At 35.2% G+C, this 121896-nt stretch overlaps 2 protein-coding genes across 2 annotated transcripts; one reads left to right on the forward strand and one right to left on the reverse strand.

The window, feature by feature from the left end:
- Positions 1-24410: 24410 nt before the first annotated feature.
- On the forward strand, positions 24411-29847 carry LOC111154869 (interleukin 2). Its single transcript, XM_022514806.1, has 4 exons — positions 24411-24590; positions 24683-24742; positions 27501-27647; positions 29464-29847. The coding sequence occupies exons 1-4, from the start codon at positions 24441-24443 to the stop codon at positions 29572-29574; spliced, it is 468 nt and encodes a 155-aa protein (XP_022370514.1). The 5' UTR covers positions 24411-24440; the 3' UTR covers positions 29575-29847.
- A 28004-nt stretch (positions 29848-57851) lies between these two features.
- Positions 57852-121604, reverse strand: LOC111154858 (adenosine deaminase domain containing 1). Its single transcript, XM_022514796.1, has 12 exons — positions 121422-121604; positions 120897-121076; positions 119887-120075; positions 117091-117258; positions 110499-110567; positions 99274-99399; positions 95493-95616; positions 93448-93618; positions 91558-91787; positions 77859-78096; positions 70780-70912; positions 57852-57965 (listed from the first exon to the last, which is right to left on the reverse strand). Exons 2-12 carry the CDS (start codon positions 121066-121068, stop codon positions 57852-57854), a joined length of 1734 nt encoding a protein of 577 aa, XP_022370504.1. The 5' UTR covers positions 121069-121076; positions 121422-121604.
- Positions 121605-121896: the final 292 nt, after the last annotated feature.

The following is a 121896-nucleotide window of genomic DNA, read 5'->3' on the forward strand; positions in this document are numbered from 1 at the left end:
CTAGGAGTCATTCTGAACTCATTCCTGACACTCACTCTATATATTAATTCAATTATCAGTTTTTCTTCCAAACATTCCTCAAATCTGTATACTGTTTTCCATCAGTACTACTACTGCCCTCACTGTCTCTTGTGTGACTATTTTAGTAGCTTCCTAACCAGTTAATATACTGCTAGTTCTGCTCCCTTAAAACTTATATTTTGTACTCGAGCTAGAAAAAGCTATTAATTTCTCTACTTAAAACATTTTAGTGGGGCACCTGGGTGGCTCAGTGGGTTAAAGCCTCTGCCTTCAACTCCGGTCATGATCCCAAGGTCCTGGGGATCGAGCCCCACATCGGGCTCTCTGCTCAGCAGGGAACCAGCTTCCCCCCCTCTCTCTGCCTGCTTCTCTGCCTACTTGTGATCTCTCTCTCTCTGTCAAATAAATAAATAAAATCTTAAAAAAAAAACACAACATTTTAGTGACTTCCTTTTACCTGAAGCCCAGGATTTCCTTCCCTTTCCCCTTTATAGCCCTTTTAAGAATCATTCCTGAGCAGCCAATAACCTATTCAGGGAATCAGGGATGTGTTTTAGAGCCAAGGATACTCTGTATCACCCCAACAACAGAGAGCACTGAGAGACTATCAGAAAACCAACACAGGGCTCCTTCTGAGTACAGCAAACAATAATATGCGCAGCACTGGGATGAATAAAAAACAAAACCCAAAACCTTACAAAAAATTTGTCCTTCCAAACAATCAGTGCCTAAAATAAAGTTAAGTCCCTTTGCCAAAATCTGAAGTGTTTGGAAAAGAAGAGCATAGGGAGTCCTGGGTACATGTAAAATGCTGTCACCACTTAGTTTCTTTAGATCTGAACAAGTCCTACTACCTAATCTTCATTGCCTTGTAAGCCACATCTGTTCATGAGTTGTGCTTGGATCTTTGGTGTTGATGTTCTACATGTATATCACTTCTATGTTTAAATGACCAGTTTCCATTAAAAAATGAAAATACATACCATATTCCTTCAAACACCAATTGTGAAAAACCATTAGCCAGATCCCTAGACTCAGAAATCTAAAATAACTTTTTTTTTAATTTTTATTTGCCTTAGAACAGAACCACTAGTGTGGGAGGGATGAATTCCTTGATAGGATTTAAGTAGCAGGCTCAGAAGGGAAGTCCATATAGAGGAGAGCAGTGCTGCTCTAACAGAGAAGAGAATTGGAACTGGAGGCAACAGAAGACAATTACCTCCTACTTGCTGCCTTCATTCCAAGAGGTCTGGGATTCTATGGGGTCATCAGAAGGGCTTCAGTCTTCTCTCTGTTCAGATTAGGATGAACCAGAGAATGGTGGAGGTGTGGGAATTAGGTCCTCCAGTCTTGTCCTCTTCTGCATCCAGCTCCTAGACGCTGTGGGAACAAAGCAGGACTTAATGAAGGACAAAATGAAGTCACTTTTGCTATAATACTTTCTCCCTCTACTGTGGATGCTTCACACCCATTGTCTAATGAGTTATGAGAGATAAAGAGGGGAGATAAGAGTTGAAACAAGGAAGAGGACAACTATAGAGGCTTAGGTAAGGAGGGAACGATTTCTCCATATTCTGTCAGAGCTTGCCAATCCAAAATAACAAAGGCCTCTTTTGGGGACAGAGCTAAGAAAGATAGACTTCAGGAATCCCTTATTCCTCACATGGACACTGTGAAAGAGTTTTGAGAATATATCATCAGGCTATTTGTGGGATAGTAAAAAGCAGGTCAACCACAGCTTCCTCCAGCCTCAATTGTGATTCAATTCACCAAACCAGTTGGGCTCTTTTGGACAGGAACCCAGAAGTTTGGGCTGCAAACCAAAAGGTAACAGGGGGTCATGGACAGCATGTCTCCCATGTCCAGGAGAGCTGCCATAAGTAGACAGTCTGAAGCAGTCATATAGAATAGGGTAGCTAGATTGGACATATCTAGATCCTTATGCCTATCATCACCTATAACTCATTTCCATTTTCTGGAAGAATTGGTAAGCACTGGATGTTATATGCAACTAATGAATCATTGAACATTACATCAAAAATGAATGATGTATTATATGTTGGCTAATTGAATTTAAATAAAAAAAGAAAGCAAATTATTCTACACTGAATTACATATGCTTACATACATTATCCAGTTAGTAGTGTGCAGAAGACATTATTTTTGTTCTATGTAGACCTCTTTTTCTTAGTCACCTTTTTCCTAGTCACTACCATCCAGGGGAGGCCATGGGTCATTCATTAATTCTGCTAATTATAGGTAAGTAGGGCCACCTTTCCCCCTTCTTCCTGCTTTAAATGAAACTTGATATCTGAAATTACAGCAGCAATTTTGTAACCACGAGGTGACAGACATATATAAAAAAGGCTGAAAATCATGGACAATAACCTTGACATTGTCAAGCTACTGAGCAAGTACAAGCAAATACATATGTTCAGCTTTCTTATGTGACACAAAGTGATTTGTTTAAGCCATTCTTTTGGGGTTACTTTCAACCTTAAAGATTCCCTGAATGATATAAGGAGTCCATCTGCTTTACTGAACTATTAAAGTGTTGGTTACTGACAAGAGAAAGGATAAACACCATGTGATCATTTCCATAGTTGCATAAAAAGCATCTGACAAAACATAACATCCATTCATGATAAAAGCCCTCAACAGAACAGATTTGGAGGTAGCATAACTCAGCAGAATAAAGTCATATATTGAAAAACCAACAGTTAACATCACCCTAAGTGGGGAACAACTGAGAGCTTTCCCTCTATAGTCAGGAAAAAGACAGGGATATCCACCTTCACCACTGTTATGCAACACAATACTAGAAGTCCTAGCCACAGCAATCAGATAACAAAAAGAAATAAAAGGCAACCCAATCGGGAGGGAAGAAGTAAAACTTTCACTATTTGTAAATGACATGATACTATATTTAGGAAACCCTAAAGACTCCACCAGAAAACTGAACTAGAACTAGATAAATGAATTCAGTAAGATCGCAGAATACAAAATCGATATACAGAAATCCATGGCATTTCTACACACTAATAATGAGGTAGCAGAAAGAGAAATTAGGCAAACAAACCCAGGGCCTGGGTGGCTCAGTAGTTAAGTGCCTGCCTTCAGCTCAGGTCATGATTCTGGGGTCCTAGGATGGAGCCCTGCATTGGGCTCCCTCCTCAGTAGGGAGCCTGCTTCTCCCCCTCCTGCTCCCCCTACTCGTGCTCTCTTTCTCTCTGTCAGATAAAGAAACAAAATCTTTTTAAAAATCTCAGGTATAATCACATCAAAAATAAGCAAACACCTCAGAATACACTTAATGAAGGAAGTGAAAGAACTGTACTCTGAAAACTATAAAATACTGATGAAAGAAATTAAAACAACATAAGTAAATGGAAAGATATTCTATGTTCATAGATTAGAAGAATAAATGTTGTTAAAATGTCCATACTACCTGAAGTAATCTATAGATTTAATTCAATTCCTATCAAAGTACCAACATTTTTCACAGAACTAGAATAAACACTCCTAAAATTTGTATGGAACCCCAAAAGACCCTGAATAGCCAAAGCAATCTTTTTAAAAAGATTTATTTATTTGAGAGAGAGAGAGAGAGAAAGTGCAAGCAGGGAGAGGGGCAGAGGGAGAGAGGAGAGAGAGAATCTTCAAGCAGACTTCTCACTGAGCACAGAGTCTGATGCAGGGCTCCATCCCAGGACCCTGAGATCATGATCTATGTCAAAATGAAGAGTCAGATACTTAACTGGCTAAGCCACCCAGGTGCCCCTAGACAAAGCAATCTTGAAAAAGAAAACAAACAAACAAACAAACCTGGAGGTACCACAATTACAGATTTCAAGAAATACTACAAATCTATAGCAATCAAAACAATATGGTACTGGCACAAAAACAGATGCATAAATCAATGCAATAGATAGAGAACCCAGAAATAAACCCACGATTATATGCTCAATTAACCTTCAACAAGAGAGGCAAGAATATACAATGGGGAAAACATCTTCAAAAATGATGTTGGCAAAACTGGATAGCTACAAGCAAAAGAATGAAACTGGGCCACTTTCTTGCACCATGAACAAAAACATACTCAAAATGGATTAAGGACCTAAATATGAGGCCTGAAACCATAAAGATCCTAGAAGAGAGCACAGGCTGTAATTTCTCTGACATCAGCTATAAAAACATCTTTCTAGATATGTCTCCTGAGGCAAGGGAAATAAAAACAAAATAAGTTATTGGGACTGCATTAAAATAAAGGGCTTCTGCACAGCAATGGAAACAACTAACAAAACTAAAACACAACCTACTGAATAGGAGAAGATATTTGTAAATGATATATCTAATAAGGGGTTAGCATCCAAAAATATATAAAGAACTTATATATTACTTAACACCAAAAAACCTCCAAATGATCCAAATCAAAATGGGCAGAAGACATGAACAAAGAAGATATATGGATGGCCAATAGACATGAAAAGATGCTTAACATCATTCGTCATTAGGGAAATGCAAATCAAAACTACAATGAGTTATCACCTCATACATGTTTGAATGGCTAAAATCAACAATATAAGAAACACCAGGTTTTAGTGAGTATGTGGAGAAAAAGGAATTCTCATGCACTGTTGGTGGGCATGCAAACTGGGGCAGCCATTGTGGAAAACAGCACGGAGGTTCCTCAAAAACTAAAAATAGAATTACCAGGAGTGCCTGGGTGGCTTAGTCAGCTAAGTGTCTCCCTTCGGCTCAGGTCATGTCCTGGGGTCCTGGAATTAAGCCCCACGTCAGGCTCCCTGCTCAGTGCGGAGTTTGTTCTCCCACTCTCTTTACCTTTCTCCTTGCTTGTGCTCCCTCTTTCTATCTCTGAAATAAACAAAATCTTTTAAAAATTTTAAAAAATAGAATTACCATATGATCCAGTAATCCCACTACTGGGTATTTGGCCAAACAATATGAAAACACTAATTTGTAAAGATACATACCCTATGTTTATTGCAGCATTATTTATAATAGCCAAATCATGGAAGTAACCCATGTCCACTGATAAATGATTGGTGAAAAAGGTGTGATGTGTATATACCCAATGGAATATTACTCAGCCATAAAAAGAATGAAATCTTGTCATTTGCAACAACATGGGTAGACTGAGAGTATAATGCTAAGTGAAATAAGTTAGTCAGAGAAAGAGAAATACCACATGATTTCACTTAAATGTGGAATTTAAGAAACAAATGAATAAATAAAAAAAGACAAACCAAAAAACAAACTCTTAACTATAAAGAACAAATTGAGTGTTACTAGAGGGAAGGTGGGTAGGGTGGATGGGTGAAGTAGGTGAAGGGATTTAAGAGTACATTTATCATGATTGAGTCAAGTATAGAATTATATATAAACTATACTGGAATCAAAATAGATAATAAAAATATGGGGCACATGGGTGGCTCAGTAGGTTAAGCCTCTGCCTTCAACTCAAGTCCTGATCTCAGGGTCCTGGAATCAAGCCCCGCATCGGGCTCTTTGCTCAGCAGGGAGCCCACTTCCCCCCTCCCCCCCGCCTGCCTCTCTGCCTACTTGTGATCTCTCTCTCTCACTCTGTCAAATAGATAAATAAAATCTTTAAAAAGAAATAATAAATAAATAAATAATAAAAATAAATAAAGTATTGGTTGCAATGACTTAAGCCAAAACTAAAATGACAGACGCATAGCTTTTTCAAATAACTTTTCTGCCAGTATCTACTCATGCATGTAACAGAGTCTTTAAGACTTTCAGTATAAGAGAGCACAGGGAGAAAATTGGCTAGAGAAACGATATTAGAAAGTTAGGACTTTCATTTGCATACGAATACACTGGCAAAGGCCTGGCTGTAGAGGATACTGGAACTAATGTTCCAGCATCCATTTTATTTCAGGGTATTTGTATAAGCCAATCATGATAAGACTATGTCCCTTGGAACTGTTAATTGGGGGATGAGTAGAACTAAGCCAATATGGATCAAGGACCTACTGGAGTTCCTGGGAAAAGGTCTAGTTTCAGTCTCCTGCTAGAAATAATCAAGGAAGTATATTATTCTAGCTATTGTTGGCAACCATATTATGATCATGAGAGTAACCAGTTTTGACAGAAATCCAACTCCGTGGCAGCAGAGAATTGGGGTGCTTAATGACATCTCTAAGCTGCTAAATCAATTAGCTCTGAAATCAAGCCTACTTTTAGACTTCCTAACAGGTGAAATAAATATCTTTGGTGTTCAGGCCAATCTGAAGCAGGGCTTCTGTAACTTATGGCTGACGGTATTCTATCTAACATGGAATTTGGTACCTGAAACTGAAGTGCTCTAAGTTTCAGACCCTAAAATGTGATGTGCAATTTGTTGAGTGGAGAAAAGTGGGACCAATAACAATGGGCACTCCATTATTATTCCTGGTCAAAAAGGTTCTAGAAACTTGTTTGAGAAAGAGTAAAACTGTTTTATCTTGGGGGACAGATCTATGCCTATTAAGGCTATAGTATTTGAGGAAATGATAGGAAAATAAAAATATTGGAATACATCAGCTCCTTCTTGCTGCCTTAGTAAAACCCTATAAGAGAGAAAATGAAACTAAAGGTGGCTCATCTGATAGCAGAGAAGGAACAAAATATAGTTCTTTTCCAAGAGAGGACTTTTCTGTCTATAACCTATATTCTAAGTTTTTTGAGAGTCCAATAATTTTGATCCTTGAATGCTGAAAACAGACAAACCAAAAAAACAAACAAAAACCAAGAAACAACAATAACAAAAAAACCAAATACCAAAACAAATGAAATGAAACAAAACACCAAAGACTTTTCTTCCAACAAGTAGCAAAATGGGTGGAGTGTAAACATCCACAGACAAGGTTTAGAAAACTCCCAGAAACTAGCTAGAATGATTAATGCCAATCTTTCCTTACTGAAGCCAATCCATAAAGACTGGGAGATGTGGCTGTTTCTTCAAATGTAAAGACACCGGTGCAAAAATACAAGGAATGTAAAGATTCAGGGAAATATGACACAACCAAAAGAACAAAATAAATCATTATTAACCAACCCTAAAGAAATGGAGATCTATGTATTTCCTGATAAAGAATTCAAAATAATCATCTTAAATAAGGTCAGTGAGTCACAAAAGAATACAGATAACTAAACAAAAACAGGAAAACAATATATGAACAATATGAAAATATCAACAGTCATAGAAACTACATAAAAGAACTAAACAGAAATTCTGAACATCAAGAATTTAATAATTGAATAGAAAAATTCAGTAGAGAGCTTCAACATCCAACTTGACCAAGCAGAAGAAAGAATCCATGAACCTGAAGCCAAGTCACTTAAAAAAAATGAGAAAGAACAAAGAAAGCCTGAAGGAATCATGGGACATCATCAAGTGTACCAATATGCCCATAAAGGAGAGAGAGGAAAAGGGACAGAAAGCTTAAAGATATGCAGGAATTTCAACATAATAAAGATTATATGACAAGCTATAATAACATCATATGCAATAATGAGAAATTGTAAGTATTTCCTTTAAGATCACTAACAAGACAAGGATATCCATTGTTCCCACACCTATTCAACACAGTACTAAAAGTCCTAACCATAGCAATTAGGCAAGAAAAAGAAATAAAAGCCATCTGACTGAGAAAAGAAGATACACTGTCTGTCTTATAGATGACATGATCTTATATGTAGAAAACCCTACAGACTACACACACACACACACACACACCACACACACCTATTAAAACTAATAAACAAATTCAGTAAAGTTAAAGGATACAAAATTAATATACAAAAATCAGATGTATTTTATATAACTATCAGTGAACTATCTGAAAAAGAAATTAAGAAAATAATCACATTTACAATTATATCAAAAAGAATAAAATACTTAAGAATAAACTTAACCAAAGAAGTGAAAGACTTATACACTGAAAACTACAAAACAATGGTAAAAGAAGACACAAAACATTGGTAAGATAACCCATGTTCACAAGTTGGAAGACAATATTGTTTAATAGCCATACTACTCAAAGAAATCTATAGAGTCAAGATCAAAATCCCAATTCTTTAAAGAAATAGAAAAAAAAATCCTAAAACATATTTAGAACCATGGAGGTCCCCAAATAGCCAAGACAATCTTGAGAAAGAAAAACAAAGCTGAAGCAATTATACTTCCAGATTTCAGTACAGCATTTTGTATGTGCAAGATGAACAGGTTCTAGAGATCTGCTATAAAATATAGTGCCTATTGTTAATAATATTATATTGTATACTAAAAAAATAGTTAACAGGGTTTATCTTATGTTAAGTGTTACTACTACAAAAAGCAGGGAGAGTACAAGATAGATACGCTTATTACTTTAATAGTGGTGATGGCTTCATGGGTATGCCTATGTCAAAACTCATAAAATTATATATAGTAAATATGTATGTGCATTTCTTTGGTATATCAGTTATACTTCAATAAAGTTGTGGGACGGGGCACCTGGGTGACTCAGTTGGTTAAGAGTCCAACTCATGATTTCAGCTAGGTCATGATCTCTTGGGTTGTGGAACTGAGCCCCCTGTTAGGTTCCACACTGAGTGGGGAATCTGCTTGGGATTCTCTCCCTCACTCTCTTTCCCTCTGTTCCTCCTCCCACATGTGCTCTTAAATAAATAAATACTCTTAAAAAAATAAACTTGTGAGGAAAAAAGTTAAAAGCTGAAAGCATTTGTATTCTTAGAAATTGGGTTCATATTGGTTGAGCTATATCTTTATTGTGGTCAACCATAAAATGTGAAAAGTTTTTCCAATTTTTTTAAATAAAGTTTGCCCATTGAAATAATATCCCTAGTTACACAAGATTTTTGAGTCACATACATATTGGTGACAGAATTAAAATATAATGGTTGTTTCTATGACTGCTCATTCATGAAATATCTAAATATCTATTGTATGCCATGGGTTTGTGGGTTTTATCTCTGTTTTTCCATCTTAGATCTCATACTGACTTAAAATTGGAGAGAGAGTTGCTTTTTCTCAGAAAGTGGATCTCTCTGAGGCTGAACACCTGAATAGAAACAATTGGGAACAAGTGAGTAGAGGGAAACCAAGCTCACTGATGCCAATTCCCCAACCTCCCCCCCACACCACCATGCTTTCTTACTGTATCTGGAGATGTAGACCAAATTATTTGAATTGCATAGTAAATTTGGAAACAGAGGGAGGTTAACCATTCCTATTAACTTAATTTAATAACTTTCATGTTTTACCTATTGTTTCTAGTTATTGATTTATTTATGACTTGGATAGGAATTTTAAGCCCAGTATACTGAAATCCAGTGGAATAGTTAAAGGTGGATATTTGAAAGAATGTAAAAAAATTTTAGTATGGTGATTTTATTTGTAAAATTCTGCAAAAACTGCAGATATTCATGGGTAAAACTAGATAACAAAAGATTGGTTTGCCTCTATTTGATTAAATGGTAGTAATACTTCAACCAAAACACTTTATTGAGCAGAAATGGGTAAGTAGAAAATGACCTTTCTCTCTGCATTTATCACTCTTATGTGTGACTAAAAGCATAAACTTCAGTCCATGTAACTTGGGAAATTTGAAAACAGACATCTCTTGGTCATGTTAAAACAACCTTCTCTTAATAAACATTTTCTTTTATCCATGAATCTACTCTTACCATCCTGCCATTTTTACAAAATTAGAAATATTTGCAATAATTATTTCAGTTGTAAACTACATGAATCCAAGAACTAACAGGTATGAAAAAATAAACCCAAGAAGAAATACCACAAATGGGGAAAGTAAGTTTTCCTTTGATTGCTATCTGCTTAGTGGACCAGGAGAAATAGTCTCTCACTCAGCTATCCGATTTAAGACAACTGCTCTTTCAGTTCTTTTTGGCCAAAAAATTACCAATATGTAAAATTAACAGAAAGCACACTCTTAGGAAATAAACTACATGTCACACTAAATGGTTATGGTAATTGTGAAATACAAAGTTTATCTATCATAGTATAAATACATATCACAATTTTTCTCAAAATATATGGCCTAATCACAAAGAGAAAAACCTTTATAAAAGCATGTCATTTAACTATGAAGAGTAGTGTTAAGCTGGAAAAGTTCCATGGAAGGACCAACTTTTCATTTCAGATTATAAATAAACATTGAAGGAAATCAGAACATACACTTGATCATACATAGTAGAAATCAGTAAAGATATTTTTCTTTATAAGGGCACATTCTTCTGCTCTCCTAGAATTCAGGCACTTAACTATTTGAGAAGCAGTTCACTTTTTCTATCCAGAAACTACAGAACATTACAAAATGGCCATCTACTAAGGGCTATTTTTTGGCCAAAATAAGAAAAAAATGAACAATTTCCTTGCTTACTCATGATGAAATAGTTTCGTGTCAAAACTTCAGGTGGATTACTGCACACATCTTTCTCCCCCACACCAACTTTTTCTACCAAAACTTTGAACACTCTAGCTGATTCCACATATGATAGCATTGCTTCATTTTAAATCTCTCAATACATGATAAATTTACATACAAACCTGATGCTATACCTCATGTTCACAAATTAGCAAATAAAATGCAACTTTATCTTTTATTTAATTAATCAAGGCTTTTCTTAAGGAAATGATAAGTTATGTTCCTAAACTAGGTTCAGTTCCAAATGGAGTGTTTCTGTAAAATTTGGGCATGAGAAAAGGAAGTCATTCCTGTGTTTGGCTCTTTCAATTTCTCTTCAATAATATTACTAGAGGAATCTTTGTAAAATGTAAATACAAAATCTATCAATAGCTAAAAAAAAAAAAATAAAATCTATCAATAGCTTTCCATCATACTCAGGAAACATCCTAATTCTTTAGAATGACATACTGTAAATATTTATTGAATGACAATTATGTGTCAGATACTGTTATAACACCTAGGGATAGCAATAGACATCCCTGCCTTCACAGAGTTTATATTAAAGTGGAAGGACACAGACATTTAAAGAATGAATAAGAAAATTATGCAATGTAATTAAAGGAGATAATAAGAGGGGGAAAAATCAGGGAAGGGAGATATCTAGTTCCTGGGAGGTCAATATTAACAAGGTGATCAGAAAAGAAAGACATTTGAGCAAAGAACTAAAGGCAGCAAGGGAATAAGTCAAGCGGATATTGAGGTAGATAACCTTTTAGGCAGAAGAGCAAATGCAATGGCCATGAGGATGTCACATGCTGTTTTGTTCAAGGAGCAGTAAGAAGGCCAGTGTGACTGGAGGTAAGTAAGAGAGAAGAGTAGTGAGAGAGGATATTATTGATAAGGGGGACCTTGTAAAACAACTATTGACTTTGGCTTTTACTTTTGGTGAGATGGGATGTCACTTGAAGATTCTGATAAGCATGATATAATTTGATTTATATTTTAGAAGGATCATTCTGTCTCCTGTGTGAAGAGAGGTTTTTAGTGGAACAAGAACTGAAGGAAGGAGTACCATTTAGGACAATGATCGAAATTTTAAAACAAATGCTGATAATTGCTTAGGCTAGAGTGGTAGAGATAGCTGTGGTTAGAAGTGCTGGATTGACAATAAATTCTGAAGATAGAACCAATAAGATTTCTTGACAGATTGAATATGGAGCACAAAAGAAAGAAAGTAAACAAAGATGATTGCATAGATTTTTGTTTTGAGCAGTTAGTAGAATATGGAATTCCCAATAATGAGTGACAGAGAAGACTTATAGAACCATCATTTCTGGAACCATTGCCACATTTCTATAGTATTTGTTAGTACAGTTATTTATCTTAAATATGTTTTTTAAACATTCAAATATACTGATGTTAAAGGATACCATTTTCATTTGCTATTCAAAGAAAAAAAGTATTATCACTACTTCAATGTGTGGGCCTTAATTAGGTGATGATAATTAGCAATAGGAGTAGTGATTGAATGCCCTTCAGTATCTTTCACTGTTTAATAATAATGATAATCAGAGAAAGACAAATATTATATGATCTCTCTGATATGAGGAGTTTGAGAGGCAGGGTGGGAATTCGTAGGGGGAAGGGAGGGAAAAATTAAACAAGATGGGACCGGGAGGGAGAAAAACCATAGGAGACTCTTAATCTCAGGAAACAAACTGAGGGTTCTTGGAGAGGAGGAGAGGCGGGTTGGATGCTGTGGCTGGGTTATGGACATTGGGAAGGGTATGTGCTATGCTGTGTGCTGTGAATTGTGTAGGACTGATGATTTACAGACCTGTAGCCCTGAAACAAATAATACATTGTATGTTAATTAAAAAAGGAAATAAAATCTTTCAAAAAAGAAAAAAATAATGACAGTCTTAAGTTTTAATCTATTGATTTCATTCTTCTTAATTTTAAGAATACAGTTGTTTTACATATACTGGTTATATACACAATTCTTAGAGATAAATGCAGTTTCATTTGGGGACATTGTTTATTTCAGTATAGCCACAAACCAAAAGAATACTGCATATGTTTCAACCACAATTATGAAACTAGCAAAACAAAACAACAACTTTGAGATATAATCTATACACCATGAGTATACAATTCAGTGGTTTTCTAGTGTATTCATGAAATTGGGCAACTATCACCACTATCTAATTTTAGAACATTTTCATCACCCCAAAAAGAAACCTCATGCCTATTAGAACTTACTGTTCATTCTCTCTTATCACAGCCCCTGGAAATTTCTTTCTGCCATGATGGATTTGCTTTTCCTGGATATTTTATATAAATGGAATCATACAGTATTTGGCTTTTTGTGATCACTTTCTAGAAATTAGCATAACGTTTTCAAGGCTCATCTGTATTGTAGAATGTATCAGTTCTTCAGTATTTCCACTGCCAAATAATATGTCATTGGATGGATATGCAACACTTTATTTATCCATTCATAAGTTGATAGGCATTTGGCTTACTTCCACTTTTTGACTATTTTAATTAATGCTGCTGTGACCATTTGTTTACAAGCTTTTGGATATGCTTTCATTTCTTTGGCATATACCTAGGAGTGGAACTGCTGGATCATACAGTACTCTAATATATTGAGAAACTACCAAATTATTTTCCAAAGCAGCTGAGCCGTTTTTTTACATTCCCACCAGCAATACATTATGGTTCTATTTCTTCACATCTTTGTCAACACTTGGTATTGTCTTTTTTCATGTTAGTTATCCTAATGGGTATGAAATGGCACCTCATTGTGCTTTTGGTTTGCTTTTCCCTATTGATTAATGATATTCAGCATCTTCTCATGTGTTTTTTGGTCATGTGTACATCTTTTTTGAAGAAATGTCCAATCAAATCATGTGGCCATTTTTAAATTAGGTTATTAGCCTTTTCATTGTTGAGTTGCAAGTGTTATTTATACATTCTGGATACAAATCACTTATAAGATTCATGATTTGCAAATATTTTCTTCTATTCTGTGAGTTATCTTTTGACTTTCTTTATGGTGTCCTTTGAAGGACAAAAGTTTCCTATTTTAATAATGTCCAATTTATTTTTTCTCTTGTTGATTTTGCTTTTAGTGACATATCTAAGGAACCACTGACTAATTCAAAGTCAAGAATATTTACTCCTATGTTTTATTCTATGAACTTTGTTATTTTAGGTCTAAAATTCAGGTCTACAATTCAGTTTTGGTTAATGTTCGTATATGATATGAAGTAGGGGTCCATCTTCATTCTTTTGCATATAAATATGCAGTTTTTTGTGATTTATTTTTTTAAAAATTTTTTAACAAGTCCCAGTACCAGCTGTTGAAAAGATTATTCTTCCCCCCTTTGGCATTCTTGCCAAAACTAATTGACCATAAATTTAAGGGCTTCTTTCTGGACTCTCAATTCTATTCCATTGATCTATCTGTCTGTTCTTATGCCAATAAAAACTAGCAAATTGTACACTTAGCAATTAACTGCCCATCCATCCCTTTACATTCATAGTTATACTAGAGCATCCCTACATGTCTGTTTTTCCTACTAAAATGTAAAATTTTGTAGGCTAGGGATAGCTACTTATTTTTGTCCTCCTATAGCCCATGATGTTGTTCAGTAATGTACCTTAAATATTTTGCAGACAAAAAACCCTAAATACGACTGTCTAAAAAGAACATGACCTAATGTACTCAGTGTTAACTGCATACACAGTTGACCCTTAAACAACATTGGTTTAAATTGCACAGATCAGATTTTTAAAATAAACACAGGATAATGTTGTAAATGTATTTTCTCTTCCTTATGATTTCCTTAACATTTTTCTCTAGTTTATTAGAAGAATATGGTATATAACACATACTACATATAGTATATGTTTTAATCAACTGTTTCGGTTATCAGTAAAGTTTCCAGTCAAAAAGTCTATTAGTTAAAACTGGGGGGAGTCAAATGTTACATATGGATTTTCAACAGTGCAGAGGCCAGTGCCCCTAACCCCCACATTGTTCAAGATAGTCAACCGTAATGAGAAAGCCAAAATAACAGTGGCTTAAGCAGATATGTTTCTCCTTCACATAAAAGAATTTAGGAACTAAGCAATCAGAGTTTATTTGGCAGCTACATAAAAATATCAGTATCATACCTCTCAGTTTTAACATGCCTAGATTATGGTCCCCTGTCCTTAAGGTCTAGAAGAGTTACTAGAGCTTCAGCCATTATATCTGCATGGCCACACTTCATTGCAAAGGGAAAGTAGGGAAAATGATCTTTATTGAGAAGCAGCAATATATCCCGCTAAGAAGCAGGATTCTTTTTCTAAGCTGGAGGGAAGAATGGATATTAGGATGAAATTATCATTCTCTACAACAAAAATAACAGAGTAACTTTTTAAAAATCCTTTGGGCCTAAAGAAAGCAAGGTATTTAGGAAGCTCCAAGGTGATTTAGTGTCTTATAGCTGCCCCAATAAGACTGGTCTGAGATGAGTTTGGGGTGGATGTAGAGCTTGTTCTTCTTTTAACTTAGACTCTGATGCCCTAGCTAACTGTGACCCTTATGTAGTTCTATCCTCACCAGTGGAGTGTGGCACTTGAATTTATATTCCCTAGGAAATGGTATCATACAGTCCAATTCTAAACCTTCCCTAAATGCTTGATCCATCAAATTTAATCACTTTGGGCTCCATTTTCACAAGAACCTACTATAGTGTACAGAACAACAAATTAATCTCTTAAAATCAAAGAAATACTAGGGTTTTATTACATTAATTCTAAGTAGTGGTGAGCAAGTCAACAGAACTTTCAGTGATTTTTTAACCACACAAAAATATTCTTTTTAAAGTATTTCTAATAGTTGGAATTTTGCCACTATATAGCCAACCACAAAGACTGAATGCAGGAGTAAGAGTGTGTTATCTCCAATTACATGAGTGTGAGACAACAAAAACTTTTTTGTCTTCTGTATATTCTACACTGAAAACATGTTATCTTTTGCCTGACCTGTATATATACTTTCAATAGTCAACAATAATTTTTTGTACTTTTATGTTGCCTCTTACCCTGTTCATAGGTAGTTCTAAATCAAACAACCATGATTTCTCATTTGAAGGAGTAAAATTCTTAAGCATTATTTTTCTTCCTGTTTTCAAAACATTATGTCATCATTCTGGTCTATGAAGCAACAAACCTGCAGCCACTCCTTTAGGAACTATACCTGTATCTTAACGGAACAAGTATTTTCCTTGGAGAACTCTTATTATTGCTGCCCCAAGCCATACCCCAAACTCAGAATAACAAAACTGTAAGGATGCCCATTATACCCATAACATCTAAGGTACCTTCTAAATGGTCCCTGGAGTGCTCCAAGGGTTTACTTCCTCACCTTAGAAAAGAAGAAATGCTAAAAAATTAGTTGTTCTTGCTATGCTTCATATTTCAAAATTAACTAAATGGTTTTCTAAGAACTGCCCTATTTTGCAGAATAACAATGTTGGGAATTTATGAAAAGTGAGAGTGAGAGAGAAAGAGTGAAGGGTGGGGGATTGAGAAAAAGCTTAGTTTCACCAGGTTGATTTTGCATAGGAAGAGTGTTATTAATATGGATATTTTCAATGACTATGTGCCTTTAAGATGGGTAGAAGCTTTGTCATATTTGTATATAAGAGCTGATACAATAATTGTCAACAAGCTTACTAAAAGATTTTATTCCTAGGTTAAAATAACCTTATCCTATGGCTCACAATTTATGAATCAGATGAAAACATCCCAGAGACTTGTCAATGCTGTAAAGCCCATAATACATTCTTACTGCACAGAAAAATCTGCCTGAATCCTTAAGAAATAATTACAGATGCATACACACATACACATAAAAAGGCATATATAGGTTGGTCTATAACAGGCTAGGCATAAGAAGTGAAATGAACTCTACAAGAATCTTAATATCACCAGGTGAATAGTTCAGAATTATTTGCCCAATACTGTGAGACTAGCTTGATGCTTATCAAAGACAGAAGAGAGAATTAAGGAAAAGGTACATATTTATAAATTTTAAAAAATTACAAAAGAGGCAAGTTTGACTCTAAAATTAGCCACCTGTATAACTACTTCTGGAAGCTCTACCAGTGTAAAAAAGTCCAGTTTCCATGAGGTGGTGTGAAAGCTTTCTCTCTGGTTCCTAGTAATAGAAGCTATAGGTGCATCTTAATTGCAGAGGCTGGCTCCTCCTCCCATCTCCATGGATTGCATGGGTGGGCCCTGACAGAGTGTTGATTTACTTTATTTCCTCTTTTTCTCTAGCATTACTGTCTTCTATAATATTTTTTTTGCCTTGATTTACAGATGTATTAAGTGTTCTCATCTGCTTTTGTTCTATTATCTAACCCATTTGAAATGAAAATCTCTCCTCAAAATGTTAGGCATATTGTGGTTTCCTAAATAAAGCAGATAAAAACAAAGCAAAACATAATTTAAACATTTTTTTGAGGAGGTGGAATCATTACTGTGAATGTTAGTCACTATACTCTGCTACTACACAGGACTCTCAGGACCTGTTGGGGTACATGAGATGACTGGGTCATATACTAAGTTTCTAGAAGGCTGTGCTTTTCTTTGGTTCCTATATTTATTTCAGTTTTTAAGTACTTTATGCGTTTTCTATTTTTCTGTCTACCCCTTATGCCCTATTCTTTTAAACTGTTGGTGATCATTTGTTCTGCACACAGCCCCATTCCCACAGTTCTTTCGCAGCTACCAACATCTTGAAAACAAGTAACATCAGTTGGCTAGAATTGGGCTAAAGAAAGCATAGGCATAACAGAAATAAAGAGCTAGCATCCAGGCTATTACCCCACATTCCAGAGCCTATTGCAGATTGAATATCCATAACATGTTTCTTCACTGAGGACAGAATTATTCTCAGTACAGCATTCCAGGCATACAATGCTAATAATTCAGCGCATGAGAAGAAACCCATTTACCATCTTCTCCATGAGATTTGTTGCACAAAGGAATTTTAAAAAATTAATTTTCTGGTTTTTGGTTGTGTTAAAGAATGAGTTTGTCTTTCAACTCAGGTCAGGAAAGGCCAATTTTGATGGTAAACAATAGCAGAATGTACCATCTCAAAATATGTTTCATTGGCATCAGGATTATTTTGAGTTGATTATTTTGAAAAACTTGCAGACCCAGGAGAGGCTCTGAAAATAGAGCAGAACTTAGTATTTTATAAGGGAAAACTATGTTTATAAGGAAATTTACATTAGGAAGAGGCCTGTGCTAGGAAGAAAGCTATTACCAGAGATAAGTTCTTCACCTGAGAGACTTAAGTGCATGACAAGGCAAGGTAATTTTGCTTCCCAAACATTCCCTCTTTTCACCTTTTCATGAATTGCCTTCTCCCCTTTGAAGCCACAGACCCCCATCCCTTTCCTTAGCTCAGGATGGGATATAAGCTTCAGCTGTTTAGGTGCCCTTGAGTCTCATATTTTTGTGGGGATCCTACAGGTATGCATGTATGCAGTTAAAATTATTACATTTTTCTATTAATCTTTTTTATAGGAGGGGGGGTCTCTGCCAAGCACCTAGGTGGGCAGAGGGCAAATGATTGTTCCTTCTCTACAATGGACAGAGTCCCCTTAGGTGGGACTGATATATTAATGGAATAATAACCTTATCTCTAGTGACCTCACAGAATGATTAAAAATTATTTGATTAATTAAATTAGATTCTGAGTTTAATTTGGGTAATGTTGGGATGGTAAAGTTTTCACCTGTTTCTTTCTTAACCCTCAGATTAGGCAGATTAGCAAACCTGGATGATATCAAGATATTATGCAAAGGAAATCCCATCATTTTAAAGATCTTAGTAGAAAAGGACAAGGTGGTAGCATATCAGAAACAGATCATGGAATCACTTATTCATTCCAAGTTAATAGATTAGTGTTGTGGGCTTTCATTTATGCTATCTTGTTTGTTACACATAAGAGTCCAGGGAGGTCCATATTGCCATTTTAAAAATGAAGACATGCTTAGGTAAGATAAATAATTTGTTCAAACTCATACAGCCAATAAATGATAAATAGGATTTCTACCCCAGGTCTGACTGACTCCCAGTTCTAATGATGGACCTCAGCATATTAGTATAACCACCAATCAGCACACATTTCACTAGATCCTCTCCTTTCTCCCTCTTGCCCCCTCCCCTATTTGATAATATGGAACCAACATAGGCAGCACAGAAAAATAAGCTCATACCAATGATAAGGAATATTAGATTTTTATGAACTTTCTGAGTAAGTATCAGAAGTCTTAAAATGTTCATAGTCTTTGACCCCGTAATTCCACTTCTAGGATTTTATCCTAAGAGGATAACTAGAAATTTACACAAATATTTATGTGCAAAGTTTTCAATGAATTACAGCACTGTTCATATGGTGAATGACTGGAATTAATGTAAACTCTGATAAAAGAATACAGTCACACAACAGAATTTTATGTAATTTTTAAACATAATGTTTTAAATGAATATATAATACGTGAGATATTTATAACACATTAAAAGAAAAATAAGCACGAAAAACTATAACACAGAAAAAAAGACTAAGTGGACTTATACCAGTATATAATATCAACAATTGCCTCTATAAGGTAAGATTACAGTTGATTTTCACTTTTTTTTTAGCTTTCTTGTAGTTCCCAAATTTTCTATAATGAATATATATTATTATGCATTATTTTTAAATTAGATAATAATGTTATATTTTTAAACAAAAAATCAGGCTATAGCATTAAAAATTATTAGTGTTAAAAACAAGACAACATGCCCAAAATGAAGTAACTTATGCTAAGCCCCACATCACTAAACCACGACTTAATTACAGTTTCTGTTCTCCTAGGAATAAAATCTTATACCAGTCAATCAGGAATCGCCTGCTCATCACTAGATAATCCACCTGACAGACCCATGCCATCCCCTAAAAGAAAGTAGCCTTGTAATAACCAACTTTTTTTTTTTTCTTTTTTTGCTTGGTATAAGTTGCTTATTCTTGTTCCCTCTGGCTATAAAAGTCTTTCATTTTGTACAACTCCTCAGAGTTCCCTTCTATATGCTAGATGGGATGCTACCCAATTCAAATGGATTTTTGTTCAAACTCTTAAATTTTTGAATACACCTCATTTTGTCTTTTAACATGAATGATGGAACAATGGATTGTCGATGATACATCCAAAGAAGCTACTGTAGAAGAGGGAAGAACAAATGGTTAACAGAGAACTTAGAAACAAAGTTAGACAGGGGAAGTATTTAAAGGAAGATAATTTTATCTTCAGAAGATTTTAATGAAAGCACTTATCTTAGCAGAGGAGAAAGCTAATATTTACCTGTAAGTTGCAAGCTTAATTCTTAATGTACAAGAAAATAAAGTTGTTAGTGAAATACATATAACCAGAAAATGTTTCTTTACCTATTTTGCCATAAGAGGAGACAAATGGATGTGAAAGTGCTTTATAGACTTGAAATGTCTTGCAAATCTATTGCTGTTACTGTCAGCTTATCCCATTCTACTTCTGCTAACTGCTGTGTATCTTGACTTGGATCTTATATTTACACAAAAAGTTCCTAGGGTTTGGAAGATCCTCCCATTCTCATTACTCACTTTAGGCAGTGAAGCGTCTCTAGGTTGCCAAATGCAGACAACTGCCTAGTGTGTGATACCCCATGTCAGCTTTAGAATACTGTACTCCTAAAAGTACAATGCAACTTAAATCCACAGTAGATGCCATTATTTTCTTACTTCACATACAGGAGAAGTGTTAGGAAACATCAAGTTTTCCACTGCTTTTAAAAGACCCCAGAAAGAGATGAAGAAAAAAGAGAGAGAGAGAACACCTAGCTTCTGTAGCTGTGTGAATTAAGCTGCTCTAACTTCTTAGAAATCCTAAAACTGCTCAGGCAAGGTATTGGTTAGGCGAAGGTGGATGATGCCTTGCCTGACTCATCAGCTATCACTGATAGAGTGAAATGAGATGGAATAGCAGGCACAAACTAATTCAGCTTTCTCTGTATAGCCTAATGCACCTAGAATTTAGCATCACTATTTTACCTCGGAAATACACATGATCATTAGGGGTCAGGAAGTCTTGGGGTTTTGCTCTAACTTCACCACTAACTTAAGAATGTGTTATTGGGCAAGTTATTTAACCTGTACAAATGTTAGATTTCTTATCAGTAAAATGTGACTCAATGAGATAATGAATTTGAAAACACTTTGTAAAACTAAAAGTACCAAGGAAATAATTCTTCCATCCCAAAAGACTATGAACATTAAAATTGCCCACATGGAAGAAAAGCACACATGAATGAGATGTAACTGTGATCCACAGATAGATTTACAGTATTATCACATCATAGAGGGCCAGAGTTCTGATAAAGACTAAGACTGGGCACCAACCTATGCCTGAAGAAATTCAGGTTTTCACGGGAAGCACAGAGCTCTTAGCTGAATATTCTCTGGGTAGTATGGAGATTATTCCTCAATATGTCCTAATTTCAAAGGGAGACAACTGTGTCTTGAAAAGCCAAGAGGCCTGTAGACACTAATACGGGCATGAAACATCAGTCTAAATTAAAGTTTTATAAAGCAATGAGAAAAGGTCAGGAAGAAAACATTCTTGCAGGAGGTGGAGTCCTTGAAAGTCAGCTTTGATGAATGGACAATGTGTGCAACTGACTGACCAATCTCTTTGGTAGGCAGCTTCAGAGACTAGGGCTTTTCTTTTAAAAGAACTTGGGCTACTCTTGAGTCTAAGAGGCTGAGTCACAAACTATGTTTAGCAATGAAAATAGGTTCTTATTGAATAGAATTTTATTTTCAAAGGGGAAGTAGGGGGTGTGACCAATGCAGTAGCCTGCAGTCTCTTACTGATTTTACCACCACTACAGCCAGAGAAGCCAGCTGATGTGTCAAACATGTTAAAAAAGTGAAAGTATGCCACAGTGTATGGTAGTTTTATCCACAAGCATTTAAAGAAAGAAATTGGCAGTCCAGCTTCATAATGGTGCCTGTTATATGATAATAGGGATAAGCCCGGGGCTTAAGAACTCAGTCTTGTACAGGGTCCCATCAATGTAGCCATATACTGACCCATTCTCTAATGGAAATAGCTGGAGAACTAGAAATATCAAGACTATGAGAACATCAAAGGCCTCATTGGAAAAGCCCCCACACAGAAAAATGTGTGGGCCTGAATTCTTCCATTCTGGAAGGGTAAAGGCCTGAGCTGATGATGCTGGGATGAAATACTGAAGTCTTTCGAGAAGCAAAACAAGTACAACAAAGTTGACCCACAGATCATTAAATAGCCCTTCCCTTAGAACTAATGCTTAGTTTGATTTGAAAGGTACAGAGAAAGATTTTGCACTTTTTAGTAATAAAAAGAAAAGATCATGATCATTTGTTCCTAACTTGTCTCTAATCTTTTCTGAAAGATCACTGATCTCTAATCTGTCTTTTCCTTCATTTTTTTTCCATCAAAGAAACTATTTAATGCTTGTTTTTAAATTTTACAAAGATGTTTTATAGTCTTCAGAATGTTACCTGATGCATAAACGGTACTAAACAAAACAATTTTTCCTTTGTTTTTTTTGTAGTACAAATGCTCCTTTGAATGGTTAACCTTTCCTGCCTACCACTCTCCTCCTCATCCTAAATGTACATATCTATAGTTTAACCATGTTGTCAAAATCCAGTTTGAAGTCATATTCTTTCTTCAAAATTCTTTATATCCACTTCTCTTGAGGCAGTAATTTTTATGTTTTACTGAGATTACACGCATCTATATACACATCTTTTATAATGTACATCAGTTTCTTTAAGAAAGAATACAATGGTGGACTTTGCAGTCAGAATATTCTGGTTTCAAATCCTTGTTCTGCCACTTACCGGCAGTAAAGGATTCATGACATACAACAAATTAGTTAACATATCTGAGATTCAGTTTTCTAATCTGCAAAATGGGAATCATTACAAGTTCATTATAAGGTTTAAACTAGACTGTGTGTGTTCACATTGTTCTTTTCTCTCCCTTTCTGTATACCCGAGGTGCTAGAGAAATGTCTTTTTAAAGACTAGACACAAAATATAAGGTAGTAAAATTGGGAGTTATAAGCAATCTCATTGAGGATTTCCTCAATTCTCTCCAGTTTAAGTTATAAGTATATACCCATACCATTATTATACTGAAGCTGTTAGTGCATTATACTGAGGACACATTAACACATGTCCTAAGTATCCTACCTACTCTACAGACTTTAAGAATATTGATCTGATCTTATTTAAGCATTATTATTTTACACTCATAGTATCCCAGATGCTGTAGTGGATAAACCTAAGTCTATTAAAGAGGTAAAAACATAACAAGTTGAAACTTATGAACTGGTTTACATAGAGCACATATAAAGTCTATTATAAAACTAGCATCTGTACTATTGGATGCAAAGCCTTTTCTCAATATATGTCATGAGTTGTTTGTAGTACTTTATTTTTTCATAAAAGGTGCTCTAAAAATTATAATGGATACCCTTTCTAAGTAACTTTTGTCAATTCAATTCTGACTTCTGTATAATAAGAATCATCTTGGAATAAATGAGCCCAAATATGCCTGCTCTGAGGCCTGCTCTTATTCCACAAGTCACATGCACACACAAACACCCCCACCCCATGACCTGCCTCAGCCTCTTTGTCTATTTACTACCATGCCTTTCTCAGCCCCAGCCACACTACTTAGGCCAGTATTGGTACACCTCAAGCTAGCCACATCATATTCTCTTTCTCCTAAAGTATGTACAAATAGTGTCCAGAAATTTCAGTTAGTAAGATACCTATTAACAAACTTGGTGATCCCTATTGTTCTTATTTTATGCCTTATATTTAAAGAAATATAAATAATCTGTTTAAAAGAGAGAGAGAGAGAGAGAAGTGAAATGGACATAAAGTGGGAAAAATATTTAATAGCTTGGCTGATCCCTGAGACCAAGAGGAAGTAAAACCACCCTGGTTGTTGTGACATTCTAACTCACCTTACATTCCCTTGATGCCCAGCAAAAATAACAAAGCAGCAAAAATACATTTGTCCAAACCCTCCTCCCCCAAACTAGCATTTGTACCCTTTCATGCAAGCCCTTTTCTGGGTATTTATTTGTTAAACATCATGCCCATTAAAAAAATGTACAACAGCTATTAAGAGATTAAAACAGATACAAGAAATATTCAAATTAAAATAGCATAAAACAGTACCTCAAGCTCAATGAGCATTCAAGTATTCTAGCCTTAATTTTTCTAGCTGACTGTGTAAGAAGTAATCTATCATGTATGCATTAGCTCAGTCATTGTGTAGATCAAAAGGTAAAACCATCCTAAACAGGAAACCAATATTCTTCCTGTTTAATCAACAAATCTAAAAATTTATTATTTTCAACTATTTACTCTTGTCTACCACACCATAGAGCTCCACATGTTCACCATAGTTTTATGACAAAGAGAAAATTTTCATGAGCCACTTTTGTATCCCCACCCCCCTAAAGAAAGAGGGAGGAAAAATTGTTTCATACAGAAGGCGTTAGTTGTATGAATTACAACAGCCACCTAAGTGTGGGCTCATGTAACCAACAGGGATTTTACCTACATCCATTCAGTCAGTTTATGGGGGTTTAAAGAAATTCCAAAGAGTCATCAGAAGAGGAAAAATAAAGGTAATGCTTTTTGCCACACAGGTAGAATCTTTGAAAATATGTGTAATATGTAAAACATTTTGACACCCCCATAAATATTTTTCCAGAATTAAGAGTATAAATTGCTTCTCTTGTTCAAGTGCTTCCTATCAGCTTCTGTAATCACTACTCACAGTAACCTCAACTCCTGCCACAATGTACAAAATGCAACTCTTGTCTTGCATCGTACTGACTCTCGCACTCGTCGCAAACAGTGCACCTACTACTTCAAGCTCTACGAAGGAAGCACAGCAACAGCTGGAGCAATTGCTGCTGGACTTACAGTTGCTCTTGAATGGGGTTAATGTGAGTATATTCCCTTTCCTACCAAAATTATTATATATAATTTTTTTGAACTGGAGTTCATTTTTTAATGAAAATATATTATGCTTTCTCAGAATTATGAGAGCCTCAAACTCCCCAGGATGCTCACATTTAAATTCTACATGCCCAAGAAGGTAAGTACAACTTTCTACATTCAATTTATGTCTTTTTTTTTTAAAGATTTTATTTGTCACAGAGAGAGAGAGAGCGTGAGCACAGGCAGACAGAGTGGCAGGCAGAGACAGAAGAGAAGCAGGCGCCCCGCTGAGCAAGGAGCCCGATGTGGGACTCAATCCCAGGACGCTGGGATCATGACCTGAGCCAAAGGCAGCTGCTTAACCAACTGAGCCACTCAGGCATCCCCATTCAATTTATGTCTTAATAAAATTCAAAGCTGTATGAAAATTTGTAACTGATTAGATTAATAGCACTTCATCTGAAAAGCATCAGTAACTTCAATATTTAAAAAAACAATTTGGTAAGGAAGCTTCTGTAAAATAGCTTTGCATATATATTTTTCTGTATGTATTTGTGTGTGTTTTGGGAAGAGACAAGAATAATATTCCCAGTTTATTGATGGGACAATTTTAAAAGATTATATTGACTTATTTTTATTTAAAAATTTAAAACTTGAGAGATATTTGATTATATCATTTTACCATGCAAATTATCAAAGTTGATTTCCTATTTTTAAAAATCCTTCATTGTTTTAGGAAAAATTCCTAAGGGCCTATCTTTGAGAGGCAGCATAGTAATGACCAATAGCATGGTCCCTAGGACCAGATTCTCTGAACTGGAATCCCAGCTATGTCTTAGCTTTTGTGACCTTGAGCAAGTTGCCTACTCTGACTCAGTTTCTTATCTACTTATGTGAATGATAGTTATAGTTCATATAGTTTTGTGAGGATTAACAGGTAAATGCAAAGTACTCAAAATCGTGTCTGATATAGGATAAATACCATATAAACATTAGCTATTAGTAAAAACAAAATTCTCCCTCAGAATATAAAGTAAAATTTTGGACTTACACATCTTTTATGCCAATAGACCTAGCATTATGGATGCTATATGACTTGTTTTCCAGGATTTGGGTATTCAGATAAACATAGATCATCTAAGCTCCTATGGCTATACTAGAAATATAAAGTTTCTTAGTAGTTGTGCCAGTCAACAGAGAATGCGCATAACTTTGTGCTGGAAAGAGTTAGTCCCGGGGTGAATCCAAGCCCAGAAAAAAAAAAAAAATGGGATTTAAAGGTCATGGATGTAATCTCATTGACCTCTTATTAACTGAAAAAAATTATTCTTCAAACTACTCTTTTAAAAGATGAAAATAACTTGAGATGCTTCTTCAACTTAAGAGCCACATAACTCTTAACTCTAGCTTCATAAAGACACTAGACTGTTTTCTGAGGAAAACAGCTCCAAATAGTTAAGCCCTGAATTTGTAGTAACAAGTTAAAAGGCCAGTGGATAGAAATGTCATCAAATGTGTGTGGTGTAGTCCTAAGTCACGCTTTAAAGATTTCTAGAAAGATAACATGAGATTATGTGCATAATTTAGAGGGTGGTGAAATTCTTTGAAATCTAACAGTTTCTAAACCACATCTCAAAATCTATTTGAAACCCAAAGTAATGTGGTAAGCTCCACTCATTTGCTCATTTTACCACCATTTTATTTTGCAAAAAAATTTCAGGAAGTTATAAAAACATTTAATTCAAAGGATGCTATGTTAGAGCTATAAAGAAAAAGAATTAAAATTTAATCTTGGCTCCACCTAATCATGTGACTTTGGGAAAACACTTAAATTCTGAGATTTATTTTCCTTCTTTATAAAACGGAGATTAACAACACTGCATTGCTATCTCAAGAGGTGGCTGTGAGACTTAAATGTGCTTGTTTGGGAATAGACACTTTAAAATTATAATGTGCTATGATGAGAGCTGTAAACTGCATAAAACTGATAAATCACAGACCGGTACCCCTGAAACAAATAATATATTATATATTTATAATAAATAAAATTATAATGTACCAGAAAAATACGAAATACTATCATTGTAACAGATCACATGGGTGAGGAAGTATATAGGTTTAAGTCAGGAGGGCCACCCAAAATCCCTTCAAATATTCTACTCTTTAATTTGGTTGGGGCACATAATTTTTTAATGCATCTTAATATACTTATAGAAAAGTAAAAAAATTAGGACACTTATATGACTTGCTATATTGAGAGTCATTACTATATGATTAAAATTCCATAATCTATAAAATGCTGGGATTGTGACAGTATCTAAGAGCTCCTCTGTTCTTAACATTCTATAATTCTCAACTCTTAGATTAAATGTTAGAATTATAAAAAGTGATCCTATACTTCCATGCTGTGACTGCTCTGATTCTAATAATTTCTACACAGAGGGGAAAAGAATTCTGCCTATATCTGTGATTTGCATTTGGGTACAGAAATGTTGACTTTGGGCAAAGCCAAATTAAGTTGAAATTATTGACTTATCATTTAACATTCATTCATTCACTCATTTTAGAGAGAAGAAGCAAGCATGAGCAGGGGGAAGGGCAGAGGGAGAGGCAGGCTCCTTAGTAAGCAAGGAGCCCAACATGGGATTCCATCCCAGGCCCCTGGGATCATGACCTGAGCTGAAGGCAGCCACTTAACTGACTAAGCCACCCAGGCCCCTCTCATTATGTAACATTTAATGCTAAACATGGGTAGATGAATTCTAGTTTTTCCAGTCTTATGAGCTACATTGGTACATATTTAAAGTAATGCTGACAATAGGAAGAATAATAAAAACTATTCTCACTAGAGACTAATTTCTGGTTCTGACCTTTAGGGCAAACTGACCTGACAACTATTTTTATTATTATTCAAGGCCACAGAATTGACTCATCTTCAATGTCTAGCAGAAGAACTCAAACTTTTGGAGGAAGTGCTATATTTAGCTCAAAGCAAAAACTTTCACTTGACAGACATCAAGGAACTAATGAGCAATATCAATGTAACACTTCTGAAACTAAAGGTAAGGCATTACTTTATTTGCTCTCCTGAAAACAAAATAAATGGAAGATCATCTTAAAGTGGTATAACATTTTTATAATTTGTGAAGTTCTCATGCATTTTAAGACCAATGTGAACATGTATCATTTTTATGTTAGATGATACACTATGGAACAGGGGAGTATAATTTAGAGGGTTTCTGCCTACTATTCACCTAGAGATAAGCCCATAACCCAGCACTCTGTCACCTCTTTGTCACATTAATACAAAACTGGGAATGGGAAAAGACAACTGAATTTTGCAGAAAGCGGACAGGTTTTGTTACATATTTTCTAATTCTTTCAGATCATTTTCCAGAATAGCCAATCTAATTACCTAAAGGCTTTTAAAATGCAGTTTCCCTATTATTTGGTGGAAGGTTTGAGAGATTTACCTAAAAAAAAAAAAAAAAAATTAAAACTAAAATCGCCAGTGGGCTAGACAATTAACTCCTTATTTAGAGATAATACATTTAAGAACTTAAGTATTTTTAAATGCATAGGAAATACTAAATATACAAGAGACTCAGGTGATGTGAAGAGATTCATGGCTCTCTTTTCTCATCCCATCTGACAAAGTACAAATTTCATGAGTTAATAGGTCTCCAAAATAGCATAATTTTAATTATATTAGAGCCAAGTTTCTAAAATTATAGTAATTCCAGTTGTTTCCAAATAAGTCATTGTATTAGTAGACTGTTTCTTTTCATCTACTTAAAAAATACATTGAAATCAATGTCATCTAAACATTGATATATAATAACAATGGCAAAAGGTTTGTTACAAAATTTTTGACCATCAGAAAACTCATTCTTGATGTAAAATTAAGATAAAATTATGTGCAAGTCAAAAAATGTCAGCTATTTTAAAATTTTTAATTTAAAATTAAATTTTAAAAGTTAAAATTTAAAAAAATTTTAAAGCTAATTTAAAAAATTTAAACCTTCCCAAGAGGTTGTAATATTCAAATAATTATATGTAAGAGGGTATATAACACTGCAACAGTTTATTTAAAAGAAATACTTATCTTACTAGGTTTATATTTCCATGGTAGGAATTACCTCAGTTTGAAAAATTGCTCTCTTTTATCTTGTTATATTTCAAAATATTTGTCAGCTAGAGACAGAGTTAAAATAGCTCCTACCAGCAGAGAACGTTATTTTCTAAAAAAGTCCACAGAACATAATTTCTAATGTTTAGACTTTTAAAATTTGGGAAGCTTACCTGCATTAATACTAAGGTGGAGTGGGAATGGGTATGAGTATTTATGAAAATGTTCTTCACATAAATATTTTCCAAACAAAAGCTTATCCTAACTTACTCTGGGCTGGTTCTATTTTGCTTTGGGGAACTATGAGGAGATTCACTAAAGTTAATAGGAGGTTTAAGATCTGAAAAAGAAGTAAAATATGTAAATGACTGTATACATGTAACCTATAAATAGATATATGCCCAGAGGAAGCATATTTATTTTGCATGCAGCATTTAATGAAATATTTGTCTAGAACTGTTTTTACTTAAAATGTTTACCTTTATACAATCCAGGAAAAAGAATTCTTGTATTCACTGAGATGGGCAGAATTGACAAATGAGGAAAATCTTAGTGTATACGTTACTATCACTTGTTATCAACATAGAACTTTTTGGCATACCATTTCAATCATTTCAAGAAAATGTGATTGATTAATATATTAAACATACTTGAAAATAAAGGGCATCAGTTATAAATTATTCAACTGGGAATAAGTATATATGGGAAACTACCTTGAACTAAAAAAATTAAAAATTTTTCTTTTATAGGGATCTGAAACAAGTTTCAAATGTGAATATGATGACGAGACAGTAACCATTACAGAATTTCTGAACAAATGGATTACTTTTTGTCAAAGCATCTTCTCAACACTGACTTGATAATTAAGCACCTCCTATTTAAATGTACCAGGCTTTCTATTTATTTAAATATTTAAAATTTATATTTATTTTTTGATGTATGGTTTGCTACCTTTTGTAATTATTATTCTTATACTTCATATGGTAAATATGGATCTTTTAAGATTCTTTTTGTAAGCCCTAGGGGCTCTAAAAACTCACTTATTTAACCCAAAATATTTATTTTTTATATGGAATTGTTAAATATGTCTATGTAGATAAGTTAATAAAATTATTTAATAAAGATGAATAAAAATCAGCCCAGCCATTTATTGTTCTAGGAATAGCACAAAGTAAAACATTTCTGAACTCATGTGAACTCATAAGATAGTTGATGCTTCCAAAACCCACTCTTCCCCTGAAGAGGTATGTGGAATAGGGAAATGGGCTTCTCAAAGTTCTTGCTTTCTCCTTTCATATGCAGATTGGATCCTTAGTTCTAGTTTGAGCAAATCTCATCAAATCACACTACTTTCCTTCTTCAGGTTATGCCTTAAACAAGATGCCAAACTTGAAACTCTTCATATAATTGGTGTGCCTCTCTATCCATTCTCCAGCATCTTACAACTTGCTGTCAGGAGGCTTACTTGTATAACATATACCAAAGTTCTCCCCTGCCCTCTGGCTTTCCAATGGCTCCCACTACTGGGGAGCTCTGGTAGGATGTCTGGGGGACAGAAAAGATCACCTGACTCTACATGTGAAGTAGTCTCTGGATGGCTTTACCTCCCAACCAAAAAACCCAGTTTCTCTCAAGACATTTTCCTTCTAGGTTCTGCTAACTTTTCCTTCCACTCCTCCCTTCAGCCCTAGGGATAGTAACACTTCAACCATTACTAGCTCCAGGGAACTGCATTATCCCTTGCAGCTTCCCTGTACCATGATCAGAGTTTGGTAAATTGTCTCTTTATTAGATCCTCCTTGATGTATTCTGAGTATGCCATCTCTTTTCTGGTTCAAACATATTAATCATGCCAGAAACAGTCACGAGAAATAGATCACCAAAATCAGATCTGGGTCTGGCTTCATTATTAGGAGTGAGATCGTGAGAGTTCATGAGATATGAGATGTAGATATTTTGCCAGATATAGAGACTGAGAATTTTAAACATCTATTGACAGAGCCAACCTCATTTTCTTTAATAGCATCCTATTGAGGAAAAATCACTCTTCTGCTTAAAAACCTTCCAGTGACTTACAAATTAAGGGAAATTTTCCTCAGAACTCACCTCTAACACCTGTCATTACCTCCAGGCCTAAAATGAAAGTTAAGATCTCAACATCACTGAGGTTGTGAGAATAAAACGTGTTTAGACCAACAAGGGTGAAAACTAAGTCAGGTGTAGGCTGATTTAATTTAGGGCAGTGAAACTCCCTGGGATTCAGAATTTAAAGAGAACTTGCAAATGGCATTAATAGTTGGTCGAATAAATTCTTGCACTCCACAGTGGCCTTTTAAATGATATTTAAATGCCAGAGTTTCCCTGTAGAATAAAGAGTCCAAAGGACCAGGGGAATAGAAATACTGGAATGGATCTATTATGTGCAGTCTTCTCATCTTGCCTAAGAAGTTATGAAGAAATGGTAACATGATGCTGACACCAGCATCAACCAAAGTTGTATGGTGTTTTTGTGGTTTGTTTTTTTTTTTTTTTTTTTTTTTCATTAAACCAGAAATAACAGATGGTGATGCAATGGAATTGGTTTCCCTGATCTGAGACTAGTGGAGCCCTAGAGTAATAAAGTTCAGGTGAGAGGTTCAGGCGAGAGCATTTAGCCCTCAGAAACAAGGTGGAAGCAATCACTAACTACAATAAACCATAGGATAAAGTGCTAATCAAAATGTTGATCTAAAAGGATCTGCAATGGTGACTGAGTGAACACAAGATCCCTAAAAATTCAAAGATTCTAACTCTGCTGCGCAGAAATAATTGAAAAATCACCATAATTGGGAATCATGGACTGTTTCCATGGGGGAAAAAACAAACAAACCATGCCTTGTGCAGGTTTAACTTAAAACATAGTTAAAGTTATACATAAAGTTAAAACATAACTTGGCTTGTGACAAAACCCTGGCAGAGAAAAATGTCTGACCACAGAACACCAAATGATTATGCCACCTGAACTTCCCATCATGGGCTAGTTATTAACTGATGTACTGAAACAATATTGGGTGAACAGAGCAGCATTTCACCAAAAGATGAAAGTGAGTAGGTTTGAATGGGTCTAGGAGGAAGAATTAAACTGCATAAGGAGGTAGCTTAGAATCTTATGGTACTTGATTAATCATTCTTTCTCAGTCCATCCTTTTGGATTCTTGGGGAGCTTCCTATTAAAAATTTGAGAGGGAGGTGGGGCGCCTGGGTGGCTCAGTGGGTTAAAGCCTCTGCCTTCAGCTCGGGTCATGATCTCAGGGTCCTGGGATCGAGCCCCGCATCGGGCTCTCTGCTCCGCAGGGAGCCTGCTTCCTCCCCTCTCTCTCTGCCTGCCTCTATGCCTACTTGTGATCTCTCTCTCTCTCTGTCAAATAAATAAAATCTTAAAAAAAAAAATTTGAGAGGGAGGAATAAGAACCTAGTTTAAAAATTGACTTGCTTCAGATGCTATTATCAGCCAGAAAATGGATGATCCCAGAACTATAACCCTATTCAAAATTGTGCATTTGTCTATTTCATGCAGAAGGAACAATGGACATAGGTATGGATCTAGAATAGACTGACTTATGGGAAGTGACAGATGAGTTCAGTAGATGATCATACATTGAAAAAGAAAATGGAAAATAATGACAAAGAGGTCTGGGGAAGGGTTATGTGAATGGACCTCTTGAGAAAGTAGAGAATGTAAAAATACTAATGTTCCTCTATAAAGACTCTCATTATACAAGTAGACAAGATGACCCTTCCTGTGAATGCCAACCAGCTTCTTTCCCTGGTTAATCTAGTACTTACTCAATAGATCTATGTAAAAAGTGGCTATGGCAACAAAGATGGAGGCTATATATGAGCCCAACAACATAGCCTTTCACTCACAGTGACACTCACAAACTGTCACTACCATCTGCCACTGCCACTGAGTACCCAGCTTCCCAAAAGCATAAGACAATGCTGAGCATTCAATATGGCACCATTCCCTAGAGAAACCAGCTGGCTATCAGATGGCAGACTGATTAAATTGATCCCTATCACTATGGAGTAAACATGGAGTAAACACTGTTTTGTCCTCAAGAGGATAGATCTATGTTCTAATTCAGATTTTCTTTCTTTGCCTCATGTTCTGCAGCACCACCATTAGATTTATGGAATGCCTTCTCCATCAAAACAATGCCTCCAAACAGTTTATGACAAGAGAAGTGTGGCAATGGCATCATGCTCATGGATTTCACTAATCTATGTATTCCATCATTCAGAAGCAGTTGGCTTGATGAGTGTGAAATAACCTGCTAAAGTTTCAGTTATGACACCTGTTTGAAAATATTGTGAAGATCAGGTATGGTCCTACAGGATGCACTATTTATGTTAAACCAGCAGCCAATATATGATACAGTCTCCCCTGACAGATTGCTAAGTCTGGCAATCAAAAAGTATACTTATTACTCACTTACTAACTCACTTGAAATATCTTTACCTCCAATCAGTAAAACCTTAACTTTGTCATTTTTAAGGTCCTAGTGCTCAAGAAGGCATGTTTCTACCAGCAATCTTGACTTTGGTAACTGATGACATGGAAGCTAAGACTATGTTTTGGCCATATAGGGACTTTTCATGCAGCTGAATGAACAGGTACATAAAGGACAACTGTACTGGCCAGACTGATTGGTTCTGATGACAAGTGTAAATGGAGGTTCCTGCTACAGAACAGAGGCAATACTACACAAAGGGTAGCACTATATTTAGAACCCAGGAATTCCAGTGGGGCATTTTTAAGCACTCTATTTCCAATAGTACTAGTCAATGGAAAACTATACCAATCCCCAAAATGCAAGAACATCAAAGACTCAGATTCCCCAGAATTGAAATTTGAAGTCCACTAACCAGGTAAAGAATTCCATCCAGCCAAAGTAATGGCAGAAGGTAAAGGAGAATATGCAAAGAATACTGGAAGAAGGAAGCTATGATTACCAACTCTCATGACTAGCTATTGAGCAGGGTCTAGTGTATTTATTCTACCTGTATTTCTTTCTTCTTGTCCCATACTATGTGAAATGGGACTTCACATAATCTCACTTTATGTGAAAAATACTGGTGGTGCTTAACATTTTAAGTTTCAGGAAAAGTATTTCTGAATTGATACAACTTCACAATGATGCCAAACTTGGAGAACTTCATTTGTCTCCTCTGCTAGGGCCACTTTCCTCCCAAATGAAGGAAGAATGTACATGTTGAAGAATAAAGGGACAAAGTGTGCCAGATATCTTCTATTTTCTCCTTGATGACTCTACACCTTTCCCCATCCTGCTAAGCAGACTTGTGAGGATTATCTTAATGTGTTTTCCTTGCTTTCTGGTTTCTGGTTGAGTTTGGCCAAAGAGGATCCATGGTAAGAGTTGGATGAAAGATCACCTCAGGATGGCTGCATCACTTGACGAAAGGTATATTCCTCTCAAAGTGCTCCTTTTTTCATGACCTTGTCCTTAAGATTCCAGTAATCTACTCACTCCTCCTCCCTTCAGGCCTAAGCCTGGCAGAAGTCTCCCTATATGAGGACAGAAACCAATGTAGGCAGGTCTTGCATGTTATATTCCTCGAGAGAAAGAATGTGTACAAGGGACATTCTGGATTTTCTCTGAGGGTATGTTCCAAGTTATGGCATAGAGAAATGGAACCCAAGTGGTAGTCCCACAAGGAAATCAAAGTAGGAGTTCAGAGTTTCAAAACATATGGTATTTGAGAAGCAAAACAAAGGGAACTGTGGAGGAGGAGCCCATACATCCACATACAAATTTTCTTCCATGGCTGATCCATCAGCCGCACATGTACCTCTCAACCACACACACACACACACACACACACACACACACACAGGGCAGAAAACAGTAACTAGGAAGCAAATGAGCTATGTAGAGAGCTGTGTGGTGCTGAGGAGACACAGGCTGGAGTTTAAGTTCTGCCATGGGTAGGGTCTAGTAAACATGTCAAGATTTCAGATGAGAAAAAGAAGGGCTAAGATTCTCGGTAAACAAACCTTGAAATAAGGGCATTTGTGAAATTTAACAGCTCTAACAAAGCCTAAAACCACACCTCAAAAGGATTAACGGTATCTCCATGATTCTACTAGCCTCCTGAAGAAAATTTAACTTAAAGATACTATCATCCAGAGCCTCTGTAATATTTCATCCACATATGGCATTAGTTAAAAAATTATGAGGTATGCTAATACATGCAAACACACCCAAAATTAAGAGGCAAACCAGTAAAAAAAGAAAATCTCCAACACAAAATTCAGATATATAGTTATAACACAAAGACTTTAAAATAACTGATTAATATGTTCAAGGAAACAGCATGACACCTAAAATATACATGGAAATATAGATTTCTGCAGAAAATTGAAATCTATTTGAAAAAAATCAAGTGTAACATTCTAGAACTGAGAAATACAGTATCTAAAATTAAGAAATCACCAGATGTATTCATCAGTATACTGGACATAATCAGAAGACTGGATTAGTGATCTAAAGACAGGCCAATAAAAGAATATCCAGAGTGAATACCAAAGGGAAAAAGAAGGTACTAACGGGAAAAAGAAGGTACTAACAAGAAAAACACAAGAAACAAGTAAGAAAAAGCAAGCAGGATAAATACAAAACAACAAAATCCCCACAAAAAAATCCTTAAATCCACATCTAGGGAAATCACAGAACTGTTGAGAAGCAAAGACAAAAAGCATCCAGTGGGAATAAAGGCATTGCCTTAATAGAACAATATTAAAATTGCTGGCTAATATTTCAACAACCCCTATGGAAGTTGGAAAAAACAAAGGAATGACATATAGGTGATAAGATAAAACATATGATAATCTAGAATTCTGTACCCAAAATTCCTTAGAAATTTAGGTGAAACAGATATTACAGACAAAATTCTGAGAAAACTAGTCAAAAGCAGACCTGAACTATAAGAAATACTAAAGGAAAAATTTTCTTCTGAAGGGAAAATTCCCACATGTAAGCACAGACCTGGAAAAAATAATTAAGAAGGCAATATATCTTGTGCATTTTAATATACACATAAGTAACATATCTGAAAACAAAAAAACTAAGAGCAAAAGATGATAAATAAAAATTTATGTAAAAATAAAATATTGCAGGATCCTTGCATTGTTTGGGAAGTGCTAAAGGAATGTATTTTAGCTAGTAGACTGCAGTTAAGTGTTAAAATAAAACAAAGGAGACCTATGTTGGAAACTTCCTGAGCAGACACCACCAGTTTAGTTATATAAACCAAAGCTTAATTTAGATTATTTTTTGCAAGACTAACTTGACCTGGGTCATAATAAGTAAATAATAAATAAATAAATAATAAGTAAAACTTGAACTGTTTCCCAGGTTGATATGAGATAACCACTGAACAATTCCCTACAATTTAAGAATACTCTAACACAATCTAGTCACCACTCTCCCACTGTATAAGCCTACTCATAACAATATACCCACACAAGCCTCATTCTATGTTTTGGTTTGAGTGCTTCCAGTTTGCTGACTGTCTTTCCAATGTGTGCAAAATGTACTTATAATTACTTTGGTGATTTACTGGTTTTATTTCTGTTATTTCTGAACTTTTGACATAAGTCAAGTTTGCATATTATAATATAGGTAACCTCTAAAAGAATAGTAGAACTAAAAAGTAATAAGGCAGGAAATATAATATTAGAAATATCCAACCTAGAAAAATTAAGAAATGAGGAACAAAGGGAGGCTAAAGGAAGAAAGAATAAATGAACCAGAAAAGAGCTAAAAGGAAGAGTTAAAACAAGCCCATCAATCTCATTAAGTAAAAATGAATTGAAATATCCAATAAAATATTACAGTTTTTAAAAAATATGCTTTAAATAGACAAGGAAAGGTTAAAAGAATGAAAAAGGATATAATGCAAACACTAGCCAAAACCAAAACATCCCCCAAAACAGAAATAGCTGTACTAATTTTTAAAATGGGACCTTACCACAGTTTGGCAATTGTGGCTATTGTTGCTATGAAAATTGGGGTACATATGGCCCTTCTTTTCACTTCATCTGTATCTTTGGGGTAAATACCCAGTAGTGCAATTGCAGGGTTATAGGATAGCTCTATTTTTAATTTTTAAAGGAATCTCCACACTGTTTTCCAAAGTAACTTCCATTCCCACTGACGATGTAAGAGGATTCCCCTTTCTCTACATCCTCTCCAACACTTGTTTCTTGTCCTGATAATTTTGGCCATTCTAACTGGTGTAAGGTGGTATCTCAATGAGGTTTTGATTTGAATTTCCTTGATGGATAATGATGATGAACATTTTTTCATGTTGTCTGTTAACTATTTGTGTATCTTCTTTGGAGAAGTGTCTGTTCATGTCTTCTGCCCGTTTTTGATGTGATTACCTGCTTTTTGGGTGTTGAGTTTGAGGATTTCTTTCCTTCAACAGACAAACAGTTAAAGAAGATATGGCCCATATATACAATGGAATATTATGCCTCCATCAGAAAGGATGACTACCCAACTTTGTATCAACATGGATGGGACCAGAAGAGATTATGCTAAGTGAAATAAGTCAAGCAGAGAAAATCAATTATCATATGGTTTCACTTACTTGTGGAGCATAAGAAATCACATGGAGGACATTAGGAGAAGGAAAGGAAAATTGAACTGGGTTAAATCAGACAGGGAGATGAAGCATGAGAGACTATGGACTCTGAGAAAAGAACTAAGGGTTTTGGAAGGGAGCGGGTGAGAGGATGGTAAGTCTGGTGGTGGGTATCAAAGAGGGCACATATTGCATGGAGAACTGGGTGTGGTGCATAAACAATGAATCTTGGAACACTAAAAAAAAAACACACAAAATTAAGATATAAAAAAAAAAGAAAGAAAAAATAAAGCTACCTTTATGTATTAAAAAAGTGGGATCTCGAAGGGGCACGTGCATCTGAATGTTTATAGCAGCAATGTCTACAATAGCCAAACTATGGAAAGAACCTAGATGTCCATCAACAGACGAATGGATAAAGAAGATGTGGTATATATACACAATGGAATACTATGCAGCCATCAAAAGAAATGAAATCTTGCCATTTGCGACGACGTGGACGGAACTAGAGGGTATCATGCTTAGCGAAATAAGTCAATCGGAGAAAGACAACTATCATATGATCTCCCTGATATGAGGGAGAGGAGATGCAACATGGGGGGTTAAGGGGGTAGGAGAAGAGTAAATGAAACAAGATGGGATTGGGAGGGAGACAAACCATAAGTGACTCTTAATCTCACAAAACAAACTGAGGGTTGATGGGGGGAGGGGTTTGGGAGGGGGGGGTTATGGACATTGGGGAGGGTATGTGCTATGGTGAGTGCTGTGAAGTGTGTAAACCTGGCGATTCACAGACCTGTACCCCTGGGGATAAAAATATATGTTTATAAAAAATAAAATAAAAATAAAAAATAAAAAGTTAAAAAAAAAGTGGGATCTTAAAGAAAAAGATATAGAGATATAAATAAATAGAGATAATATAAATAGAGATAAATTTCATAATGACAGGACTTTACTCCATAAGAAGATATAACAACGAAATTTGATCCATTTAATAATTCTGTAGCTTCAAAATGTATATAACAAGACATCTGCTTTCCAGCTTTGAGTAACTGGTACCAGACTAGTCTCTTATAACCATAAAAGTTGAGCAGTGAAGAACAGGCAGTATAGAAATAAGACACTTAAGAAAATGGACAAAAATAAGGTGAGTCCTAGGGCACAGCCACCTCACTGAGCTAAAGCAAGAGAGAGTTTCAATGTTACTGAAACAATTGAAATCTGTGGTGCAGCATTGTGGAGAGAAGAGAGTGGTATAGTAAGGAGCTACAGAAATATGTATAAAAGATTCATTTTTTTTCTTTTCTATTTTTGGCTGAATACTAAGCTGTGGTTATTTAGAGGTGAGATTCCACGAGGCTAATCAAAGAACAACTAATAGAGAAGGCATGTATCCTTATAAATTGTGATCTAAACAACCACAAAAGTTTGTTTAAGATTAGAAGATGCTCCAATTCTTTTTTTTTTTATGTTCAGTTAGCCAACATATAGTACATCATTAATTTTTGATGTAGATGCTCAAATTCTAACAAGGCAGAGTAGAGAAACCTTACTGAACATCCTGGAAATTTGGTAGAAATCCTAAAAAGACCAGGACTTAGATTTTGGACCAATCTAGCCTTATTTTAAGGACCACTCTAGACTTGCCCTAACAAAGCTGGAAAGCAAGTCTTGAAAGATTCAAGATAATCCACAAGTAAATTAATTCTACTCCAGAACAAAATTCAACATTGCCTAAAATAAGACAACAACATGGATGGAGCTAGAGTGTATTATGCTACGTGAAATAAGTCAGTCACAAAAAGACAAATACCATATGATTTTACTCATATATGGAATTTAAGAAACAAAACAGATGAACATAGGGCAGGGAAAAAAAGAAGGCAAACCATGAAACAGACTCTTAACTACAGAGACAAAAAACTGAGGGTTGCTAGAGGGAGATGGGGGATGGGATATTAAGGAGGGCACTTGTGATGAGCAATGAGTGTTACATGTAAGTGATGAATTATGAAATTTTACTCCTGAAACTAATATTACACTTTATGTTAACTGAAATTTAAATAAAAACTTGAAACAAAAATAAATAAAAATAACAAAACCCAATCCAGCATAAATAAAAAATGAATAGGCATGTGAAAAAACATGAAAATGTGACCTATGATGGGCAGAAAAAAAAAAAAAAAACTCAACAGAAGCAGAAAAGCAAATGACAGAGATGATGGAATTCACTATTATAAATAAGTCCAAGATTTAAAGGACAAGCTGAACACAATGAGGAAACAGAGAATCTGAGAGAAATGAAAACTGTAAAAATGAAACAATTTAAAAAGCAAAAAAATGAACCACAATGCTAGAACAGAAATTTTACAACTGAAAAATACATGAAATGAAAAATTCTCTAGCTGGGCTTAAAAAGACACTTCGATCAATGAACTTAAATATACTCTAAAGTAAATTCCAAAGAAACAATGACATTAAAACACAAAACAAAAAAAGGCTGAATAAAAAGTAAATGGGGGGGAGGTGCCTAGGTGGCTCAGGCGGTTGAATATCTGTCTGCCTTTGGCTCAGCTCATGATCCCACGGTCATTGGGATCCCTGCTCAGTAGGGAGTGGAGCCTGCCTCTCCCTCTCCTCCCTGCTCATGCTCTCTGTTGCTATCACTGCCTCTCTCTCTCAAATACATAAAATCTTAAAAAAAAAAAAAAAGTAAACAGAAACTCAATTACTCATTGAATATCAAATGATTTAATGTGTACATAATAGGAATACCAGAAGAGGAGGAAAGGGAGACAAGTTGAAAAATAGTAAAAAATAATGGAAAATGATTCTGCAGTTTAAAACTTTCCCATGAAGGAAACCTCAGGACTAAACAGCATTTCTTATTATTCCAAATATTAAAGGAATAAATACAAACAATCTGAAAGTAGAAAAAGAAAAGAGGGGCACCTGGGTGGCTCAGTGGGTTAAGCCTCTGCCTTTGGCTCAGATCATGATCTCAGGTTCCTGGGATCGAGTCCCGCATTGGGCTCTCTGCTCAGCAGGGAGCCTGCTTCCCCCTCTCTCTCTGCCTGCCTCTCTGCCAAATAAATAAATAAAATCGTAAAAAAAAAAAAAAAAAAAAAAAAAAAAAAAAAAAAAGAAAGGAGACTTCAAAAATCATTCTATAAAGCTAGCATAACCCTGCCACCAAACTAACATTACTAGAAAGATCAAGTATAGGCCAATATCTCAGATAAACACAGATTCAAAAAACTTTAATAAAATATTAATAAAATCAATGTTACATATATAAGGTAACATGTGACACCAAATTAGGAATATAAGACTGGCTTGATGTTAAAAAACAAAATGTAGGGGCGCCTGGGTGGCTCAGTGGGTTAAAGCCTCTGCCTTCAGCTCAGGTCATGATCCCAGGGTCCTGGGATAGAGCCCCACATCGGGCTCTCTGCTCAGCGGGGAGCCTGCTTCCGCCTCTCTCTCTCTCTCTGCCTGCCTCTATGCCTACTTGTGATCTCTGTCAAATAAATAAATAAAATCTTTAAAAAAAAAACCAAAATGTAACTCACTGCATACAAAAAAAAATTAAACTTATATAGACTACATGTATCAATTCAATTATGTATAAATATCATTTAAGAGAACTGAAATAAAAACAGTGTCTAGAGAAGTAAGACTAGAAGAGAATTTCCTTCATCTGAGTATCTTTGTCACAACAACCACAGCTAGTATGTTAATGATAAAATATAGAATACTAAATTTGAGATTAAGTTTGAGACTAAGACAAGGATATATACTGCCATTTCTATTCAGTAGAGTAGTGGATGTTCTAACAAATTTAACAAGAAAGAAGTAAATTATTATAAAGAAATAAAATTATAATTTTTCACAAATATGTGTATAAATAGAATATCCAAAAGAATCTACAACTATAAAATATTAGAATGGGTGAACATAGTAAGGTAACTAGTAATAAGATTAATATAAAAAAATTGTATTTTATATGCCATCCTCAGACAGATAAGGAAAATTTAACCACAATACCATTTGTAATAGCACAAAAGTATTAAAAAATTAGGAACAGATGTGCTGAAATATATATATCTCCTCAAAAACATTACTAAAAGAAAGTAAGACCTAATAAAGCATATACTACATTCATGAATTATAAAACATAGTATTCAATTTATCTATAGCGTTAATGCAATCCCATTCAAACTTTCAAATTTTAAATGTGTGTATGTGGTAAAAGCAGACACAAAATCAAGAAAGTGAGACTTAATATTTATATGGAAATACAAGGAATTTAAAATAGCCAAGGCAAATATACATTCTTGTCAAGTGCACATGGAATATTCTCCAGAACAGATCACTTATTAGGCCACAGAACAGAGGTCTCAACAAATTAAAAAAGATCAAAGTCATACCATGAATCTTTTCGGACCACAATATTGTGAAATTAGAAATCAACCACAAAAAAAAAAAAAATCTGAAAACAGCACAAATACATAGAGGTTAAATAACATGCTACTAAACAGTGAATGGGTTAACCAAACAAACAAAAAAATCAAATAAGAAATTAAAAAAATACATGTAGACAAATGAAAATGAAAACACAATGGTTCAAAACCTTTGGGATGCAGCAAAAGATGTTCTAAGAGGGAAGTTTAGAGTAATGCAGGCCTACCTAAGGAAGAAAAATCTCAAACAACTTAACTCCACACATAAAGGAGCAAGAAAAGGAGGAACAAACAAAACTCAAAACCAGAAGGAAGCAAGCAATAAAAATTAGAGCAGAAATAAGTGAAATAGAAACTAAAAATACAACAGAACAGATCCATGAAAACAGGAGCTGGTTCCTTGAAAAGATAACAAAATTGATAAACCTTTAACCAGACTCATCAAGAACAAAAAGACAGGACTCAAACAAAATCAGATATGAAAGTGAAGAAGTAAGGATCAACACTACAGAAATGCAAAGGACTAAGATGATATTATGAAAAACTATATGCCAACATATTGGGACAATGGAGAAGAAATGGATAAATTCCTAGAAACATATAATCTCCCAAAACTGAAACAGGAAGAAACAGAAGATTTTATCAGACCAATTACCAGCAAGGAAACTGAATCAGTAATTTAAAAACTTCCAACAAACAAAAGTCCAGGACCAGATGGTTTCACAGGCAAATTCTACCAAACATTTAAAGAAGAGTTAATACTTATTCTTAAACTATTCCAAAACATGGAAGAGAAAGCTTTCAAATTCATTCTTTGAGGCCAGCATTATCCTGATAACAAAACTAGATAAAGACACGGTGAAAAAAGAGAACTATAGGCCAATATCTCAGATGAACATAGATGCAAAAATTCTCAACAAAATTTTAGCAAACTGAATCCAACAATACATTAAAAAAATCTTTCACCACAATCAAGTGGGATTTATTCTTATGATGCAAGGGGTGATTCAATATTTACAAATCAATCAACATAATACATATCAATAAATGAATAAAAAATAATCATTTCAATAGATGCAGATAAAGCATTTGACAAAGAACAACATCCATTCATGATAAAAACCCTCAGTAACCTTAGGCTTGGAGGGAACATGCTTCAGCATAATAAAGACCATCATACTCAATGGTGACAAGCTAATAGTTTAGCCCCTAAGGTCAGGAATAAGACAAGGATGTCCATTCCCACTACTTTAATTCAACACAGTACTGGAAGTCCTAGCCACAGCAATCAGATAAGAAAAAGAATTAACAGGCATTCAAATTGGTAAGAAAGAAGTAAAACTTCCACTATTTGCAGATGACATGATACTATATACAAAAGACCCCAGAGACTGCTTGAGATTCTTTCCCCCTTTCTTCTCCCATCCCCCCTGCTCCTCCCCTAACTTTCTCACTCTAAAAATAAATAAAAATCTTTAAAAAAATGTGAAAAAATTCAGAAAAGGCACAAGACACAAAATCAATATACAGAAATGCATTGCATTTATATACACTAATAATGAAGTAGCAGAAAGAGGAATTAAGAAAACTATCCTATTTACATTCACACCAAAAATATCCAAATGCCTAGAAATAAACTTAACCAAGGAGGTGAAAGACCTGTACTCTTGAAAATTATAAACCCTAATGAAAGAAACTAAAGATGACACAAACAAATGGAAAGATATTCCATGCTCGTGGGTTAGAAGGAAAAATATTAAATGTGTTATTACTCAAAGCAGTCTACAGATTTAATGCAATCCCTATCAAAATAGCAACAGCATTTTTCATAGAATGAGAACAATTATTGTAAAATTAGTATGGAACCTTAAAAGACTGTGAAGGACCAAAGCAATTGGGGTGCCTGGTTGGCTCAGTGGGTTAAAGCCTCTGCCTTTGGCTCAGGTCATGATCCCAGGGTCCTGGGATCGAGCCCTGCATTGGGCTCTCTGCGCAGCGGGGAGCCTGCTTCCTCCTCTCTCTCTGCCTGCCTCTCTGCCTACTTATGATCTCTGTCAAATAAATAAATAAATAATCTTTAAAAAAAAAAAAAAAAGAACCAAAGCAATCTGAAAAAGAACAAAACTAGAGGTATCACAATCCCAGGGGTGAAGATATACTAAAAATACGAAGCAATCAAAACAGTAGATACTGGCACAAAAATAGTGTGTCAGATCAATAGAATGGAGCCCAGAAATAAACCATGATTATATGCTCAATTAATCCTCAACAAATGAGGCAACAATATAGAATGGGAAAAAGACACTATCTTCAGCAATTGGTATTGGGAAAACCAGACAACAAGCAAAAGAATGAAACTACCACATTCTTACACTATACACAAAAATAAAACTCAAAATGGATAAAGGACCTAAATGTGAGACATGAAACTACAACAGTCCTAGAAGAGAGCACAAGCAGTAATTTCTCTGGTCTTAGCCATAGCAATATTTTCTAGATAATTCTGAGACAATGGAGAGCAAAAATAAACAATTGGGACATCAAAATAAAAAGCTCTGACAGCAAAGATGATAAAATTAAAAGACAACCTACTGAACAGGAGGAGATATTTTCAAATGACATATCCCATAAAGTATTAGTTTCCAAAATACAAAAAGAACTTCTACAATTCAACACTCAAAAAAGTAATAATGCATTTAAAAATGGACAAAAGACATGAACAGGTATTTGTCCAAAGACATACAGATGGTCAACAGACACATGAACAGATGCTCAACATCATTCATCATCAGGGAATTGTAAATCAAAACTGCAATGAGATATCACCTAACACCTGTCAGAATAACTAAAATCAAAACACAAGAAAACAAGTGTTGGCAAGGATGTGAAGAAAAAGATGCACGGTCAGTGGGAATGCAAACCGGTGCAGCCACCATGGAAAACAGTATGGAGGTTCCCCCCAAAATTAAAAACAGAATTACCACATGATCCACTGATTCCACTACTGTGTATTCACCCAAAGAATACAAAAACACTAATTCAAAAGGATATATGCACCTCTATGTTTACTGTAGTATTATTCACAAAAGCCAAAGTATGGAAGCAGCCCAGTATCCAGAGATAGTTGAATGGATAAGATAATGGTGTGTGTATGTATAGACACACACAGACATACACACACATTCACTAGAATATTATTCAGCCATAAAAAGGAATAAAATCTTGCCATTTCCAAAAATATGAAAGAATCTAGAGAGTAAAATGCCAAGCTATGTCAAAGAGAAAAACCATATGATTTCATTCATATGTGACATTTAAGAAAGCAAATAAGCAAAGAAAAAAAGAGACAAACTAAAAAACAGACCCTTAACTATAGAGAACAAACTGATGGTTCCCAAAAGGGAAGTGGGAAAGAGTCTGGGTGAAATAGATGAAGGGAATTAAGAGTACACTTACCTTGAACATTGAAAAATGTATAGAACTGAGGAATCACTATACAATACTCCTGAATCTAATGTAACATTATATGTTAAGTATACTGGAATTAAAATTTTTAGGGGCACCTGGGTGGCTCAGTGGGTTAAAGCCTCTGCTTTCGGCTTGGGTCATGGTCCTAGGGTCCTGGGATGGAGCCCCGCATCAGGCTCTCTGCTCGGCAGAGAGTCTGCTTCCCTCTCTGCCTGCCTCTCTGCCTACTTGTGATCTCTGTCTGTCAAATAAATAAAATCTTTAAAAAAATCTTTTTTTTTAAACTGAAGTTACCTAATTTTCTTTCTTACAATTACCCTGACTTTGTAGTTAAAATTTATAAAAATAAAATGTAAATACATAAATTAGTAAAATAAAATAGCTAAGATCTTCCTAAAGAAAAACAAAGTTGGAAGGTTCATATTGCAAAATATCAAGACATTAAAAAGCTACTCAGTAAATAAGAGTGTGGAACTGATTGACAGAGCAGTGGAGGAAAAAGGGACCAATGTATATAATGTTATACTAGATGTGCAACTATAATTCAGTGAGGAAAAAATAGTCTTTTCAGAAATACTGCCAGATCAATTGAATGTTTCTTTTTAAATTACAATAGCCCAAAGATGGGAATAAGCTAAATGCCCATCATCAGATGGATAAACAAAAAATGCAGTATATCCACACAATGAAATACTATTCAGCCTTAAAAAGGAAATTCTGATGCATGTTATAGCATAAGCAAACCTTGAAAACATTATGCTAGGTAAAATAAGATAAAAACACAGAAGGACAAATATTGTATGATTCCACTTATATGAGGTACCTAGAATTGGCAAACTCAAGAGACAAAAAATAGACTACTGCTCACCTGAGGGTTAGGGGAAGGAAGGAATAGTAGTTATTGTTTAGTAAGAACAAAACTTCTATTTGTGATGATGAGGATTTAAAAAGTTCCAGAAATGGGTAATGGTGATGGTTGCCCAACACTGTGAATGTACTTAGTACCACTAAATTGTACAGAACTAAATTGTACTGGCTAAAACAGTAAATTTTCTTTTGTATATTTTTGTTAACAATAAAAAATATGTGTATGTTCATTATAGCTTTATTTACAACAGGCAAAACTGGAAACAACCAAAATGTCCTTGAATGGTAAAGGGATAAAAAAAATTGTGATAATATACTAAATGGAATACTATTCATCTATAAAAAAGAACAAACTGTTGATACACTCATGAACTTGGATTAATCTCAAGGTCATCATCATGAGTGAAAAAAGCCAATTTCCAAATAGTATATATATGATTCCATTTATACAATATTCTCAAAGTGAAAACATTATACATAGAGATTGCTAGAGGTTGGGGGAGAAGACTTGATGATAAAGCCTAAGGGAGTTCCTTGTAGTGATGGAACAGATTTCTTTTTTGGTGATAATTTTATCCATATATACATATGAAAATATTTCATATAACTATACACATGAAAAAGGAAGTATAAATGAAAACTGATGAAGTTCTGTGGTCTAGTTAATAGTATTGTGCCTATGTCAATTTCCTGGTTTTGATAATTTTCTATAATTAACTAACTAAATGCACCATTAAGGGAAGGTGGGTAATGGGTACACATGATCTCTCTGTACTACTTATTCAACTAACTTATGAGCCTATAATTATTTCAAAATAAGAGTTTTTAAAATTCTGAAAGGAAAAATAATTCCTTTATTTAAAAAAGAACACATGAAACTGTGTGTCACATACTATAATAATTAAGAAAGTTCTTGGCTTCTAAAAATGCAAGTTATGTTTATAAGTACACAGTTCTATAGGAGGTGTGGTAATTAAAATTCTAGCAATAAATGATTAAACAAGATAATTATTTATATAAAAGAACATATAGCTAAGGTAGCCAGAAATGCTCCAAATTTCTGTAGTAGTAAATTTTACTGTTTCTAGATATGAAGGCTAGCTGTATCTTTCATTTTTGGGAAAAAAAAATTTTAAAAATTGATTGCAGTTTTCAAATAAATATTAACTAATTACTATAGGAAAGTCATTGTCCAAGAAGCAATAAGTAAAAAAAATGAATAAATTTATAATTTAGTAATAAAAATGTAAAAATAAATGTAATAAGATAGGGCAGAATATATAGGAGTTCAGAGATAAGAAGGATATTTAAAACTGAAAGGTTCAGAAAATTTTCACGGAAAAGTTATATTTGTATAACTTTATAAGCTATAGCTAAAATGGAAGAATTTTGATTAAAATGGACTGGAGAGTTTCCAGTTCAAGATGGAACATAGATCCTTAACTGACTTCCTCTTACAGGCACATTGAACCTACAGATTGTAGAATAATTTTCTCTGAAGAAAACCTGTCAGACCAGCTCCCTCACATTGGGCAAGTAGGAGGGAAACAATATCAAAGCAAGGTAGGGAAAAGCAGAGACACAATCTCACCATAAATCTCATCTCCAGCACAGTTACCCAGAAATTAGGAGAGAATTCAAAATGTACAGCTTCTCCCTGAGGAGAAAAAAGTCTGTGCCCCACATCAGGCACCCCAACTTTTAAAACCAGCATCTGAGGGACAAGCTCCCAAAACATCTGGCTTTGAATACCAACACGACTCTTGCCCAGGAGACCTGTGGGGGCAGTGGCCAACTGAAGAATAGTTTTCAAAGGGCTCATGCACAGACCCAGCTGCTCCAGGGCCCAGCACAGAAGCAACCTTTCAAAAAGAAGACTCATTAATTTTAAAGCACCAGTCTGAGGGTCAGGGGCTTTCTGGAATACTATGCAGGGACAGAGGCTAGCAGGTGCCATGTTCTTGCTCTTCACTTTGCCTCACTCCAGCCAAAATATCTTTGTGTTCTCCCTCTGCCACACTCCAGAGTGGCAGTATCTCCTGGAATGGAGCTTCCACACATCTGGTATCCTCATTTTTACATCTGGTGACAGTCTTTGTGGTTGCCACCCCATGCTCATCTGGTGCTTGTGGCTGGTTGTGGGAGGCAGGGGGAGCTTGGGGAACTTGGGATCCTGGGTTCTCTGGGACTGTAACAGTCAAAGAAACAGAGAAACAGTTCTTCAGAAGTTACCACTCCAAGAGCACTGCACAGATAGCAGACTAAAATACAATAAAATACCCCCAGGCTTTCTGTGAAAGAGGCCTACTTACTAGTCCTGGAGTTTCAACCTTAGTAACAGGCTTCAGGTTTGGTATGTCTAGAGGCTACAGAGGTCATTTCAGGGAGCATAAATTGGAGAACACTGTCATTGTACTCTATCCCTACCTTGCTACAGCTCACTAGTATCTCCCAGAAAGGAGCTTATACGCTTATTTGGAGCCCCAATTTTTATGACTGCTGCCCAGAGGATACCCCCAGATTACCTGTCTCTGGGGCCAGCAGGACTTATGCTTGTCGTCACACGTGACTATATATATTTATGCATACATTAGAAGCTATTGCCTGAGGGGCTAGCTTACAATGAGATCTGAGATCCTCCACTTTGAGACACTGAAAGGTTTTAGTACACCCTCAACTACTGGGAGCTATTAAAAATAAAATAGAATTTCAGTAATGTACTGAAATAAAGCATACTGTGTTCGTGTGTGTGTGTGTGTGTGTATGCGTAAATAGAAAATACTGAACAGTTTCCAGTAGTTGATGGTGTGCCACTAATTGGAATCTAAACAACAACTTAAAAACAAACTAAAAAAAAACAAGACAAACAACCCTTAAAGAAATAGACTGCTTGGACAATCACAAAAGCTAGACAATAAGAGCTAAGACAAGGTTGAACGATAAGTTTCATCCCTTACCCGAGGCCACTCCTACATTACTGTTTTATTTAATGCACAGAAACCAACCAGAGATTCAAGGAAAATGAAGAAACAAAGGAGTATATTTCAAGTAAAGAACAAAATGAAACCTCAAAAAGTCCTTAATGAAATGGAGATGTTATTTACCTGGTAAAGTACAAAACAATGGATATAAAAATGCTCACTGAGCTCAAGAATGAATAAACAAAGTAAAAGTTTTAACATAGAGACAGAAATATATAAGACAGTACCAAAAAGAAGTCAGAGAACTAAAGACTACAATAAGTGAACTAAAAGTTACAATAGAGGGACTCAATAGCAGACTAGGTAAGGCAGAAGAAACAATGGGTGAATCTAAACACAGGGCAGTAGAACTCACCCAATCAGAGCAGCAAAAAGAAAAAAGAATGAAACAAATTATGACAGTTTAAGACTTGTGGGACAATCTTAAGTGGGCCAATATTTGCATTGCAGAAGTTCCAGAAGGAGAAAGAAAGAGTAAGAAAAGTTATATGAAGAATAATGGCTGTGAACTTCTCCAACCTGAAAAAAGAAACAGACATCCAGACCCAAAAAGTCCAAAGAGTTCCAGCTCAGGTTAACCAAGAGAGACCACACCAAGACACATTATAATTAAAATGTCAAAACTTCCAGTCCCATCCATATGAGATTATGCTGAGTGAAATAAGTCAAGCAAAGCAAGTCAATTATCATATGGTTTCACTTACATGTGGAACATAAGGAATCACATGGAGGACACTAGGAGAAGGAAAGGAAAAGTGAAATGGGGGAAATCAGAGGAGGAGACAACATGAGAGGCTGTGGACTCTGAGAAACGAACTGAGTGTTTTAGAGGGAAGGGAGGTGGGGGGATGGGTGAGCCTGGTGGTGGGAAGGAAGGCACATATTGCATGGAGCACTGGGTGTTATATGTAAACAATGAGTCTTGGACACTACATCAAAAATTATTGATGTATTGTATGGTGACTAACATAACACAATAAAAAAATGTCAAAACTTAAAGAGAGAAGAGACTCTTAAAAGTAGCAAGAGAAAAACAAATTGTTATGTACAAGGAAATCCCCAAAAGATTATCAGCAGATTTTTCAGCGGAAATTTTTGCAGGCTAGAAGAGAATGGCATGATATAGTAAAAGTGTTGAGAGAAAAAACACTTGCTAACCAAAAATACTCTTCAAATTGTTCCTCAGAATTGAAGGAGAGATAGTCTTCCAGATAAGCAAAAGCTAAAGGATAAAGAAGTTCATACCACCAAACACCCTACAAGAAAGTTTAAAGGGATTTGTTTAATGTATATTAAAGGTAGTAGATCAATTTTAAGGATAAGATGAAGATTAAAAGACAAAAGTGGGAAAATAACTAACTACAATAATTAAAGAATAAACAAGATAAAAAGACGTAAGCTGTGACATCAAAAACATAAAATGTGTGTTGGTGGAGTAAAAATGTAGAGCTTCAGAATGCTTTCAACTTAGGTTGTTATCAATTTAAAATAAACTGCTATAAATATAAGTTGTCATATGTAAGATGGATTGGAGATACTGTTCTCACAGAGTTGAGGGAAGAGCATTAGACAATACAGCAGGAAAGACAGACTATATTTTTAAAAACCAGAATTATTCTAATTGGCTAAAAAACAGGGTATTATTAAAGAACTGGGAAGTAGTACATTAACTGAAGAATAATTGTGGTAGACTCAAAAAAAAAAAATCAAGGATTTCCACATGGTAAAGAACACTGAAGGCAATGCCACCATCATATTTTTCAATTATCAAATATAGTAAAGTTTGACAGTCTCAGAACTATAACATTCAAAGTCTAATTTGCAAATGATATAAGACTGTACCTTTTAGGTATTTTTCAATTAATGGAATAATTTTAAAAAGTGGATAGAATAAAATTACTAAAATTTTGGAAAAGATCCACAGATGTAGCTTAATTATATTAAGTCGTCTGTCCAAACAATTTACATATTAGAATGCTTCTTCTCTAACAGCGAATTTCCTCTATATTACAGTCAAAGTGCAAGGTAAAACTCTGACAAGCGTACTAATAGATGTAGAACAATTAAAACTATAACTCCCAGGAAATAATTCATTTTTAAATTTTAAATGGTAATACCAACCTTCCAGGATCAGTATACCCTTTTCCTCCACTACTATGTAACAAATAAAAATTTTAGCTTATATGAAAACAGAAAACAATCCAGACTTCAAATACTTATAAAGAAAGACAATTCGGGCTCAGCAGAATTTTTAACAGAAAGGTGTATGTTATTTCCAAACACAAATGTTGTTTTGGTCATCAGGATGATCCTTCGGTACTACTAAGACAAACAAAATCAGTTATTTTTGACATCTATTATGGCATAAGAAGTGACAGCTTAAACTGTATTTTAAATCAACTTAATTTATAGGATGGTAACAGGATCAAAAGTTTTCTAAAGAGGAAATTCTCATGTTTCCTATTTACCTAACAATATTCTTTTTCCTTTCTCACATCAATGAATGATTATCTTTATCTAGGACCATCAATTTCAGCTCATTCTAAAGAAAATAAACTTGCATTTGCAAGTAATAGTGATTCTTAATTAACTCTCATTATGAAGACAACATTCATATCTAATCCCCATCAATATTTTCAAAGTATTTGTACATATTTAATATATTTTACTCAAATTATTTTTCATAAGGTTCATCTAAGACTTCCTTAAAGTAATGTTCAGTCGTGTCACTTAACCTTATGTGCAAAATGAAACAGAATTATCTAAAAGTACCATCCAAGAGCTTCCTTTTTTTTCTTAAAGGGTTTATTTATTTACCTGACAGAAAGAGAACACAAGTAGGCAGAGTGGTAGGCTGAGGAAGAGGGAGAAGCAGAATCCCCATTGAGCAGAAAGCCCAATGTGGGGCTCCATTCCAGGACCCTGGGATAATGACCTGAATCAAAGGCACATAGTTAACTGACAAAGCCACCCAGGTACCGGTACCACCCCCCCCACCAAGAAATTGTTTCAATTGTTTCTAACACAGATATAAACAAATGTCTGTTCTATTCCCCATAGGTAGTGCCTTTTTTTTTTTTTAAGATTTTATTTATTTATTTATTTATTTGAAAGAGAAAAGAAAGCACAAGCAGGTGGAGCAGCAGGAAGAGGGAGAGAAAGAGAAACAGGCTCCCCTCTGACCAGAGAGGCTGATGTGAGTCTCAATCCCAGGACCCCGAGATAATGACCTGAAATGGCAGATGCTTAACCTATTGAGCCACCCAGGTGTTCCAGAGAGCCTTAAGACATGATCAACACCACATTTTTTATTAAGAAGTTTAGGAAGCTATGATCATCAGGACAATATGGTACAGGCACAAAAACAGACACACAGATCAATGGAACAAAATAAAGAACCCAGAAATGGACCCTCAACTCTATGGTCAACTAATCTTTGACAAAGCAGGAAAAAATATCCAAAGGGAAGAAAAGATAATTTCTTCAACAAATGGTTTTGGGAAAACTGAATAGAAACATGCAGAAGAATGAAACTAGACCACTTTCTTAAAACCATACACAAAATATATTCAAAATGGATGAAAGCCCTAAATGTGGGACAGGAATCCATCAAAATCCTATAGGAGAACACAGTCCGCAACCTCTTTGACCTCAGCCTCAGCAACTTTCTACTGACAGTCTCAACAGGCGAGGGAAACAAAAGTAAAAATGAACTATTGGGATTTCATCGAGTTAAAAAGCTTCTGCACAGCAAAGGAAACAATCAACAAAACTAAAAGGCAACCTATGGAATGGGAGAAGATATTTGCAAATGACATATCAAATCAAGGGCTAGTATCCAAAATCTAAAGGGAACTCACCAAATTCAATACCTCAAAACCAAAAAAATCCAGTCAAGAAATGAGCAAAAGACATTCACAGACATTTCTCCAAAGAAGACATACAAATGACTAACAGACACATGAAAAAATGCTCAAGACCACTCATCATCAGGGAACCTGAAATCAAAACCGCAATGAGATACCACCTCACACTGGTCAGAATGGCTAAAATGTAAAACTCAGAAAGCAACGGATGTTGGTGAGGATACAGAGAAAGGGGAACCCTCTTGCACTGCTGGTGGAAATGCAAACTGGTGCAGTCACTGTGGAAAACAGTATGGAGATTGCTCAAAAAATTAAAAAATAGAGCTACCCTATGACCCAGCATTGCACTACTACATATTTACCCAAAGGATAAAAAATAAGTGATTAGAAAGGACACATGCACCCCAAAGTTTATAGCAGCAATTTCCAAAATATTGAAAAAGCTGAGATATCCATCAAGGGATGAATGGGTAAAGAAGTGGTGTATATATATAGATATACAGGTATGGGAATACTACTTAGCTATCAAAAAGAATGAAATCATGCCATTTGCAACAACAAGGATGGAATTAGAGTATATTATGCTAAGCAAAATAAGTCAGAGAAAGACAAATACCACATGATTTCATACATATGTGGGATTTAAGAAACAGAACTAATGAACAAACGGTAAGGTAAGGAAAAATAAAATAAGATAGAAACAGAGAGGGAGGCAAACCATAAGAGACTCTTAACTATAGAGAATAAACTGAGGGTTGCTGGAGGGGAGGTGAATGGGGAGATGGGGTAACTGAGTGTTGAGCATTAAGGAGGACACTTAAATAATGAGCACTGGGTGTTACATGCGACCGATGAATCACTAAATTTTACCCTTGAAACTAATAATACAGTGTATGTTAACTAAATCAAAATTTTTTTTAAATCTTAAAAAAAATTTAGAATGCTGTCTTCTAAATTTTTCATACCACGGCACAGACAAGAAAATGGCATTACTGAACATAGGGGCAACAAACAGGCTGCCTAAGGCCAGGGTTGACTGTCCAGAGCTCTAGCTATCCCTAGCACTAAAAGATCCCTCACAGAGTGAATGAACACTAAATCTCAATTCATAAGCCATTTTTTATGCCTAGATTTCAACTAATAACTGGGTTAGATTGAAGGTGAAACCTGACAAAATACAGGCCAGAATGTTAAATACCTACAAGTTTGAACTTTGAAAATACCCTGAATACAATCTCCTGTTCTCTTATATTCGCATTCTCAGTGAAACTGCTTTACTTCCACTTAATTCTATGTACTCATAGTTTATTCCCCCCATTTTGGCTTGAGCCATTTCAATAATACATTCATATCACCCAAAATTCTCTAAGCAGAATTGATCTGATTGCAACCAGGCCAATTATCTGAACTGACATCCACTATTCTCCCCCAAAAGTCATCAATATCACATTAGATGGCTCTACTGTAAATTCATGCACATTGATGAACTCTCCATCTTACAGCAAAAAGATCCAAAAAACCCAAACTCAGCCATATTAGTCTCACCACCACACTGCAAGAAAGAATTGAATTCAATCACTGACTCCAAATCATCTCTCATTTATTCCTTAATTGTGGCCAATCTTTCTGCCACCACCAAAATTTTATTACTGTGCAGGGTGGTGTTTTTCAGTGTGGTCAATGTACTACCCACATCAAATTATCTGCAGTAACTTGTTAAAATGTAGATTTGGGGGCTTTTCCAAGATCTGCTCATCACCCTAGAGTGATGCCTCTTCTGAGCAATTAGCTTGGGAAACTGCTATTTTAGCCATTTGTGGCAACTGTGGTTGCCAATTCCAGTGATATTTTTGTAGTCCTTATTCTCCTTTACCCGTGGAGCACCTGAGAATGTCTACCCTATTCTTTGAAATTTCTCTTTCTACCAACCTCACTCTTCACCCATCTGTTGCTTCCTCTTATTTTTCCAAATGCAAAATATAAGACTTTCTTGGGAATCTAGCCCTAATATTTTTTTCATGCTCAAGAAAAAGCAAAAATCTTTTCTCCCAGTTTGAGAACTGCCTCTTTGCAAGTGATTCCTAATTTTTTATCCTTACTCTAAAATTTTCTCAAAGGTCTCTATACCTCTATTTCCAATTGCTGAGTATCTCCGCTTGAGATACAAAATGATATTAGGTTCCAACTGACACAAGAGAACAATATGAATATGAATTGTAATGAGTGAAACACAAATATGTTTAAATTCATAATGATACTGAAAAAATTCTCACTGTGAACTTTAAAAAATGATAGGGAACCAATTATTTCAAAAACATAAAGACAGCCAATCTAGCCTTTGTGTGCTAACTACACCTCATGTCATCAAATCATCTATAAGCAAACATTTCTTTTAACAGAAGCATTCCATCCAATGAGAGAACTTATCAGCTGCAATCTCCAGTGAAATAATGGAACTGGGCAATGATCAACGACTGCTAATATTACAAAAAGAGAAAACCCGCACATTGTGTCTTGTGATGAATGTATACAATACTACCTATATTTTTGCAAAAAAAAAGTTGAACCTCTATTTGAAAGCATCTAGATTTAACTACTTATTTTTGGAAATACAGATCACAGAGAAACACACTAAATGACATCATGGAAATGTAAGCAGCAAAAATGAGATCATGTAAGACTCAGAACGTAGTTTGTTTGTTTTCTAGGAACTAATTAAAAGAAAAGAAGTGAGAGGAAATCTGTAGATTAACAGACATTGAACATACAAATTCCGTCCAATATATGGATATTGGTTTTCATCTTGATTCCAACAATCTATACAACCCTTACGAGATATTGGGAGAATTACTATTAATTTTTAAGGTGTGCTAACTGGATTGTGGCTATAAAGGTGTGTATGTGGGTATTAAAGAGTTCTCATGTCTCACAGATGTGTATCAAAGCATTTTCAGATGAGAGAGAAACCAAGAAACAGACTCAACTATAGAGAACAAACTGATGGTTACTAGAGGAAGTGGGTGGGGGAATGGGTGAAATAGGAGAGGGGGATTAAGGAGTGCACTTGTGATGAGCACCAAGTGACACACAAAAGTATTAAATCACTATATTGTACACCTGAAACTAACATTACACTGTATGTTAACTGGAATTTAAATAAAAACTTAAAAAATAAAACTAAAAAAAAAATAACTTGTCTGGCATTTTTTTCTAACATAATCCAACATATACAAAATAAGACTGCTATGTTTTAATAATTACTGAAGCTGGGTGATGGGTACATAAGGATTCATTTACTATTCTATTTTTGTATGTTTGGAAATTTCCATAATAAGTAAACAAAAAAAATGTTATGGAATCGTGCCTTAATGTATGTCACTTTCCTACACAATATCCTTCAAGGTTTCCCATCTGACTACCCAAATGAGAACATCTGCTAGACTCAACCCTCAACTTTCCCATCCAGTGTTCTATACTCTAGCCTCAAACACTGTGACACTTCCCATCTAATCTTTGAATTATTATTTCCAACTGTAATATATCCTCTCTCCCATTTCAGCTTTCTCAATTTTTATCTATCCTTTAATGTTTATCTCAGATAACAGAACCTGAGAGCTAAAAGAGGACTTAAATTTAGATGTAACTAGTTTAGTGGCTTTTAAACAATTTTAAAAGTTAAAGTTTAGAAGGCTGAATTTAGAAGTTTGCTTTTCTTCAAGCAAATACCTTATATGACCGTAATACATAAAAGAGGCAATAAGCATTGCTGATTTTCATGTAAGGCAGTCAAGAGTCCTTTCTATCAAGCTTATATCTCTGAACAAAGAATGCCAACAACTAGTATCAATTTGTCTTGCAAAGATATTTTTAGAATAGGCAAAACAAAACAAAAAAAACTACACAGACCTTATCAGAGATTATAAAGACCCAAGCTAAGAGGAATAAAGTCTGAGACCAATAATGCTTAAGTCATCTGTGAATGAAACTAAGGAATAGGTTTAAGAGGCTGAAGTATGGAACAAACTCACAATTTCACTGACGATACATTAGCCTAACTCAAGTATAACCAAACTTTGTCTTTTGATCTAATCACTGTATAAACAAATATAAATGTAAAGCTAAATAATATTTTGTTGATTATCAGAAATCCCTACTTACCTAAATTATAAATACTAAATCATATTTGGATGGATCTTACACAACACTTGAAAATGGTCAATCTTATTTAAAGCATTTACGATGACTTTTAATCAGAATAACTAATTTATGAAATTATTCTCTAACATGTTAACATTTTTCTGCATATATATGTGCAGTTTGCATTCATAAACTTCTTGGACATGAGAAATGGTGTTCTACTTGCTGTTTTTCACTATCACACAAGCATGGTGATTGGCAAATATTAGGCACTCATATGTTCATTGAATTAATCAACACATGAGCAAAAATTATTATTTGTATTCCTGGATTCTAATTCTTAATTTAAAAAGAAACAACCTGAGTGAGATACCCAGAAACAATGTTGAATATATTTGCTAAACAGCTTAAAAGCAAAAACTTAAAAGAAATTTTCTTTTAAACTATAAAAAGGGCTTTATAATGCCTGTAAAAACAAATGCAAAAGAGCTGCATAATGACTCAGGTAATAATTTTTCAAAAAAAAAAAAAACAGAAAAACTCAATATTTTAATATAAATTATTATTTTCGGCAATCTCTGGACACTGCTGTTGCAAGACTCTGGTTTTGAAAGCTGAAAACCACCAAAAATTTTAAAATATATTTACTAGTCAAAGACACCAAAAAACAAAAGATTTTTAATATGACAATGGATTGCCTAAATCACATACTAAATTGCTCTATACAGGGAGATTTCACAATCCAGGAGCCATAGCCATGCTGCTGCAAGTACGATTTCAGCAAAGTTTTAGCTTCTTGATAGGATCCAGACATACTCTATAGAAAGAAAAAAATTGAATTATAGAATATAGGCAGAATTTGGCTTATGAAAAGTTAAGTAACCCTAATCTTGCTTCTTAAGTTTGACATTTTAAAAATTAAAATATTTTTGAATTCCTATTTTTCTCATTGTTTTTGAAACTAAACATTTTCCTTTCCAACACTCCTTAAAGACAACTTTTTGAACATTTTTTATTAAAATAATCATACTCATCACAGAAAACTTGAAAAGTAGGGAAAATATAAAGAAGAAAATAAAATCTGTGTGTAAGGCACAAATAATAATCACCATCATTTTGGTTCCCTTCATTTTCTATAAATCAACATATAGATGAACTTTAAAAAAAAAGCTTTACTGAAGTATAATTACATACCATAAATGCACTCACAATTGTACAGTTTGATGATTTCTAGTAAACTTATAAAGGTATGCAACCATCCCACAGTCAAGTTGTAAACCAGTTCTATCACCTGCAAAAAAGTTCTACTGTGTCCATCTGCAGTCCAATCTGTATTCCCAGATCCAGCCAGCCATGAATTTATCTGTCTTTAGAGTTTTCCTTTTTCTAGAGATTTCATAAAAACTGATGGAACACAATATGAACTCTTTTGTGTCAGGCTTCTTTTGATTAGCATAATGCTTTCAGATTCATTCATATTGTTTCATGTATTTATAATTGGATCTATTTCATTGCCGATTAGTACTTCATCATATGGATTTATCATATTGCTTATAGATTCACCAACTGATGAACAACTGAATGTTTCCAGTTCTGCCCTATTATGAATAATGCTGCTGTAAACATTTATGTACAAGTCCTCTGTGGATATAAGTTTCTGTTCCTCCTAGACAGACACCAGTGAAAATGCTGGATCACATGGTAACTATACGATTATCTTTGCAAGACAGCCAAATTATTTTCCAAGGAGACCATACTATTTTACATTTTCATTGGCAGTGCAAGAGTTCTCCAGTTTCTCTGCAACAATACCTAGTATATGGTGTTTTGGAGTTTAGTGGATGTATAGTATGGTCAACACCTACTGACCAATGAGGATGAGCATCTTTTATATGTGTATTAGCCATTTGTATATATTCTTTGCTACTTTTAAAAACTGGGTTGTTTGCCCTCTCAATATTGATTTTTAAGAGTTCATTATGTATTATTATAGATACAAGATCTTTATCAAATGTATGATTAGCCCATTTTTTCCTCCAGTCTATGACTTATATTTTCATTAATGATGACTTTTGAAAAGCAAGTTTTACATTCGGGAGTCCAAATGATCAATTTTTTCTTTTATAGATTGTGCTTTTGATATCACATCTAAGAAACTGTTTCCTAACCTAAGAATACAAATATTTTGATATTTTTTGGAAGTTTTAAGTTTTAGCTCTCTCAGAAATATGATCTATTTTTATTTTTTTGTATGACTCATAAAGTCTAAGTTAATTTTTTTTTTTTTGGTCCACAAATACCAACAGTTCCAGCACCATTTATTAAAAATAAAAAGACTATTCTTTCTCCCATTAAGTTACCTTGGCACCTTCATATAAAATTAATTGACCATAAGTGTGTGGATTTATTTCTACCTCTTATTCTGTTCCATTGATCTATATGTCTATCATTACGTCAATACATTGTCTTGACTACTGTGGCTTTATGATGAATTTTGAAACTAGGTAGGGTAAATCTGCTTTTAAAAAATTGATTTGGGGGGCGCCTGGGTGGCTCAGTCATTAAGCGTTTGCCTTCAACTCAGGTCATGATCCCAGGGTCCTGGCATCGAGCCCCACATCAGGTTCCCTGCTCAGTGGGAAACCTGCTTCTTCCTCTCCCACTCCCCCTGCTTGTGTTCCCTCTCTCGCTGGGTCTCTCGCTATCAAATAAATAAATAAAATCTTAAAAATGTTTTGGTTCTTCTATGTCCTTTAAATTTACATTTCAATTTTGATCAGAACAGCTCGTCAATTCCTACACAAAAGCTTGCTGGGATTCTAATAAGAGTTTGCCTTGAATCCATAGATTAGTTTGGCAAGAAGTGACATCCTAAAATGTTTTATTTCCAACCCATTAAATGGTACATTTCTCCATTTATTTAGGTCTTCAATTATTCTCAGCAACGTTTCATCATTTTCAGTGTATAGATCTTATACTTAGCTAAAATCACCTCTAAGCATTTTTTATGCTATTCTGGAGAAAAACAGTTTTCCCAATTAAAAAAAAAAGAAGTGTTCATTCCTAGTATCTTATATATACACAATTTGTTTTTCTATATTGTCCTTATAATGTGTACTAAACTCACATATGATATAGTTGTTTCTAATAGATTCCATGGGATATTTTGCATACAAGATTACATTATTTAGAAATAAAATGAGTTTTTCTGTTTCTTTCCAGTCTCAATGCCTTTTCTTTTTCTTAACTTGCTGAACTTGCTAGGACATACAGAGTATTGTTGAATAGAATTGAGATGAGAACAGACATTCTTGTTTTCTTCCCTAATCTTGTGGGGGGCAAGGGGAAGAGTATTCTTTCACCATTAAGCATGATGTCAATTGTAGGTTTTTCATTGGAGGAAATTTACTTCTATTTCTTATTCAGTATTTTTACCATGAATAGCTGTTGGATTTTGTGAAATACATTTTGGACATCTTTTGAGGTAATTATGTGGGTTTTGAACTTGAGTCTATTCATATAATGGTAGTACATCCAATAATTTTCTGATGTTTAATCAACCTTGTATTCTTGGAACAAACCTCCTTTGTCATGGTGTATAATCCTTTCTCTGGGCTGCTGGATTTACTCTGCCAATCTCTTAAAAATTTTGCATTTATGTTCTGGAGAGATAAAGTTTGTAGTCTTCATTTTTTGTGATGTTTTAATCCTGTTTTGGTATCAGGGTTATAGTGACCTCATAAAAGTTGGCAACTGTTCTCTCTTCTATTTATTAGTTTTTTGTAGGATTTGTGCTTCTTTTTTTGCATATAGTTTGATAGAATTCACCAGTAAAGCTGTATCTGCACTCTGCTTTTCTTTAGGAAAAGAATTTTGTTTTTAATTCCAGTTAACATTACAGTGTTTTATTAGTTTCAAGTACACAATATAGCAATTCAACAATTCCATACATTACTTGGTGCTCAAGACAAGGGCATTCCTTAATCTTCATCATCTATTAACCCATACCCTCTACACCCTCTGGTAACCATCAGTTTGTTATTCATAATTGAGTCTGTTTCTTGGTTTGTCTTTTTAGGAAAAGAATTTTAATTAATAATTCAACTACTTTATTTCAATCTGGATATTCTCTTTAGTCACATTTTATAATTTGTATCTCTCTAGGAATGTGTTCATCTAACTTGTATAATTTTTTTGAAAAAACGTTGTTTATACTGGATGCTTGGGTGGCTCAGTGAGTTAAGTGTCCACCTTCAGCTCAGGACATGATCCCAGGGTCCTAGGATCAAGTCCTGCATCTCACTCCTGGCTCAGCAGGGTGCCTGCTTCTCTCCCTCTGCCTGCCACTTCCCCTGCTTGTGCTCTCTTCTCTCTGACAAATAAAATCTTAAAAAAAAAAGTTCATAATATTCTCTTATAATTATTTTAGCTCTTTGGGGTCTGTAGTAATGACTCATCTTTCATTCCAAATTTTGATTGCTTGTATTATCTCTTACTATTTTATCAGTTAATCCAAAGGATAATCTAAAGGATTATCAATGTTGATTTTTTTTCAATGAACCAACTTTTGATTTCATTGATTTTTTTCTATTTTCTATTTTTATTTTTTCTGTTTTCTAGAATTTTCTATACCATTTTATATTATTCCCTCTCTACTTTTAATTTGCTCTTCTTCTAACATCTCATGGTGGAAGCTCAAATAACTGATTTTACAATTCCCTTCTTTCCTAATATAAGTAAATAAAGTTATAAATTTCTAACCACTCCTTCAGTTATATTCCACAAATTGTAATATGTTGTATTTTCATTCAGTCGATTTTTGATTGATTCAGAAGATTTTTTTTTTAATTCGCTTATAATTTCTTCTTTGACTCACAGGTTATTCAGAAGTTAAGCTGCTTAATTCTTAAATGGTTAACTTCCCAGATTTCATTCCACTGCTGATTTCTACTGAGACTTGCTTTATTGCCAATACTAGAGAATGTTCCAAGTGTACTTGAAAATAATGTATATTCGGTTATGTAGTGTTTAATACAGGCCAGTACAGGCACTGATATTTAAGCCTTTTATATTCTTATTTTCTGTCTAGTTGTTTTATCAACTGCTGAAATAAGACTATTAAAACCTCCTACATAATTGGAGGGCATTAGGAGAAGGGAAAAATGAAGGGAAGGTGGAAATCAAAGGGGGAGAAGAACCAGGAGACACTGTGGACTCCAAGAAACAAACTCTGGGTTTTAGAAGGGGAGTATGCGGGATGGGTGAACCTGGTGATGAGTATTAAGGAGAGCATTGATTGCATAGAGCACTGGTATTATATATAAGCAATGAATCATGGAACATTACATCAAAAACTAATGAGATACTGTATGGTAACTAACATAACACAATAAAAAATTAAAAAGTACATTTTTCTGGGAAAAAACCTCCTACTGTAATTGTAGAATTATCTATTTCACCTTTCAATTCTGTCAGTTTTGGCTTATGTATTTTTGGGTTCTGTTGTTACTAACACATGCAATTATTACATAACTATTTGTTATATGTTTCAATGCATTAGCCTTTTTACTACTATAAAACATCACTCATTGTCTTATATTTCTCAACATATATTTGATGTTAATATAAACCTTCAGCTCTCTTTATTGCTACAGTTTACATATGTTTTTTCATCTTTTTAGTTTCAACTTATTTGTGTTTTTGAATTTCATGTGTTTCCTGCAGACAGCATAGAGTTGAATATTGCCCCCCCCCCTTTTTTTTTTAACCCACTCTGATGACCTCTGCCTTTTCTCTGGAGCATTTAGTCTAATAGAACCTAATGTGATTATTGATAAAGTGGGTTCATGTCTGCCATTTCACTCTTTTCCAAGTCCCATGTCTTTTATTTCTCTGCTTCCTCTTTATCACCTTCTAGTTTTTTCAAAAATGAATTTTAATATACAATTTTAATTCATGTGTTGATATTTTGCATGTAGTTTTCAGTTATTTTCTTCATGGTTACTTTAGGAATTACAATATGCTTCTGTATCTTTTTCTTTTTAAAGATTTATTTATTTATTTATTTATTTATTTATTTATTTATTTGAGAGAGAGAGAGAGAGATCACAAGTAGGGAGAGAGGCAGGCAAAGAAAGATGGGAAGCAGGCTCCCTGCTGAGCAGAGAGCCCAATGTGGGCCTGGATCCTAGGACACTGGCACCATGACCTGAGCTGAAGGCAGAGGCTTAACCCACTGAGCCACCCAGCCGCCCTATGCTTCTGTGTCTTACTGTATTCTACTTCATATTCATACTGACTTAATTTGGTAAAATACAGTATCTTTGTTCCAATACTGACTGATTTCTTTCTCTGTCCTTTGTTATACTACCACTGTCTATATTGCGTCTACCTTTGTTACAAATTAATACACTGTTAATATTGTCTTAAAGAACTTCCACTTTCTAAAGAAAATAAGAGGAAACACATACACACACCCTTTTATATTTATCCCATGATTACCATTTTCAGTATTCTTTGTCCCTTTCTGTAGATTTATATGTCAGTTCGTGTTATTTCTTCCAAGGTTCAAGGACTTCCTTTGGACTTCCTCTTAAGGAAGTTATACTAACAACAAATTTTCTTTATTTTTGTCTGCCTGGGGATTTTTTTATTTTGCTTTTAAGAATTATCTTGCTATACAATTCCTGGTTATCAGGTTTTTCTTTCAGCACTTTAAACATATTTTTCTTTTCTTTCTTTTCTCAAAATTATATTTCAGTTAACATATCATGTAATATTGGTTTCAGGAGTAGAATTTAGTGATCCATCACTTATGTATAACATCCAGTGGTCAACACAAGTGCCCTCCTTCATACCCACCACCCATTTAGCCCATCCCTGTGCTGACCTCTCATCCAGCAATCCTCAGTTTGTTCTCTGTAGTTAAGAATCTTTTATGGTTTGCTTCCCTTTTCTTCCCCTTCCCCTTGTTTCTTAAATTCCACATATAAGTGAAATCATATGATATTTCTTTCTTATTTTGCTTAGCATAATACAATCTAGCTCCATCCACATTGATGACAGGATTTCATTCTTTTTGATGGCTGAATAATATTCCATTATATATGTATCATATATATATACACACACACAAACACACCATCTTCTTTATCTATTCATCAGTCAATGGGCATTTGGGCTTTTCCCATAATTTGACTATTGTTGATAATGCTGCTGTAAATATCAGGGTATATGTGCCCCTTGAACCAGTATTTTTGATCCTTATGATCCAACAATTGCACTACTAGGGTAATTGTTGGATCATAGGGTAGTTCTATTTTTAACTTTCTGAGGAACCTCTATACTGTTTTTCAAAGTGGCTGCACCAGTTTGCATTTCCATCAGTGTAAGAGGGCTCCCCTTTCTCCACACCAACATCTCTTGTTTCCTGTATTGTTATTTTAGCCATTCTGACAGGGCTGGGGTGCTATCTCATTGTGGCTTTGATTGCCCTAATAATGAGTAATGCTGAACATCTTTTCATGTATCCATTGGCCATCTGGATATCTTCTTTGGAAAAGTGTCTATTGCTGTCTTCTGTCCCATTTCTTGACTGGATTTTTTTGGGTTTTGGGGGATTGCTGACTTTGATAAGTTCTTTATAGATTTTGGATATTAACATCTGGTATGTCATTTGTAAATATCTTCTCCCATTCTGTAAACTGCTTTTTGGTTGTTTCCTTCACTGTGCAGTTTTTAATCTTGATGAAGTCTCAATAGTTCACTTTTGCTTTTGTTTCCCTTGCCTCTTGACAAAGGTATAGTAGGAAGTTGCTATGGCCAATGTCAAAGAGGTTGCTGCCTGTGTTCTCCTCTAGGATTTTGATGGTTTCTTGTCTCACTTTTAGGTCTTTTATCCATTTTGAATTTATTTTTGTGTATGGTTTAAAAAGTGCTCCAATATTGCCAACACCATTTGTTCAAGAGACTTCTTTCCTTTGGATACTGTTTCTTGCTTTGTCAAAGATTAGTTAACCATTTCTGCGTTTTCTATTCTGTTCCACTGATCTATCTATCTGTTTTTGATCTATCTATCTGTCTTGATGACTACAGCTTTGTAATATAGCTTGAAGTCTGGAATTCTGATGCCTCCAGCTGCTTCTTTTTCAAGACTGCTTTGACTATTTGGGGTCTTTTGTGGTTCCATACAAACCTTAGGATTGTTCGTTCCAATTCTGTGAACTGGTGGTATTTTGATAGGGATTGCACTAAATGTGTAGATTGCTTTGGGTAATATAGACATTTTAACAATATTTTTTTCCTCCAATCCATAAGCAAATCAATTCACTGCATTCTTTTGTAACATATTTGTTAAGATATAATTCATATATCATAAAATTCATCCTTTTAAAGTATATAATAAATGGTTTCTAGTATATTCACAGAGTCTTATAATCACTACCAGTAATTCCAGAATTTTTCATCACTCCAAAACCGAATCCTATGCCCATTAGCAGTCAATCTTCATTCTCTCCTCCCCCCAGTTCCTGGAAACCACTAATCTATTTTCTATCCTTATGAATTTGCCTATTCTGGACACTTCATATAAATGAAATCATATTATCTGTGGCCTTTTGTCTGGCTTCTTTCACTTAACATAACGTTTCCAAGGTTGACCCATGTAGAATGTATCAATACTTCATTTTCTCTTCTATGGATGATTAAAGATATATGCCACATTTTGTTTATCCATTCATCACTTGATGAACATTTGGGTTGTTTCCACCTTTTGTGAATATGAATACAGCTGCTACGAACATCCGTTTACAATTTTGGTGTGAATATGTGTTTCCAATTTTCTTAATAATATACCTAGGAGGGGAATTCCTGGGTTACATGATAACTCTATATTTAATTTTTTTTAAGTTTATTTTTAGTAATCTCTACATCCAAGGTGGGGCTCGAACTCACAACCTCAAGATGAAGAGTCACATGCTCGTCCAACTGAGCCAGCCAGACACCTCTCAATATTTAACTTTTGAGGAACTGTTGAATTGTTTCCCAAAGAGGCTGCATCATTTTACATTCCTACCAGCAATGGTGATGGTTTTGATTTCCTTACATCCTTGCCAACATTTAATATCTTTATGTATCCTAGTATGTGTAAAGTAGCAAATCACTGTTGTTTTTATTTGTATTTCCCTAATGATTAATGATGTTGAACATCTTTTCATATTCTTATTGGTCATTTATTTTACTTATAGAAATGTCTATTCAAATTTGTTGGTCATTTTAAAAACTAGGTCATGTATCTATTATTGAGTTGCAAGAGTTTTTATTTATTCTGGATACAAGTCCCTTAACAGATATGTAATTTGCACATATTTTTTCATAGTATGTAGCTTGCCTTTTCATTTTCTTAATTTTTGAAATGCAAAAGTTGTTACTGTAATAAAGTCTAAAATACCTTTTTTTTTCTCTTTTGGATTGTATTTTTGGTATCAGATCTAAGAAACCTTTCTCTAAGAATACACACATTTTCTTCTATGTTTTCACCTAAGAGTTTTACAGTTTTAACTCTTATATAGCTCTATCATCCATTTTGAGTTAATTTTCGTACATGGTATGAGGTAGAGGTCTAAGTTTATTCTTTTCCCTGTGGAAAGTTGTCCTAAGACTATTTGTTGAAAAAACTATTTCTTGCCACTGAATTATCTTGGTATTCTTCTTAAAAATCAACTGTCCATAAGTGTTAGGGTTTATTTCTTTTTTTTAAGATATTTTATTTATTTATGTGACAGAGAGAGAGAGATCATAGGTAGGCAGAGAAAGAGGGGGAAGCAGGCTCCCTGCTGAGCAGAGATCCTGATGTGGGGCTCGATCCCAGGACCCTGAGATCATGACCTGAGCCGAAGGCAGAGGCTTAACCCACTGAGGCACCCAGGTGCCCCATTAAGGTTTATTTCTTAACTAGCAATTATATCTTATTGAGCTATATGTTTATCCTTATGCCAGTATTACAGTGTCTTGGATTACTGTGGCTCTATGGTAAGATTTGAAATCAGAAGTGTGAATAATCCAATTATATTCTTCTTATTCAAGGCTGTTCTGGCTATTTTAGGGTGGCCTCCATTGTTGCTGAAATCAACCTTTAGATGTGCTGCCCTATTGTTAATAACCATAAATAGTAGTAAATCATTGTGGTTTTTATTTGTATTCCCTAATGATTAATGATGGGATTAATCTTTGTTTTGGTCTCAAGCAGTTTGAATAGGACATATCTAGGTATGGATCTTTTTAAATAGTATGTTCTAAAATTCCATTTTGATTAATATACAGTGTTATATTACTTTCAGGTATGCAATATGATTCAATATATTACTCAGTGCTCATCAGAGTAAATATATTCTTAATGCTCTTCATCTATTTTACCCACCCCTCAGCCACGTCTCCTCTGGCAACCACCAGTTTGTACTCTATACTTAAAAGTTTTTTATCTTCATTGGTTTCTTAAATTTCACATATGAATGAAATCATATGGTATTTGTCTTTCTCTAACGGATGGATCTAACAGGTATGGATCTTTTCAAATTTTTTTTCTTTTCTTGGGGATTTTCTGAGTTTCTTGAATCTGTTAATGTTTTTCATCCAGTTGGATGACTGATTTTTTTCAGTCATTGTTTCTTTTTTTTCCTGTTTGTCTCCCTCCTTTCCATCTGAGATTCCTAATACACATGTGTTGGTGTGCTTAATATTGTTCCACAAATCTTTGAGGCTCTGCTTATTTTTCTTCAATCTGTTTTCATTCTGTCTTTAAAAAATAACTATTGATTTATCTTCAAAGTTCACTGATTTTTATCTGCCATCTCAAATGTGCTGTTGAGCCCATCTAAAGAATGTTTCACTTATTAAATATTGTTTCGATTCTAAAATTTTCATTTGGTTTTCTTTTTTGTAGTTTGTTTCTCTACTGAGATTGCCAATTTGTTGGGGCCCCTAGATGGCCCCCTGCCTTAGGCTCAGGTCATGATCCCAGGGTCCTGGGATGGATCCCCACATCTGGCTCCTTGCTTGGCCAGGAGCCTGCCTTCTTCCCCGCCCTCTACCTGCCAGAAGCTCCCCCCTGCTTGTGCGCACGTTCACTCTGTCAAAAAAAAAATAAATAAATAAAATCCTTTAAAAAAAAAGAGATTACCTATTTTTTGATACACTGTTATATTTTTTTTAATTCTCTGAACATATTTATAATAGCTGCTTTGAAGTCTTAGCTATATTTAACATTTGGACCCACTTAGAACCAACTGGTTCTATTGACTATTATTTTTTCCTGAGAGTAGATTTCACCCTCCTGTTTTTTACATAACCCGTATTTTTTGGTTAAAACTTAAACTTTCTAGACAACATATTGTAGAAACTCTGGATGTGGTTTTATTTTTTTCTGAAGTTTTTTATTTTTAAATTAGCTTGCTTAAATTGTGAGATCTGTTTTCTCCATGGTGTGCAGCTGCTGTTGTCCCTTCCCAGTTTTTTTATTACTTATTTTTATATTTTAGCCTGGTTTACTAATAGTTATGCTATACCTGCACAGCTTAATGATATATGATTTCAGCAGACACTGCTCAAACACCTTAAACTTATAAGGCATCTACCTTCTCATCAATTTGTGTGTGTATTGGTGGAGGAGGTTGTGTACATAGTCCCTCCACCCTACCCATGACTTTGCTTTCCCTGGTTTCAGTCACCATAGTCAACCACAGTCTGGATCCCCCTTATGATGTATCAGGAGGTCAATAGTAGCCTCCCGCTATGTCACAATGCCCACATCACTCACTTCACTTCATCTCATCAAATAAGCATTTTATCATTTCATTTCATCACAAGAAAAAGAAAGTTGAGTATAGTATGACAAGACTTTTTGAGAAAGAGATCATATATCTTTTATTACAATACACTGTTGAAATTGTTCTTTTTAAATCATTGTTGTTAATCTCTTGTGCCTAATTTATAAATCAAACTTTATCACAGATATGTATATATAAGAAACAACAGTATATAGAGGATTCAGTATTACCTGTAGTTTCAGGCAGCCGCTGGGGTTCTTGGTAGTATCCCCCAAGGATAAGGAGGGACTATTGGATTTAATGTTGCAGCTAGTTTCTCTTTTACAGTTTCACTCGTTACTGGGTTCTCTAGAGTCTTCCCTGAACAAGTGTAGGTTCTCATTCAGCCAAGGATATATGGAGAATTTATCTCAGCCCTTCCATGGCTCTTTCATTTTTAAAATCTACCTAAGTAAGTTACTAATTGGTTCATCACTTGCCCCAACAAGGACTGCAACCTTGGGGCAGCAAAATTATTGATTTTCCCCATTTGTTTCCTACTAGGTTTGGCACTTTTAGCTGGCAAAGCTTCCAATTTTTACCCTCTGCCCCAAATCAAGTCTACCCTCAAGCAGCAAAACTACTACATCCTCACTCTAGTAAAAACTATAGTTCTTGCCATTTAAACAAGCAGAGAAGAGGGAGAAAGAACAGGAACAGCCCTTGGATGAAGGTACCACAAACTCCAGTTGTTCTTATCCAAAGCCCGAGCTGTTTTTCAATAATACACACTCTGTCTTCAATTTCCAGAGTTGTGAAAGGTGGTTTTTGACAATTTTGTCCAGTTTTTATACTTGCTTTTCTAAATAGGATCTGTGACTTCATGGCACCAAAGACAGAAATTGCCTAGATAAGCTTTTATACTTAAAAATGTATGTACATACCCACAAATCTGTAGTAAATTGTTTCACAGGTTGGGAATATACAGTCTGAGCATTAAGATATTGTTGAAATTAAGAGACTTTCATACAATACCAGATTACTGACTGTAACTAAATTTAGGTTATCAGAAACAATTTGTATTGAATAACTTGATGTCTTGCGTATGGCATATTATAACATGGTTCATCTCAGACTATACCAAACAAAAAAAGCAGATTAAAACACACATCCAGTATAATATTCTAAAATATATGCATACATAAACATATATATATATGCAAAACACAAGAAACTGAAATAACATGCTTACAGGATTAAGGGTATCATAATTTGAATGGTAGGAAGAATTACAAGTACTATTTTTCCTCTGTATTTAGAAAAATTGCCAAATTCTGTAAATATGAATTATGTTTGTAATACTAAAAAAATATATATTTTTAAAGACAGAAAAAGGCTATATACATCACCTACTTAATCAGGCCCAAGTCATACACTGAAATTAAAGCAGTTTCACATCTTTAAAATAGGAAAATTAATTTATATGGAAATCTTATTGTATTATTTTAGAATACTTCTAAAGTTAGAAAGTTAATACATACAGAAAAAAATTTATCATTTTGTTTCTCTGGGTATGAAAGCAGGTTTTGATAAAATATTGTCAAAATAAGTACACACCATACTAAAGTGGCTACTGTAGGTGGCAACATTCATTTACATATTCAATTTCTGGCATATTGGTTTAAAAATTAATTCTACCAGTACATGGAAGTATCTTATATTTACTTAACTATTTCAAGCAACTTCTCCTATAGCTCATTATCATAAAATTACATTTTTGTCATCTTAAATATTATTTCTATGATCAATTTCATTCCTTTAAGGACTTACCTTTGCTGCATGATATGTACTAGCTTCAAGTAAATCTTCTTTTTTAGCTTCTTTGGCAAGGAGGTTAAATCGACTTAACATTGCAGCTTTACAAAGCCGACTTGCCATTGACACACCACTTTTAAATGGGGAACTAAAGTAGAAAGGAATGAAACATCCACTAACTATTATTCAAGAATTTATGTTGACAATTGTAGAGATTAAAATCAACACAGAATCTACAAATACTTTTCTAAACTATATACAATGAAGATAATGATTTTTACACAAAAATCTTCTGAATATTTGCTTTCTTTTGTTAACTTACAGCTTAAATTATTATAGTGTTGCATTAAAAATTAAAGATGGTGGATACTGGAACAGTTTATTGTTTGAAGCAAAATTAATCTATGTTGATTCAAATAAGGAGAGTGGTTGTAGCAGAATTGACTGGAAAAAGGCACAGGAATATTTTCTGGAATGATGAAAATGTCCTATATTTTAATGAGGTGGTGGTTATACAGGTGTATACATAGATCAAAAGTTATTAACTATATAGTACATTTCACTGTATGTAAATTTGAACTAAATATATATGTTTATATATATATTTATGACCTTCCTTCCATCTATGTATACATATGTACATGAAGATATATTTTTCTGTTTCTAATAAAAGTGGATCCATAGACCATGAAATTTTTTGCTATAACTCTCATTATATCTTAGTTGTTCTTGTATTCACAAAAATTGTCCAAATCCTTCACTCACCTCCATACTTTTTTATTGTGTTATGTTAGTCACCATACAGTACACCATCAGTTTTTGATGTAGTGTTCCAAGATTCATTGTTTATGTATAACACCCAGTGCTCCATACTGTATGTGCCCTCCTTAATACCCACCATGAGGCTCACCACCCCTCAAAACCCTCAGTTTGTTTCTTAGAGTCCACGGTCTCTCATAGTTCGTTTCCCCCTTCCAATATCCCCTCCCTTCTCTTTGCCCTTCCTTCTCTAATGTCCTCCATGTTATTCCTTATGTTCCACAAGCAAAACCATATGATAATTTACTTTCTCTGCTTGACTTATTTCACTCAGCATAATCTCGCCCACTCCCATCCATGTTGATGCAAAAGTTGGGTATTCATCCTTTTTGATGGATGAGTAATATTGCATTATATGTATATATGGACCACATCTTCTTCAGCCATTTATCTGTTGAAGGGCATCTTGGTTCTTTCCACAGTTTGGCTATTGTGGATATTGCTGCTGTGAAAATTGGGGTACATATGGCCCCTCTTTTCACTATATCTGTATCTTCTGGGTAAATACCCAACAGTGCAAATGCAGGGTCATAAGGTAGCTCTATTTTTCATTTTTTGAGGAATCTCCACACTGTTCAAAGTGGCTGCACCAACTTACATTCCCACCAACAGTATAAGAGGATTCCCCTTTCTCCACATCCTTTCCAACATTTGTTGCTTCTTGCCTTGTTAATTTTTGACATTCTAACTGGTGTAAGGTAATAATTCAATGTGGTTTTGATCTGAATTTCCCTGATGGCTAATGATAATGAACATTTTTTCATGTGTCTGTTAGCCATTTTTATGTCTTCATTGGAGAAGTGTCTGCTCACTTCTGCACAGCAAAGGAAACCGTCAACAAAACAAAGGGGTAACCCACGGAATGGGAGAAGAGACTCACAAATGACACTAGAGACAAAGGGCTGGATATCCAAGATCTACAAAGAACTTCTCAAACTCAACATTACTCCACACTCTTTATAATGTGACTTTTCACATTCTCTTTTCAGTAACTTGTGGTTGATTTCCATTCCCCCTGAATTTGGGCTAGCTTTGTGACTTATTTTGGTGAATGGAATAGAGGATGTGTCAGTTCTGAGCCTGGGCCTCATAGGTTTGTGTGCATTCTCTCTAGGGAATGCCAAATGAGCCAGCTGGGACTAGTCTACAAAATGGTGAACAACACATGGACCACAGCCCTGTCATACTTCTAAGATCAGCCAAGTTGAATTTCAGTTAACCTAGAGTTAAACCCAGATGGATGAGGGAGCCCAATAAAATCCAATTCAGTTGACCTAAAAACTTGTCATCAGTAATAAATGGTTATTTTTTTAAAAGATTTTATTAATTTGACAAAGAGACAGAGAGAAAACACAAGCAGGGGGAGTAGAAGATGGAGAAGCAGGCTTCCCACAGAGCAGGGAGCCTGATGTGTGGCTTGATTCTAGGACCCTGGGATCATGACCAGATCTGAAGGCAGACGCTTAACTGACTGAGCCACCCAGGCACCCCATAAATGGTTATTTTAAGTCACTAAGTTTTGAGGTAGTTTTATATACAAAAATAGTTAACATATGAGCCTGTGTATAAAATATATTAATCTCTCCATTAATATTTTCACCATGATACCTTTTTTTGTCATTTTCCGAACGATTCTCCTGGGCTTTTCAGGTACAATATGATACCATATGCAAAGAATGGTAATTTTACCTCCTCCCTTCCAATATTTTATAATCTCTCATTTCTTTCTCTTATCCAAATGCTTTAAATAAAATATTAACAATAGTAAACAATCGTGTCTTGTTCTGGATGTTATCATCAATCATGATGATCCTTTGACAAATAAACACACATTTTTTAAATTTTTTTTAATTTTTTTTATTTGTATTATTAGCCCCAGGTGTACAGGTCTGTGAATCGCCAGGTTTACACACTTCACAGCACTCACCATAGCACATACCCTCCCCAACGTCCATAACCCCACCACCCTCTCCCTACCCCCCTCCCCTGGGGCAACCCTCAGTTTGTTTTGTAAACACACATTTTTATCCTTAACAAAAGTATTGAACAATTTCCTTTTTATTATCTTTACCTTAGACTAGCTGAAGTGCTAAATTATATGCTTTCTTAGAATTTTGAGCCATGAATGTGTGGTATCTCTAGATCAATTAATAAGACAATTTTAATAAGAATTCCTAATCTGGTATTATTTCTATTTTGTTACTATCCTCACTCTTACAAAAAATACCAATTGGTATTGTTGTATAAATATGTATTTTTTTAATGTACTGCTACATTCTGCTTCTTAATATTTTATTGAGATATTTTGCTTGGATATAAAACAAAGTTTCATGTATAACTTTTGTGGAGAGAAGGCAGCAATGTTCTATTAGATTTAAGTAGCAGTGATATACCTGCTCCATAAAAAGATTTTAATGTTTTACATCTTAGATAGCACTGGAAATTTCTGCTATTTAAAAGTTTAAAAATTCCTCTGAACCTCCTCAGAAGGGTACTTTGAGAATAGTTAGAGAATAGTTAGAGTGCCTTCTTGATAACTTTCTTATGAAAATAATCTGTTTAGGTTTTCCCCCTCATTTGTACCATCATGGAAATAATTTTTCCTAGAAATATATGTATTTCACAAGGTTTTTAAAAATACATGGTTGAGCAAATAAGCTTTTATGATTATCTTAATCTTCTATTTGTTAATTACGCCCTTATTATTTATTAAATATGAGATTAGCTAGTGATATTTTCCCACAGAATCAGATTTTTATTACATCTAACTTTTTGTTATTTAGCTCTTTAAATTATATTTCAAGTTTTGCTGATTTCTACATTCTCCTAAGTTTATTTCTATTATCTCTTGATCTAAGCATCTGAAGAACTGGCTTTTCCATTCAGCTTTGCTTTAGCTGTATATATCTTACAAGTTCTGACATGTAATGCTTTCAAAATTCTTGCTTTCTAAATATTCGGTTTCATTTTATATTTCCTCTTTAGAGCCAAAAGTTAGAGGACTTTTATCCCCAATGAAAGAAATTCCTAACATACTGATTTTCTTCTTTGGAGACTTACTATATCAAAATCAGAAAATACTATCTACATTGCTTCTAACTTTAACTTAAATTCAAGTTCGTTAACATACAGTGTATTATTAGTTTCAGGGTAGAGTTTGGTGATTCATCAGCTGTTTATGACATCCAGTGCTCATTACATCAAGTGCCCACCTTAATGTCCATCACCTAGTTACCCCATTTCCCTACCCACTTCCCCTCCAGCAACCCTTAGTTTGTTTCCAACAGTTGAGAGTCTCTTGTGGTTTGCCTGTTTTTATCTTATTTTTCCTTCTCTTTTTCTATGCTGCTGTTTCTTAAATTCCACATGAGTGAAATCATATTGGTATTTGTCTTTCTCTAATTCTGCTTAGCATAATACACTCTAGTTCCATCCACATTATTGCAAATGGCATGATTTCATTCTTTTTGATAGCTGAGTAATATTTCTGTGTGTGTATGCGTAACTCTCACATCTTCTTTATGCATTCATTTCCTGATAGATATTTGGTTTTTTTCCATAGTTTGGCTAGCATAGAAATTGCTGCTATAACTTTGGGGCGCATGTGCCCCCCTTAAATCGCTATTTTTGTGTCCTTTGGATAAATATGTAGTAGTGCAATGCTGGGTCATAGGGTAGCTCTATTTTTTAACTTTTTGAGGAATCTCCATACTGTTTTACACAGTGACTGCACCAGTTTACATTCCTACCAACAGAGTAAGAGGATTTCCCTTTCTCCATATCCTCACCAACATCCACTGTTGCCTGAGTTTTTCATTTTAGCCATTATGACCAGTGTGAGGTGGTATCTTATTGTGGTTTTGATTTCTATTTCCTTGATGATGAGTGGTCTTGAGCATTTTTTCATGTGTCTGTTAGCCATTTGTATGTCCTCTTTGGAGAAATGTCTGTGAATGTCTTCTCATTTCTTGACTGGATTTTTTGGGTTTGGGATGTTGAATTTGTTGAGTTCTTTACAGATTTTGGATACTAGCCCTTGATCTGATATGTCATTTGCAAATATCATCTCCCATTCCATAGGCTGACTTTTAGGTTTGTTTCCTTTGCTGTGCAGAAGCTTTTTATCTCGATGAAATCCCAATAGTTCATTTTTACTTTTGTTTCCCTCGCCTATGGAGACTGTCAGTAGAAAGTTGTTGAGGCTGAGGTCAAAGAGGTTGCTGTCTGTGTTCTCCTCTAGGATTTCAATGGATTCCTGTCTCATATTTAAGGCTTTCATCTATTTTCAATTTATTTTTGTGTATGGTTTTAAGAAAGTGGTCTAGTTTCATTCTTCTGCATGTTTCTATTCAGTTTTCTCAAAGTCATTTGTTGAGGAAATTGTCTTTTTTTCCCTTTGGATATTCTTTCCTGATTTGTTGAAAATTAGCTGGCTGACTATAGAGTTGAGGATCTACCTCTGGGTTCTCACATTGCTTCTAACTTCTAGAATTTGAGATTCTCTTTGTGTCCTAACATAGGATCCGTTTTTTTCAATATTCTATATTCAATATTCTATAGGTTCTTCAAAAGTAGGTGGATTTTATGTTTTTACGGTGCAGAGTTTTGTGTAAGTTAATCATATTTACCTTTTTGTTATTTAAAAACACTATATCCTTCCTTATTGTGTTGTCTATCTGATCATGAACTGAAAGGTCAATTACTGTCTCAACTAGTAGTGGATTTCTATTTTTCCTCCTCTTCTGTAACATATGCTTTATGAATGCTGATACTATGCTATTTGTTGAATAGATAACCATAACTATTCTTTCTTCCTTGTGAATTACACATTTTAATAATAGTTTCCTCTGCCTTATGTAATGCTTTGGAGCTGAACAATGTCTTGTCTAATATTTAGATCACATCTGCTCTTTTCATTTGTGCCATTTAGCTATAATAAGTTAATTAAGCTCATTTTACATTAATTTCAGCTTTGTTATGCTCATATTTTATCTGCTCTCAGTAAAAGACTTTTTAATGTTTTATCGAAGAATTGTTTTGTCTGTGTATAGCTGATTCGAGGTAAGAATAGTGTAATTCACACTAGCTGAAGTAATCAATAGTATGCCTAAGTTCATAACGAGAAACAGTTGTATGTGGTCTTAGTTTAAACCCATCTTTCAGAAAGAAAGCAGTTTAGGCATTTAAAATTTTAACATTATTCATTACCTCATTATAAATGTATGGTCACACTAAAAGTACAGTTTTAGTTTTACTCGATAATCAATGGCAAGGATGTTATAAAGAAATGTCTTAAAGGCATAGCATATTATGGTTACTGACAAGGGCTTTGGAAATAAAATGTCCAGATATGAATCTCAGGTGTGTTACTATTTGGGAGACTTTAAAAAAGATACTAAACGTAGCTTGAATCAATTTATCTGTAAAAGAGCAACACTACCACCTTATCTACAGTTATAGTAAGAAGGCAGCATAAACATAGTATATTAGCTCTCACATTCAAGTATATATAAGTAATATTTGAAAACACATGTCAAAATACAGGTTCTTAGAATTAGAGAAATTCAGATTCAGTAAGAGGAAATGAATTTTTAAAACAAAACATTATATGATTCTAGTGTTAATTAAAATCATGAAATGATACTTAGAAAAATACAGGTTCTGGAGACTGATTTTAAATACTCTCTCCATACAACTTACTATGTAATTTCAGTAAGTTACAGAACTTCTCCAGGTCTGTCTTCTCATCAGGGAAAAAAAAAATATTCGTTTTTTGTTTTTTTTTTTAATTAGTACAATGCCTACAAAATAGTCACACTCAATCATTATTATTGTTCAAAATTCAAAAAACTGAACTTAGAATAATTTTAAAAGTTCCATTAAAATGAATTTTTGCTTAATATTTTTAAGGGTTTTGTTTTTTTTTTTTATTATAGTATAGATAGATGGGAGGTAGATTTATTGTGAAGCTTAACCTTCTGGGCCCCTTACACTTGCACAGGACCCTTCCAAATACAGTTGACCTTTGAACAACACAGGTTTAAACTGCACAGGCCCATTTATATGCACATTTTTTCCTGATAAATACAGTACTGTAAATATATTTTCTCTTAAGATTTTTTTTCAGTTTTTATTTAAATTCCAGTTAGTCAACACAGTGTAATATTAGTTTCAGGTGTACAATTTAGTGATTCAACACTTATATCCAACAACCAGTGCTCATCACAAGTGTCCTACTTAAATATGTGATTTTAAAAGAAATTAATAATGCTAACCTTTCAGTGATTTTTCCACTTAGGCCATCCACAATCTCCAAAGAAATGTCCCCCTGAGCCCAATTCAGACTCAGGGATTTATATTCCAAGTTCGTTTGAAGTGGATATGCAGCAGGTACTAAACTAACATGAGGTCTGTTGACTAAATAAAACATTGGAAGTTTTGAAGTGAGTGCATCATCAACACGTTGCTTTATAGCAATTTCTAAACCTCTAGTATCACTGCAATTCCCATCACCTAGAAAGTAAAAACAAAACACCCAGAAGTTCAATATCAATAGACAAAAAAAAAAAAAAAAAGGAAACAGTCTAAAGTCTATTTTTTTCTTGCAATCTATCCTTTCCTACTTCTCAGCAGCTACTTCTGTATTTTTTACCAGAACCAGGACAAAGTAACAATGGTCATAATTTCCATTAAAAAAATTCTACAGAAAATAACAAATCAACATTCCAGTGACTAAAAGTGAAGAGCCAGAACTGACCCAGAAAAAAATATAGTGCTTTTTACAAGGTTCTGTCAGAAAGAACTGGTTCATCCTGTCTTGAATTCTCAGATTACAGCAAGAAACTAGCAAATAATACAAGAAATAAATGTGGCTGAGTATTGGTTGGTGAGATTAAGTTATTTTTCCACATCTATGAGCCACAAATTACAACTATTCCAGTACAACAGTGTTCCATTTTCACAAAACAATTTAAATAATGACCATTTCTGGTTACAGTTGTGGCTAATATCAAAATCTTTGAGTTTTCAGTTAAAATAATTGTTGGAAGAATGCTAAAAAAAAAAAAAGGTGTAATATCATTAGTGTAGTATAATATAGCGGGTTGATCAAACTTAAAATAGAAGTTGGACAAGTCATTCCTATTTAAAAATTAGTAATTCAAAATTGGATCTCTTTTCTCCTTAGAGGGTCAGAAGTTCTCTCAAAGACACATTTTACATACCACTAAACATTATATCACAAAGTTTTGTTTCCATACATTGGAACTGCTGAAGTGGCTAGTGGTTTTACACTCACTATGATTATTTGGAAACTAGAAAATTATGTAAAAAGAACATGAATTACTGCTGACACCCTTTTTCTAAGCACTCCTTTGTGGTTTTTTTTTAATCTCAGTATAGTTAACATACAGTGTTAAATTAGTTTCAGGTATACAATATATGGATTCAACAATTCTATATATTACTTGGCACTCATCAAGATGTGTACTCTAAATCCCCATCACCCATCCCCCGCCACCACCAGCCACCCTTCCCCCCCCCCTCTGTTCTCTACAGTTAAGAGTCTATTTTCTGGTTTGTCTTTTTTTTTTTTTTCCTTGCTTGTTTCTGAAATTCCACATGAGTTAAACCATAGGTATTTGCCTTTCTCTGATTTATTTCATTTAGCATTATACCCTCTAGATACATCCATGCTTTTGCAAATGCCAAGATTTCATTCTTTTTGATGGCTGAGTAATATTGTATGTATATGCCACATCTTCTTTATTCATGTATCAGTAGACACTAAGTATTCCTTTGAACAACCCAAATTAAGAAATACCGACAAATTAAGACTAGTTAAAAATATGCTTGGGCACAAAAAAAAAGATATGCTTGGGCACAAATAGTTGAAAAGAAGTAAGGTCTATGGAATAGTCACTGTCTATAACGAACAGAAGACATGGATTCAAAAGAAAATGTTACATATTACACACTGTGCTACAGAATAAATGTGTCCCAATAAAATTAATAGGTTAAAACCTTTCCAATGAGATAGTAGGCCTTTGTGAGGCACCCTTAAAAAGAGGGTCTCATCCCAGCTACAGTATCAGTGGAATTTTTATTGTAACAGCCCAAACAGATTAAGACATACTGTAATGAGATAATGGCACTGTTTGTGCCTAAAATACCAAGATACATGTGGGGAAAAAAAAAAAGGAATTTGTAAGTCAAATTCCATTTGGGATTTCTTACATACCAAATTGTTTCACCAAAACGTTTCAATATGGTGGTATAACAGCAGTAATGTAATAGAAAAAAGTATATTACTATTAGAAATTTTACTTTTTCCCTTTATATGTGTACACTTTAACTATTAACTACATCCAAAGTATGGTTTTGGTTATACCTTGAGGCTACATCTTGTTCCTGGAAAAATACAGCTCTAAAACTGTCATATAATAGGGAAAGTTTGATTTATCTCGAGTCCTCTAAAATAACATGAAACCCTAAGGTAAAGTCAAAAATTAAATCTAATCGAGGACCATAGCTGACCTGACTGGACACTTTTTTATACAGAAAAGATTCTGAGGAGATTAATCTACCATAAGTGTAATGTAAGTCAGCAGAAATGGTTGCTGAAACAGCTATTAAAAACTGAGAATGCATGAGTAGGAATATAGTATATAAATCAAAGAATCAAACATTAAAGAACTATGCACTGGTCTTACATCTGGAACAGCATAATTAGTCTGAGGTATTACATTTTAACACCACCACCCATATGTTACAGAACATCCAGAGAAAACAATTCAGTTCCTGTGAAACACAAATGTGTGGCTAGGAGAAGACATAAAGGCAAGAAGCATCTTGCCTTTGTATTCATAATGCTCACTCTGTATTTTATTGCATGAATGGTACCCCTGAGAATAATGCGATGGTATACAACACCTAGCATACAGTAGGTGGCTTAATAAGTACCTGATGAAAAAAGAATATAAAAGATTAGATTATCAGAGACCAGTAATTATCAATCCTGGATGCACATTAGAATCTTGAGGGGTTGGGATATTAATACCAATGCCATTCTCACATTATCTTAAAAGCTTCCTGGGTTAGCATAAAATACAACAAGCATAAAAAATAAAATTTATTTTTCAAATGTTCTGGGCAGAATTAGTTTTAAGTAGAAAAAGAGCACTTTCAGAAACAAAACATGCTGATTCAAACTGTTTATTTATGAAACATTTACTGACCCCCCTAGCACAAACTGGACCAAGATGAGTGTGTCAAAGCACCTGCTTTCAAGAATGTCAAGTTTAACAGACAAAGCAGTGAGATTCTAGTCACTCACTATGCTCAGACAAAGCTATCAGAGCTCAATTTAATACAAAAAGCAGCAGCATGAGAAGTTATAAAACTGGTTTTGAGTCCAGGCTCTGCCAATAGGCAGACTGACTGACTTGGGGCAATTATTTTACTAACACTAACACTAACAATTACTAACAGTAATTAATTACTGATCTTAAAAAAAACAAATACAGAATCTCTCAGGTTATCAAACGTTTCCTTAAAGTCCATGAACTATGTTTAAAATAGATTCTTTCACTAGGAGGGAATTAGCAATTGGTATTCTTTATAATCCAAATGTACAATTCAAATTAGTGTATTAAAGGAACTGGACAGAAATACCTCTGTACAAACACTCTTGAAATTTTTAGACAGATGATCTTACCATAATAGAATACCAAATTTTCAAAATACACCTTAAAAACCTTGAAAATTAAAAAATTAAAATCCAGCCCTTAAGTACTTAAGCAAAGTGGATTTTCTTCTTTATATGGATTTTTAAAAAGATTTTATTTTTTTATTTATTAGAGAGTACATGTGCATGAACAGGGGCCAGGGCAGAGGGAGAGAATCTCGAGCAGAGAGCCCCATGATGGGGCTGGATAGCCACAACCCTGAGATCATGACCCGAGCCAAACTCAGAGTCAGACGCTTACTGAGTGAGCCACCCAGGAAATCCTACTCTGGATTATTTTCTTTTCAATAATAGTAAATGTCTTTTTAGCAAGCCTAAGACTTTTTTCCTAAAAAAGAATACTACCACCATTAAGTGATAAAATGAATATCTAAGAACACTCACAGCATAAAATTGGCTTCTGTAAACTTTATAAAAAGTTAAGTAAGTTGAAATATAATAAATACTCTCCCCACTGGTAATAGATCTAATAAATAAGGTTTTTAAGAATTTTAAATAAAGACTTGTAAAAGATTTCATAAGAATTATGAGAGAACAGGATGATGTAATTATCCTCAAAGAATTAGATTTAACTTATATTGTCAGTACAGAATTACAGGGAAGCAAATTTCAATTCTAAATAAGGAGGGCTTTTTTTTCTTTAAACAACTGGGGCTATTCAATTAATAGAACAGATTGGTTTTAAATCCTATACTTCACATTACATTTTAACACCACTACCCATATATTACAGTTTTAAAATAGGGTTAGATGATACTCTATCAGGAATGGTATAAAATGAGTTTACTTACTAAGTGAGAAGCTCTACTAGACTACAAATAAAGTTCAGTGAACTCTGAAAGTTCTTTTTGCTCTCTAAATTTCTCCTAGTGTACAGAAACTTTAAATGACTATTTCTCAGAACCATTCGCATCATCTGTATCAGAATCACCCAGTGGTGCTCTTACATGTATATTCCTCTGTCTCAAAACTCCCTCCCCTAGAAACAGAATAGAGATCTTTAGGAGGTCCAAAAATTGGCATTTTTAACCAACAACTTAAACATATTAAAATCACTTAGGTTATACCAGGAAGAGCACCAATTAGCTTAAGATGTGTCCCACAAAGATGCCAAGAAAGAGAACAGAAACAATTTTACAAAGTCTATAGTGTTTTTATTGCTACCTGGTTCCCCATTGCTAGAAGCAAGAGGACACTCAAAATGACAAGAGATTTAATTTTTAAGCTCCTGTCTCAAACCACTAGCTAAATGCTAAATAATTTTACAAGAGCCTATATCCATCCTTTTAAGAAACTAAATATAGCATGGAGTTATGTCATATAATGACAAGTTTGACAGTATTTTCTTCACCAAACTCAAAGAAAGCTGTGATTCTAGAGACAGCATAGACAATTCTTATATACTTAATAGACATTCAAGAAAAAAGGCCTTTCTTAAAGGAGATTGAGAAAAGTTTAAATCCTGAAAGAGTATGAGACCTAAAAGAAAACAAGGCAAAGAAATTCAGTAAGCAAATTAAATCTAAGAAATGTGCCACCTACAATATGTATTTGGAATAAGAAGATTTAGAAGTAACTCTTTTGAGGGTAAGAATAACTGGCATTATCATATATTACCAGTGGGGATGTGATTTGAAGGGTAACTTAGTAACATTTCTCAAAATTGCAAATGCATACATTTTTGCCTGCGATTCTACTTCCAGAATTCATCTTAGAAATAGATACACGTATACATGTGCAAATAATATAAAAAGGTCATTCACTATAGCATTTTGTTAGCTGAAAAAAATTGGAAGCAATCTAAAATTCCCTCAACCTACAAGTGGTTAAATACATTATACCTTTATACAAAGAAATACCATACAATGAGACACAAATAATAATGAAGAAATTCTTTACATACCTGACATGGAAATATTTACAAGATATATTATTAAACAAAAAAAACAAAAATGCAGAAAAGTATGAACTGTATTATCTATTTATACAAAATACAAAAAAGAAAAAAGAAAAGAAAAAGAATACACATTTACTACTTTAAGTATAAACTATCTTTGGAAAGAAAAACAACAAACTAGGAAAAAGGAATGCCACAGAAGAAAAATGGGTGCCTGGGGCACTAGGATAGGAGGGAAACTTTTCACTAAAAACCCTTCTGAATCCTTTGAATTGTGAATCAAGTAATATATTTTCTATACAAAGAAAATAAGCTTAATTAGAAAATAAATAACCAATTTCCTTTTTACAGTTTATTAAAGCCAAACAAAAATAGCATCTTGCATACACATGGAACTGAAAAAAATATTACTTGTAAGAGAAACTCCCAAGCAATGGGTATAAAATATATAAACAACAAAAAAATCAATGAAAACAAAACAAAACAAATATCAAGGAGGAAGCAAGATGGTGGAGTAGCAGCAGACTGAAATAGCATTAGGCCCCAGGAGTTCAGGTAGATAGTTACCAAACCATTCTGTACACCTACAAACTCAACAGGAAATAGAAAAGAAGAGCAGCAATTTTAGGAACAGAAAATCGACCACTTTCTGGAAGGTCGGATGTCCAGAGAAGTGAATCCGAAGCAATGTGAAGATAAACCACGGGGGAAGGGGCTGGCTCCTGCAAGCAGTGGAGCAGTGGAGCACAAAATCAGGACTTTTAGAAGTCTGCTCCACTGAGGGATGGCTCCAGAGGCTAAGTGGGGGTGAAGACTTCACGGGGACAGTGTGATCTCAGGACCCATGGGGTCACAGAAAGACCGGGGGTATCTGAGTGTGGCAGAGCCCCCAAGTATCAGAGCGGGGAAGCTGACTAAAGAGATGGGAGACAAGGTGGGGGGACTCAGCTCAGGGTTACCTTAAACCCTGATCCAAGGCAGAGTCGGGCCACTGATCTTCAAGCAGGGACACCACAAGTGGCAGATCTGGAGAGACCCCCCTCCCTCCTCCTCTGGAAGAAGCGGCATGTGGGAGTGCGCGGTAAGAATCTGCTGAGTTTGGAGATTCCAAAAGGGGCTGTGCGCCAGAGATAGAAAGGCTTGGTCACATGCCAGGTAAGCAGAGCACCGCCGGAGACCACGGAGACAGGAGGGATTGACTGCTTTTTTCTGAGGGCACACTGAGGAGTGGGGCCCCAAGCTCTTGGCTCCTCCAGGCCAGAGACTGGAGGCTGCCATTTCCATTCCCATCCTCCAAAGCTCTACAGAAAGCCTTCAGGGAACAAAAGCTACCAAGAGCAAACCTGAGCAGATTACTTAGCTTGGCCCCTGGTAAGGGCGGTGCAATTCTGCCTCTGGCAAAGACATTTGAGAATTACTGCAACAGGCCCCTCCCCCAGAAGATCAGCAAGAACATCCAGCCAAGACCAAGTTCACCAATAAACAAGAACTGTGGAACTCCAGGATTAGGGGAAAGGAACCTATAGAATTCATAGCTTTTTCCCATGATCCTTCAGTCTTGCAAAGTTAAATTTTAAAATTTTTTTTCTTATTCTATTTTTTTAACTTTTCCTCTTCCACTTTTAACTTTTTTAAACTATTTTATCTTATCAATACTTTTTTTTTTAAAAAAAAAGCTTTTTAAATTTTCATTGTTATAGTCGTAATTTATGCCTTCATTATATTTAACTTTATTTTTTGTATACATATAGGTTTTCTTTCCTTAAAATTTTGGGATATAATTTCTTCTAATAGATCAAAACATACCTTAAATCTAGCTCCAGCCTGATGACATTCTCTTTTTTTTCTTTATCCGATAAACTTAGCTTATCAATTCCTTTTTAAAAATCTTTTTAAATTTTCATCTTTACAGTCATAGTCCATCCCTTCATCATGTTTACCCTTATTTCTATACATACAGGTTTTTCTTTCTTTAAAATTTTGGAAGGTAGTTTCTTCTAAGAGACCAAAATATACCTATAATCAAGTGGGCGGCTCTGTTCTAGTCACCAGTCTTTTATTTATTTATATATATATATATATATATATATTTTTTTTTTTTTTTTTATTTTTTTTTTCTCCTTCTTTCTTCTCCCCCCAGTTTTAGGTCTCCTCTGATTTGGTTAGCTTATTATTTTCTGGTGTCTCTGCCACCCTTTTGGTATTTTACTCTCTCATTCATATACTCTTATCTGGATAAAATAACAAGGCAGAAAAACTCACCACAAAAAAAGAACAAGAGACAGTATTGATGGCTAGGAACTTAATTGATTAATATGGACATTGGTAGTATGTCAGAACTAGAGTTCAGAATGATGATTCTCAAGGTGCTAGCTAGGCTTGAAAAAGGCAGGGAAGATATTAGAGAATCCCTTTCTGGAGAAATAAAACCTCTTTCTGGAGAAATAAAAGAACTAAAATATAACCAAGTTGAAATCAAAAAAGCTATTAGGGAGGTGCAATCAAAAATGGAGGCTCTTACTGGTAGCATAAATGAGACAAAAGAGAGAATTAGTGATATAGAAGACTAAATGATTGAGAATAAAGCAGTTGAGCAAAAAAGAGACGAACTCCCAGACCACAAGGGGAGAATTCGAGATAAGTGATACCACAAGATTAAACAATATTAGAATAAATGGGATCCCAGAAGAAGAAGAAAGAGAGAGAGGGACTGAAGGTATATTGGAGCAAATTATAATAGAGAATTTCCCTAGCATATCAAAGGGAACAAGCATCAGAATCCAGGAGACACAGAGAACCCCCTCAAATCAATAAAAATAGATCCACACCGATCATCTAATAGTAAAACTTCTAAGTCTTAGTGACAAAGAGAAAATCCTGAAAGCAGCTAAGGACAAGAGGTCTGTAACTTACAGTGGTAGAAATATTAGACTGATAGCAGACTTACCGACACAGACCTGGCAGGCCAGAAAGGACTGGCATGATATACTCAGAGCACTAAATGAGAAAAATATGTAGCCAACAATACTATATCCAGCTAAGCTGTCACTAAAAATAGGAGGAGAGATAAAAGCTTCCAGGACAAACAAAAATTATAAGAATTTGCAAACACCAAACCACCCCTACAGGAAATATTTAAAGGGGTCCTCTAAGCTAAAAAAGGGCCTAAAAGTAATAGACCAGAGAGGAACAGAGACAATACACAGTAACAGTCAACTTACAGGCAATACAACGGCACTAAATTCATATATTTCAATAGTTACCCTGAATGTAAATGGGCTAAATGCCCCAATCAAGACACAGGGTATCAGAATGGGTAAAAAAAACAAAAACAAAAACAAACAAACAAACAAACATTGATATGCTGTCTATAAGAAACTCATTTGAGACACAAAGACACCTCCAGATTGAAAGTGAGGGGATGGAAAACAATTTACCATGCTAATTGACATCAAAAGAAAAGTGGCAATCCTTTTATCAGTTAAATTAGATTTTGAGCCAAAGACTATAATAAGAGATGAGGAAGGACACTATATCATACTTAAAGGGACTGTCCAACAATAAGATCTAACAATTTTAAATATCCATACCCCTAACATGGGAGCAAACAATTATATAAACCAATTAATAACAAAATCAAAGAAACACATTGACAATAATACAATAATAGTAGAGGACTTAACACTCCCCACACTGATATGGACAGATCATCTAAGCAAAAGATTAACAAGGAAATAAAGGTCTTAAATCACACACTGGACCAGATGGACATCACAGATACATTCTGAACATTCCATCCCAAAGCAACAGAATACACATTCTTCTCTAGTGCACATCAAACATGCTCCAGAATAGATCACATCCTCAGTCACAAATCAGGTCTCAACCGGTACCAAAAGACTGGGATCATTCCCTGCATATTTTCAGACCACAATGCTCTGAAGCTAGAACTCAATCACAAGAAGAAAGTTGGAAAGAACTCAAATACATGGAGGCTAAAGAGCATCCTACTAAAGGATGAATGGGTCAACCAGGAAATTAAAGAAGAATTGAAAAAATACATGAAAACACAACTGTTCAAAATCTGTGGGACACAGAAACAGCAGTCCTGAGACAAAAGTACATAGCAATACACGCTTTTCTCAAGAAGCAAGAAAGTTCTCCAGTATACAACCTAAGCCTACACCTAAAGGAGCTGGAATAAGAACAGCAAAGAATGCTAAACACAGCAGGAAAAGAGCAATCCTAAAGATCAGATCAGAAATCAATGAAATAGAAACCAAAAGAACAGTAGAACAAATCAACAAAACTAGGATCTGATACTTTGAAAGAATTAATAAGATTGGTAAACCCCTGGCCAGATTTATCCAAAAGAAAAGAGAGAGGACCCAAATTAATAAAATCATGAATGAAAGAGGAGAGATCACAACCAACACCAAAGAAATACAAACAATTATAAGAACATATTATGAGCAACTATATGCTTGCAAATTTGAAAATCTGGAAGAAATGGATGCACTCCTAGAAACGTATAAACTACCAAAACTGAACCAGGAAGGAAGAGAAAACCTGAACAGACCCATAGCCAGTAAGGAGATTGAAGCAGTCATCAAAAATCTCCGAACAAACAAGAGCCCAGGGCCAGACAGCTTCCCAGAGGAATTCTACCAAACAGTTAAAGAAGAATTAATACCTCTTCTCCAGAAACTATCCCAAAAAATAGAAATGGAAAGAAAACTTCCAAACTCATTTTATGAGGCCAACATTACCTTGATCCCCAAACCAGACAAAGACCCCATCAAAAAGGATAATTACAGACCAGTATCCTTCATGAACATGGATGCAAAAATTCTCACCAAAACACTAGCTAATAGGATCCAACATTACATTAAAAGGATTATTCACCACGATCAAGTGGGATTTATTCCAGGGCTGCAAGGTTGGTTCAACATCCGCAAATCAATAAATGTGATACAATACATTAATAAAAGAACAAGAACCATATGGTACTCTCAATATATGCTGAAAAAGTATTGACAAAGTACAGCATCCTTTCTTGATCAAAACTTGTCACAGTGTAGGGATAGAGGATACATACCTCAATACCATCAAAGCCATCTATGAAAAACCCACAGCAAATATCATTCTCAATGGGGAAAAACTGAGAGCTTTTCCTCTGTTTTCCTACGGTCAGGAACACAGCAAGGATATCCACTATCACCACTGCTATTCAACATAGTACTAGAAGTCCTAGCCTCAGCAATCAGACAACAACAACAACAAAAAAAATGAAAGGCATCTGAATCAGCAAAGAAGTCAAACTCTCACTCTTTGCAGATGATATGATACTTTATGTGGAAAACCCAAAAGACTCCACTCCAAAACTGCTAGAACTCATACAGGAATTCAGTAAAGTGTCAGGATATAAAATCAATGCCCAGAAATCAGTTCTATTTCTATATACCAACAGCGAGACAGGAGAGAAAGAAATTAAGGAGTTGATCCCATTTACAATTGCACCCCAAACCATTAGATACCTAGGAATAGACCTTACCAAAGTGGCAAAGAACCTGTACTCAGCAAACTATAAAGTACTCATGAAAGAAATGGAGGAAGACACAAAGAAAGGGAAACACGTTCAGGCTCATGGACTGGAAGAACAAATATTGTGAAAATGTCTATGCTACCTAAAGCAATCTACACATTTAATGAAATCCCTATCAAAATATCACCAATTTTTGTCAAAGAAATGGAACAAATAATCCTAAAATTTATATGGAACCAGAAAGGACCCCGAAGAGCCAGAGGAATGTCGAAAAAGAAAGCCAAAGTTGGTGGTATCACAATTCCAGACCTCAAGCTCTATTACAAAGCTGTCATCATCAAGACAGTATCGTACTGGCACAAAAACAGACACATACATCAAAGGAACAGAATAGAGAGCCCAGAAACAAACCCTCAACTCTATGGTCATCTAACCTTCGACAAAGCAGGAAAGAATGTCCAATGGAAAAAAGTCTCTTCAACAAATGGTGTTGGGAAAATTGGACAGCCGCATGCAGAAGAATGAAACTGGACCATTTCCTTATACCACACACAAAAACAGCCTCCAAATGGATGAAAGACCTCAATGTGAGAAAGGAATCCATCAAAATCCTTGAGGAGAACACAGGCAGCAACCTCTTTGACTGCAGCCACAGCAAATTCTTCCTAGAAACACTGCCAAAGGAAAGGGAAGCAAGGGCAAAAATGAACTATTGGGACTTCATCAAGATCAAAAGCTTTTGAAAAAAAAACAAAAACCAAAAGACAATGGACAGAATGGGAGAAGATATTTGCAAATGACATATCAGATAAAGGGTTAGTATCCAAAATCTGTAAGGAACTTATCAAACTCAACACCCAAAGAACAAATAATCCAATCAAGAAAGGGCAGAAGACAAGAACAGATATTTCTACAAAGACATCCAAATGGCCAACAAACACATGAAAAAATGCTCAACGTCACTCGGCATCAGGGAAATACAAATCAAAACCACAATGAGATACCACCCCACTCTAGTAAGAATGGCTAAAATTAACAAGTCAGGAAATGACAGATGTTGGTGAGGATGCGGAGAAAGGGGAACCCTCCTACACTGTTGGTGGGAATGCAAGCTGGTGTAGTCACTCTGGAAAACAGCATGGAGTTTCCTTAAAAGTTGAAAATAGAGCTACCCTATGACCCAGCAATTGCACTACTGGGTATTTACCCTAAAAATAAAACGTATTGATTTGAAGGGGCATGTGCACCTGAATGTTTATAGCAGCAGTGTCCACAATCTCCAAACCATGGAAAGAACCTAGATGTCCATCAACAGATGAATGGATAAAGAAGAGGTGAATATACAATGAATACTATGCAGCCATCAAAAGAAATGAAAAAATTGTTGCCTTTTGCAACAATGTGAATGGAACTAGAGGGTATTATGCTGAGAGAAATAATCAGAGAAACACAATTATCATATGGTATCTCCAATATGAGGAATTTGAGAGGCAAAGTGGGAGGTTGTGAGGATAGGGAAGGGGAAAAAAAAAGGAAACCAGATGGGATCGGGAAGGAGACAAACCATAAGAGACTCTCAATCTCACAAAACAAACTTAGGGTTGCTGGGGGATGGGGGGTATGGATAGGGTGGTTGGGTTATGGACAATGGAAGGATATGGGCTATGGTGAGTGTTGTGAAATGTGTAAGCCTAATGATTCACAGACCTGTACTCCTGGGACAAATAATACATTATATGTTAATAAAAATAATTTTTAAGAAAAAAGGACATTGGGTCTTCTAGGATGGTGTCCCAGATGCTACCCCAAATGGTCTTTCAAACAGTGAGCATATTGGGATATCAGAATGCTTGGGTGGGGCTCAGTCAGTTAAATGTCTACTTTTGGCTCAGGTCATGATCCCAGGGTCCTGGGATCAAGTCCCACATTGGGCTCCTTGCTCAGTGGGGATCCTACATCTGCCTGTGCCTGCTGCTCCCCCTACTTGTGCACTCTCTCTCTCTCTGACAAATAATACCTTAAAAAAAAAAACCAGAAATGCAACCACCTAAAAACAAAAATATTACCTATTTGAGGATCTCAAGCTTACACAGGCGATTGTTTTCAAAAAGGAATGGCAAGCAAAGAACCAAGTAACAGCAGTATTTAAAGTGCTTCACAGGTGTAAATTAAAGTTTTGCAACACTCAGGGTTTTATGAAAACTATACAAATGAGTCCCCTAATTGTTTACTGACAATGGTTGAAAAACCATTCAAATGTAATTACATAATTTGGTAATACCTTCCACCAAAGAATGAATTACTAGTTCCCATTATTTATCGTGTGTTCTAGTTACTGCCTACTCATTTGACAACTTAAAAGGTCCCAGATCATAACCAAATGTGCGAAAAACGTAGCTAAAAAACCAAATGGGCATTTAAGACTTTTCTTATTTTAAAGATAATTAAATATAAGCTTTCAGACTTGAGAAGTTCGAGGAAACATCTTTCTTCCAAAGAAAGGGGAAAAATGGAAATATTGTGCAAACAAATGTGTAAGTTCAAAGTATAATACATCTAACTGGCTAATTTAAAATATTAATTGTCCTCCTCCTGATAAGAAGATAGAAGTCGAATTACACAAAGTATGATCACAAGTTACTATGAAACGGAAATCTCAATGAAACAATATGGTTTTTTTTTTTACCTTAAATAAAGGATCATGTATGCAAAATCTCAATTTATTTTGATTAAGTAAAATATATTTCCTTAGTAAGAGAGGCCAGGAGGTAATGAAATCCCACTCACCAACAAGTATACTGCTGATATAAACTGGCTGTATAAAGTGACTCAGCAATGCTCCCTGTACACCAAGCACTTCCCATCTTGTCAATTTGTCACTTGAGGACATACTGCTTACTCTATTAACAACATCTGCAGGACAGTAGACAGTCAGATAAATTTTGCCTTCAACAGCCACATGGAGACTCAGTTCTTCATTGGCTTCAAACGCAGATATAGAATGTGGATTAAGACGCCTAGAAAAAGGAAAAGTTTTTTCCTTTAAAAAACAAAGTATACACAATGTAATATTACTCAGCCATAAAAAGAACAAAATCCTGCCATTTGCAATGATATGCAGGGAGCTAGAGCATATTATGCTAAGTGAAAGTCAGTCAGAGAAAGACAAATACCATATGATTTCACTCATGTGGAATTTAAGAAACAAATGAGAAAAAGGAAAAGGTGGGGGGCAAACCAAGAAACAGATTCTTTTAACCATCATCAACACACAGATGGCTTCCAGGGATGGGTGAAACAGGAGATGGGGATTAAGGGGTGCACTTGCGTTGAGCACCGGGTGTTGTACAGAAGTGTTAAATCACTATATTGTACACCTGAAACCAATATAACACTGTATGTTAACTAAATGGAATTAAAAATTTAAAAAATTAAAAATTTAAAAAATAAAATCTATACGTACTTAAGAATTGTTTTCAAACATGTCTAACTTGCCAGTGTACATTTAATTCTAGTAATAAAAACAGATGTAAAACTAAAACAAGTTTGGGATGGAGTGACTTGGTCCCACAAGATAAATACCAAATAGAAATTAACCATATTTACAGTTTCTGGCAAAGATAAATTATTTTTACTGCCTTTACGTCCCTTAAAAATTTTTGTTCCTACCAAAGGTCTTATTGTCTTTCTCTGTATGGAAATTTTTAAAAACTACAAAAAGAATGAAGGAAAAAAAACACTGACAATTTGTATTCAAGATTCTTCTCCAATAAAATATGTTAAAAAAATTAAACGTAAAATCATTTGTCCTGAATTTTTTCTCCAGAAAGACTCCTTGCCTTTGTCTTCAAAGGTGTAACTGGAAAAATCTGTAACAAAATATTAACCATGGTTATCTCTAGATAGTCAGACTTGCTTTCTCCTTTGTGCTTGTCTGTCCTGTTTAAATTTTATGCTGATGCTACCCATTCATCAAGATAATGAAGTTTTACTGCCATTCTGTCTGCCTGTGCTTGCTCTCTCTCCCAATCTCTCTCTCTAAAAAAAAAAAAAAAAAGATAATGAAGTTTTAGCTACAGATTGACCAGAAAAACAAATGGAATTTCTTAACTCCTGCATTAGCATGTGATAATGCACAAATCTATGCTTTCCTAACATTTATGAAGTCTTAAAACTCGACAGAAAAAAAATTTCAACAGCATGGAAAGAAAGTGGTAAAGTACATGGAATATTTAAGTACTAGTAATAGATCAGATTGAGTGGAGGGGAGGAGGGGAGAAGTAGTAATAGACCAGATTAGGTCGAGTGGCCCTCTAGCAGGCCACAAATAACACCTCAAGCCAGAAAGAGAATTCAGATAGATATGAATTTCCATGTTCTATAGCTCTAGGGATTCAGAATATATGATACAGCCATTCTGATTGCTTTCACTTTTTTAAAAGATTTTATTTATTTATTTGACAGAGACACACTGAGAGCAGGAACACAAACAGGGGAGTGGGAGAGGGAGAAGCAGGATCCCCGCGGAGCAGGGAGCCCAGTGTGGAGCTCGATGTGGGGCTTGATGTGGGGCTCAATCCCAGGACCCTGGGATCATGACATGAGCAGAGACTTAATGACTGAGCCACCCAGGCACCCCTCCTGACTGCTTTTAAAAACAACTCCCATGATACTTACAATTGTGACTTAATCTGGGCTGAACCTTTAGGCAACTGGTTCATATAGAGATAAATGTTGATAATCTGTTTCAGAGTGAGTAGATGAGAAGCTGGTTCTGTACAAAATATTGATTTTTCCATCATAGCAGGATTTTTGCTGTAGAAGAGTAGAAGTTGTCTATAAAAGTACCTAAAATAAAAAGGTTATAAGTTTATCAAGTCATAAAATTTTAAAGTAATTTATCTTAAGCGTCATATTCATAAGTGTCGTGAGCAATGTCCCTCCCTGTGTAGAAAGTGATAAGAACTCTTAAAATAACTTGAGCATTATTTAATGAAGAGTTAAATCCTGTAAGAGGTCCTCAACTGGAGCCCAGTCTGACATGTGACCTGCTTAAAAGCGCCACTCCTTGACTACTGCTCCACTCATTTCACATTTGGGTCCTCAACTGTCATATCCTCATTTCTCTACTGATCCCTCTCTTTGTTCTCAGACAGTTCTGCTCTCAGTCTCCTACCTGAAGTGTCAAAGTTCTGCCTTGCTTCTATTTTTCTTTCCCCACCAAAACAGACAAACAACAACTGTGGTTCCTGCTCCTTAGTGATTTTAAAGACAAAAACATAGAAATACAAGAACAATACAATGAAGACCGTAAGTTATACTAAAAGTGAAACAAGTCTCCTGAAAAATTTATACTAATCAAATCAAGGGACAAATACTATTTTGCTTATTAAATAAAAAACATGATTTTAGTCCTTTCATCAGAAATAAGAAGAAAATTCAGCACAAGCATATAATAGGGCCAAGCACGGGAAGAAATAAACGTAAAAGAGGTAATCTTAGAGAGGTCAAGTAATTCAATAAGCACCAACGAGGATTAAAAGACAATGACTTGCATTACCTTCATGGATTTCCTCAAAACCTTCCTTTTAAGATTAGAGGATTCTTTCCTTAGAGACGTGTACTTAAAGTTTTTCAGGCAAAATAATGTTTAACTTTGTTTTAAAATACTCTACCAAAGAAAATAGCACCATCAAAAAGTGTGGATGCATAGGTTAAATAAGAACAGCAGAATGCTAGTAACTTGATATGATCATTGGATACTGGTATCAGAATGCTGATAACTGAATGGTAGAATTCACTATCCTTTTCTTATGTTTGAAAATATCTATAAAAAAGTTTTATAAAATGTAAGCTCAATGCCTTAGCAGAACCAAAATCTGGTGGATCCTGGAGAAAATAACAGATTTCTCACTTTTCATACAAAGAGACTTCTAAGGAGTAACATTCCTAGCTTCTCTCTCCCAACTGCTATTCACTACTTTTGTAAGGAGCAGAGTAACTACAGAAGAATTTGGGAGAAGAAACTAGGTATGCTCACCTCAGCCCTTTTCTCCCTCCTTGAGATCTGCCAGCCTGTATTAACTTATAGTTATAAAACAAGTCAGGAGGATGAAAAATATAGCACAGGAAGTATAGTCAATAATACTCTGATAACATCATATGGTGACAGAAGATGACTACATTTATCATGGTGGTGAATGTGTTAAGTATTGAACATAAACATGTTTAACATTGTATGTCAACTATATTTCAGTAAAAAAAAGAATACCATATCTACATTCTGCTATATGGTAAACTTTGCACAGACCTTATGAAGGGAAACTTACCAGCTTCAGGTGATATCTTTGGATAATTATGACTCACTTGGGGGGGGGTGATATTACCAAGTCGACTTGGTCCAGATATAAAGCTATATATTCCAATTACTTTGATAAAAAAGATGAGATATTTTAAAAAGAGCTGTAGAACTCTTGAAACTGAGTTCATAAGGTCTTGATAATAGAAGCCACTAAAAACCACCAATTATAGACACTGTAGTTACTGTAAGATTTTTTAAAAATGACATGGAAATAATCAAATGACTTGGATAAATAAGGGACAGTCATATCCGTGGCTTAATAATCAGTAAAATTCCATTTGTAAATAAAGACATTGTTATGTGGTTACTTTGGACTGAAAGCATTAACATTTGGTGGCATTAAATATATGTGTTACCTTACCTAAGGAGAGACCTTCTTGCTGTAACAACAGCATGAGTGTCATGCAACACTCTTCCATTTGGCTTAATGCACTGGCTGTAATTGTATTCACCTGTGCCAACAGCTACAACTTCATGCTGTCCAGCTGAAAGGAAAAGGTTAATGGTAGCAGGTTATTTTAACCTCCCTCTTTCATATGTTCAACCTCTACCTTACCATTTTAAAGTTACTTATATTGACCAAAAAATGGAAAAATTTTGCAGTTTCAAATAAGAGTTTGAAAGTCTTCTAGGAACCAATATTTTCAATACTTCAATAATATTTCAATTAAAAAGACATTTTATAATAGTTCATCTAAAATTTTACCACAATCAATAGAATCATCAGATATCCTTAGTTTTCAAACATGCATTTATTTCTTCTACATCTAGATATGTTTGGCTTACTAGAGACTTCATTTGCTATTTTACTTTTGCAAATTAAGTTATCTACAGTGGCTCTCTTTTTTTTCTTAATCCACTCAAATTCTCTACAAATCATAGTTTCCCTGTTCTACTGACACTGCTTTTTAAAAGACTTTTTATTTGAGAGACTGTGTGTGTGAATGAACAGTGGGGAGGAGCAGAGGGAAAGGGAGGAACAGAATCCCCACTGACAGAGAGCCTGACCCAGAGCTCAATCCAAGGACCTCAAGATCATGACCTGAGCAGAAGTCAGATGCTTAACTGAGTCCTCCAGGCACCCCTGAAAATGTATTACAGAAAAAACACCTTATTCTTTTTCTAATATTTTTGCTCCATTTGCTTTTTGCTGAATGAGTTTCCTTATATAATTCTTTTTTCCTTTCACATCCTAAGTATAAGACCTTTCTATAACATAGTCACTAAGCTCATTGCTCTTTTTTCTCTGGAATATTCTCCTCTTGCTTTTTCTTTTACATCTGTGTTGATGATTTCAGAAAGTCTCTTAGACTTTCAGATAAAGTTCAGTTTCAGGGGTGTATGGGTGGCTCAGTCAGTTGTGTCAGGACTCTTGATTTTGGCTCAGGACATGATCTCAGTCAGGGTCCTGAGCTGGAGCCCCACAAGATGATTCCCTGAGTCAGGAGGTTCAGCAGGGGGTCTGCTTGAGATTCTCTCTCTCCCTCTCCTTCTGCCTCTCCTCCAACTCACATGCTCGCACACTCTCTTTAAAACAAATAAATCTTTAAAAAAAGAAAAAGTGTCACATTTGCAAATACCTAAAGGACTTTCATTAATTTGACAAAAACTGTTGAGGTCCTATGAAGTTCCAGGCGCTAAGGCAGATGCTAGGAATAAAATGTTGAGCAAGACATGCCTTCATTAAGCTTCTAATAAGAAAGACAGAAAAAGATTAAACAAACCACAAACTGTGATACATGCTTTAAAGGAAAAAAATATGGGGCCAATGTAAAGAATAATGGTGGGGGGAGAAGATTACTTATGCAAACTAGTTGGAGAATCTCTCCTTATGAAACTGAAATTTAAGTTTCAGTATGAGGAGTGAGCAGCATGAGTGAGGTAAAGGGGATTGCGGTCAAAAGAAAAAGCTTGTGCAGACCTTGGGCAGAGGGAGACCAGTATAGCTGCTCCAGTAAAGAGTGAAAGGAATGGCATAAGATGAGGTTAGAGAATAAAGCATCATAAACCGTGCTAAGGAGTCTGTGGTTTTACCCAAGAGCTATGGTGAAGCTACTGAAGGTAAGAGAGTGAAAACAATATTGGGTTACATTTTAAGATCACTTCTTTATGTGGAGAATGTGGAGAATGCTGTAAGTCCAAGAAGCTGAAGACATAATGACTTAAGATTTGAGTAATGAAGGGTGGTTGGAAAAGAATAATCAGATCTGAGAATTTGGAGACATAATAGAACTTAGAGATAAATTGTAGAGTACTAGGGAAAGGACCTAGCCTTTTAGTCTGTCTGAGCAAATGGGAAAATGCCATTTATTCAGATGGAGAAAGCTGGAGGAGGAGTAAAATTAGATGGGAAAAATATAAAGACCCATTATCACAAACAAAGCTGCTCCAGTACGGAGAGGATGGTGATGGGAAAAGGTAATTATACAGTGTCAGTGTAAGTTCTGAAATGGTGATGTAAAGCTCTGAGTTACAAATAGAAACTCAGTTCCTACTTCAACTCTATAACTCGACCTGCCGTGTTTCAGTGAGATACTAGTTGGATAATGCAAGAAAAAGAGGAGAAAACCAAAAGAAGAAATTCAAGATATGATAGGGAATAGAACCAAAATTTAAATGAAGGGATTAGCTATAAGAGGAAAGATCCTTCCTCCACTCACAGTGGAGAAGATGAGCACAAATGCAAGGAATTACATAGATTTGGTGGTAGAGACCAGAAAGAAGTTTGGATTTGATAGTTTCTTACAGACAAAATTAAAAATTATGAGACATGGCCATTAGCTGAAAGCAAGATGGAAGAGAGGATGTAGGATATTTGAGGACAAAGAAAAGTATGAAATGGACATTTCAGGGAATGTGTGAGCAACCCTACTGGAGACACAGGCTGGTTGGGCAGTGAGGAATACCTATCTGAGGTTCCTAATACATTTTAAGTATGTACTGATTATCTGAGTTACTCCAGGAACACGTACTTAACCTTACTCAGTCTTTTCCTACCTCACATTCACAACTGTATTTCCAAAACCAGATTTACTACTCTCATCCACACTATTCACACTTCACATCAGTTTTCAGATTCCTGTGTATATGGAAGCACCACTGTACCATGTAAATTTGAAATGTTATGTTTTATTCATCCCTCTTCATCTATCATTTGTTGTTACATTCATCTTATCACATCAATTTCTAAAAAATATTTTCTTTCCCTGTTTGTTTCTATCTCAACTCTAACGTAAGCAGCTGCATCACAATCACCTAAATTATGATTCCTTAATTCAGCCCCAATCCTTACAGTATTAAAAAAAAAAACTGTTGGCAATTATTGCTTAAACATCAACTTATTTTAATCATTACAAAAGTAATTTAAGCTTTTCCTAAATGCCAAGTACTGTGTCAAGTATTTATATTATCACATCTAATCCCAGTAACTTCATTAAGTAGAGATTATTTCTACTTTTAAGAAATTAGAAGAAAACTGAAGGAGAGAATTATATATCATGCTCAAAGTCATTTAAGTAGCAGAGCTAAGTCTCATGCCATTCCCAAATTTAGAATCAATCCCTGACCAAAAATCTTTCACCATTACTATCTTTCTCATTGAACCCAACTTCTGACTGGATTTTAAATGACTCCATAATTCAGTAAATCTTATCAACCTAAGTATATTCTGTATTACTTTATTTTATACACACACACACACACACACACACATATACACATGCACATATGTATGGACTACATATATATATTTCTGCACTAGTAATAAATTTATTGTTCTATAAACAATTGTCACTGTTCTCATTGTTGCTTTCTTCTTTCTCTCTATTTCTCTCTCTCCTCCATTTATTCAAGTCTTATTAACTTAAAGTTAAAACTTAAAGTTTCAGTATCCAAATATTTTAACTCTGTCAGCTCTCAACTGTCTATGAATTCTCATAAATGTTTGGAGATATATATATACTTTAACTCTAAAAGCCTTTGTATTTAATGATCCACACCCACTAGAAAAGACCACTTCAAATCAATCAAAGCTACACCATTGTAAAAATGGCCAAAGATAGTCATTTAAAACACTACTATATACAGCTCAAATGATTAAGATATTTAATACTTTTTCCACAAGGCCAAATACTTGGACTTACCTCTTTCAATTATAAAAGCAGCCAATGAATTGCTACATTTCAGATATTCTGAATGATTGGAAATTAGTTGATTAAATGTTTCTTTAACAATTTGTGAAATCTTTGCATACTGAATATGTCTCCCTTCTGGAAAAAAAAATCAAATGGAATATGAATTTGAAGAACACACTGCTTTCTCCCAGAGGCCTCTATTATTCCTATTATAACACTGCAATTGAGTGACTTTGTTATTTATAGGTAAGGGAGTAAATTATAATTTATGTCATGATTGATATTTTAAAGCATCAAATTCTATAAAACAACTACATTATTGAGCTTTATGGAAAACTCCTTGTAAAAAAATTCTTAATATTACATATCAAAGAATTATTGTTATTTATGAAATAGTCAAAAGTCCTACAAGACACAAGTCATTATTCTTTGAACAAGATGCTCCCATATTGCCAACCAACATCTCACTGAATGCTAGTAGTCTTCCCTCAACACTGTGATAATTAAAATACACTCCTTAGTATGTGCCCCACTAAGAACTACTGCAAAGCATTAAGCACTTAGACCTCTGATATAGTCCATGTTCCTACTAAAAAAGTCCTAAACTTTCAAAGGGGATAAAGATAGTTTTAAGTAACTAGGATCACTAAAGGACAGTTTATAACCAAGAATATACATCAAAGTTACCCATGCATTTTTTTAAAAAACATGACAGTGCTTAAAATTAAGATTCTGGATAGGGCCCTGGCCATTTGTTGCTTTGGTATCCCTACTAAAGAACCATTGTTTTGGAGAATGAGAGGTTGTAGAATGACCTAACACAGTGTTTCTCCAAATTTAGTTGTAAGCCACTGATAGTTCCTGGTGTTTCATGAGGTTGCTCAGTAGTGTATCAAGTGGCTTGCAGTCGATTTCATATTTTTAGAGTAAAACAAGCAATGAAACAACTTTGCTGTCATGCATTATATATGAAATGAATACAATTTTCACAGAAATTCTTTCTACCAGCTTAATAATCATTACGTTAAAAAAAAGTACACAAATGATAAAAGTATATTTTGGCAATCTCAGCTAACAGTCTGCTAACAGGACACAATACCTTTCAGTTAGGCCGTTTACATATTTTTGTTTATATCTGTTAAACTTTAATTTTTCTCTTAATATTGTTAATACTATCTTCTTGCCAAAAACAAATTCACATTATCAAGAAGAATGTGAACAATCACAAAATTACAAAATGAAGCTCTGAGAGCAAAAAGAATGAAGTAATAGTTATATTCTTCTATCTCCTCACAAAACATATAATGTGGAGGTGCCAATTATTACCGTAATTGCATGCTAGCATATATTTCACTAAAACCGATATTGACAAAACCATCGTGTGGTGTACAAATTAGTTTTTAGTCCTTATGTAGTAAAAATATAAGAAGTACTCACAACTTGTCTCTGCGTACCAAAAACTCATGATACAGAAGAAGCAGTATCCATTTAATGATATTTAACTTTTTAAAAAAAAATTTTAATCTATTTTTTAAAAGATTTTATTTTACTTATTTGAGAGAGAGAGCTTGCATGCAAGAGAGGGAAAGAGCATGAGCATAGGGAGGGGCAGAGGAGAGAAAGAAGCAGACACCCTGCCAAAAAAAAAAAAGCCTGATGTAGGGCTCCATCCCAGGACCCTGAGATCATGACCTGAGCTAAAGGCAGATGCTTAAGTGATGAGCCACCCAGGTGCCCCAAGATTTTATCTATTTGAGAGAGACACAGAGAGAGAAAGAGGGCACAAGATGGGGGAGGGTCAGAGAGAAAAGCAGACTTCCCACTGAGTGGAGAACCTGATGCAGGGCTCCATCTTAAGACTCCAGGATCATGACCCGAACCAACGGCAGAAGCTTAACTCACTGAGCCACCCAGGCACCCCAGATTTAGTTTTTTAAAAAAACTGAAACAGCAATATAAAAATATACATTCAGAAGTTGCATCACCAAATGCAGGCAATGTTACCAGTTTCTAATATAAATTTTGAGAATCTAGAAATATGTATCACTTCAAAAAACAAAAAATGGGACATGTTGAAATGCACTTTTTGCATTTACTTGGTCTTGAACATCACTCAAGGGTAGACATTAGTATTACCCTATCCTTCTTAATGGGTCCATAGAATGAATGAACTGTAATTTGTTTGATCATATCATATAGAGTTAGCAAGTACTGCGTTATGATATAGAGTAGAAAAACACACTGTGATTAGTATAGAACAAGAATTGAGTATGGGGCAAAACAAAAAAAAATGTTCTGCACATTTGGGACTTAAAAACATAGCAGTATATCTCTTGATCTTAATTCAGTGTTGAAGGTAAATAATATTGTGAATATAACCAAGTCTCAGTTACTAGATGTATCTCTTCTAAAAAATATAAAATGCAATACCATTTTCCTTATATAGGTATATGTGTAATGTACCATTAAGGAAATAAAATGTTCTCCCAAATTACTGAAAATGAAAGATAAGATAAAAATATGACATGCATAATGCCATTTAACATTTCTTTAATTTTGAGTAGCTAATTTCAAGTGATCTTCAATATCATGAATAACCTAAACCTATCTTCAGAGTCAAAATACCACTCTTTAAAAATTTCCATTTACTTATTTGTTTATTTATTTAATTTTTAGAGAGGGGGCAGGAAGTCAAAGAGAGACAGAATCTTTAGCAGGCTCCACACCCAGCATAGAGCCCAATGCCGATCTCCATCTCACAACCTGGAGATTATCACCTGAGCTGAAATCGAGTCGAAGCCATGGACTGAGCCAAGCAGGCACCCCAAAATATCATGATTTTTAATGAAATATGGTCCAGTTAGAAATAGGACAATGCAGACAGGCTGTGAAATAGTGATACACTCTATAACTGGCCCAAACAGGATCTGTTTTGGAAATTACTGTGGGCCTCAAATCTTTTTTTCTCCAAAAGCAACAACATTTAACTCCTGTGTTTACCCATAAGCTGGAAGGATGAGGTTTGCTCTACATGTTCTGATAATTTGACTCCTGTCTCAGCCTACTAAACTTGGCTCTAATCATGTATTTCCTTAAACATACTGTTAACCACATTTTCTTTCTTCCTCACAGATTTATCTGTTTTCTCAGGGTAATATTAAACTATATTGTCAGTCACTGATCAGAGTTTTTATCCCACTATTCATTAAAGTTGCCCACAGAGGCTGAAAAGACAGACTAGAGCTCTCTCCCACGTTAAGGGATGATTACTTCTAGATTCACCTCACACTTCCCTTCTTTTCTTCAATTCTTAGTACTATTAGATCAAATTACTATACTAAACTTTGGTGAATTTTGCCATTTGAATAGGCCTATTTTCCCTGGTCTGGTCCATTTACTCCAAACAAGCTCAGTCTTTCTCTGTTTTAGAAAGATAATGTAAATTTAAGAAAACAATGTACAAACCAAGTCTGAATAGGCATAAAGTTTATTTTTAAATCCTAATCTCCAGGAGTGCCTGGGTGGCTCAGTGGGTTAAAGCCTCTGCCTTTGGCTAGGGTCCTGGGATCGAGACCTGCATTGGGTGCTCTGCTCGGTGGGGGGCCTGCTCCCCCCGCCCCGGCCTACCTGTGATCTCTGCCTGTCCAATAAATGAGTAAAATCTTTGAAAATAAATAAATAAATAAATCCTAATCTCCAGATTTAGAAGAGAAAGAAAGGCACATTTTCATTTTTTTTTTAATTTTATTTTTTATAAACATATATTTTTATCCCCAGGGGTACAGGTCTGTGAAACGCCCGGTTTACACACTTCACAGCACTCGCCATAGCACATACCCTCCCCAATGTCCATAACCCCACCCCCCCTCTCCCAGACTCCCTCCCCCCAGCAACGCTCAGTTTGTTTTGTGAGATTAAGAGTCACTTATGGTTTGTCTCCCTCCCAATCCCATCTTGTTTCATTTACTCTTCTCCTACCCCCTTAACCCCCCATGTTGCATCTCCTCTCCCTCATATCAGGGAGATCATATGATAGTTGTCTTTCTCCGATTGACTTATTTCGCTAAGCATGATACCCTCTAGTTCCATCCACGTCGTCACAAATGGCAAGATTTCATTTCTTTTGATGGCTGCATAGTATTCCATTGTGTATATATACCACATCTTCTTTATCCATTCGTCTGTTGATGGACGTCTAGGTTCTTTCCATAGTTTGGCTATTGTAGACATTGCTGCTATAAACATTCGGGTGCACGTGCCCCTTCGGATCACTACGTTTGTATCTTTAGGGTAAATACCCAGCAGTGCAATTGCTGGGTCATAGGGTAGTTCTATTTTCAACATTTTGAGGAACTTCCATGCTGTTTTCCAGAGTGGTTGCACCAGCTTGCATTCCCACCAACAGTGTAGGAGGGTTCCCCTTTCTCCGCATCCTCGCCAGCATCTGTCATTTCCTGACTTGTTAATTTTAGCCATTCTGACTGGTGTGAGGTGGTATCTCATTGTGGTTTTGACTTGTATTTCCCTGATGCCGAGTGATATGGAGCACTTTTTCATGTGTCTGTTGGCCATCTGGATGTCTTCTTTGCAGAAATGTCTGTTCATGTCTTCTGCCCATTTCTTGATTGGATTATTTGTTCTCTGGGTGTTGAGTTTGCTAAGTTCTTTATAGATTTTGGATACTAACCCTTTATCTGATATGTCGTTTGCAAATATCTTCTCCCATTCTGTCAGTTGTCTTTTGGTTTTGTTAACTGTTTCCTTTGCTGTGCAAAAGCTTTTGATCTTGATAAAATCCCAATAGTTCATTTTTGCCCTTGCTTCCCTTGCCTTTGGCGATGTTCCTAGGAAGATGTTGTTGAGGCTGAGGTCGAAGAGGTTGCTGCCTGTGTTCTCCTCAAGGATTTTGATGGATTCCTTTCTCACATTGAGGTCTTTCATTCATTTTGAGTCTATTTTCGTGTGTGGTGTAAGGAAATGATCCAATTTCATTTTTCTGCATGTGGCTGTCCAATTTTCCCAACACCATTTATTGAAGAGGCTGTCTTTTTTGCATTGGACATTCTTTCCTGCTTTGTCGAAGATTAGTTGACCAGAGAGTTGAGGGTCTGTTTCTGGGCTCTCTATTCTGTTCCATTGATCTATGTGTCTGTTACTGTGCCAGTACCATGCTGTCTTGATGATGACAGCTTTGTAGTAGAGCTTGAAGTCTGGAATTGTGATGCCACCAACTTTGGCTTTCTTTTTCAATATTCCTTTGACTATTCGAGGTCTTTTCTGGTTCCATATAAATTTGAGGATTATTTGTTCCATTTCTTTGAAAAAAAAAAGGGGTTGGTACTTTGATAGGAATTGCATTCAATGTGTAGATTGCTTTAGGTAGCATAGACATTTTCACAATATTTATTCTTCCAATCCAGGAGCATGGACCATTTTTCCATTTCTTTGTGTCTTCCTCAATTTCTTTCTTGAGTACTTTATAGTTTTCTGAGTATAGATTCTTAGTCTCTTTGGTTTGGTTTATTCCTAGGTATCTTATAGTTTTGGGTGCAATTGTAAATGGGATGGACTCCTTAATTTCTCTTTCTTCTGTCTTGTTGTTGGTGTAGAGAAATGCAACTGATTTCTGGGCACTGATTTTATATCCTGACACTTTACTGAATTCCTGTACAAGTTCTAGCAGTTTTGGAGTGGAGTCTTTTGGGTTTTCCACATATAGTATCATATCATCTGCAAAGAGTGATAGTTTGACTTCTTCTTTGTCGATTTGGATGCCTTTAATTTACTTTTGTTTTCTGATTGCTGAGGCTAGGACTTCTAGTACTATGTTGAATAGCAGTGGTGATAACGGACATCCCTGCCGTGTTCCTGACCTTAGCGGAAAAGCTTTCAGTTTTTCTCCATTGAGAATGATATTTGTGGTTGGTTTGTCATAGATGGCTTTGATAATATTGAGGTATGTGCCCTCTATCCCTACACTTTGAAGAGTTTTGATCAGGAAGGGATGCTGTACTTTGTCAAATGCTTTCTCAGCATCTATTGAGAGTATCATATGGTTCTTGTTCTTTCTTTTATTAATGTGTTGTATCACATTGATTGATTTGCAGATGTTGAACCAACCTTGCAGCCCTGGAATAAATCCCACTTGGTCGTGGTGAATAATCCTTTTAATGTACTGTTGAGTCCTATTGGCTAGTATTTTGGCGAGAATTTTTGCATCTGTGTTCATCAAGGATATTGGTCTGTAGTTCTCTTTTTTGATGGGATCCTTGTCTGGTTTGGGGATCAAGGTGATGCTGGCCTCATAAAATGAGTTTGGAAGTTTTCCTTCCATTTCTATTTTTTGGAACAGTTTCCGGAGAATAGGAATTAGTTCTTCTTTAAATGTTTGGTAGAATTCCCCCGGGAAGCCATCTGGCCCTGGGCTTTTGTTTGTTTGGAGATTTTTGATGACTGTTTCAATCTCCTTACTGGTTATGGGTCTGTACAGGCTTTCTATTTCTTCCTGGTTCAGTTGTGGTAGTTTATATGTCTCTAGGAATGCATCCATTTCTTCCAGATTGTCAAATTTGTTGGCGTAGAGTTGCTCATAGTATGTTCTTATAATTTTCTGTATTTCTTTGGTGTTCGTTGTGATCTCTCCTCTTTCACTCATGATTTTATTTATTTGGGTCCTTTCTCTTTCTTTTTGATAAGTCTGGCCAGGGGTTTATCAATCTTATTCTTTCAAAGAACCAGCTCCTAGTTTTGTTGATTTGTTCTATTGTTTTTTTGGTTTCTAGTTCATTGATTTCTGCTCTGATCTTTATGATTTCTCTTCTCCTGCTGGGTTTAGGGTTTCTTTCTTGTTCTTTCTCCAGCTCCTTTAGGTGTAGGGTTAGGTTGTGTACCTGAGACCTTTCTTGTTTCCTGAGAAAGGCTTGTACTGCTATATATTTTCCTCTCAGGACTGCCTTTGTTGTGTCCCACAGATTCTGAACCGTTGTGTTTTCATTATCATTTGTTTCCATGAATTTTTTCAATTCTTCTTTAATTTCCTGGTTGACCCATTCATTCTTTAGAAGGATGCTGTTTAGTCTCCATGTATTTGGGTTCTTTCCAAATTTCCTCTTGTGATTGAGTTCTAGCTTCAGAGCATTGTGGTCTGAAAATATGCAGGGAATGATCCCAATCTTTGATACCGGTTGAGACCTGATTTAGGACTGAGAATATGATCTATTCTGGAGAATGTTCCATGTGCACTAGAGAAGAATGTGTATTCTGTTGCTTTGGGATGAAATGTTCTGAATATATCTGTGATGTCCATCTGGTCCAGTGTGTCATTTAAGGCCTTGATTTCCTTGTTGATCTTTTGCTTGGATGATCTGTCCATTTCAGTGAGGGGAGTGTTAAAGTCCCCTACTATTACTGTATTATTGTCGATGTGTTTCTTTGATTTTGTTATTAATTGGTTTATATAGTTGGCTGCTCCCACGTTAGGGGCATAGATATTTAAAATTGTTAGATCTTCTTGTTGGACAGATCCTTTGAGTATGATATAGTGTCCTTCCTCATCTCTTATTATAGTCTTTGGCTTAAAATCTAATTGATCTAATATAAGGATTGCCACTCCTGCTTTCTTCTGATGTCCACTAGCATGGTAAATTCTTTTCCACCCCCTCACTTTAAATCTGGAGGTGTCTTCGGGTCTAAAATGAGTTTCTTGTAGGCAACATATAGATGGGTTTTGTTTTTTTATCCATTCTGATACCCTGTGTCTTTTGTTTGGGGCATTTAGCCCATTAACATTCAGGGTAACTATTGAGTGATATGAATTTAGTGCCATTGTATTGCCTGTAAGGTGACTGTTATTGTATATTGTTTCTGTTCCTTTCTGATCTACTACTTTTAGGGTCTCTCTTTGCTTAGAGGACCCCTTTCAATATTTCCTATAGAGCTGGTTGGTGTTTGCAAATTCTTTCAGTTTTTGTTTGTCCCGGACGCTTTTAATCTCTCCTTCTATTTTCAGTGATAGCCTAGCTGGATATAGTATTCTTGGCTGCATGTTTTTCTCGTTTAGTGCTCTGAATATATCATGCCAGATCTTTCTGGCCTGCCAGGTCTCTGTGGATAAGTCTGCTGCCAATCTAATATTTTTACCATTGTATGTTACAGACTTCTTTTCCCGGGCTGCTTTCAGGATTTTCTCTTTGTCACTAAGACTTGTAAATTTTACTATTCGGTGACAGGATGTGGACTTATTCTTATTGATTTTGAGGGGGGTTCTCTGAACCTCCTGGATTTTGATGCTTGTTCCCTTTGCCATATTGGGGAAATTCTTTCCAATAATTCTCTCCAATATACCTTCTGCTCCCCTCTCTCTTTCTTCTTCTTCTGGAATCCCAATTATTCTAATGTTGTTTCGTCTTATGGTGTCACTTATCTCTCAAATTCTCCCCTTGTGGTCCAGTAGCTGTTTGTCTCTCTTTTGCTCAGCTTCTTTATTCTCTGTCATTTGGTCTTCTATATCACTTTCTTCTGCCTCATTTATCCTAGCAGTGAGAGCCTCCATTTTTGATTGCACCTCATTAATAGCTTTTTTGATTTCAACTTGGTTAGATTTTAGTTCTTTTATTTCTCCAGAAAGGGCTTTTATCTCTCCGGAGAGGGTTTCTCTAATATCTTCCATGCCTTTTTCAAGCACAGCTAGAACCTTGAGAATCGTCATTCTGAACTCTAGATCTGACATATTACCAATGTCTGTATTGATTAGGTCCCTAGCCTTTGGTACTGCCTCTTGTTCTTTTTTTTGTGGTGAATTTTTCTGCCTTGTCATTTTGTCCAGATAAGAGTATATGAAGGAGCAAGTAAAATACTAAAAGGGTGGCAACAACCCCAGGAAAATATGCTTTAGCCAAATCAGAAGAGATCCCAAATCATGAGGGGGGAGAAAGGTTCAGAAAGAGGTTCAGAAAGATAAAAGAAAAAACAAAAACAATTGAAAAAAAGAAAACGAATAAAGAAAAAATATAAAAAAGAAAAAATATATATATATTAGATAAACTAGTTAAAAAACGTTAAAAAAGGAGGGTAAAAGTTAAAAAAATTTGGCAGAAGAAGAGAAAAAAAATTGAAAAAGAAAAAAAAATTAAATTAACTGCAAGGCTAAAGAATCATGGGGAGAAAGCTATGAATTCCGTGCTTTGCTTTCTCCTCCTCTGGAATTCCGCTGCTCTCCTTGGTATTGAAACTGCACTCCTTGGTAGGTGAACTTGGTCCTGGCTGGATTTCTTGTTGCTCTTCTCAGGGAGGGGCCTGTTGTAGTGATTCTCAAGTGCCTTTGCCCCAGGCGGAATTGCACAGCCCTTACCAGGGGCTGGGCTGAGTAATCCGCTCAGGTTTGCTTTCAGGAGCTTTTGTTCCCTGAGCACTTTCCTTAGAGTTCCTGAGGACAGGAAGGAAGATGGCGGCCTCCTGGTCTCCGGCCCGGAGGAGCCGAGAGCCCGGGACCCCACTCCTCAGTGCGCCCTCAGAGAACAGCGCCCAATTACTCCTGTCACCCTGGCCTCCGGCCGCGCTCCGAGCTGACCGAGCCTGTGACCAGTTCAAGGTAACCCCGAGTTTAGAGCTCACTCCTCGGCTCTGTCTCTGTAGCCGGCTTCCCTGTTCTAATACCTATAAGCTCTGCGACACTCAGACACCCCCGATCCTTCTGTGACCCTGCGGGACCTGAGGCCACGCTGACCCCGCCTGGGCTTCACCCCGGTTAAGCCTCTGGAGGGATGTCCCTCAGCGGAACAGACTTTTAAAAGTCCTGATTTTTTGCTCCTTTGCTCCGCCGCTTGTCGGGACCCGGCCCTTCCCCCCGCGGTCTATCTTCCCGTCGCTTTGGATTCACTTCTCCGCCAGTCCTACCTTTCAGAAAGTGGTTGATTTTCTGTTTCTAGAATTGCTGTTCTTCTCTTCGATCTCCCGTTGGATTTGTAGGTGTTTGCAATCTTTAGATAAGCTATCTAGCTGATCTCCGCTACCTGAAGTAGTCTCAGCCTGCTACTTCTCTGCCATCTTGACTCCTCCCCTCAGCACATTTTCATTTTAAATCTATAAGCACTCTGAACTTTGAAGTGTTAACCACTATGTAAACAATGGAGAAATAATTTCCTGACTTTCAGAGGATTCATAATCTGACAGGAAATGGATACAACTACAACACATGTTGAATATGACAAAGTGACATTAAAAAAAGGTTATTATTTAGGAAGCATCTACTGGCACTGATTTAAATATTCCACATATATGAATTCATTTAATCGTCATAATTACCAATGAGGTAATTATTGTTATGGCCATTTTATAGATGGAAAAATTAAAGTGCATGGAGAAGTAGCTGATTGTAGATGATACAATTAGTAACTGCAATTGTAGTTGTAGTTTTCTTGGGCTTGAGTGATAAATAATTGCCATTAAAGTTAAATAGATTATTTATTTATTTATCAAATAATTTATTATTTAGGGGGGCACCTGGGTGGCTCAGTGGGTTAAGCCTCTGCCTTCAGCTCAGGTCATGATTTCAGAGTCCTGGGATCGAGTCCCACATCGGGCTCTCTGCTCGGCAGGGAGCCTGCTTCCTCCTCTCTGCTTGCCTCTCTGCCTACTTGTGATCTCTGTCAAATAAATAAAATCTTTAATAAATAAATAATTTATTTTAATAAATTTATTAAATTTATTTATTAAAGATTTTATTTATTTGACAGAGAACACAAGTAGGCAGAGAGGCAGGCAGAGAGAGAGGGGGAAGCAGCTGCCCGCTTAGCAGAGAGACTGATGTGAGGCTCAATCCCTGGACCCTGAGATCATGACAGAGCCAAAAGCAAAGGCTTAACACACTGAGCCACCCAGGCGCCCAAGTAAATAGATTATTGAAAATGAATGTCCCAACCATTAACCACCAGAAAGCCATTGTTTTTCATTAATGACAAGCCTACCAGAGCAAAACACTCTCAAAAGAGCAGCTATACGAAACTGATGAACCACCTCCTTATAGAAAAATAGCCATTTCTTTAATTTTTCCTCTCCCCTCCTCATTTCTCTTTTTTAGCAGAATACAGAAGGAAAATCTCCTCCTTGTAGAAGTGTGACAGGTTTGAATGATAAAATACTATTGTATATGTTAATACCTAAAGCATATTTTGATTATATGTTTAATTTTTTACTGGGTTACTCTTCTAAAAAAAAATCATAAAGGACTTTCCTACCATAATGTACTTTTGAGACATATGCTGGTTCGGGTGAAACAACAGGTTCTGCAGGGATAGGAGGAGGACCTGTAAATGAAAAAAAAAAGAAAAGAAAAAAATATGAAACTTCAATATTCCAAAGAGCAGTTACCCTACTATTCTATAATAAACAGCAATTTTAAAATGATTATTTTTTCTTTATAGTTCTGCCAACTCTAGGCCACCAAATATTAGCTCAGTCTTGATAAATGTCTTACCTATAATGAAATTATACACACACAGCTCTGGATTTCCTTATCTTATGCTGCTATACAGTTTGCATTGTCACAGATGCCATATTTCAAAGAGTTAAGAACGAAACCTTGTTTCAGATGCTCATGAACAATTTTCTATTTACACTACTATGTAAAATATTTAAAATTAATATCCCATCACAACTTAGTAAGTAAAAGTTAGCGTTTTTCCTAGGGAGATACTACATTCAAAATTTTCAAAGCTTTGTCTCATTCTTTGCAATGGCTTTCCAATTTGGATCATGACATGGGGAATCCAGGAAAAACAAACAAAAAAGAACATGACATTAAACCAAAGAAACAACAACAAAAAAGATCAGAAAAGATTAAAAGAAGAGTTTCCAGGAGCAAAGTTTCACCTAAATTAATTAGTATCTCTCAAGAATCATTCATAAGAACAAATGAAGCAAACAATACTGCTACTCGGGTCTTAATTTTGAGTACGACAAAATACTGACTGAACATATCAAAATTAGCAAGGAAAGACTGGCAATGTCATCTTGCAGTTTACATTAGTTAAGCAAAGGCTAATAACTAGAGTTAGATATATACACTCTGGACTTTAAGCAGAGTTTTAAAAACTCAGAGAAAGACGGATTTTTTCCATTTACTCAGGAGAGTTGGGCTCAGGTAAAATGAAAACCAAATATATTAAATCCTGTTCTTCAAGAACAAATAATTTCAATAAAAAATGGGACTGCACAAGTTGGCCTGCATTTTAAAGCACCATGTTCAAATAGGCAAAATAATCTTGAAAAAGAACAATATTGGAGGACTCACACTTCCTATTTCAAAACTTAAAACTAAGTGATAATAAATCAAAACAGTATGGTAATGGCATAAAGACAGACACATAGATTGATGGGATAGAGAACCCAGAAATAAATTCTCACATATTTTCTCAAATGATTCTTGACAAGGGGGCCAGTATCAAAAGGGGAAAGGGCAGGCTTTTCAATAAATGATGCTGCAAAAACTGGATAGCCACATGCAAAAGACTGAAGATGGACTACCAGCTAACCCCATATACAAAAATTAAATCAACATGCATCAAAGACGCAAACATAAGGGTGAAAACCATAAAACTCTTAGAAGAAAATCTAAGAGAAAAGTTTAAGGATGACACTGAATTTGGCAATAACTATCTGGATAGGACACTGAAAGTATAGGTAACAAAAGAAAAAGTTGGGACGTCATCAAAATTAAATACTTTTATGAATCAAAAGCCACTAATAACAGAGTAAAACTGCAAATCACAAAAAGAGAGAAAATACTTGCACATCACGTACCTGATAAGGGATTGATATCCAGAATATATAGCAGTCTTTCCCTATCGGGGGATTGGTTCCACTACAGATAATACAAAACCCTAGATATGCTATGTTTCCAATACATATCTTTATGATAGTTTAGTGTTTAAGTTGGGCACAATAAGAGATGAACAATAGAACATATATACTGTAATAAAAACATGAACATAGTCTCTCTCTCTCTCTCTCTCTCTCAAAATATCTTATATTGTACTCACCCATCTTGTAATGATGGGAGATTTTAAAATGTAATGAGAACAAGTGAGGTGAATGGCGTAGGCATTGTGACATAGCATTAGGCTACTACTGACTTTCTGATATGTCAGAAGGAGGATCATCTGCTTCCAGACCATAGCTGACCACAGGTAACTGAAGCCGTGGAAAGTGAAACCATGAATAAGGAAGGAACTACTGTATAGAGAACTCAATGACAACAAAAAAACAATAAGCCCTTTCAAAAATGGGCAAAGGTATTATTACCTTTCTCTGAAGAAGATATAAAATGGCACATGAGAAAATGCTCACCATCATTAATCATTAGGAAAATGCAAGTCAAAGCGACAATGAGATGCCACATCATACCTAGTAGAAGGGCTAATATCAAAAACAAAACAAAACAAAAAACCCATAAATAACAACTGTTGGTGAGGATGTAGAAAAACTGGAACCTTTGTGCACTACAGGTAGGAATGTAAAACAGTGTAGCCATTATGGAAAACAATATGGCAGTTCTTTAAAAAAATTAAATATAAAATTGCCATATGATCCAGCAATTCCACTTCTGGGTATGAAACCCAAAGAACTGAGACCAGAATGTCATAGCTATTTGCACATCCACATTCATAGCAGCATTATTCACAACAGCCAAAAGTTGAAGCAACCCAAGTATCTATCGACAGGTGAATGGATAAACAAAATGTGGTATATACATACAAGAGAATATTATTCAGTCTTAGAAAGGAAGGAAATTCTCACACATGCTACAATGGAGATAAACCTTAAGGACATTATAAGTGAAAAAAGCCAGCCATGAAAAGACAAATACTGTATGATTCCACTTTGCAATACCTTAAGTAGTCAAATTCATACAGACAGAAAGCAGAATGGTAATTGCCATGAACTTGGTGTCAAAGGGGTAAGGGGCGGGGGGGGGGGCGCAGAGATGAGGAATAATTGTTTAATGGGTATAGAATTTCAGTTTTGCAAGATGCAAAGGGTTCTGGATATTGGATACACAACAAAGTGAACGTACTTCACACTAAATTGTACACTTAAAATCATTAAGATACTAAAATTTGTTTTATATATATGCATTGTAAAATTCTGTTTGACTACACTAAAAGCCTTTTAAATGATTTTTTAATAAGGAGTATTGAAATAAACTTAGAACCAGGTTCTTAACTCATTGTGTCAAAAGTGTTAGATTTTCAGGGTGCCTGGCCGGCTTAGTTGGTAGAGCATGCAACTCAGTCTCAGGGTCATTGAGTTCATGCCCCACGTTGGGCATGGAGCTTACTTCAAATAAAAATGAAAAAAAAATTTTTTTAAGAAGTGTTAAGATTAAAAAAAAAAAAAAAAGAAGTGTTAAGATTTTCAAAACTTAAAAAATTAAAGAAGTTCTGTACAACTAAAAAAAATAAGATTATACTTTAAAAACACCACATATAAAATATGAAAAGATACAGATGGAAAATAATTTTGATGAGTTCAAAATTTTAAAAAAGATTAAGCTTTTAAGTTTTATGTTATAAATGAATAGATCAGAAAAACTGATATAAAGCTCACAGCAAAGAAATACTCACCTCTTATCTTCCATATCCCTTTCACAAGTAAAATAAATCTTTAAACTCAGCTGTTTAGGACATTTTAAAGAATATAAGGGAAAAGGTGACCTAATTAAATTATTAAATTAAATTATTACTAGGCTCTGTGACAAGAGAAAATACATTATTAAAAAACCTTTAGTCTTAATTAAGGTACTATTGGTACTCTTTGAGAAAACAAGGGTGAATATAAATGGGGCATCAGTGGATATGGAAAAATGCTACCTTAATTTTCAGAAAAGGCAAAAGATAAATACTTAGAAACTAAAAACTATAGCCTACCAGGCAAAATATTTGCTAGCCCCAGATAAGCATTTTAAAGACCCTTAGGGAAAAAAGTATTCATCTTTAGAAACCAATCATAAACACCCATTTCTGACAAATTAGTTGCTTGGGAAATTCTGTAGACTTGTTTTAATGTAATTTCAACAAAGCATTTTAGTTTCTTGAGGGCAGAGGATAGATCTTACTTGACTCTAAATTCCCAATACCTACCACAGTCCTTGGAACACAGCATATCCTTAAAGTATAGATTTACTGATTCTACTGCATGCTATAGTTGGAAGGAAACTGGGAAAATATTGCTAAGGATATACCTAGGTGGGTTAATAGCTGATACAATAATCACATATAAAGAATTTCCATTAATAAACTGAAGAAGTGTCTTAAGAATATTTCTTGCCACCAGTTCTGCATTTCACATTAATTTGTTGAAGACTCTGGAAAGGCAAAGGCATATCTATAAAAGAAATAAATCGCTTATCACATTAAGCAGCAGGCGAGTAAGATTTGTTCACCCAGAGGACAAATCAGTGAGACTGAATAAATGAATGATGGACAAATATGAATATTGGTAAAGACAGCAAAATTATCAAAAGATAAAATCAAAACTCAAAATTATCAAAATTGAATTCACATCAGAAAGAGGAATTTCTAGGTTAAAATCAGTACATACCCTCCAAATATTAAAAGGAAAAAAAAGTCAAAGAAAACAATATCTATAGGACAAAAGGAAAAAAAAATATGACACTTACCATTCATAATAAATGCAAATGTTAAAGTTTTTTTTTTTTTAAAGATTTTATTTATTTATTTGACAGAGCGATCACAAGTAGGCAGAGCAGCAGGCAGAGAGAAGGGGAAGCAGGCTCCCTTCTGAGCAGACAGCCCGGTATGGGGCTTGATCCCAGGACCCTGGGATCATGACCTGAGCCAAAGGCAGAGGCTTTAACCCACTGAGCCACCCAGTCACCCAAATGTTGAAGTTTTTTAATTGAAATATTCTTTATGTCAAAAAAATTTAATTTTATGTACAATAGAAAATCATTAAAAGTAAAACAGGATAAAGATAATAAACAAACACAAAAGGTAACTAAGAGTAGCACTGTAAGAATTAAAAGAATTTTAAGACCAAAAACACATAACATATATAAAATATGCAAGATAAAAAAGAAATTTTATATTGAATTTTAAAAATTATACTCTCTAACAAAATTAAATTACTGCATCATTGCTTTTTACAAGTCAAATAACATGTAAGAATTTAAGTATTTCAATAAAATAAGGATAATATGACATTTATAGTGCCAGCATGTATAAGACAAAAATCATACCTAGCCCTGAAAATTAACCTGAAAAACAGTAAACAGAAAATAATATGAAAATTAACACAATACACTCCTAAGTACTTAATAAATCCAAAGTATGACAAACTATTTGAAAACAATGAAAAAAAAAAACTCCACATCAAAACTTACATGTAGCAAAATAAATCATTTTTAATTACTAAATAATGGTTTTAATTGAACAAAAATAAAATATGTGAAATAAGAGTTAAACTTAGAGAAAGAACAAAAAGATATTAAGTATTAGAAAAGTGAATAGACTAAAAGCCAAAAAAGCCCAGTAGTACAATAAGTGATAATTTGAATTTAAAAAGAATGAATTTATAATCACTGCTTAAATAAAATGTTTTTCTTTTTTAACGTTAACTTATTTACAGATAATATAATCTACCATTAAGGGACCACTGACAAAAACTGCTTATTATGCTAACACATACATAAAATGGCAACATATTGAGGAATATGTTCTTCAATATGTTGCCATTTTATATATGATTAATATTTAATAAGAGCTACTATCATTTACATTACAAGTTATTCACCAAGCACTGGTTGAGAGCTTTGCATGCATATTTAATCCTAAGAACAGCCATAGGAGGTAGTCACTATCAGAGTCACCATTTTTTATTACTTATTTTTTTAATGTCCCCATGTTTTAAATGATGAAACAGGTTTAGAAGGCAAATAATATGCCTATCCAAGATCAATATTTCAACCTGCATAATCTATTTCTGGAGTTTGCTTTAGGCCATTATTTTCTTTTTTTTTTTCTTTCTTTTTTTTTTTTAAGATTTTATTTATTTATTTGACAGAGAGAGAGAGATCACAAGTAGGCAGAGAGGCAGGCAGAGAGAGAGAGGGAGTAGCTGGCTCCCCGCGGAGCAGAGAGGCCGATGTGGGGCTCAATCCCAGGATGCTGGGATCATGACCTGAGCCGAAGGCAGAGGCTTTAACCCACTGAGCCACCGAGGCACCCTAAGGCCATTATTTTCTCAAGTAGCTTTACCATTCCTGAATTTAATATAGATAGGCAAACTTCACGAAAATTGCATTTAAAACCTCTATTAAATGTACTGTTTTAAGAGCATAATAAGAATCCAATAAATTATAGAGAAAATCAAGTTTCTGGATGTGAAGCTACTGGGAATCTGACAAATTATGAGACAATTCACTCAACATGTTTATAGCTTATGGTGCTGAAATATACAAGAGTATTTTTTTCTTTTATATAAAAACTTTATTTTTTTTATTCTTTTCTTTGCTATTTTTATTTTTAATTCCAGTACAATTAACATACAGTGTTATATTAACTTCAGGTGTACAATATAATGTTCAACAGTTCCATACATTTCTCAGTACTCATCACCAGAAGTGTACTTTTAATCCCCTATATGAGAACATTTTAACTAATATTAAACATGTCAGCAATCAGCAATGGAAGGAAATAAATTCTGCAACTTCTATCTTGCAGTTGCCATGAAACTCTTCAAAAACAAATCCTTCAGGTGATTTCTTCTGGAAAAAGATACATTTTACAAATAATAATCAAGAGCATTTACCTGCTGTTTCTAAAACTCTTGGTTCAGGTTCATCCAATTGTAGAAGCTCATCAAGAGCTAATTTCGCTGCATTGGATCTAGACTCCTTTTTATTTTGTCCCAGTCCAGTCTTATATTGAACACCATCCACCACAGCACAAAAAGCAAAATATGGTCCCATAACGTTACCTTGAAAAAGAAGTCAGAATGAATGCTGCAATAATTCACAGTATGATCTTGCAAATGACATTTGATATGAAAAATATCCCAGTACAAATGTTGTGGAAAACGATCTTGGCCTATCAGTTTTGTGTTTTATTTTTTACATTGCAGGTTAAAAGTAAAGCTGGGTGAGCCCCTGAACTAGTTCTGAGGAACCTATCCAGCAGCCAATTTGGCTCCAGATTCAACATGAACAGTAGAGACAGCTTTAGAGTACAGATCATGCATGGAGCAACAGTGTCTTGTACAATGAAGCCTGGCAATAGTAAGCATCCAAATATCTAATGAATGACCAATGAGAGGTAAAATGTGGAGCCTCTGGCAACATCTCTCTTCTTTTGAAATTCAATAATAATAAAGCTCAATTTCTCCCACCTTCTGAGTGCTCTGACACTCTTATATAAGTTCCAGAAAAAAAGGGATCCTTTTGCAGAAATCTTGTGAGTCTATTAGGGAGTTATGATAAGCTATTCACACCACCATAGCCTTGAGGGCAAGTGGAGGGGAGAGAATCCACAAGGAAAACCAAAACAAACAATAGAGAAGACATGCTAAAGAATTAAACTCAATGTCCAGCCATCCAAAATCCCTAGAAGGATTACCTTTACACAATTATTTTTACCTAGTTTTCATTTTTGCCTAATGAAAAATGAAATGGAATCATCTAAATTTACAGGGCAAAGGTTTTTCCAGTTCGTTTTACTTGTTCGTAATTCAGACTTTAGAAGACCTTTAGTCAACTTAAGGTTCTACCCTGTTTATGGATGGCTAGGTACGATGTCACTCCACATAAGCCTCGTCATCATCACCATCATTATTTTCTCACATATTACACTAACTTGTTTTTTTTTTTTTTTAAGATTTAATTTATTTATATGTCAGAGAGAGGAGTGAGAGTGAGCACAGGCAGAGAGTGGCAGGCAGAGGCAGAGGGAGAAGCAAGCTCCGAGCAAGGAGCCCAACGTGGGACTCGATCCCAGGACACTGGGATCATGACCTGAGCCGAAGGCAGCTGCTTAACCAACTGAGCCACCCAGGCGTCCCTGGGTTTTTTTAAGATGTACATCAAGGTTTTACAAGAAACTCCTCACCGCATCTGAGTAAACTGATTTTCTCTATGACTTCAGTTTCCCAAGTTCCTTCCTTATGATCACCTAGGTTCCAATCCAAATTTACAAAACCTGAGAGTATTTTGTATATTTAACTAGTGGCCCTGATGATTTTTATGTGTGAGATAGCATCCATCAAATTTGTTAATTAAGTACTCGGTGTCAGAGTGCTGAGCCTTTAAGCTTCATCCTATCATACTTCAGATTCTCAAACTTTAGTATGTATTTAAATCACCTATAGAATTGTGAAAATATGGATAATCTGGTCTCATCATTAAACCTACTGATTCAGATTATTCAGCTAGTACTATGAACACAAAATGAATACCATTACTAATCAGTGGACTGTGTTTTTGAGTAGCTTTTACTCAGGTCAATAAAGATTTGCCCTTACATACTTCTTTTTCTTATTATGATCATGAGTTTACATTTTCCAAGAACAGTCTGAGAAGAATGGAGGGAAAACTAGTGACACAAAAATTTAAGTTCACAGTATTGATCATGAAGTAATCCAACCTACAGTAAGTGTACCTAGGAAAATTCTACCTTCTATATTAAGACTCTAATTTTGTCACCTGTTTACTGTTTTTTCTTCCAAAACAACAGATTGGAGATGTGACTTTACTATGACAATCTTAGCTAAAATCTCAAAAGCTTCAAATTCTTTTACAAGGATGTCTTGAGACCCGTATTGGTGAAAGTTAGCAACAGTAAGAAAAAACTTAAAAAACCAAGCTACTTGATAATGTCTTTGTATATATAAACACACACACACACATACAAACAAGTATTTGTACACACATATATGTATTTTTAAGGACTGTATTTCTTTGACTCTCATACTTTCAGCTTGTCCATGTCTATTAAGAGCACTTATTCTCTTATCCCTCCACTTTTCTAAAGTTCTTTCTAACCACTGTTCATGACGTTAAGAGATTAGAGGATGCTTTTTGCTTTTATTTGATCTGTACTACCGTAGCCTTCCACAGGTTGGGAGGGAAGAGAGAATGGAGAAAATAGTCACCGACAAGTCTGCAGATAGAGTATCAATCATGGAAGTGCTATTCTCACCTCTATACCTTGAATTTCAGAAGCTAAATTAGACCATAATTTTGTCTGGTATAATCATCACAGAATCTTTCTCATTAGAGAATCCAAATATTTAACAACTCTTCAAAAGCATGTTTAATCTACAAGTACTTAGACCTGAAAATAATCCACAAGGCTGATGGGATTTCAGTTCAACTAGCCATAAACAAAAAAATTAAAATTCGATGATAAAAACTTTGTACATGTAAGTTATTTGCAGAAAAATATGAATATAAAAATTTCTGAGGTATACTTGTTAAAACATACCAGTAGTTACCTAATCCCAAGATTATGCGAATGTAGAAAATAATCAAATTTAGTAGTACTTTTATGTTCTGTTTTTAACAGGAAAATATCTTAACAGTATTGTAATAACCAGATACAACTTGGCACTTGCCTGTTGTTACAGTTTCCTTAAGATCAAGGTGAACCCGCTGCATTTGTGCAAACTGGTGCAAAGCTGAGACAGGATTTATCTCTCCACGTTTGTATTTCATTACGAATTCTTTAGGTATTTTTTTTGGAGGAAGGACAGGATTTGAAATAGATGAAAGGCCTTTGGAAAGCAATGGTTCTGGAAAATTACCTAAAAATGTATGGTTAGAGTTGTCAGTTCAGTAAAATTAAAAAAAAAAAAAAGTAAAAACACTAAACCCTCCCATAAAATGGAAGATTGTCCCTGATACATCTATTATATGTATTCTTCATTACAAGTAAGTTTCTACTGAAAAAATTTTTGCACACATGACAAGTGTAACCTGTTGATGCATATACGTTTTGGAGCACCAAAACCATTTTTGCAAAGAAGTGCTATCATTGTCATAACGTGAAGTGATATCAAAGAATCACAGAATTTTAATGATGTCAAGGTCTTCAGAGGCTCTCAAATCCTTTTTTTTTTTTTTTTTTTTCCAACATATGGTTTCACTAAGGCCTGGACTAAAGACACAGACCTGGGACTAAGGTCCGTTTCTATTTCCTACTCACTATTTTATATTACTTTTAATATTTATTTCAATTGAATTTAAGTGTTTGTCCCTGCTTTACACTTATGCTAAGCGATATGTTGACTAAAAACCAGTATAAGTCCAGTCCCTTCCCTGAAGGGACCAACACAACCTTACCTTAAAAAGGCAAGACAGGAGGCACCTGGGTGGCTCAGTGGGTTAAGCCTCTGAAAAGAAGGCAGGACATGCTTGAAGCTGTTAGAATAACTGAGCAGCAAGGAGGAGGATTTCCACATGCCTCTTACAGTGTTCAGAGTCAAAATGGAGCTCCAGGAGGGACATAGCCCCTGGTAAATGGATATGTATCCAGGCAACATTTAAACTGGAGGCTCAACAGTATTTATTGGCCATCCTAGACTCTCAAAGAACCAAGGCATTATTGCAAATGAAAAAGTCATACCCGTCACTTGCGTAACCTTGGAAGCCATACTCGACAGGCTGTATCTTTCTGAAGAATATCCTGTGGGTGTAGTTACCGTCTGGGTTGATGGCTGAGCTGGCAAGTTCTTTTTCAGCATTTGAGCAAAGCTAGGGACCCGGGAACTCTGAAACCACTCATTGTTGCCAGACATTTTCTCACCTGCAAATCGGTAAGAAAATTGGCAGAAAACAAAAGTACTAGATAAAAATACTCTGAAATTAAAAATATACCTACATGGCTTAAAGTCACTCACACAACACAGAACTAAATCTCTTAACTCATGTCGTGACTGCTTTGTGACTAGAGTTTTAACAGGTACGGGGCTCATCCGTCCTACATCCCTTCCAAAGCACTGCTACAAAAGGGCAAAGAAGGGTCAAAGCAGTCCGCAGGGACGGTCCTTACAACTACTCGGGGCTCAGGGAGAAAGAGAGAAAGAAAAAAATAAATAAATAAAAACAGGAGACCCTCAACGGCCCGATTCCCAGCCCAACCCCCACCCACCAAAGCTGTCCTTCCTGCCCCGTAGGCCGGAGACCGAGCCACAGGCCCGGGACTCGCCGGCCCCAGCCGCCGACGCCGTTGCTTCCTCCTCCCCGCCTCAATCTCTGGTTTTGAGACGCTCTGCGTGAGAGCCACGCGCCCCAAGGTTGCGTCTTTCAAAAGCGGCCTCGTGGCGTCCCCGCAGTACCCCGACTAACACCCCCACACCAAACCTCATCCAATCACCAACCGTTTACGCGCCCGGCTTCTGGCCCTGTGCTCGCGCCAACGCAGTTCCCCTCGGGCTACGCCGGCATGGCCGGCTCCGCGCGCTCTACGCGCTCTACGGCCTGCGTCAACAAGCGGAGAGACGTCAGACGTCATGCGCGCGCATTCGAGGCCCTGTGAGGTCGGCCTTGTTTTGTGAGCCATAGCACTCAAGCTTACTGCGGTGGTCACTGCCGCAGAATTCAGATGAGAGTTAGTCAGTGCGGCC

Source organism: Enhydra lutris, unplaced genomic scaffold, assembly GCF_002288905.1.
Source record: "Enhydra lutris kenyoni isolate GAN:26980312 unplaced genomic scaffold, ASM228890v2 scaffoldscaffold3, whole genome shotgun sequence".
Taxonomy (NCBI): domain Eukaryota; kingdom Metazoa; phylum Chordata; class Mammalia; order Carnivora; family Mustelidae; genus Enhydra; species Enhydra lutris.

Excerpts from the sequence above, each read along its gene's own strand:
- LOC111154858 (XM_022514796.1), bottom strand. The coding sequence starts at position 121,068 with ATGTCTGGCAACAATGAGTGGTTTCAGAGTTCCCGGGTCCCTAGCTTT. Across the intron at positions 120,076-120,896 it reads CAAGGTTACGCAAGTGACGG|GTAATTTTCCAGAACCATTG; the intron begins GTATGACTTTTT and ends ATACATTTTTAG. Across the intron at positions 57,966-70,779 it reads GTACATATCATGCAGCAAAG|AGTATGTCTGGATCCTATCA; the intron begins GTAAGTCCTTAA and ends TTCTTTCTATAG.
- LOC111154869 (XM_022514806.1), top strand. The coding sequence starts at position 24,441 with ATGTACAAAATGCAACTCTTGTCTTGCATCGTACTGACTCTCGCACTC. Across the intron at positions 24,743-27,500 it reads AATTCTACATGCCCAAGAAG|GCCACAGAATTGACTCATCT; the intron begins GTAAGTACAACT and ends TTATTATTCAAG. Across the intron at positions 27,648-29,463 it reads TAACACTTCTGAAACTAAAG|GGATCTGAAACAAGTTTCAA; the intron begins GTAAGGCATTAC and ends TTTCTTTTATAG.